At 34.0% G+C, this 144179-nt stretch overlaps 2 protein-coding genes, 2 long non-coding RNA genes, 1 other non-coding gene and 1 pseudogene across 5 annotated transcripts; 2 read left to right on the forward strand and 4 right to left on the reverse strand.

Annotated features, from left to right (window-relative positions):
- Positions 1–20780: 20780 nt before the first annotated feature.
- On the reverse strand, positions 20781–22939 carry LOC107908495 (uncharacterized). Its single transcript, XR_001687055.2, has 2 exons — positions 22713–22939; positions 20781–22607 (listed from the first exon to the last, which is right to left on the reverse strand). It is a non-coding gene; the product is annotated as an uncharacterized lncRNA (long non-coding RNA).
- LOC121215215 (small nucleolar RNA snoR113) lies at positions 22502–22603 on the reverse strand. Its single transcript, XR_005910944.1, has one exon. It is a non-coding gene; the product is annotated as a small nucleolar RNA snoR113 (small nucleolar RNA).
- Positions 22940–41532: 18593 nt separating the features above from the next.
- Positions 41533–43967, forward strand: LOC107907653 (pentatricopeptide repeat-containing protein At4g21190-like; annotated as a pseudogene).
- Positions 43968–63205: 19238 nt separating this feature from the next.
- Positions 63206–68473, reverse strand: LOC107908493 (uncharacterized). The gene is made up of 3 exons (XR_001687054.2): positions 68063–68473; positions 67009–67935; positions 63206–66921 (listed from the first exon to the last, which is right to left on the reverse strand). It is a non-coding gene; the product is annotated as an uncharacterized lncRNA (long non-coding RNA).
- A 2051-nt stretch (positions 68474–70524) lies between these two features.
- On the reverse strand, positions 70525–73164 carry LOC107908492 (galactose mutarotase). The gene is made up of 5 exons (XM_016835669.2): positions 72935–73164; positions 72797–72846; positions 72373–72499; positions 71472–71576; positions 70525–71394 (listed from the first exon to the last, which is right to left on the reverse strand). The coding sequence occupies exons 1-5, from the start codon at positions 73038–73040 to the stop codon at positions 70772–70774; spliced, it is 1011 nt and encodes a 336-aa protein (XP_016691158.2). The 5' UTR covers positions 73041–73164; the 3' UTR covers positions 70525–70771.
- A 10806-nt stretch (positions 73165–83970) lies between these two features.
- On the forward strand, positions 83971–85356 carry LOC107907652 (uncharacterized). The gene is made up of 5 exons (XM_016834990.1): positions 83971–84156; positions 84217–84420; positions 84530–84702; positions 84792–85105; positions 85211–85356. Exons 1-5 carry the CDS (start codon positions 83971–83973, stop codon positions 85354–85356), a joined length of 1023 nt encoding a protein of 340 aa, XP_016690479.1.
- The last annotated feature ends 58823 nt before the right edge of the window (positions 85357–144179 follow it).

Raw genomic sequence — 144179 nt, forward strand, 5'->3', positions numbered from 1 at the left:
TTATTTGGATATGCCTAACACTCTAAGGCTTATAATGTTCTTGACTTAGTGTCAAATACGATAACTGAAATAAGAGATGTTGTATTCATTAAAAATAAAGTTTTCAATGATTCACCAGATTCGAAAAAGAATATCAACCAATGATCTCAAGTGATCAAACCAAGAGATGTCTTTGTAACAATAATGATACGAAGTTGAGGAAACGTCAATGAGTGAGAAAAGTAAAGGACTTTGGTATCGATTTCATTTTCTTGCAATATCTAACATTCCTCATTGAGGGAAATAGAGAATCCATAACTAGAAAGATCCTCATAATGTTTAATGTGGATGGTGATCCACAATCCTATGGTGAAGCCATGACTTCTAAGGATGCAGAATTTTGGAAAGAGGTGATCAATGATGAAATGGATTCAATATTGTCCAATAATACTTGGATCCTAGTTTATCTTCCTCAAGGATCAAAGTCTATCAGGTGTAAATGAGTGTTTACAAGAATAATCCAATCAGGGGTTCTCCAACCTTTAAGGTTAGATTGGTGGCAAAAGGATTCAGGTAAAAGGAATGCCTAGATTATTTTGACACCTATGCACTGGTGGCTAGGATGACCTTCATTCGAATTCTCATGGCACTTGCATCTATCCATAAGTTACATATACATCAAATGGATGTTAAGACAGCTTTTTTGAATGGTGATCTGGAAGATAAAGTCTACATAGAGCAACCAGAAGGCTTTGCGCTTCCTGGGAATAAACATAAGGTGTGTAAGTTGATCAAGTCATTATATGGTTTAAAACAAGCACCTAAACAGTGGCATAAGAAATTTGACTCGATTATCTTGTCATATGGTTTTTTACATAATGGTGCGAATAAATGTATTTACACTAAATTCAGCGATATGTACAGTGTAATTATTTTTCTCTATATAGACGATTTGTTGATTTTTGGGATGAACTTGGAAGGCATTCGTGAGACCAAAGAGTATCTAGCCTCGATATTTAAGATGAAGGATCTCAACGAGGTAGATACAATTCTAGGTATAAAGGTGCAAAAGCATGAAAGAGGCTTTGTACAAAAGCAATCTCAATACATCGAGAAATTATTGAAAAAGTTCAAACACTTGAATATCAAGGATTCGAAAACTCCATTCAATTCGAACTTCAAGTTAAATTCGAATAATGGCAAGGCTATAGCGCAACTTGAGTATGCCAGAGCAATGGGAAGTCTAATGTATGCAATGCATTGCACTAAACCCGATATAACATTTATTGTGTACAAATTGGCAAGATTTACAAGTTTTCCTAGTATCGATCATTGGAAAGGAATTAGTAGGATTTTTTACTATCTTAAGAAAACAAAAAAATTGGGATTATTCTATAGTGATTATCTCGTGGTACTAGAAGGTTACTCGGACGCAAGTTGGATTACAAGTTTAAGTGACAATAAGTCCACATCGAGATGGATTTTTACAATCAGAGGTGAAGTCATTAGTTGGGCCTCCAAAAAACAAACTTGCATCTCACATTCAATTATGGAGGCTGAATTTATAGTGTTGGCGGATATTGGCAAGAAAGCGAAATGGCTAAGAGATCTCTTGCTAGATCTAAAGTTATGGCCACAACGTAGGTTCGCCATTTTCGTGCATTGTAATAGGGAATCCACCATGTCTCGAGCGTACAATAAGGTGTATAATGGAAAGTCTAGACATATAAGTTTGAGACATGAGTATGTGAAACAACTGGTTAGGGATGGTGTGATAACTATTACCTATGTTAAGTCAATAGGCAATTTAGTGGATCCATTGACAAAAGGTTTGTCGAGGGATTCGGTTAAGAGTACCACCACTAAGATAGGATTAAAATCATTCTAATCGCGTCATTGATAATGGAAACCCTACTTTCTTCTAGCCAAAAGTTAGTTTCGAGGTTCAAAGGGTAATAACAAGTAATCGAATGACAACGTGCACTGAGAATCAGGATTTAGCGTTTATGTTTTAAGAGGATGAGTTTTACTCTTAATGGATGGACATTTATTGTCATGAAATCCACCTACATGGACATGAAGTGGTGTTACTTCAACGAGATTTTTCTTTATGGTTTTCTCTCGTACATGTTCATGAAACGGGATGACCACATGAGCATAACAGTGCTAAAGCAAATAAATTCTTACTCTAATACTTTATGGTTGTGTGTAATTTTTTCAGTATTGACGAGTGATGCTTCAAGCGACTAGCCATCATTCTCTTTGTTGATACTTTAAAAGTTTGCACTAAAGGAAGGTTCAATCTGTGGACACCCTTCTTTATGCATGATCGTTGTGTACTTATTTTCTGGAATTTGCAATCTAGTGGGGGATTGTTGGAAATTGTAGATTGCAAATTCATTAAATATTATTAATGGATCACTTGGTGTGATTCATGAGCACTTATTTGTATTAAAAAGTGATGATTCATTCGTCCAATGGATACATTTTATTTCCATGGGATATGTTTCTTCTAAAAAGTATGTCCAATATGAATCGTTGTGGCTCTTTAATAGTTTCCATTTAGTGCGTATAAATAGAGGGACTATGGTGCTCAAAACATTATTATTACAATCAATCCAAATTTAGAAATTAGAGTAAGAGTTAGGGAATTCCTCGATTTTGCTAATCAAAAGAAATAAAAAGTCTTCATTATATCCTGGAAAGACATTTTCTTAACCCTCTAGAAATTGTGTGGGGGCAAATTGTTCTATTTGGAAAGCGTCACTCGTGCCTCGAAGTCTACTGTTTTAATTTTATATTGTCTCCAGATCTATCATCTCAACTCAAATTATCCAACATATCTTTCATGAGCGAACTAAACATATAGAAATTTATTTTCACTTTATATGAGAAAATCTCCATTTAGCCCAAACATGTCACAACAAAGGAACAGCTAGTTGACATATTATCAAAAGGTCTGGGAATTCAACAACATAAATATCTTTTATCCAAATTGGGGGCGCAACTTGACGGGGAATGTAGTGATGTTAGTTATTAAATATAGTTGGTTAGTTGTTAAATATAGTTAGGAGGTTAAAAAGGTAAGTCACTTGACAATTAGCAGTTACTATATATAAACAAGCTTGTAAGCTTATTGTGAAATGAATTCAACCGTTTGATGCTAGGTTTGATGCTTCTCAACAGTTTGCCAGTATTAAAAGTCAAATGATGTGATATTATTAAATTAAAGATTTATGATCTATGTGAAACTAAATGATAAGTTGGGTGATTTAAAGGGTAAATTAGTTGTTGGACCAAATGTAATGTTGATGCAATCACTTTGGAGAATGAAAATGCAGCGGGGTGGATGGCGCGTAACAGGTACGCAATCAACATTATGGTGAAATGTTGTACTGGGCACAAATTAGGAAGCTTGGCACCTGATTTTGCAGAAGTTATGGCATGGTTAAGGGAGATAAATTATGATAGGTGGTGGTCGAACCCAATTGTGCTAAGGTAATCAAGGTCATGATCGAGGGGTGCACTAATATCAAGCATAAGCAAGGTCTTTCCCATTGATTTTATGGTCATTTAGTTATTATAAAGATGCTTTTATCAAATATATAAATATGAATGAAAATAATTTGAATTGTGTTGAATTATGTATACTTAAAAAAGAAAAGAAAAAAACTTGGAAAACATAAACTAACTTTGTGCTTTTTTAGGTACCTACTAAAACATTAAAATATATGTTGATGTGAACATCGTTATCATTTAATCAAAGCGCTGATAAGAGAAAATATAATCAACTGATATAGATGACTGAGGATGGCGGAGGTGACAACTCGATTGATCGGAACACCAAAAAAGTTCGTTTTAAGGACTTGGATTCAAATTCGAATAGCGATATGGCCGTAGATTCAACACCAACATCGGGAATGTCTCGGATAGACAAAGTTCTGGGACGAGGGATTTCTGGATCTGGTTGCGATGAGGACTTTGACTTTTTAGAATGAGATATCATGAGGACTAATGTCAATGGAATTCCAGCAATCAATTTCTCCGAAAGGATCCAACAAATTGTCGTTAGAGATATGACGACCACGGTGGTGGTTAAATTATTAGGTCGGAACTTGTCCTATACCCTCCTACAAAATAGGATTCACAACCTCTGGAAACCCTCACAATAGTTCCATCTCATGGATGTTGAAAATGGATATTTCCTAGCTAGATTTCAAAGCCGAGAGGACTACAAGAAAGTTCTCACCCAAGGGTCGTGGATCGTGATCAGACAGTACCTCACTGTTCAATCGTGGACCCCCAAAGTTTAATCCCCTTCAAGACTTTCCCAGTAGCACTATGGTCTGGGTCTAGTTGCTTGGTCTGCCAAGTGACCTTTACAAATAGTGTGTTCTGCAATAGATAGGGAGTCTGATAGGTAAAGTCACGAAACTCGACTTTCAGACGGACAAGGGCTCGAGAGGCAAATTCACCCAGATGGCAGTGTTCATCGATCTGGGAAAGCCTCTGATCTCATAGATCCTGGTTAAGAAAGTGGTTCAGAGGGTTGAATTCGAATCGCTCCCGTTAGTGTGCTTCTATTGTGGCAGGTTTGGACACATGCAGAATCTTTGTCCTAGCTCCGGCTCAGCGAACATTACAGAGGTGGATACGGTCTCGGCAGTGGAAGTCTCATTGGAAAAATATAAGGTGGTGGAGGCGATGGAGGCTTTTGGGCCATGGATGCTGGTCGAAAAAAAATCATGGAGGAATTCAAGGAACTGACACAGCACTGACAAGGAAATAATAGGGGAAGGTGCTTCGAATTGGTAGGAAATCGAGGGACCCGAAAATGGTGCAGCGGCGGATGTGTTGTTGGGAATGAATTTTCAAAAGAGGGTTTTCTTAAAAGATACGAGTCAGGGAATAAGACCTAGGGCAATAAAAGTGTTGAAACAAGGACCAAAACGACGAACACCTTTAACGTTTTGGGGAAGGTGGATTAGACTGGGTCAGGGCCCACAAATGGGGCTGATAATTTCTTGAATGTTGGCCTGGATCTACTAACATGGGTTACCAAAATGGAACAACAATGATCTGCCCAGATTCGACTAGGCCAGCTCCTTTAATTGAGGGTGGGTTTGGATGGGCGATTGGGTGCGGTGCGGTGCGGTGCAGTGCGTTTAGCTTACTTTTTGTCTCACACTACAGTATCGCTATAGTATCTAATCTCACCGCCACCGTTATTTTTACACTAACCGCAGGTAAACGTACCACCCATCCAAACTCACCCTGAGACTGATACTCTAATGGAGGTTGGGCTTGGAGCAAATACGAGTATACAAAATGGTCCACCTTGTATTGACACAGATTCGGGGGTTATAGAAAATGCAATAAGCGGAGACCCAATTTTAACAGAGACTGGTCAACGTGAGCTTGGAAATGGGAATAAATTGGATATTGTTTTGCCTTTGAAAGAAGACGTTATGAAGTAAAATCAAGTTTTGGGGGCTTCTCATATTATGGATGATCTAATCATGATGGGTGTGAATTCCCATTTTAACCCTACCTTCAACGATCCTATTGAGTCAATGGTGAAACTCAATAGCGAGGTCCTTGACCCTATGAGACATTTAGCTATTATTTTCAAAGATAATGAGCTACCTAAAAATATCAGTTCAAATGAAGGTGTTGATTCTTTTGGAAGAGGTAAAGGAATAATGATTTCAAAAGGAAGGGTTCAAGGGCTAAAAGTGGTTCTATCTGAAGTGGCGGCGCTATTAGCAAAATCGTTTGGGACCGTGGGGGACGATTTAAAAACTCAGGTAATGCGAGGGTTCCACTATTAAACTCCATGAATTCTATGGCCAAACTCATCAGCTCGTAGATCAAGAAAGAGGTTGAGAAGGGAAGTTTGAACCATGATGGAAAAAATTGTGAAAGAGGTTGTTAATTAGTACTTATAGTTACTTTTTACCTTCTTTATTTTTAATTATTATTTGACTATTTCTATTTTTCTTGGAATTGTCAAATGTGTGCTAGTAGCAAGTTTTTGCAAATTTTTCGTGAATATAATCGAGAATATAAACCAAATATTGTGCGTCTATTAGAAACAAGAGTGAGTGGTGGAAAAGTTGACTCGGTTGTCCTTAATCTTGGTTTTCAATGTTCTCACCAGGTAGAAGCAATCAGTTTCTCTAAAGGTATTTGGATTGGATAGAAGGAGTCACTCCGAATTGAAATTCTTCGAAGCCATCCTTAATTTATTTTAACTCGTGTTTTCGATAGTTCTTCCCAGCATCCCATTTTGTTATTTTTGTTTACTATAATTTTGATAGTCATAAACGAAGACGGCTTTGGGACGCTCTAAAGGCGACTTTTCCAAGTAATGGTTCTCCTTGGGTGGCAGTTAGAGATTTTAACACACTTTAAGCCTCTAGCAAAAAGAAAGGTGGGCGAGTTAGTGGGAAAAGATGTTATTACTTTGGGGATTTTATGGATACGACTGGGGTTCACGATTTTGGATTCAGAGGGGCTCCTTTCACGTGGTATAGAGGTAGAGTCTATGAGTAGTTAGCAGATTTATCTGGAATGGTGATACGAGCTCGTTTCGTATGAAATAACGAGTCGTAATATTTCCCGATCGAAATTAGGTAGTGTCGGCCTTGAAATAAATTCAAGTCTTGGTGTTTAAAATTAAATGGCTTTGGGAAACAAGGGAGTTTGATAGAGTGTTGTTTGCTGGATATTTCAATGAAAACAAGTCGAACCCTTATTAGCAAATAAGGACCCGGGGCTTAAGGTTTCAAAGAAAGAAAGGATTTGGGATAAAATCGAGACCCTCTATTTAGCAAAATAGGAACCTACGATATGAAGAACGCCACACCAATGGTGATAAGTTCGAAACAAAGTCAGATTGACGCCACTTGTTGAAGATAAGTCAATTTGAGCTTTGGAGAATAAAGAGAGTGAATTGCCTCACTAAAATGATATTTCATTCAGAAATTTGTCAAAAGTCGTTTTAAAAGAAATTGAGCAACTATTTATAGTCTAATGTCTAGTAGCCGAATGGACATATTCTAGACTTAATTTCTAAGCAAAACTTGAACAAAAATTCAGCTTAAATTCATGTATATGCTTGCATCAAGGTTCGGCTGAATAGAGACCAAGGAAGAGCTTTCAATGAACTTGGAAAAAAATGGCAGCAACTACATTCGGCCAATGGAGTTTAATGAGGTCATTCATGAAGCAACTATTGATGAAAAATTACCAGCATGAATTGGCAACTTGAACAGCCATTTAGAAGTGTGAATGGACAGTTTTGAAGAGCCTTGAAGTGTGAACATGGCTGAACCGAATAGACATAGTGTGAACAGCTTTTATACGCCCTTGGGAAGAGAATTGGCCAAGCTTGAAAGGATGAAAAACTTGATCACTCTTGGCCGAATAGTTGCCTTGAAGAACACCAAAATTAATTAGCTTTTAATGCATTAGTTCAGCTGCACATGCATCTTCAAATTCATTGAATCTCCATGCATGAATCTGTCCAATTCATCTCCAAATTCGGCTGCACCTAAAAATAAACATGAACTTAATTAATTTCAAGCAAATTCATCTGAACTAAATTAAAATATAATGTGAACATCCTAAATAACATTGAGACAACTTAAATATTAACAAATCATAACACATAAATTCGGCTAGACAAATTTAAAACATGTAATAATTTAGACAAACTAAATGACATCAAGACATCTTTAATTTAACTAAATCAAGACATATTAAACACTTAAATTAATTAAGACATATTTAAAAGCTGTAATGAAACTTATTTAAATGTTTATTTAAATGGTCTAAATTCCAGTCATCAAATTAATTAGCTAGAACGAAATTCAGCTTCAAAGAAGTTGAATATGTTCAGCTCGTTTTTAAACTCCTTGCTATCATTTTCCTCAACCCGTTCCACCATTGCTAAAATGGCATCTTTGAATCGTTTAGCTCTAGCTCGCGTTATTGGACCAATGGGCAGCTTAATGGCTTCTTGTTCGTTCTCCATTTGGTTCGTAGGCAATCTCACATCATTCCCCTCCTCTTCAGAACGATTTGCCCTCAAATCGGAATCTGCATCAAACGGAGACAAATCAGAAACGTTAAAAGTCGCGCTAACATTATATTCACCAGGCAAGTCCAATTTATAGGAGTTATCGTTAATTCGCTCAAGGACTTGAAACGGTCCATCCCCTCTCGGAAGAAGTTTGGATCGCCTTTGCATAGGAAATCTCTCCTTGCGCATATGCAACCAAACCCAATCTCCCGGTTCGAACACAACTCGCTTACGACCTTTGTTATCATGTTGCTCATAGTTCTTGGTCTTGGCCTCAATCTTTAAGAAATACAAACCCCATTAACTTAGCATCCAAAATATTTAGCAACGCATACCTTCGAGATAGTGCATCAGCCACTACGTTTTCCTTACCTTTCTTATATTTAATAACGTAGGGAAAAGATTCGAGAAATTCTACCCACTTAGCGTGTCGCTTATTCAACTTGTGTTGCCCCTTTAAATACTTCAAGGACTCATGATCGGTGTGTATGACGAATTCCTTGGGCCAAAGATAGTGTTGCCACGTTTCTAAGGCTCGGATCAACGAATAGAGCTCCTTGTCATATGTTGGATAGTTTAAGACAGCACCATTCAGTTTCTCGCTAAAATAGGCAATAGGACGACCATCTTGCATCAACACACTCCAATGCCTAAACCTGATGCATCACATTCTAACTCGAAAGTTTTATCAAAGTTAGGCAAAGCTAATAACGGTGCATGAGTTAGACAATCTTTAATTTTCAAAAAGGATTTTTCTTGTTCCTCTCCCCAAATGAAGTTGGAATTCTTACGAATAACCCCGGTTAAAGGTGCGGCTAAGGTGCTGAAATTTGGCACGAATCGACGGTAAAAACTTGCTAGTCCATGGAAACTTCGGACTTGGGAGACATTCGTCGGACGGGGCCATTCTTGGATCGCCTTGATCTTCTCTTGATCGACTTCAAGACCCTCCGAGCTAACAACAAAACCTAAAAACACAACCTTGTTAGTGCAGAAATCACATTTCTTCAAATTAGCATACAAGGTTTCTTTTCTCAATACTTCCAAAACAGATTTTAAATGTAAAATATGTTCATCCAAATTTTTACTATAGATCAATATATCGTCGAAGTATACTACGCAAAATCTACCAATAAAAGGTCTTAAAACGTGATTCATAAGCCTCATGAATGTGCTTGGGGCGTTCGTTAAGCCAAATGGCATAACGAGCCATTCGTAAAGCCCATGCTTCGTTTTGAACGCAGTCTTCCACTCATCTCCCTCACGCATCCGTATTTGGTGATAACCGCTCTTAAGGTCGATTTTTGAAAATAAACTCGCGCCACTTAGCTCGTCAAGCATATCATCCAATCGTGGTATAGGATGACGATACTTGATAGTTATTTTATTTATAGCACGGCAGTCCACGCACATCCTCCACGTTCCATCCTTCTTCGGAACTAGTAAAACAGGTACGGCGCATGGACTAAGGCTTTCACGCACATAGCCCTTTTCAAGGAGTTCATTTACTTGCTTTTGTAATTCTTTCGTCTCTTCAGGATTGCTCCGGTAAGCAGGTCGGTTTGGAATTGCGGCTCCCGGCACAAGATTGATTTGGTGTTCAATTCCACGAATAGGTGGTAACCCACTCGGGATTTCTTCCGGGAATACGTCTTGAAATTCCTGCAACACAGACAAAATAGAAGAAGGCAATTTGTCATCAAATTCGTTAGTGCCAAGCAAGCTCTCCTTGTACAAAAGAACCAACAATGGTTGTTTCAATAGCATCGATTTTCGAACTTCCCTCTCTTTTACAAACAAATTCTTTTTTCAATCTCATCACTCATTTCTTTTTCTTTTGAATCACTCTCTCTTTTTTATGACTCATCTTTTTGTTTTTCTTCTTTTCTTCACTCTTTTCTTTATTCTTTTCATTTTTTGCTCTCTCTCGATTTCTTTTGATTTTTCAATCGAACTCCTCATTTTGAGTTGATCTTCGTACACTTGTTTCGGTGATAACGGAGCTAGAGTCACCATTCGTCCCATATGTTTGAAAGAGAACCGATTTGTGTAACCATCATGAATTGCTCGCTTGTCGAATTGCCACGGACGTCCCAAAAGAAGATGCCCCGCATGCATCGGTACAATGTCGCACATCACTTCATCTTGATATTTTCCGATTGTGAATGAAATGAGCACTTGTTTTGTTACCTTCAATTCTCCACCATCGTTAAGCCATTGGAGTTTATACGGATGGGGATGTTTGGTGGTGGCCAATCCGAGTTTCTCCACCATCAACGTACTAGCCACATTTGTACAACTTCCCCCATCGATTATCACGCAACAAATCTTACCTTGCACTTGACATCGCGTATGGAAGATGTTTTCGCGTTGTTGATCATTTTCGGCACCTTGCAAAGTGAGACTTCTTTTCACAACCAAGATTTCTCCATTCTCGGCTTGTTCGATGTCTTCCTCTTCTTCGAGTTGTTCAACAGCCTCGTTCTCTTGTTCACTTTCGGATTCAATTTCTCCATCATCTCGAACAAACATCGCATTTCGGTTCGGGTATTGGCTTGCGATGTGGCCCTTTCCAAGACATTTGAAGCATTTGATGTCTCGGGATCTATTTGGTTGGGCATCCATCTTTCCTTTACTCGATTCGGCAATCGGTTTGTTGAATTTGGTAGCTCCACTTACTTCTTTATTTCGACTCGGAAAGTCTCGTTTGTTGGACCCTTGCCCCCACTTAGTCGTAGAAGAAGTATTAGGGAAAGAACGGAACGTACCTTTTCTCTTTAATTGTTTTTCAACCTTTATGGCCATATGGACCATATCAATGACCTCGACATAATGGTGTAGCTCCACAATATTTGCAATATCTCGGTTAAGGCCGGCGAGAAATCGAGCCATGGTGGCTTCTCGATCTTCCTCCACATCGGCGCGGATCATGGCCACTTTCATTTCCTTGTAGTAATCTTCCACGCTTCGTTGGCCTTGAGTTAAGCTTTGGAGCTTTTGATACAACTCCCGGTGATAGTAAGCAGGAATGAATCGCTTTCTCATTATGGCTTTCATTTCCGCCCATGTAGACACGGGACGTTCGCCATTGCGTCTTCGGCTCATCGTGAGTTGATCCCACCATATTATGGCGTATTCAGAGAATTCTATAGCAGCTAACTTGACCTTCTTACTTTCCGAGTAATTATGGCACTCGAAAACTAACTCCACCTTCTTCTCCCATTCAAGATAGGCCTCGGGATCCGACCTTCCTTGAAAAGCAGGAATCGCCATTTTAATGTTTTTTAAATCACCATCGGTCCTCTCTCGGTCTCTTGGTTCCCGTGCTCGTTGGCCTTGTCGCCTTGCACTTTTTCGCGAAGCTCGATCACTTTCAACGTCACTTGCTTCATATAGATCATTTGCATGTTGCCATGGACGTTCTCGCTCTCTTCTCGGAATAGGAGGGGTGTTCGCACGTTGGCTTTGTTCCTCCATTTGTTCCATTCGTTCATGAAGGAAATCAAATTGAGGTTGGAACAAACGAGAAATTTCTCGCACGATTGCTTGAACTTGTAGATCGGGCACTCTGCCTCCGGGAACGTTTCTCCTTGGTTGAAGATTAACTCCTCCACCAGCGGCATTCGAGGCTCCTTCACTTGTTGCTCGTCGTTCCGGGCTCCTTGACATGATGATTAAAATTAAGAAAATATCCTCACCAAAAAAAAAACCTCACAATTCACTCACAAGAAAAGAATTCACTCCTCTCGTGTTTCACTCTATTTTCGGCTTTTATCTTGATGTACTCTCTTGCCTTTTACCTCTCAAATCCAACTCTCGATATTCTGAAAAGCTACTTAGATTTATCCACACTTGTGGGTCGGCTTCAAGGGGTTTGCAAGGGAAAGAAGTATGGTTTAGGGTAGGCTCGAAAGAAAGAAAGGCTTAAGATGTGACGTATAAAATGGATTCACTAATTGGGAATTTTTTTTATTTTATAGCGTGAAAATTCACTAAAATGGGTATAAAGGAGTGTAGAATGTGATTTTAGAAAAAAATTTGTTGAAGTGTCTCCAGACTTTTTTTTTTTTACGGATCTTTCACGTTCTTTTCGTCCGCACCTAGACCGTATACAATTTTTTTTTCTCGATTTTTTTTTCGATTTTTTTTGAATCTACAATTTACGTACCTAAATTAACCAGCTCTGATACCAACTGATACGAGCTCGTTTCATATGAAATAACGATTCGTAATATTTTCCGATCGAAATTAGGTAGTGTCGGCCTTGAAATAAATTCAAGTCTTGGTGTTTAAAATTAAATGGCTTTGGGAAACAAGGGAGTTTGATGGAGTGTTGTTTGCTGGATATTTCAATGAAAACAAGTCGAACCCTTATTAGCAAATAAGGACCCGGGGCTTAAGGTTTCAAAGAAAGAAAGGATTTGGGATAAAACCGAGACCCTCTATTTAGCAAAATAGGAACCTACGGTATGAAGAACGCCACACCAATGGTGATAAGTTCGAAACAAAGTCAGATTGACGCCACTTGTTGAAGATAAGTCAATTTGAGCTTTGGAGAATAAAGAGAGTGAATTGCCTCACTAAAATGATATTTCATTCAGAAATTTGTCAAAAGTCCTTTTACAAGAAATTGAGCAACTATTTATAGTCTAATGTCTAGTAGCCGAATGGACATATTCTAGACTTAATTTCTAAGCAAAAATTGAAAAAAAATTCAGCTTAAATTCATGTATATGCTTGCATCAAGGTTCGGCTGAATAGAGACCAAGGAAGAGCTTTCAATGAACTTGGAAAAAAAATGGCAGCAGCTACATTCGGCCAATGGAGTTTAATGAGGTCATTCACGAAGCAACTATTGATGAAAAATTACCAGCATTAATTGGCAACTTGAACAGCCATTTAGAAGTGTGAATGGACGGTTTTGAAGAGCCTTGAAGTGTGAACATGGCTGAACCGAATAGACATAGTGTGAACAGCTTTTATATGCCCTTGGGAAGAGAATCGGCCAAGCTTGAAAGGATGAAAAACTTGATCACTCTTGGCCGAATAGTTGCCTTGAAGAACACCAAAATTAATTAGCTTTTAATGCATTAGTTCAGCTGCACATGCATCTTCAAATTCATTGAATCTCCATGCATGAATCTGTCCAATTCATCTCCAAATTCGGCTGCACCTAAAAATAAACATGAACTTAATTAATTTCAAGCAAATTCATCTGAACTAAATTAAAATATAATGTGAACATCCTAAATAACATTGAGGCAACTTAAATATTAAAAAATCATAACACATAAATTCGGCTAGACAAATTTAAAACATGTAATAATTTAGACAAACTAAATGACATCAAGACATCTTTAATTTAACTAAATCAAGACATATTAAACACTTAAATTAATTAAGACATATTTAAAAGCTGTAATGAAACTTATTTAAATGTTTATTTAAATGGTCTAAATTCCAGTCATCAAATTAATTAGCTAGAACGAAATTCAGCTTCAAAGAAGTTGAATATGTTCAGCTCGTTTTTAAACTCCTTGCTATCATTTTCCTCAACCCGTTCCACCATTGCTAAAATAGCATCTTTGAATCGTTTAGCTCTAGCTCGCGTTATTGGACCAATGGGCAGCTTAATGGCTTCTTGTTCGTTCTCCATTTGGTTCGTAGGCAAGCTCACATCAAATGGTGTGTGGCTTGTGTCTTTTCCAAATTGTTATGTGACTCACCTCCCTAGACTCAAGTCTGATCATAGGCCTTTGTTTTTACCACTTCATCCTAGGCTTCATTTTGTTATGGGATGTCCTTTTCAGTTTCTAGCAGGATGAGTTGAACATTCAGAGTTTACTGACTTTGTATAGAAGAATTGGAATTTTCATGGCTCAATGTCAAATATAGTGGCTAACTTTACAAGTCAAATAAAAGAGTGGAACAAACAGGTTTATGGTCACATTGGGTCTCGTAAAAACGGTTGCTTCATAAATTTCATTCTCTTCAGCATAATTTGGATTATTCTCAGTCGGATTCTCTATTTCAGTTGGATTTGGAAGTTAGGGAGGAACTGGAACAGGTCTTGTATCACGAAGAACTTCTCTAGAAACAGAAGACGAGATGTGATTGGCTCTCTTTGGGGGACCGAAATAGAAAATTTTTCGTAGGCATACTATTGGAAGAAGAAAGAAAAGTCAAATTATGGCTCTAAAAAATAATAAAATAGAGTGGATTTTTTATGATAAAAACTTGCGGCATGAGGCGATTCGATTTTTTAACAATTTATATGGTAAAGACCCAGGACCGATGAATGGACTTCCTACTAGTTCTTTCTCGCAACTTCAGGATGGCGAGACCCAATTTTTGAGTAAGTCTATCACTGATGAGGAAATAAAGACCACTTTGTTTGATATGGGACCCCTAAAGGCTCTGGAAAGTGATGGATATCATGCTCTCTTCTTCCAGAGTCAGTGAGATCATATTGGGGGCTCGATTTATGTGTAACACCCCTATACTCGATTTGACCCAAAGGAACTTGATATAGGAATATTACATTTGGTGCCAAAGTGATTTTGGCTAATCACTAATATGTTTGAACATTAAAAAAATAAAGTTTTCATAACTTATATTTTAGTCCCTACTACTTGGAACATGCTTGATCTTCCTAAGTACATATCATTCTATTCAAAATTTTAAAACATACCCTCTTGATACTTGGAGATGTGATGAGATGGATGTCCACGACCTCAATTACAACTCTTCAAAAGCACTGTACCTACGCTTTGAAAATAAACGCATTAAGTCGGTGAAGACTTAGTAAGTACCCATGATATTTAAACTCTATTAAATTTCTTAATTTCCAATATCTCGTTTCTTTGTTTATTTATCATATTCATTTGTAAATTTTTACATATTTCACAATTTAGTCCTTAAGTCCTCAAATAAACTTATAAAAATTGCTACTCTTTTTATACATGTATCATATTTCACCATTTAGTGTAATTTTTCATGATTTTCTCACTATTTCTTTCACAATTTATTTTAATTCATTATTTCAAACATGAATCAGATATAAACCTTTACCTTGTAACGAAAATTGTTTACCTTTTTAGCAAAGGCCCAGTAGACTAAACAGAACACTTAATATATATGAAACTGATACAGAGGTGCATTATTATGCACTATTGAACAGAGAGCACTAAAGTGCTATACAAAGAGCACAAATGTGCTAATCAGATAACACTGACGTACTAATAATCGAAGAGCGCGCTAGGATCCCTTAATGGCATGCCACTAATATCCTAGTAGTTCTAATCTCGTCTACTTGGGCAATTTATATCATACACACATATCACTTTTACACTTTTCGCATAATGCTTTTACATACTTTACAATTTAATCCTTATAACAATAATCCATATACTTATATCTTCACTATCTTTAATACATGTAATATATTACTAAATTCAATATTCATCCATAATTCTCTCATAATCCTTATCATGTATTTCACATATCACTTTTAATATTTTGTAATTTAGTTATTAGCACAATATTTCGTATAGCAATATATTTTACTTTTAATAACACATATAACATAATTCAATACTTATTAATATTCCAAAATTCACTATAGCATCAATTTTTCTCATTCTAATTGTTATGCACTTCACTTTTCTATTTCTAATATAAATTTTCCCAAATTTACGATTTAACCATTAATTTCCACAACTTAGGAAATAATTTTAGTTTGGATTACAAAATTCATATATTCTTTTATTTTTCACTATTTGCTTTATTATCAATATTTTCTTGTAAACTTTTATAACTTTCCAATTTAATCACCTTTTTTCATAAAAGTTCTCTATTCATTATTACATAATTTTTCTTTGACATCTCACTTAATTCACATAATTAATTCCACTATCTCTTTTTTCACTTCAAATTTCTATGTATTTCACTTGTATTATTTCCAGCACATATATTTCTCAAATCTTTCAATTTAGTCCTTGTTTCTATAAAATTCACATTTTCCCATGATTTCACTTATCTAATACTTTGTATATTTTTCACTAACACATAACTCAACTATTATACTTTTATTATAATTTCCTACTTCACATAGTAAATTATTTCATACTATTTTTATTTGTATTTACTTAATTACCACTGACTTTACAAAAATCACATTTTAAACCTTAAATAACAAGAAAGTTCATGGGTACTTACCTCTTTTCTATCAAAATCTCTTGTTTTTCTCTTCTCTTACCACTTAATTCACTTTCCCAACTTCTCTCTTCATCAACATGGCAAAAACACAATATTTCCTCATGAGAGATCTTTACTTTAACACAATTTTTATGTTTTTCTATCACTACTAAACTTAACAATAACATAAAACCTTAACATCCATACCTTATTCTCTTGAAACCAAACTTTAACTTAACTTTCTCTCTCCTCCAACTTCTATTTTCTCGAATCTAAATTGATATTCTAGCTCCCCATAGTCTCCTTATTATTTTTCTCTCTTGGTGGCTATGGAAATTCTTTTGATTTCAAAATGAAAATGGTGGATTTTTGGTGAAATGACCAAATTGTAAAGGAAAGAAAATTTTTCTTTCTTTCTTTTCTTCTTCTCAAGTTGGAACCATGGAAAGATGAAGAGAATTCTTCATCTTTCTTTCCTTATATACTAAATATAATAATTAAATATAATTAAATGTCAAATCAAAATATTAATAAACTAATATTTATTTATTTATTTAATCTAAAATATCATCAACATCATCATTACTCTTCAAATATCTTTCTTGCTAGATAACTATTTTACCCTTTATGATCTTTCAAAATTCCTCCATTGAGTCATTACTCATTCTAGAAAAATTGTAATTTAACCCCTTATATTTTTTCCACTTATTCAATTTGGTCCTAATTCATCTATTTTCCTTATTTTCTAGATCCTTCTACCCTTAAAATATTTGCACTATTGGTCCTTCAACTTTTTCAAATTTATACTTTAACCCATCAAATTTTGAGTATTTACTCTTAGGTCACAAAACTTTTCTCACTTTTGCTATTTAGTCTTTTCTTGAATTAATACATCATAATATACTTCCTAAACAAATTTTGTTTACCTAACTCAAACTTTTCCCTTTTTTTTCCATTTTATTTCCTTATTTTACTGTATCAAAGATAATATCTCACTTTCTTACTGTAGCAACTTTCGGGGTGTTATATTGTGCATGGGTCAAAAATATCTTTGCTAGGGGAAAAATGGACCCGGAGCTCAACAATACTTTAATTGTTCTCATTCCAAAGGTTTCAAACTCCAAAATGTTTTTCTCAGTTTTGACCTATCAGTTTGTGCTCGGTTCTCTATAAGTTGGTGATGAAGATCATTGACAATCCGTTTAAGTTGGTTTTTTCAAAAATTATCGGCCAAGAGTAGATTGGTTTTATTGCAGGAAGGAGCACTACAGATAATATTATTATTACTCAGGAAGTGTTTCATTCTATAAGGATTAAGAAAAAGTCTATTAACTGGTTTGCAGTTAAGATTGATCTTGAGAATGCCTATGATCATGTGCGATGAGAGTTTATTGAAGCATCTCTCCAAGCTGCAGGTATTCCAAATTTTTTAATTAATGTTATTATGTTAGCTATCAAAACTTCCACCATGCAAATTTTGTGGAATGACACAACAACACAGAAGTTCCGTCCAACTAAAGGGTACGTCAAGGGTGTCCACTTTCACCGTACCTGTTCATTCTATGTATAGAATGGCTCGACCACAATATCCATTCGAGTGTCAATTCTAGGTGTTGGATGCCTATTCACTTGTCTCAATCAGGTCCTCCCCTGTCTCACCTATTTTTTTGCAGATGGTCTGATTTTGTTTGGCCAAGCAGAAGAGGATCAAGCCACAGTCCTGAAGAGAATCCTAGATAGTTTCTATGTTTTTTTCTGGACATAAGATTAATGCTAATAAAACTAATATTTTTTTCAGATGGTGTGAGGATATGGGGGATAGATTTTACAATCTTCTTGGCTTTCGAAAAGTCCAAAATCTTGGGAAATATTTGGATGTGCCCTTGTTCCATGAAAAAGTAACAAATAACACTTTGTGGTTTGTTGTTGACAAGGTTCAGAGCAAATTGTAATGTTGGGATGCAAGCTCGTTATCTCTAGCTAGTAAGGCTACTCTGGCTCAATCAGTCTTACTGGTGATCCCTAGTTATTTTATGCAATCAATGATGATACCCAAAGGTTAGTGTGAGGAAATTGAACATATGGTGTATCAATTTGTTTGGGGATCTTCGAGTAGTGGCAAGAAAATGGCTTTGATTAGCTAGGAAGATACCTATCAGCCTAAAGATCATGGAGGTATTGGTTTTCGGAAGCTTCAAGATTATAACACGTCTTTTATAATGAATTTAAGGTACAAACTTGTGACAGATTCTAAAACTCTTTGGGTCTAGATTCTCCGAGCTAAATATGAGGTTGCAAAAGTTTGCCCGACTCATTACTGCGCAACAGATGTTTGTTTGTGTGGAGAGCCCTTATAAAGGTTTGGCCACTTACTCGGAGAATCTGCTTTGGTTAGTGAGAGATGGGAAAAGTGTTAGATGCTGGCAGGATTCGTGGGTACTAGGTGTGGGGCCTCTTGTTTGAATGATTCCTAGTCACATGAACCTTGATTTGGACTATGTTTTGAGTGATATGGTTCTTGGTAATGGCACTTGGAATCTAGATTTGTTTCAACTTTGGTTGCCTAAGATGATAATTTGTAAGATTATAGGGATTCCCCCATCGCATTTGGCAGTAGGTACTGATAGAATTATATGGGAAAGTACCTCGACAGGCTCCTTTTCTGTTAAAAGCATATGGCAAACTTGGGGAATCATCTTGGAAACCAAAGTAGGATGTGTAGCACTTTTCCTTTTAAGTTTCAAGGACCCCAGAAGGTTAGATTCTTCATTTGGCTTGCGATCAAGTAGAGGTTGATGAGAAATGTGGAAAGAGTTCGTCGAGGTCTCGAGCACAGTTCATTGTGTAGGGTTTGTGGACATATCTCAGAAGATGTACTACATGCTATCAGGGACTGTAATGCAGTGTGTAACATTTAGAATCTATTAATTCCCACTGATTGACAAGACATTTTATTCTAACAATCTGCAGGACTGGCTCACCTCAAACTTACAAAATCATCATAATTTGGCAATGCTTTTTTGAGATTATTATTTGGTGTATATAGAAGAATCGTAATATCTTCATATTCCAAGATGTTTCTTGGAGTAATGTTGAGTCCATCAAAGTTTTTCATTGTTGGGCCAAACATTTTTCCTCATCTGGTATGACTTTAAATTATTCGACTCAAATTCTGACTTCTTCTATACATTTGGTTGGGAACTAGGCGTGTTTGTATAATGACGGCTTTATCATATATGAAAGTGGTTCTGCTGCTGCAGGGGGAATTGTGAGAAACCGAAATGGGGAGTGAATTTTTAACTTTAATAGATTCTTGGGGAGCTACTCAGTGTTTGAGGCTGAGCTATGGAGAATCTTGGATGATTTAGGTACTTTAATTGATCGGGGTTATGATCACATGATTATTCATACTGATAGTCTTGAAGCAATTAAGATTATTCAAAAGAGTCCGACAGGAAGATTTAACTCGACCTTGATAAAGAGGATTTTTCAAATTGCTGACACAGTTTAATCATTGGAGTGTTTCACATATTTCTAGAGAAGACAATCAAGAGACTGACAAACTGGTCAAGCTGGTACATAGGGAAAGCCATGAGTTGTGAATTTTTAAAGTATCTTCACTTGGGGAATTGGGCTAGTATTTGTAATTTGTGTTTGTTTTTTATCTTCGAAGTCACAAAAAAAATAGTTTGATGTCGGAGAAAAAAAAATACTATCGAAAATAATATTTTAAATAGTTGAAAATGTACCAAGACAAAAACAAATCCGTGTGGGGTAAGCTTTTTATAAATAAAAAATAAAAAGAATAATGCTACATTTGGTACTTGTACTTTCAAAAATATAGTATCTATACTTTAAAAAATTCAATATGATACCTAAACTATTAATACGCATTTTTATTATGATACTTGTACCTTCATAAAATATTCAATGTGGTACTCAAATTATAAATGTGTTTTATTATGGTACCTACTAATAGCACTCTTAGAAAATTTCTAAACCAACCAATGAAAATTCAACACGTAATTTTTTTATCAAATCATCAAGTCCAAACGAATAATATATCATTATGTGAGAAAGTAAATAAAGAAAACACATCAAATTATATTAAAAAACAAATAACTAATCATACAGTTAATAAAAAAAGAAATAAACATTAAACTTACATAAACAAAAACATCATCTTCTATATAAAATTTTCCTTTTTGAAATAATTTTTTTACCATGAAAATACATGTACTTTTATGTAAGTTTACTATTTACTTATTTCTTTATCAACCATATGGTTACTTGTTTTTAAATTTTAATTTTTTATTTAATTTTTTACATAATGTTAAATTATTCATGTAGTCTTTATGATTTGGAAAAAAGATTTTGTGTCGCATTTTTATTGGTTAATTTAGCAATTTACTATCGTTGTTAATAAGTACCATAATGAAACATATATTGATAATTAATGTACCACATTAGACATCTTCAAAGTACATGTAACACATTGGACATTTTACGAAAGTACAAGTACTATAATAAAACATATATTGATAGTTTAAGTACCACATATACATCTTTAAAAGTACAAATATCACATTAAATATTTTGTGAAAGTACAAGTATCAAAAGTGACATTATCCCAAAATAAAACAATAACAATTCTTGTCAGTTTACATTTTATATAAACAGGTTGATATAAGATAATAAAAAATAAAAATAAATCTATTCAAAGGATAATCTTGAATTTTTCTGGAACCAGAAAAAATAACCACCCCAGCTAATTTTGTAGGATAACTTGTAAGCCAATTGATAAATGAACGAAAAGAAGAATTATGAATAGCGAAAAGTTACATCTAATAATCTTTTTTTTTTGGTATTGTACATATTTTTCGTTTAACAAAAATTATGCATATTGACATATAAGACCAGAGACTATAAAATAACTAAAATGATCATGGCTTAAGCATTAAAATAAAATTTACCTTTGTGCATTAAATTGCAGTACATTTCGGTGTATTCTTTTCCAACATGACCAGGTTGCTTGCAAAGTTAACATCTAGTTATTGTTTGACCCTCTTTGATATCCATCTCAATTCTAATGCATGGAGACTTTGGTCGGTCCTTTTCTGAAGATCCAGGACTTGAGGGATATTCGGATCGTCCGTTAAACTTCATGAAGGATTGAAATCAACAGAGGTGCCTAACTTTGAGAGTAATATTAAATGGAACAACAACCTTCTAAGTATTGCCAACTCTAAAGGTCTAATCTTCCACAGACAATCATCATATAGGAACAAGAGAAGTTATGATGTTTATCAAGTTGAACAAACTGTTTCTTATGGCCTTGTTGCATTCTCTAGCTATAGAATGCAGTCATCACTTCAAATGCTCTTACATTTTCTTTTGCGGGTAATAGTCGCATGGTTTGCCCTTATGATAGTAGTTAATTGCAACTCATACACTCTACAAATGTAGGAAAAATCATGTCTTTGTGACAAAGATACATGGCAATTCAATTGGAACCTTTTTTCTTTAGCTTCTATGCATGTAAAGAATCAACAACTATCAAGACCTACATTCATCGATGTGATCTAAATGTCTAACTGCTGATCCTGGACTGAGAGCAAAACAAGGCTTTTAAACATAATTAGTAAAAACAAAAAAGCAGGCAAAACAACACCAGTAGTGTTCCATACATAGCATTGAGGCATAGCCAAAAATGCTTTGTTAGAAGTTGATATATCAGAATTTACATGGAACCATGTGTCAATGATGCAATGCAAAAGGCAATAAAATGCAAAATCTTACAAACCCTACACAATAGCTTGACCAAATCTCTTATAAAGGATGTAATTTGAAGTTCAGAAGAGAACAAGCCTAAACGGAATCATTGCTGATCAGCCGCATAAGATGAAGAAAATGAAGGAATACTTAATTCTTCAAGGGTCAGTTGTAGAATCGGTAAACTAATTCCTAGAACTACAAAGTCTTGATGAGAGTTTGAAGTAGATTTTAGGTTGAATAATTATAAAACTAAGAAATATAAGTTGGGAATATCATGGACAATAGACGAAAGATGGGAAAGAGCATCAAAATTTCAAGTAAATAGAGAAAAGGGAATCCCACACAAATTCAGGGCAGGCTCACCAAAAACAAACCCATGTTTACTATAACCAAAAAAATTGTATTCAAACTAGAAATCCACAGTATAAATATCTCAAGTAAAATAGAAAAAGCGTAGAGAGAAAAGTGGCTCAGCACAAACACCTTATCGCAACAAACATCATACTACTACCACACAAGGGAAGAGCAGTAGCAGCCGTAAGTCCGGCCTTTGTGTCATCACGGCCAATCACTGATTGTTGAAACCAAATAGACGATTCGAAATTAACAGTGAATAAGGAACCATTTAAGATTAAACTCAGTGAAACAAACCACCAAAAGAATGAAATGGGAGTACCAAGTACCAAGCGATGCCTTTGGACTTTTTTCTGGGGCATATGTGGCGTCCTCCACCTTAAGAAGCTTATAACCAGATCTCTCTGTACTTATTTCTAAATGAATTAGGGTTTATTTTGCATTTGGATAAGGAGGTTTGATACATACAGGCCCACAACTAGTTTGTAAGATCCATTAAAGTGCAAACAAGCAGGTTTCAGCATATTTGTATTTAGATTTAGATTTCAATTTATTTTGGATTTGAGAGTTTTTCTTAAGTCGGTAGGAGATGACATCATATATATACAATTACAATTTAAGCAGCTAATTCAATGTAGCATATTTAAAACTTGACATTTATCACATTAATGTGTACGTATTATTAAAAGTTGTAAACTGAATAATAATTTAATTTAACATTTAAATGCTTAAAATTATGTTAATGAAGCATTAAATTTTCATTTGAATAAGAAGATGTTAGTATTCCCTATGACTATGGTTTGTAGTAAAAAAATTACAAAGCATTACATTAAATAAATAAATACGCTAAAAATTGAATATTTACCTAATTGGTTAATACTTTTTTCCACAAGTAAATGTTAAAAAAATTAAATTTAAACACCCCATTCATTATGCTTTAAGTTTATGGGTGTCAATGCTTAATCATTGTTGACTTTTGCTGAACAATTTCATTATCCTAATATTCAGATTTTTGTACTCAAATATTTCCATTAGTTGTGCATTTTTTTTAAGTAATGCGGAAATCATAATTGAGAGTAATATTAACTATTTTATTTTATTAAATTTTTTGTTTTAATTATATTGATTATATTTTAAATTATCATCATTATAAAATTAAATATTTATATTATTTTTACTTTTTTAATAATAATATTTATAATATGTTATGTATAAATTTTAAAATTTAATATAATATACTGTTAGAATTAAGTGACCCGAATCCTTATTTAAATAGAATACAGTGGTAAAATAAAATAAAAGTAAAATCCCTATAGAATTATACTTCTTTTATTTTATTTTAGAATAAGGTTTTTTAAACCTTATTAAACTCCATCTATTTGATATTGATTAGAATAAGGTGTTTCAATCTTACTACACTCCTATTAGAATATGGTTTTACAAGCCTACAAATAGACATAGTCTACTCCTCTTGTAATCATTCGAATTCGACATAGTGAATTTTCTTCTCCTCTACCTGTGATTTTTTCCCAAAAGGGTTTCCACGTGTTCTTTATTTTTATTTCTCTTTTCTTTGTGATATATTGTCATTACCGACATTCTATTTTTTACATATATTTTAATTAATACACACAAGCAACTCGTGCATCGCATGGAGAGAAAAAAAAGTTTATTACTATTATATACATGTTTTTGGTGGAGTGGTAAGACACATTGTATTCATAAGAGAAGAACACAAGTTTAAACATTGAAAACAACATTGTTGGGAGGTACCCACAATCCTATATGTATCGTAAAATGAATATGAATAGAAATAAAGAAAATGTCAACTATAAAATTTTTTAATTTAGTCACTAACATTTTTTAAGTTTGATTTTTTTGTCACTCTGTCTTTAAATAGTTGGGAAGTTTGATGTATTTTTTATTGGCATAATAATGAATTTATCTCTCCAATGTTTACACATTTTATCAATTTGATCTTAATTCTAAAAACTTAACAAGTTTAGGTATTAATATTTACACATTCTATCAATTTAATCTTAATTCTAAAAAATTCAAAAATTGAAAAAAAAATTAAAACATTTATATTTTTTTCAATGAAAAATTATAAAAATACATAAAATAATAAAATACTAAATATTGTTGGGGATCAACCCGTATAAACAACAAGAAAGAAGGAATAGAGAAAACTAAGCACACAAATTTACGTGGAAAAATCCCTCCAATCAAGAGAATAAAAAACCATAGGCAAAGGAGACTTCACTAATGAGCAAACAAACAAAGAATTAAAGATGGAGAAATTCAAAACAAACCTTAACCCAGAATACAAAGCTCTCAGTGGCTAAAAACACAAAATTCCCTTAAAGCTCTCTAAAACTCTCTCTTGATTTTCTCTCTAATGCTGTGTTATGTTCTTCCGATTTTAGGATTGTTATGGCCCTTTAAATAGGCTAAGATTAGAGTTCTAATATGACTATAATATCTTTAATGTAATAAGAGTTTAACTGAGAAAAGTAACCCTGTTAACAGTCTAATACGTAACTACTTTAAGTTTGGAACTCGTCGTATCGTCACGACATTGCCTCTGTTTCGAATGTCGTCGAGTCGTTGCGATGTCGCGTGATTCCTCATTGCAACGTCGCCTCTACTTTGACTCTAATTTAAACAAAAAATGCGAGAAACACTCCACATATATAAATATTTATAATGATAATTTTAAATATACTTAATAATTATTTTAATGATATATAAACTCTTTTATTTTATTTTAATCATTACCATTTTCTTTCTATTGACCATCTCTTTTGACTTAATGATTGAATCATTTACAACTTCAGTTGGTGCTTCAATTTGTTAATAAAATCTATTAATAGTTTCCAATGTTAATGTTCCCACATTACAAAGAGATACATAATATAAATAATATAAATAATAAATTTTATGGAAAAGTATCAAGATAAAGAGACATAATTTTCTATGGAAATGTGTTTTATTACGGAAAAACACACATTGTGCCTTAAAGTAATTGGAAAAGAGTACTAGTAAAATGACTAATTTTTCTTGGTTTATAAATATTGCTTTGTGATTGAATAATCATACAGTTGAGTGCTGGATGAGAGTGAACATGTCCATCGTTGAGAGTTTAGGGTGGTGGTGTAACGCCCTAAAATTTGAGAATTTAATTGTGAGAATCTACAGTAATTAAATTTTTGTATCTGTGATTCTGTGTTCTGCTATTGTGTTAAAAATTGGGAGTTCGAGTCGCATTGTTAGAAGTTTTGTTTTTTGTTTTTTAAAAAAACCCCTATCCGTGTTATATAGTTAAGTGCAATTCTGTGTAAATCTATGTTAAGAATGAACCTGCTGGTTCACTGGTTAAGCATATATTTGTATTCTATCTGGTTCCAAGTTCAAAACCCATTATATGTGATAGAGAAATATTTTTGTTAAACGTCGGGAGGTTGGTTGGTAGTTAATTTAAATCCTTCTGACTAATTCTACCATTTCTTTTCTTTTCTTTTTGTTCTTTCCTTGTTCTTTATTTCCTTTGTTTTTCTTTTTATATTTTTACCTTTTTGTTTGCTTTGATACTTGATTCTACGCTAATTGGGTACATTTACGTTGCTTGTCAAGTCGATTGTACGAGTGCTATGTAAGTTTAGTCGTTATTTCTTTCTATTATTGCAAGTTCATCTTGTTATCGTTATTTCTGTCAAAATGGGGTTGTAACTCGTTTTACTTGAATGTGATGTTTAAGCTCTCAATTGGCTACATTTTAGGTGGGGATCTCACGAGAGACGCTTCTCCGTCACGTTAGTTCCATTTTTGCTGTTGCGTGCAAGGTAGGTGTGCGAAATTGAGTTGGGGTTTTTATCGAAACCTTCGACATGACCTTTGGCATTATGTCGATTTTAGCGTTGAATTGAGAATGATAGTGAAATTGATTAGTGGATGGTCATATTAGTTTCGGGGATACTCTTACATCGTTTTGGCATCAAAACAACTTCAGATGCGTGTCGAAAACCTTAAATTTCACGAGTTTCGGTCGTCAAAAAATGTGGCTGTCGACACCACATGGGTGTGTGTCCAGGCTGTGTGAGCCACACATCCGTGTGCCAAGCCGTGTAACTCACTGTTCATCGATTTGGAGCCACACGAGCGTGTGTTCAGGCCGTGTGTGGCCATATTAGTGTAGATTTCACACGGGAAAAGGACACGAGCATATGTCTAGGCCATGTAACTCACTGTTTGTTTCTTAGGACCACATGGGAAAGCACACGGGTGTGTGCCCAGGCCGTGTGAGTTACACGAATAAGGACACAGCTGTGTGTCCAGGCCATGTAACTCTCTGTTTATGTTTTATAACCACACAGGTAGAGGACATGGACGTGTGCCTAGGTCATGTGAGCCACACGGGTAAGGACATGGGCGTGTGTCTTGGCCGTGTGGCATATAAAAAGGGTCCGAAACCCGTTTTTGAGGTTGTAAATGTTGTCTAAGACTGATATTGATTTTCCCACTGTAGGAATGATCTGGATTTGACTGAATGAGAACTCTCTAATACTCTGTGACAGACATATGAATACCATAACTTTATGTGTACTGTGATACTTAATCTAATATTAAACTGTGTTATCTACTTGTGAAACAATTTAGAATAAATGAATACATACCATGGATATCTGCACTCTACATCTGCATGGGTTCGGATATTGTGAATAAAGAAGTAATCTGCTTTAAACTAGTGGCAAGCCACCATGTGCATAATTTCGATTCTGGAGCTTTCTTACATTACGATCTAGCAGCTAAACTACGTTTCAGTAAACGTGTTAGACAGACACTTTATGGTGTGTAGGGTTGGATGGGCAGTAAACGCCAGTGAATGCCTTTAACGGTGTGTTGGGATGGCCAAAGATAGTGTGTAGTGGATGGGGTTTAGGGATATATCTTGAATATGAACTAGAAATGCTTCTGTTACCAAATAAAATCTTTGAATCTGGAAACTATTTGATAAATGTATTTTAATTGAATAAACTTCTTTTACGCACTGAGTTCACAACTCACTTTGTTATTAATTGGATTTCAGGTGGTTCTCAGACTTGAATGGGGGCGCCGCTGGAGCTCGGTCAAGCTTTTATCTTTATTCTAAATACTACTATTAGGAATTCACATATTCTAAGATATTATGATGTTTTGGGAGATTATACACTTAGTTGGTTGCTGTGTTGGTTATTTTGTGTTAAATGGTTCATTTTAACTATGCTATAAATGTGGTGTTTTAATATCGTTGATGTAACTCTCTGGACTTGGTCTGGACGTTTAGGTCGGGTTTAGGGTGTTACAGGTGGGATGTTGGATTTGGTGTCCGTAGTGTTTTCATTTATATACACTTGTATTTTTCAAAAAAATTGGTTAAATAAAAATATTCATTAATTACATTAATATCTTTTCTATAGTATCCTCAATGGTTTTTACACACAAAGCAGAATAGAAGTCAGTATTGGTTCATTAGTTATTTAAAGTTTAACTAATACTAAGTGACATTACGTGGTCGGATCGTAATATGAAAAGACAACTTGTATTAATAAATGAACCTAAACATGTCCTTAGTCTAATCGAAAATGAGCAAACCAATTGAAAGACTAATACGTCGTCTATCAAGTCCAATTGGGGAGATGTTTTGTCTTGAACATCGGAGTAGATGATTCCTAGAAGGTAGAAACATAAATGTGACTGATTGAATGACAGTACATCAAACATGATCCAAGTAAAATAGATCCTAAATTTGTTTTTGTATTTATTCACTTGTGACATTCATAGTTTGACATGCATCAATCCTGAATGGATGATGTGTTATGTGTGCGTGACTCGTATATTTTGATGTAAGTAAAAGCCTGAGTTCAAACAGATAAGGAATCGAAAACTTCTGCGTTGGGCATATAACTTCTGCAGTATGTAGCATCATTCACAATAATGGAACTCATAGCCCAAGAAATGAATAAATGCTATCCTCTCAATGGTATTACATGATAGATGAAAAGTAAACGTGACCATGGGTCATTTGTCTTTGTGATAAACAACTTGATTACTATTTGATAATAATTGACTTTTCATGAAGAAAGATGTAATTGCTACCATGAGATAAAATAGGATCATATTGGGAGAACGAATTTATCGTAAAGAGATTAAGGATATTCTATGTGGGTAACACACTTATGAAAAAGGTCATTGAATGAGCATTGGTTGAGTAGCTCTTGTAATGATGTGTAATTAGGGAGAGCTCAGTCACGATACTATAATGGAATGACTTCATGACTAAATGAGTTTACAATTAATAGGTGAAAAGCTAAAACTTAATTATAAATCATTTCAACCTTAATTACATATTTCCAATCGGTCCCTCAGCTAGCTCGTTGAAACCAAAAATGAATTACTTATAGAATCAAATGAACATAAATAGATAGAAATGATAAAGTTAAAGAAATGAGTCGCATTCAGAAATGAATGTTTTTTCTTACTATGGAAATGACTTGAGAATTAATTTTAGTTTTATGAATTATTGTTTAATCAAATAATTGAAGTTCAAAAATGAAATTAACTTAATTGGTCATTGTGAATATGTTGAATATGAAAATTAAATATATTTTCTCATAGATTCTTTTACAGTAAATTTGCCGCGATTTTAACAAAATTAAATTTGGGTTAAGAAAATTATTTAATTTGAAAATTAATAAATCTAAGTAAATTAATTTAATAAATAATATTTTTTGGAACTAGAAAAACATGTGTTGGTTTGTATTAAATTATAAAGTGTTAGGTTAAAAGTCCAGGAATCATATATAATTGGACCAACTACAGGAGAGGACCAAAAATCTCTCATAATACATATGAGCGGCAACAACTCTAGTATATTTACTAGGTGATAACTCAAAATTATATAGACATTTAGAACATCTTCTGACTAATAATTCATGCAAATTTTGAGTATTTTAATAGCAATTTTTTTAGTTTTATTACAAATTTGTAAAGCAAGACAAAATTAAAGATAAATTTGTAATCTTACTTATTTACATGTTAATTTGACATATTTTTTTTCCGATTTGATGCAATTTGGTGCAATAGGAGAAAAGTTAGTCTTAAAGCTCACCTATTCGATGCTCGATGCCGTAGCTTTCTTGCAACAGAGGCCATGCAGATGTAGGTTGATGGCTGATCAGCATGGGGTATCCTAAATTCATATCTTGGACTCTCAAATTAATTTTGACCCAACTCACAATTGGATCATTGAAGTGGACAAGTCTATAGTCAAATTTTAAGCCCAAGCCGTCCAATAAGGAAGGAAAAAACCCAATTCGACTATAGGAAGTCCAAGCATCCATAAAAATAACTAATTTAGGTACCTAAGACTTGGTAAAATGCTGTAAATTAGCGACAAAAATTTTCCCATGTGACCGTTCAACTCCTTCCCATGAATCAAGCATGAGTTAGCTAAATTTAACAAAGCCATCCACCTTCCTTCCTTAACACAAGGGGCCAACCATGCATGAGAGAAAAAAAAAGGAGATTATCATGCTAAAAATAGAAAACTCAAGCGGCTCCTCACTAGTATAAATAAAATGGCATTTACTCTCCATTTCATTCATTCATCCCTCACTCACCATCTCTTTTCTCTTTTTTCACTTCCTATTTTCTATTCTTCAAAGAGTGTTTGCAAGGCTTTGAGAGTAACCCCATTCAGCCATATTAAGATTTTTTGAGCTTGGTTGTCACGAGAAGAAGTAAATAACGAAGGAGCAGCAAAGTGAGTTGTGCCCCGGAGAACTACTGGAAACTACTTGGCATTTCTTTTCCCTTCAATTTTTTTTGTTCAATTCTAGAAACATGATTGCAACTAAGTTTTGTGCTTTTAATATAATCATGATTGCTTAATTTTGTTGGTTCTAGAATTATTTGAATTCTGTATCTTAGATTATTTATTTTTGTTAAAGATTTTTTGTGCATTTGATCTATTTCATTTAGATAAAACCATGATCATGTTATTAGTGCATTACAATGTAGGGATGCAGTTGAATTAATTATTAAATTAGAACCAGATTGTAATTAATTGACACAATATATGAATGGTGCATGTCTGATCTTTTTATGATGAAATTATGTCAAATTAGTAATAATATCTAAAGAACTTTATTACCTTGCATAACCCTAGGATTAATGTGATTAAACTGTTTTAGCATAGAAATATTATTGTTACCTCACATAATTTGATTTTTGCTTATTAAAACACTAAGTTGATTGAACATAGACATATGCTAGAAACCTTAATAATTTAATAAGTGTGATTTATTAGACGATGCCTGGAAAGGTAATCTTGAAGTTGGACTTGGCATAGAAGTATGCAAAGAGACCAAAAGATTAAGCTTAAGTCTTTGAGAGAAGCTGAACACTCATAAAATCAAGGCTAGTAAATTATCAATATGCCACGGAATCTCCATAATATCTTTTAACATTATTTAAATAATTCTAAACTAGGAACAAAAATTATTCTAACACATGCATGCAATTGTGATTAACTCTTAAAAAGTTGCATACTTATTCTTTCCATGTTTATTTTAATTTTAAGAATACTTAGTTTAGTTTTAGTATAATTAGAAATCCATCACATTTTAGTTTATTTTATCACAAACCAATTTGCTAAGTATTAATTTTGCAATATTTGATTTGCATAAATAGTCTATGTGGAAACGATAACTCTTATTCACTACTCTATTACTTATCAACAACTATGTACACTTGCACATCAATAGAATAATTCTGAGACACTAGGGTTTGCTAGCCCCCTCTCCTAGTTAAACTAGGGTCTGCTGGCCCCCTCTCGTAGTTTTCCTATATCTCCCTATTAATAGATGTCACTTGTAGGTAGAGGTGATCATGGGCCGGGCCGGGCCCAACAAAAATTTTCAGCCCACTTTCTAGGCCCGGCCCTGCCTGAAATATGGGCCTGAAATTTTGTCCAAGCTCAGCCCGAGAAAAAATCCCTAAGCCCGAGCCCGGCCCAGCCCGGCCCTTTTTTAGTAAATTAACTCATGCAAAACAAAATCAACTCAATTAAACAACAGTTTTGACTCCTAAAATTAAATGAAAGAAAGAACATAAAAAAAGCTTAAAATTGAACCAATAAAAAGTACTTAAATTCTAATGCAATTAAGTATCCACAACTGATTTTGAACTTTTAAACTCAAACAACTTGAGCCATCAAGCAATTCTAGATGATATATTTAGTTTCATAACTCGCAATCACATGAATATCAAGTGACCATCTCAATGCCATGTTAAACTAACATCATCAAATTAGATTGATTAACACTATCACATGTTTTAAATAGCTCATGTGCTTAATTCAAAGTCAACAACTAAGTGAAACTTATAATAGCATCAAAATTCAAGAACCATTTTAAATTTAAGGAATGAAAGGATCTGCAAACCTTATTTATTTAAATGAAGCCCAATTAAAATGTTAGAGAACACACACATACAGAGTGCAAATTTTAAATGCTGCCCATTCTATTTAGCCAATGAAGAGAAATTTTAAATGCAGTCAATCGCTCATAACGTGCACGATCATCTAAAACCTACATAAGAAAACAAACTGTTAATAAAAGCATTTATATATATACAAAATAAGTTAATATGAAAGACAATTTAACCGGTTAAATAAAATCAAACCTCAACTATCTACATAACATCATGGTTGGCAGCTAAATCTTCTGAGCCAATCACAACTTGAAAACAAATTTATTACTTTCTCAAATATATAAGAAACTATGACAACACCATCAAGCATTCAGATAATTACCTTAACAGGATTAGGGTCCATGTACTCCTGAGCTAACCAATGAACCGCTGCAGGCCATGTAGCACTGAACATTACCATCTGATGAGCTGCAAAGGTTAAAAGCAACATGAGGATTTCCAACCTAATTGCTCATGAATTATTCTATCAAGATACAGAACAATATTTTTTTAGCTTGATTGAACCTTAATGGTATAGTTTTTACGTAAATAAAAATGTTACAAAGAATAAAGATGTTGCAAAGAATACTATACTAGTAGAAGCCGTAGGTTATGACTTGATCCAATAGAGTCAGAACACCTTTCTATCTAAAAGGAATGGTGCTCGATGAAACGATCCAAATTCCACACTATGCTGTGGGCTGGGGAGGGAGCTGCTCTGCGAAACTGGGCGTTCAATGTTCTTATGGGGGAACCATACTAGAAAGAGCCTTCAAAAAAGAATGAGTGAGTGATGGGCAACCTTAGTCTATATGTTGCTTGTGAGCCGCCAAGTACCAGTCTTGCAACGCGTTAAAGGTTTGGTCCTTCACTTGCTGATTGTTCGCGAGTCGAACTCACTCTCTTGCCACGCCTTTCACTCACTCGCTTTAGTCGGACTCAATCACTCTTTTTATTGCAAAGAATAATATGTATACACCGTACCGAATGTGTTGAAGTATAGTTTGTAAAAATGTATCAAACTTTTGACACTAGTACGAAATGAGCATATAACTCTTCCATTATGCAAAAATAATATTTAAAGAATATGAAGATTGTAAAATATAATTTGCGATTCATAAACAGAATAAATATGCAGCAGGGCAGGTTAAAATATTTTACTGAACATACCTATCTATAGTGCAGCCAAGAACATAGAGCTAAAGAGGCAAAGTGATAGAGGGTTGCGCGCGGACCAAGATCAAGTTGCCAAGTCACAAGAAAATTCCTAGGAAAGCTTTAGACAATCGGATTTGAAACAAAACAAAGAAATCAAACTTATCAGTATCAGATCTGAAACGAAAACCCTAAAACCATGGATAATTAGCTAATAATCAGAACACGAATTAATATGGTTCCTTGTAGGCCAAGAAACGAGATCTAAATAGCAAGAATGACTCTCCAAGCCGAATATGACTTGGAGAAAACAAAACAGCAAGTTAAACTCAAGTGATTAAGAAACCAAATCAAAATAGGAAATAGAGTACTTGGGCGGCAAGAAATCTGAAAAAAAAAATTAATGAACGGTTCTTGATGTCAAATGTGGTGCAAAGATAGATCTTGAACATGGGAATGGTCGAAACGAACAAGAACAATAAAATCTGAAATGAAACAGCAAGACCAATGTAGAATCAATTAGATCTGAAATTAAAATAATCAAAACAATAAAAAAGGGGTTTGGACGGCAAGAAAGATGGGTTTAGAGAATCAAAACGTTTCTTGATGTCCAAGGGTGGTGCCGATCAGATTCTTGAAGGTTGAACGAGGCTGGAAACGCAATAAGAGAACTTAAACAAGTTAGATAATGAGATTGACATAAGTAGAAATTAAAAAAGAGATTGAACGGCAAGAAAATAAAGATAAAGTCCTAAGAAGCCTTGAAATCGATAAAGATTTCACAACTCCCTTCAAACGGCTCTAATCTCCCCTCCAATAAAGAACAATGGCAAGAAGAAGGCTGAAGATGGCTCCCACAATCTAAAAGATTGTTAAAACTACTTCTAAAGAAAACTCAAGAGAAAATTCTTGGAGAAAAACTCAAGAGAATTTGCAAGCAATCAAAATCTGATTTCAAGTGTATTGTTGTGTGTATGGCCGGCCAAGCCTTACATATATATAGGCCTCTATTATTTTCCTAACCCTATTAGAACACTAAAACTAAAAAAACTCCTAATTATTTGATTTAAAGGGAAATTCGGCCAAGGGATTTTAATTGGGCCTCTTGGACTGAATATTTACATAGTAATTAATTTATAAAGTCTAAAATTGAAACTAAGTATTTAAAGAATTAAATTTTACAAATTGGGCCAGTTTGACAATTTGGCCTGATTTTCAACTAAGTCTCATTTAACTTTCTGGATTGGGCTTGGATCATCTTATTAGGCCTTGCCTTCAAGAACTTGGGCTTGTAGTCCGTTTCTTACTGAAATTGGTTCATTGATGCTCGTAACAGAGATACAATGTGCCTTAGCTGCAAGATTTGGTTTCTTGGACCAAGACTTCCAAGATTTGAAATCTTGATTTTCTTGATTCTTGAAATCGCTCCAAACAGTAAAATTGGATCAAGATTCGGTTTCTTGATTTTCTTGAAAACAAGAAAGTGAATCTTGATTTTCTTTTTCCTTCGTGTACGCATCTAAGGCGTTGCTAATAAATTCTTGAATGGTTTCATTTAGTTTTGAACGCATTTGTCTGGCCTTTGACCTCGTTATTGGGCCTTGTGGTAATTTGAGCCCATCACGTTCCTGAGCTTGAATTGGGCCTTTGTGACTCGTATCATTCCCCCTTCCTCAAAAAGATTCATCCTCGAATCTGAAAAATCAAATGGAGATAAGTCAGCCACATTGAAAGTAGAACTTACATTGTACGCACTGGGTAGATCAATTTTGTAGGCATTATCGTTGATCTGCTCGAGTACTTGGAAAGGCCCATCGCCCCTTGGGTCTAACTTGGTCTTTCTTTTTGTAGGAAATCATTCTTTCCTCATATGGACCTAAACCCAATCTTTGGGTTCAAGGACAACCCGTTTGTGCCCCTTGTTTGCTTTGTTGGTGTTGACGTCATTTGTTTTGGCTATTCGTTGCCTAGCCTTCTCGTGTAAGGATTTCACCAACTCAGCTTTCTGTTCGCTATCTAAATTAACAATATGTTCAAGTGGTAATGGCGCAAGATCAAGTATTGTTAGTGGGTTAAAACCATAAACAAGTTCAAATGGAGAATAACCAGTTGTAGAATGAATAGACCTATTATATGCAAATTCAAAAAATGGTAGACAGTCTTCCCAATTTTTAATGTTCTTTCCCACAACAGATCGTAATAAGGCTCCTAGGATGCGATTAACTACCTCAGTTTGGCCATCGGTTTGGGGGTGACATGTAGTTGAATAAAGTAATTTTGTACCAAGCTTACCCCACAATACCTTCCAAAAGTGGCTAAGGAATTTGACATCTCTGTCAGAAATAATTGTTTTAGGGATGCCATGAAGTCTTACCACCTCTTTAAAAATAAGTTTACCACATGTGTAGCATCATCTGTTTTGTGACAAGGAATAAAATGTGCCATATTTGAAAACCTGTCAACAACAACAAATATACTATCTCTTCCTTTCTTAGTTCGAGGCAAACCTAGAATAAAATCAATGGATAAGTCTACCCATGGTGAAGTAGGAATTGGTAAATCAGTGTAAAGGCCATGAGGCATTACCTTAGATTTTGCTTGTTTACATGTAATGCACTTAGAACATACCTTTTCGACATCCTTCTTCATATGTGGCCAATGGAAGTGTTCTTGCAAGATGTCTAGTGTTTTGGCCACTTCAAAATGTCTCATTAAACCCCCACTATGGGCCTCATGCATCAATAAGTCTCGCATGGAACACTTTGGTATGCATAACCTGTTTATACGAAAAAGAAAGCCATTTACGAGATAAAACTTCTCAAAAGTAGTATGTCCATAATTTCTATAGATATGGCCGAAATCAGCATCATCATTATATAATTCCTTAATATGCTCAAACCCTAATACCTTAGCATTCAATGTAGTTATTAAAGCATATCGTCTAGACAAAGCATCCGCAACTACATTATCTTTACCTGTTTTATATTTTATCACATAAGGGAATGTTTCAATGAATTCTACCCATCGGGCATGCCGTTTACTCAACTTACCTTGTCCCATTAACCACTTGAGGGATTCATGATCTGTATGTATGAAAAATTCCTTGGGCAACAAATAATGTTGCCATACTTGAAGTGCACGAACCAATGCCAAAAGTTCTTTATCATAAGTTGAGTAGTTTAATTGTGCACCATTCAATTTTTCACAAAAATAAGCAGTTGGTTGCTTATCTTGCATTAAAACGGCGCCAATGCCAATTCCTGAAGCATCACACTCAAGTTCAAAAGTATTAGTAAAATCAGGTAATTTAAGAAGAGGAGCAGAGCATAACTTAGTTTTTAGGGTCTGAAAAGCCTTTTCTTGAGTTTCACCCCATTTGAAACCCTCAGATTTTTTTATAACCTCTGTTAATGGGGCAGCAATAATGGAGAAATCTTTCACAAATCATCTATAAAAAATAGCTAAACCATGGAAAGATCTCACCTCATTCACCGATTTAGGAGTCGGTCGCTCCTTGATTGCCTTGACTTTGTCCTCATCGACATGAATACCTTGAGCATTGACTATGAAACCTAAAAATATTAGCTTATCACAACAAAATATGCATTTATCAAGGTTGGCAAACAATTTTTCAGCTCGTAGAATATCTAAAACGGTTCTAACAGGGAAAACATGATCATCTAATGTCTTTGAGTAAATTAAAATATCATCAAAGTAAACTATTACAAATTTACCCAAGTGAAGCCTTAAAACGTGATTCATTAATCTCATAAACGTACTTGGTGCATTAGTAAGGCCGAAAGGCATAACTAACCATTCATACAATCCAAATTTTGTTTTAAAGGTCGTTTTCCATTAATCCACTTCCCTCATTCGAATTTGATGATAACCGCTTTTTAAATCAATTTTAGTAAATATAATTGAACCATGTAATTCATCAAGCATATCGTCAAGTCTAGGAATTGGATGTCTATACTTTACCATTATTTTTTTGATTGGGCGGTAATCAACACACATTCTATACGTACCACCTTTCTTCGGTACCAATAAGACAGGAACGGCACAAGGGCTTAGGCTCTCTCAAAATGTACCCTTTGTCTAGTAATTTCTCAACTTGCCTTTGCAATTCCTTTGTCTCCTCGAGATTGCTTCATAGGCTGGTCGATTTGGTATTGAAGCTCTGGGTACTAAGTCAATTTGATGCTCTATCCCATGTAAAGGTGGTAAACCTTTAGAGGCCTCACTAAAAACATCCTCATAATCCTGCAAAAGACACTGAAACACACTAGGCAAATTTTCATTAATGTTAGATAAAGATAAATAGTTTTGCCTAAACCTCACAATGATACAAGGCGATTTATTGGGTAGGGCTCTCCGTACATCTTTTTTTGTTGCCATCAAATTTTTCACTCTAGTTTTATCACTTGCGGATTCACTCACCTTTAGGCCATTTAAATTTTGACTTTTTTCACTACTAGCCTCTTTTCTCTCTGTCTTTTGTATTTATCCTTTCTCCCTTACCCCCTCACAAAATTTCATCATCTTTAATTGATCTCTGTATACATCATTGGGATTTAAAGGAGCAAAAGTGAATTTTCGACCTTTAAACACAAGTGAGTATCTATTGAGCTTACCTTGGTGTGTAACATCACGATCAAATTGCCAAGGCCGTCCAAGGAGCAAGTGTGCCGCATGCATTGGGACCACATCACACCATACCTCATCCTCATAATTCCCGAGCTTAAAAGTGACCAAAGACTATTTTGTAACTTTAACTTCCAAACATTCATTAAGCCATTGAAGGTGATATGGGTTAGGGTGTTTGGTACAAGGTAACTTTAAAGAATCCACCAAATAACTACTCACTATATTCGAACAACTCCCACTATCAATAACAAGTGAACATAAGTTGCCTTTTATAAAACACCGAGAATGGAAAATATTGGTCCTTTGGTTATCAACATCATCTCTCATCTGGATGTTAAGGGTGCGGCGAACTACAAGGCATTGAAAATCAGTAAAGTCCCCTTCTTTTGGTGGTTCAACCAACTCTTCTCCATTATCACTGTCATCCACAAGTTCAGGCATATCTTGATCTGTTTTATCGGAATCGGAAGTGTACTCACCATTATCTTTCATAAGAAGTAATCTCGTGTTAGGGCATTCCCTACTATAATGACCACGCCCTTTGCACTTGAAACATTCAATCTCACGAGTCCTCTTCACATTCGAATTGCCTAAATTGGGCTGCTTAGAAGGTGGTTGCGTTTTAACAAGACCCCCTTTTTTCTATTCTGATTACTTACTTCCATTACTCAAAGAAGACTTATTAGTAGCAAAAGGTGATTTCAAACTTTTAAAATCAGAATTGGAAGTGTTACCTCTGTAATATTGCGAAGTAGAGAAGGAACCAAACCTTTGTTCCTTTAATTGTTGCTCGATCTCAATGGCTTTATGAACTGCTTCTTCTAAATCAATTTAAGTTTGTAGCCTCAATGTATTGGCCTATTCAAACCATCAATAAATCGAACCATAGTTGTTTCATCATTCTCCTCCACATTAGCTCTCTGAATGAGCATCTCCATCTCCTTAAAGTATTCATCCACTGTCCTACTACCTTGAATAAGTCGTCTAAGCTTTGTTTTAATCTCTCTATAGTAATGAGGCAGAATAAATCTTTTATGCATAATTTGTTTCAATTCCTCCCACGTCGTAATCTCACCTTCATAATTCCTATGACGATTTACCCCAAGTTGAGTCCACCAACTTAATGCATAATCTGAAAACTCCAGTGTTGCTAACGCTACCTTTTCATCATCCAGACATTTATAATAGCGGAACATAAGCCCAATTTTAGATTCCCATTCACAATAAGCTTCTGGATCATTCTTACCACGAAATTGAGGAATTGTGAACTTTGGTTTTGCCAAAGGGGGTTGCCCACGATCATGAAAATCATAGTCAGTTCTAGAGACACGTCTAGGAGCACGCCTATGAGCAGGAGGCTGATTATCCACATCTTCTTTAATTGGACCCCGATACTGAGGCTCTTGATCCAATCGCATCTCATTGATAGTAGCATTCAATCTTCGAAGTAAGGCCGCCTGTTCGTCTAATTGTTGTTGGAACTTTGTGAATGCATCATGGTCATCATTATGGTCATTATCAACTTGACCAATCCTAGACATTTTTTTTCCAAAAACCTGCAAAACAAACACTCAACACTCAAAAAGGAAAATTAGCAAACCTCACCGTTAATCACTCAAAAAGAAAAATCAAATTCTCAAAGAGGTAGAATTCAGTCTTGTGAGTTCTTTAGTAGAGTCTATATCAATCAATTAGAAAGTGTATGAACCGAAACTACCAAAGAATCCTAATTTGCACTAGGAGTCCAAAAAATGACGAGACACCAATTGATTCGTGTTGCACCGAGGAAAAATTGTGCACACGTTTAAATCCTACTAACACAAGAAACAAGAAGGTGTTAGATATTGCAAAGGGAGAATAAAAAGAAAACAAATGAAAACCTACAGCTAAGAATCAATAAAAATTGCTGAAACCTGAAAACCCGAAAAACTGTGGAGTAACTTGACAACTTCGTTCGAGGTGTTCCTAATCTCCAAAAATCACAAAATTTAAACTGGAATGTCCTTAAATATTTTATTTTTGATCTGGAAAGTTTCGACACTAAACTCAACCCACTGAATATTTTTTTTAAATTTTTACTTGATTTAATATTTTTCAATTTTTTTTGACTTTTTCTACTGATTTTTTTTGCGGGAAATATTTTTTAATATTCTATCACAGTGCCACAAATATGCATGTAAAATTTCAGACCAATCGGTAAACATTTACCCACTCAAATGAATTTTTTTCCAAAATTTTTTCTGGGTAAAATCTGTTGTTTAATTTTTTTAAAAGAACATCAGTTTAGAAATCACCCAAGAACACCAAAACGCTCAAAATCTGATACCAAATGATATAGGGTTGCGTGCGGACCAAGATCGAGTTGCCAAGTCACGAGAAAATTTCTAGGAAAGCTTTAGACAATCGGATCTGAAACGAAACAAAGAAATCAAACTTATCAGTATCAGATCTGAAATGAAAACCCTAAAACCATGGATAATTAGCTAATAATCAGAACATGAATTAATATGGTTCCTTGGAGGCCAAGAAACAAGATCTAAATAGCAAGAATGACTCTCCAAGCCGAATATGACCTGGAGAAAACGAAACAGCAAGTTAAACTCAAGTGATTAAGAAACCAAATCAGAATAGGAAATAGAGTACTTGGGCGGCAAGAAATCTGAAAAAAAGTATGATTAACGAACGGTTCTTGATGTCAAATGTGGTGCAAAGATAGATCTTGAACTTTGGGAATGGTCGAAACGAATAAGAACAATAAAATCTGAAATGAAACAGCAAGACCAATGTAGAATCAATTAGATCTGAGATTAAAATAATCAAAACAATAAAAGAGGGGTTTGGACGGCAAGAAAGATGGGTTTGGAAAATCAAAATGTTGCTTGATGTCCAAGGGTGGTGCCGATCAGATTCTTGAAGGTTGAACGGGGCTGGAAACGCAATAAGAGAACTTAAACAAGTTAGATAATGAAATCGACACAAGCAGAAATTAAAAAAGAGATTGAACAACAAGAAAATAAAGATAAAGTCCTAAGAAGCCTTGAAATCGATAAAGATTTCACAACTCCCTTCAAACGGCTCTGATCTCCCTCCAATGAAGAACAATTGCAAGAAGAAGGCTGAAGATGGCTCCCACAATCTAAAAGATTGTTAAAACTACTTCTAAAGAAAACTCAAGAGAAAATTCTTGGAGAAAAACTCAAAAGAATTTGCAAGCAATCAAAATCTGATTTCAAGTGTATTGTTGTGTGTATGGCCGGCCAAGCCTTACATATATATAGGCCTCTATTATTTTCCTAACCCTATTAGAACACTAAAACTAAAAAAACTCCTAATTATTTGATTTAAAGGGAAATTCGGCCAAGGGATTTTAATTGGGGCTCTTGGACTGAATATTTATATAGTAATTAATTTATAAAGTCTAAAATTGAAACTAAGTATTTAAAGAATTAAAATTTTACAAATTGGGCCACTTTGAAAATTTGGTCTGATTTTCAACTAAGGGTGTGTTTGATTGTAGTAAAACATTTTCCGGAAAAAGTTTTCAGCCTTTTCCCGTGTTTGTTTGGCTGAAAATATTTTCCCCATGTAAAATTAATTACAAACACGGGAAAAAGAAGTGTTAAATTTTGGAAAATGACTTACCGTTTCTAATTCGGTAAGACATTTTCAGGAAAATTTTAGACACCGATCTTCCCTTTCCCTTCCCCTTCCCCTTCCCCTTCGCTTGACACCTGATCTTCTGCTTGCCATCAGCCAACACCGATTCTTAACACCAGACACCGGCTTTCATCAACCTTTTTTCTATGTTTTGATTTCGGAGCAATAATTGAGGGAATCCGAAAATTGAGAAAACTGATGGAATTGGGAAAGAAAATGGAAGCACAGAAGAAAAGCAAAGTTTCAAAGATGGATCAATTTGTGGGTATACTTCGCTTCACCACCTCTTGAGCGCAAATCTCAAGCCTCAACTCTACCAGGTCTTTTCTTATTCTTTTTTCCCGCTTTCCGGGTTGTAATTTATCTGTCTTCACTTTGTTGATTAAGATTTTATTTATGTTTTCAAGTGTAGCATAATGCTAATATTATGCACAATCGGAGCCCACCAATTGTTTACATTTTTTGATCAAACCATTGAAAAAAGGAAAGAAAAAATCTTCCATCTACAACGCTGAAGCAAACTCTCAAGTCTCAACCTTGAAATTTGCTGGTTCTTAAACCCTCAAGATATAACCGGTATTCCTCTTTCAGTTCTGTCTCGTTTAAGCAATTGCGTTTGGTTGCTGAGAAAATGCTGGAATATATAAGTTTAACCTTTTCTTTTAAGATTTTCTTGAAGCAATAAAATTGTTTAGTGGATGGCAACTAATGCTACCACAATTAATCAAAATTTCTTTCTTTTTTTCCTTTTGGTTTTGCATTATATCAGGATGCTTTGTTGTAGATATGCTCTGCCACTCGTTACTAAAAGATTGGAATCAGTTAAAATTAACCAGAGGCCTAGGAATACCGTGGTAGGCTTTCAATTGAAATTTTCGCATGTATAGATATATTGTCTCCTCCTAAACCCTAAAGAGAGAAGGGAATGCTGTATGAAGTTTGAAATTTTAATGGTGTTATTGGTGAATTAGTAAATCTGAAATAATTTTCAGGTATGCGCTGCTAAAGGTCCAAGACCTCGGTATCCTCGGGTATAGGAATCAAGGAATAGAATTGGGACTGTCTCAAAATCAGCAAAGCTTGTTACTTGTGTAAGTTCTTGTTTGCTTTACTATCTTAACTTTTATAAGTTAAATATTAGCAAAACAAATATCGTTAATGGTTGCTGATTCTGGAATGAGTGACTTAAGCTGAGTGAGCTCGTTGCGAAGTAATTATAGACACGGATTTGATTCTTTTTATAGCAATCTTGGGATAATAGTCATCTATTATCGGCCATCCTTATGTAGGTTAAGCAACTGTCAAATGTCAAGGAGGAAGTTTACGGGGCTCTCGACTCATTTATTACATGGGAACTAGAGTTCCCTCTAATTACAGTTAAGAAAGCATTGAAGATCCTACAGAACGAACAAGAATGGAAGAGAATAATTCAGGTAATCATTTCTCTTCAGTTTTATCCTTTCTTTTGGCTTTCTACACTAAAAAGAGTTAAGTCTAGGAAAGTGCACTTGGTTTGCAGGTGATAAAGTGGATGTTAAGCAAAGGTCAAAGAAGAACAATGGGAACGTATTTCACCTTATTGAATGCCTTAGCGGAGGATGAGAGACTTGAAGAGGCTGAAGAGCTGTGGGTCAAACTATTTTCTGATAATTTAGAAAGCACCCCACGTATTTTCTTTGATAAAATGATTTCTATTTATTACCACAAGGACATGCATGAGAAGATGTTTGAGTTATGTTTTTTTTTGCCATTTATTCAAGACTCTTATGCAGTACCATAATTTGAATGGATAGTTGAGCATTTCTTCTATCTTTCTTTGATTTCTGTGACTAACCATAAACTGCATCTGATTACTCCCAACTCTGATTTTATATTCCCTTAAAAATCAGTGTAGCACAGTTGAGATGGTTAGTGAATATGGTACATAGCGGTGTCTTTCTTTTCCTCGTGCTTTTAATCTTTCTATCTGCCTAAAACAATAATCAGTTTTCGGGATAATTGATGCACAATAATCAGTTGAAATTAGGACCAATAATTGATGCTGCTGGTGCTTCAGGAGTCAACATACTATGCTGCAGGTATGGTCAATTTTATTGATCGATGCATAATATTCTGAAAATGCAAATTAATGAGTCTATGATGCAAGTTCAGGAAGCATAGATGATGCCATTTGCCTTCTGTACATGAGAAAAGAGGTGGTGTGAATTTGCAGAACCTGTTAACGGGGAGTCTACACAATTTCTTCAGGAATTTGCACTCAAGTATAACATGGTCATTATAAGCTCAATTCTTGAGAGGGATATAAATCATGGAGGGACTCTCTGGAATACTGCTGTTATAATTGGAAATCATGGCAACATAATAGACTCTCTGGAATACTGCTCTTTTCTATTTAAATTGGGGACTTCAATGGAGCCTATTGCCTTTCTTGATTGCAATTGCTGATATTTCTAGCATATTGCTAGTTCATTTGCTTCATAGATATCAGATGGTTGTCTGCCTCTTTACCTGGTTGTATTAAATCAATAGATGTCAGTTGAAAATTTTGATTGTATGTATCATTCATTTTGATTTTACTATTAGTTCTATGAAATTCTTTTTTGGGCCATGAGTGATTTTTTCTTAACAGTTGCGTGAGTACGTTTCGCCATATGTCTAGGTAAAAAGCTGGGTTCTTCGCTTGTATTTTTTCCTCTCTATTGGATGGCAGCCTATAATATTGGGGCAATGCTTGATCTAGTAGTAGCTTTCAAAGAACATAGCTGATTGCATGCATATGGTTATGTATTTGTTGAATGCATACATATATACATATTTATGTCTGTAAATATGTGCATTGGGATAAATTTTATAGGAGTTAGCTTTGTGTTATAATGTAGATTGGTTGGCTAAAGAATTGGTTATACTTGAGAGTGGCTAAAATTTGATAATGATGCTATTTGTGTTGTTTGTAAGACAACAAAAAAATTGCTTTTATGCTGAGCATAATTTCATCAGGAGATTACTACAATTGATTCACTACTAATTAGTAAATTTCGGAAGTAGTTTGCAATGCTTTTATATTTTAATAATTGAGTATTATTATATATTTAATTTGATTTATTTATTTATAAATAAATCATTGCAATATATGTAAAAACAATTTAAAATATAGGTAAAAACAACTTTTCCGGAAATATTTTCAGGAAACCTGCCAAACAGTAGAAAATATTTTACACAGATTCAATCAAACACCAGAAAATATTTTCCAGTAAATCATTTTACAGAAAAGTAAAACATTTTCCAGAAATCATTTTACGGAAAACATTTTACTGGCAATCAAACGGACCCTAAGTCTCATTTAACTTTCTGGATTGGGCTTGGAACTTCTTATTGGGCCTTGCCTTCAAGAACTTGGGCTTGTAGTTCGTTTCCTACCGAAATTGGTTCGTTGATGCTCATAACGGAGATCCAATGCGCCTTAGCTGCAAGATTTGGTTTCTTGGACCAAGACTTCCAAGATTTGAAATCTTGATTTTCTTGTTTCTTGAAATCGCTCCAAATAGAAAAATTGGACCAAGATTTGGTTTCTTGATTTCTTGAAAACAAGAAAGTGAATCTTGATTTTCTTTTTCCTTCATGTACGCATCTAAGGCCTTGCTAATAAATTCTTGAATGGTTCCATTTAGTTTTGAACGCATTTGTCTGGCCTTTGACCTCATTATTGGGCCTTGTGGTAATTTGAGCCTATCACGTTCCTGAGCTTGAATTGGGCCTTTGTGACTCGTATCACAAAGTATTTTTTCCTCTTTTTTGAGTGATTTCCTATTTGCTAAAACTACTTTTTTTTTCTTTTTTCTGATCCAACGGGCAATCTCTTTCTTAATGAATTGAAAGCAGATGCCATTGAAAGAGAGTGAGGGAACTGACGGGAATAAGCTTAAGCCTGACCTCAGGTAGGAAAAGATTTCATCATAAATGAACTTAGATAGAGGACGAATCGAATAAGCGAGCGTTCATCCCCATCTCTTGTCCTTGAAGGAGGGGCAAAGAATGGATCTTTCTGCTCTTGCAAGAAGGGCCAGTAGTCTTGGTGCTAAGGGCATGGCTTAAAGAAGCGAGTGACTAATTGCCTAAGAAGTTCATCTTTCCACCATTGCTGTGACTACCAAGGTAGTAGTCAAATAGCAGAAATTAAATCCCCCCAAAGATTCAGCGTCTCAAAATCAAAATTAGAAAACTGATAACAGTAAAAATCAAAATCAAAAAGCAAAAAGCAAAAACTAATTTGAATTTGGTTAACAGGAAATAGGGTTAACAGCAAACTCACTTTTGAAATTCAAAGGTAGAAGACGTAGATGGCTAGAAGCACCGTTAGAGCAGAGGTGGAGTCGTGGTGGACCGGAGGTGGAATGGTGGATTGGTGGAGGTGGAGGTGGAGGTGGAGGTGGAGGTGGATTTTCGATTTGGGGGAAAAAATGGAGGGAAGAGGTTAGGGATTTATCAGATGCACGGGGTCGGGGAAATGGGAAATGGGGAGGGGAAGGGAAATGGGAATTGTATTAATGTAATAATAAATTTTAAAAATAAAAAAATATATTAATTATATACGGGCCGGGCCGAGCCGGTCCCAGGTCAAAAAAATTTTGCCTGAGGCTCGGCCCGTTTTTTAAACGGGCCCATTTTTTGCCCAAACCCATATTTCGGGCATATATTTTTACCCGAACCCTCACATATTTCGGGCGGGCCATCGGGCCGGGCCAGGCCGCCTAACCCATGATCACCTCTACTTGTAGGGCTAAAAAAACACAACTTTGAGATATTATTATTCTGTCCGAAAATAGTGAGAAACTTATTTTCTAAGTATAAATTCTATTTTTTGGGAATAACAACTCTATCGGTTTCTATTGAAAGAGAATTACTTTTCTACCGAAAGTAAGAAATTGTTTATGGTTCTATGTTTGATTTATGGTTGTTCGAGCCCACACTCAAAGCGATTATTCGTACGAGAATAGCGGAGAAAGTCGTTCTGTTGAAAGTTGGAAACATCTAGGATTCGTCTTACTCAGGGCACATGTACTTTTTGGGAAAATTTTATTTTTATAAATATAAAAAGCTGGCTCAATTTTAAAAAATCTTAATTTTCTATTGTGACAAGAAACCATTTTTAAACTAGATTTTCCAACAATCGGTATCAAAGCTAGGTTTTTTTTTATGTTTTTGGTATAAACTAATTTTGCATTTTCTCTCTTCTTCATGTTTGGTTAATTTTTTATATGATGTGACATTCTTATAATTATTAGCATGTTTTGGGTTTTGTATGTGAATGATTGTATTTTATTATTTTATAATTTATATGATAATTTTTTTTTGTCAAAATTGTGATTTCTAGAAATTAAAGTGGTTGTATTTATATTTTTTAATATTTCTTAGGATATGTAATTAGATCATGGACTATCATCCCCACGTAAGTTCTGTATAATCCTTTACCCAACCGAATTGCCGGATTCGGATATCAGATGTTACAACATAAACACTTAATAAAAATTTAAACTACTATCGTAACTATATTTAAACGCATATATTATTTCTTTTGAACTATTCTTTAATATAAAAGAGGATATTAAATAATTACATTCCAGTATTAAATAGTGTACAATGTTACAATGTAAAATTTTATTAAAAACAGACTCTTATGGTGCAGTGTACTATACGTCACACTCCTAAGATGTCCTATGTATGCATAATATCCCAACTTGCTGCTACCCTGGAAAATTCTTGGCTTGGTCCTTCTTGGCGTACTCACTCTTACAGCAGAACGTTAAACATGAACAAACACTTGTAAGTTCACGCAACTTAATGAGTTTTAACCTAGATTACCTCGAAGTCTTTCTAGGTGAACTCTTTTCATGAAGATTTTGGAATTCGTCTCTATTGCTGGCGGATACTTTCCTAATGCTAGACGTATACATATACACCAACATCCATACTTAATGTATCTACTCACCCTTCACTCTTTGGCTGATTCCGAAGCTTACTAGTTAATACAAATTTTATTTCCTATCCTGAAAAACAACTATTCTTCTCAAAAGAATATCCATACAGAGCCTACCTACGACAAATTCTCCTTCAAATAAACATAGAATACTTTTTCCCCCAGGATGGGTACTCACAAATACTGCTCCTAGCGGATAGTAAAACCAACGGATCTCTTAAGTTGAACTTCATATTGATATTAACTGTGGCAAATTCTCATACTAATTCTGGTAGCTAATAGATTACCGATTAGATCATATATTGAATCAACCCAAGATTATAACTTATATTGATAATGAAACATTCCAGATCATCTACAAGAATTCCAGATGACTAAGTTACATAACATGAGAACACCCATCTTAACAGGCTGCTTAGATTCCAAATGGCCTCTGTACAAGACTTCAAAACCATTTAGATTTAGCGATTACCAGATAACTCAAATTACTTCCCTAAATAGCATAGAAAAACTCAGATCTAGCGAACACTTAAACTTTTCATAATTACAAATATGCTAATTTCCTGTACTGACAGACTACTATGACGGATTCCCTCTTTAGAAATACAGATGCATACTCTTTTTCAAGAAACTCCCCTTAAAACTCATTCAATTTCATCACAAGATTAACCAAACCAATTTATCTTCAGACTTATCAAATCTTTATCATAGAGTTAGTTAACAAAGAAATCACAGAACTTACCCAGATCTTGCCACAATGGCGGTTAACCAGATTCTACAACATAGGCATCATCGAATACGCCACATAAACGTTACATGATTCACCATAAAGGCAATACAGAATACGCCACTAAGGCGTAGCAGATCACGCCACACAAGCATCACAAAGAGTTACGTGTTTACTGTCTCGATGAACTTTCTCGAAAAAGGTTCCATGGTTTTCTCCTTCATGGTCTTATACATATCTTCAAGTCGTGATCTACCAGTTTAATTTTCATCTCACTGAAGGCAACGCCATGAATATTTTCATTGTCATACTATTCCACGGGTCTCATTCACATGGACTTATACAACCTCATGTCTTGTTCTGCCAATCTGGTTTACATTTCACTGAAGGCTACACCAGGAGTATACTTGTTGTCAATATGATCTGCTTGTCAAATTAGCAATGTACCTGCCTTACCGGAGGCATCACAATTGAATGATTTACTCACTTAACATCAATTACACTTACCGAGATTCATTCACTCACCTGACTAATTTATCCTTATCCATACCTCTTTTAAATGATTACATATCAAAACTCATATTTTTTATGCAACAAATCATATAAATCATTTATAAAAAAGCAAAGCTTTTTACGATGCTTTACACATATATACTTTTACCAATTTTTCGTGGCAACATCTACATACGACTTTCCATTATATTATACTACTCATGAGTCAAGATAAAGACTCACCTGTAACTCACCTTCTGTAGCTCAGAATTCCAAACCCATTCGTCCCTCACGAACCAACCGCAAAAACCGCTTAAAAGAACATACCATTAAAAACCCATTTAAAGATAATTTGTTACCATCTCATTTAGAAACGACCACTATGTATGGCCTTTTCATATCTTACCATTTATGCTTCATAACAACTTTACTCTTTCAAAATCCTAACATGCAGAGATACCAAACTTACCAGGAGGTTAAAACATCCATCAATAATCCTAGAAATCTTAGCTTCTAGTTTAATAAGGAAGAAGAGAATATTTAATCTTAAGAAAACTAAAGTGTAGAATAGAATGAAGAAAAACCATCTAAATGTTCCCCTCTTACCATATATATGCTCAATACCTCATAGTAGATCTTGATAAGTGTCAAATGCATACAAAATTTTTCCCTTAAATGTCCTAAAAAATCAGAGAAATATAAAAGAAAATCAGATCTCGATGCTATTTGACTGATCATCCATTCAGTTGACTCTCAATCAATCACATTACAAAATCCATCTTGCACATCTTTTAAGTGCACTTGGCGTACCATACCAATAGCGATAACTCGTATATGGTGTGGCCTTAAAGACACTTTAACCCCTAACAACTTTAACATATACTTAGTAGGTGCGTCATGCTCAACCAATATTCTGAGGTGTACTTTTCACTTGTCGTACTCTTTCTTCAATTGAAGAATATTACGAGAATAAATCCTAAGATATTTCTATGGTAGATACTTTATGCCAATTTTAGTTCACCAAAAGCCTGAAAATTGGTGGACTAACTATCGTAGTGCGCTAAAATAGGTTCCCTTCACATCTATATGCCTTTTTCTCGGATTTGCCAAATTTAGGATGTGACAAGTTTTATTTTTTTCTTAAAAATTTAATGTGGACCAGAAATAGACATAATTTTTGTGTAACTGAATTTTTTGGCGAATTTTGAAAAATCGATATGCACCCATGACTGATCGAGATAAAGCAAAATTGACCCAGCTAATTGGGAAAGGATCAACTAAGGATCGATTGATGGTGGTCTGAAAATGATGGTTGCTAGTGCTCTGACAGTGGTGGCTAGCAATGGCTGGTGATAGTAACAACAGTGGTTGGCGGTTGCCTACGGTGGTTAGCAGTGGCTAAATCGCGGTAATGGTGACATTAATGGTGGTAGCAATGGAAGTCTATGGTGGCAATAGCAGTTCAGGAGTGGATCCTTCAAGTGTTTTTCAAGTCATATGCGGTTTTAGGAAACCCAAAACTAGGATAATTGACTTTCACTCAAAATACCCAAATTATGCTTTGAGGTAATAATTGTAATTTTTTTATTTTTCTAGGATGAAATCATGGAAACTTTGGTCGGTTAGATTCATATAATTTTATGTGTTTCTGTGATAGCATGATGATATTTAAATTGACTATGTTCATGCATATGTATGATAAACATGCCATATAGTTTAGGAAAAGAATGACATATGTATTTTTCACGACATTTTTAATCATTAATGATTTAAATTGGACATCAAAACCTTACAAGTTTTAAAAGATTGAATGGAAGAAGGTCCCTAAACAAGACCTACGGCCTCCATCAATGGTCTCTTGTGATGACATGACAATTTTTTGACCCTAAGGTAGGTACTATCATGTGGATTTCACTGAGGAGATTTCCTTAAAAGAGATAACTTTCTTGTGATAGCATATGATAGTTTGTTAGCCCTGAGGTAGCTATTATCATGTGGAATTCAGTAAAAAAGTTTTCTTTTTTATCGAGGACAACTAGTTGATAACTCTAATATATAGAGTATTAAAGTGCTTTTAAGCTTATATTTCGGGCGAGTTAAGAGGGATTGATAGCTATTTATTAGCCATTTATGTTATATTTCTATTAAATATTCGATATTGAAAGGTTTTACCTAAATATTGCATTTTTGGTAAATTTCCATGCTAAAATACACATTTTTATCCTTAAAGGTGGTTATTAAAGTTTACTCAATAATCACAGTAATGGTGAAACAATGTCTCAAGCCTCAAGACCGATAGAAACAAGGTAGCTCACACTCAGGGAGCACCATGACAACTACTGGGTAAAAGAAAGTAAAACGACAATAGAGAAAATAAAGTTAGCACCGCATCAAAAATTCAGCAGCAGAGAGCACACATTGCTCGTTGATAGCTAGTAGTTATCACTTCGCTGATGAGAGTTCAGCTCACATACATTGCTCTTGGATATCTTGTAGTTAAAGTACCACTCACACTTCAGTAGTTCGCAACTCCATCCTAATTACTCCATCTCAGTTTGCAACTTGTATGAGAAAGCTCGCAACTCCATCTCAATTTGTGAGCTCTCTGTTCGTAGCTCTATCTCAATTTACAAGCTCACTGTATGCAGTGCTTGGAGATAGCTCGCACATCACCAGTTTACAGCTCTCAGTTCGAGTATCTTAGTTCGCAAGCTCTCTGTTCTCAGCTGACAAGTAGTGCTTGTTGGCGGGGAGCTCGCAGTATACAACAAATCACATATATTGCAGCTCGTAGCACGCAGTCCACAACCCTATGCTCACATGCATTGCTCGTCTACATGGAGCTCACAGTTCATAGCTCGTATGCATGGGAGCTCGCAGAACACAACTCTTATACATTGTAGCTTGCAGTTCACACATCGCATGTATAGAGATCACACATCACATTTCTCATCTCGCACTTTGCTAGTTTGCAGATATGCGAGCTGTGGCATGGTAGTCAATCTCCAACGTATACACAAATGACTTAGTCTACTATTAGATTATGGGAAGTAGAAATCACAGAACCACCATAATGGTACAGTAAATCAAGGAACCACTACACCTAAAAATAAAAAAAGATGAAGGGAACTTAGTACTATAAATAGGAAGTAAATATAGCATAAAAAACACAGTGAAGAACATGACAGAATAGAGTAGAACACAACACAAAAAATTTGAAAGTAGAAAAATCAAAACACAAGGGTGAGAGCATTGAGTCTGAGAACGACAAGAAGATTTTTTTAGGAAGCAACGAGAGATATTTGCGGAGAACCACTGACATTCAACTGATATCCTTTATTTCTCTTATCCATTTCTTTCTCTTTTGTTTTTAAATCATGGCTGCAACTTGGTTGTTGGTTTTCACTTTAATGATTATGACTTAAATTTTTTATGCTAGAATATTTATGGATCCTTAGCATGAAATTATTTATGCTTTGTTAAGCTTTTGTGTAATTGGTTGTTTATTCATTCAAGTAGGTTTCACGTTTAACACTTGTTAAGGTGTAGCTGTTATTAGTAAGCAATTGAGTTAATTATTACAATTGAGAAGATGGTAATTAGTAAACATACAACTCGAAAGGTGCATGTTTAATTCTTCTAGTAATTAAATTTGTAATAGTATAGACATATATTGTTATCTCGCCTAATCCTAGGTGAAAAGGGCAAAGGTATGGAACTCTTTGTGGTTGAAGCTTAAAACTTCTCACTCTAATGAGAGGTACAAATGGCACTTAAGACTTGGTCATATTAACCAAGAAAGAATCATTAGACTTGTAAAAGATGGTCTCTTAAGTATGCTTAAGAAAGTTAGTCTTTCACAATGTGAATCTTACTTGGAAGGTAAAATGACTAAGAGGTCTTTTAATGAGAAAGGTACAAGGGCCAACCAACTTTTAAAACTTGTGCACATTGATGTATGTGGCCCCATGAGCATTAGTGCCTAAGGAGGTTATGATTATTACGTGACTTTCATCGATGACTATTCTCGATATGGATATCTGTATCTAATGCACTGTAAAAGCAAAACCTTTGATAAATTTTGAGACTTTCGTGTAGAAGTGAAAAAGCAATTAGGTTTATCCATAAAGAATCTTCGGTCTGACCAAGGTGGGGAATACTTGTTCGACGAGTTCTTAGGATACCTCATAGAGAATGAGATTTTGTCCCTATTGACTACGTCGGGCACTCCATAGTAGAATGGCGTAGCTGGGAGAAGGAATAGAACCTTACTTGACATGGTTCGTTCAATGTTAAGCTATTCACAACTTTCTACTTCTTTCCAGGGATATGCGATACAAATGGCTTGTTATATTCTGAATGATGTGCCAACCCACTCATGAACTGTGGCATGGAAAGAAACCCTCTCTAAATCTCTTTAGAATATAGGGTTGTCCAACACACGTTCTGGATAAAAATGCAAAGAAGTTGGATGAACGAACAGAATTGTGCTTGTTTGTAGGATATCCGAAAGGAACAAAGGGTGGATTATTCTACAATCTGAAAGATAATACGATTAAAGTTTCTACTCATGCTACTTTCCTTGAGAAAAGTTGTATGGGTAAATTTAAGCCTCGAAGTAAACTGGTACTCGAGGAACTTTCATGAGTTGTAGAACAATCACCAAGTTTAATTCTCGATAAAGTTGTGTAAAGACTTGCAAGTGATCAACAGCATAGGGGAATCCCTCGTAGTGGGAAAGATTTTAAGAAACCAGACTTCTTCATCTATGATGGTAGTATTTATAATACGGAAGCCAATCATGAGAATGATGATCCACTCACTTACGATGAGGCTATGCAAAACATTGATTCCAAGCCCTAAAAACAAACCATGGATGCCGAGATGGATTCTATGGAATCCAATATGGTGTAGGAGCTTGTAGACTTACTGGTTGAGATTAAACCCATAAGGTGTAAATGGATCTACAATAAGAAGAGAATTGTAGAAAGAAAAGTGGAAACACATAAAGCTAAACTTGTAGGGAAAGGCTACGTACAGAAATAAGGCATCGATTTCGATATGACCTTCTCTCTGATAGTCATTCTCAAGTCTATCTGCATACTCTTATCCTTTTTTACTGTTCTCAATTACGATTTCTGGCAAATGGATATCAAGACAACATTCTTGAATGACTATCTTGATGAGATCATTTATATGGCTCAACCCACTGGTTATATTGTCAAAGGAAAATAGCAGAAAGTTTGCAAACTACTGAGATCCATTTATAGACTTAAGCAGTCGTCCCGCTCATAGAATAAAAGATTTGATCAAATGATCAAAACTTTTGGATTTGAGCAAAAATACTGATGAACCTCGTGTTTATAAGCGTATAAAATAAGAAAAAAATGGTCTTCCTCATTTTGTATGTCGAGGATATTTTACTTATCGAAAATGATATAAGAGAATTATCATCGATTAAAGTATGGTTAAATCTATAGTTTAGCATGAAGGACTTGGTTGAAGCTAGTTATATTCTTGGAATTCAAATGCTTAGAGATTTAAAGAATAAAACGATAGCTCTATCACAAGCTTCATACATCGATAAGGTCTTAAAACAGTTTGCAATGACCAATGTGAAGCCAAGCGCTTAGCTGACTGCATCGAGTTTTCATATTTCTTTGGATGACTGTCCTAAGATAGCAGAAGAAAGAGAGTAATATAAGTAAGGTTCCATATGCTTTGGAAATTGAAAACCTTATGTATGTTATGCTTTGCACACGTCCAAATATCTGTTTAGCCGAAGGAATAATAGATGTGGTGAAAGTAGCTTTTGAATATAACCTTGCGGATCCGTTTACTAAGACTCTTGTAACTAGGACTTTTAACAAACACATCGAGGATATGAGAATGCGAAACAAGACACATTTACTTCACTAGGGCAAGTGGGAGATTGTTGGGAAATGTGCCTATATTACAGTATACATATAAATGTTTTCTATGTATTTGAATGAATAATAAATAAAGTTAATTTCACATTTCATTATTGTATCTTTTGTGTTTATGTTTTTTGTGTTTTGTATAAATAGCAGAATTGTGACAAACAAATATTAGCTCATTGATTGTCTAAGTTCAAACTGATGATTAGTGGCACTATAAAAATGTTTACATTGCGAGAAAGCCAACTTACTTCAGTAGATAATCTAAACGAGTCAATAATCCTGTAAAAGAATCAAAGTGAGGATTTGATTCAAATACTTAGAATGATTATTTTGTCCTCTACAATTCCAATCAGGGAGATGGCTAGTCTTGGCCATCGAAGCAATTAACTCTACGGGTAGAGACATAAATGTACTCATTGGAAGAATGATACATTAGATTGGACCCAAGATGAATTAATTTTAAATCTGTTTGTGAATTAATTCATTTATGATGTTCATGGTGTGATTTACCTAAATCTTGAGTTAGTCACTAACCATGCGTATGTAACTCATGTGCTTTGGTATAAGTGGAGGCTTATGCTGTAAAGATGATCGAGCCCATAGCCGGTATGTTGGGTACATGACTTGTGTATGACATGGCTTTACTAGCAACAATGGAATTCATAACTCGATTAAAGATTTAATGATATCCTCTCATTGGCATTATGTGGATTGATAAATAGGGAACGTGGCCATGGGTTTCTTGTTCTCGAACGAGTAATTTATCATAGTCATTTGTTGACAGTGATCATATTAATCATTAAGAAGACATTATTACGGCAATGAGATAAAATAGAATTGTATTGAGTGGATGGATTTAACTCAAAAGAATCAAGGATATCATATGAGGGTAACACACACATGACAAGGTCATTGAACAAAGTAGTTGGATGAATTGTTTCCATAAAGAGTATATAATAATGAGTTTTCAATCATGGTACTTCTTGTCACTACAGTAAAACAGGTTTTTAGCGGCAATTTTAACGGCGTTTGGATAAAAAACGCCGCTAAAAATCAAGCAGTAGCGGCGCTTTTTGAAAAATGCTGCTAAAAATGAGCATTAGCGGCGATTTCCAAAAAGTGCCGCAAAAAACCTAAGCCCAATGATGCCGTTTTCTGAGCTTTCGGGATTTTAGCGGCGTTTTTCAAAAAGCATCGCTAATGCTTGGGGCTTTAGCGGCGGTTTTGAAAAAGCGCTGCTAATGATTGGGGCTTTAGCGGCATTTTTGAAAAGCGCCACTAATGCTCGGGGCTTTAGCGGCGTTTTTGAAAAAACACCACTAATGCTCGGGGCTTTAACGGCATTTTTGAAAAAGCGCCGCTAATGCTCGATCTTTAGCGGCGTTTTTAAAAAAGCAACACAAAAAAATTTTATCTGTCTATTTATTATTTAATTGGTTTATTTATATTAATTAAAATTTAATTTATTTTTAATTGAATATTTAAAATCTTCAGAAAAAAAATGACACGCAGAAATAATTTGAAATAAAAAACATAGAAAAATATTTGTTAAAAATGGAAAAATTAAAATACTTTTATTTAAAATAATTTTAAAGTTTTTTGGGTACATTACTGATTGTTTTTTAATTTATATATTAAATAATTTCTTATATAATCGTAAAAGAGATAGTATTAATTTTAAAATATTTAATTAATTATCACTATAGTTTAAGGTTTTTGGTTTAGGGTATATGGTTTACAGTTTAAGGTTTAGGAGTTACTATTTTAAGGTTTATGGAATATGGGTTTAGGGATTATGGTTTATGGTTTATGGTTTAAAGGCTAGGGTTTAAGGTTTAGAGGTTGTGTGTTAAGGGTTTAGGGTTAGGTTTATGGTTTAGGGTTTAAATTAACTAGTGTTTTCTAATTTATATATTAATTAATTTCTTATATAATTGTAAAATAGATAATATTAATTTGGTTCTTCAAAATTGTGTGAAGATTTGGTTCAAAATTGTTTCGGTGTATTTAAAACTGTTAAAGTTGCATTATATTTGTTGAGGGAATAAGAAAACAGTAATACTGAGTTTCTAAATATTTTCAAAGAATTTGACATTAAATAGTTTCACAACGTTTTAATAAGTACAGTGTTAATTTTCATTCTTATTCTGCTCCAGGGATATCTTTTTTTTAATAAGAATTTGCATTCTTGAGTTTCCCAATCCTTTGGCTTAGGAGTAGTCAGTTCCATTTCTTGATGGGGGCAGGGAAGGGATATAACTTAGCGATAAAGCGTCACCTTGACGTGGCGGAAGTATCAGTTCGAGCCTGATTATCCTTAAACCCAATGTGAGTTTTTCTATTTTGCCTTGCCCCCGTCATGATCAAATAAGAATTGATTGAATAGCTTAAACTTTGCAAATGTTTTATTACTGTTAAAAATATTAGTGGGCCAAGCCAGACCAGGCTGTGTCAATGCCCAATTTTAAAAATTTTTCTAACTTCAAGCTCGTTTTACCCGAATCACCCATTTTATTGTTTAAAAACAATAAAAATTATTTTATATTTAAATTTAATTATTAAAAATAATGTCAATATAACCTTTTTATATTTTTATTATTTTAAATGGTAAAACAGGCTAAGTTCAGTTATACTAAGGTTAAAAAATATACGATATTTATTTTGAGAGTACTTGGTTTTTTTTATTATAAAAATCCAATTCATACAAAATAGTAATAATAAATGTTTTATAAAATTACTTAACTAATAATTTTTAGCAGACAAAATAAAAGATTATTTCATTTAGTCAGGATGTTGGTCCTCAGCTAGATTGTTGTTTTTATATACGTCAGCTTGTGAAAGCCAGCATTCTGTTATTACGTCTAATATGTTTTTTCATACGCATTTGCAGATTAATGGATACCTTGCTAGGAAGGCTATAAGTGAATTGATGGCAAGAGGATCGATTCGTTTTGTGTCTGCCTATTCGAGCCAGCAGATTTACACTAAGGCAATCAACACCAATATAAATTTTGGCTTATACAAGATGTTGTTTCAAATGTTTTGTCCTGTTTTCTGAAAATGGAAAATATTCCTTAGATGAAATTGATCAATTGGATGCATTACACAAATCGCTTGCAGAACAGTACACTTGGTCATCTGCAGTTAAGGTGGTGCACTTATGTCATGTTCCTATTTTCAATGATATGGATGGTTATGATATACTTGTATTGCAAAATTTTTCTAGTGGCGAATATGCTAATATTAGATGCTATATTGTGTCCTAGCTGTTAATCATATTCATTCAATTAAATTTTTACATCTTTTTATTTTACAGTTCCAAATTGTACCTTTGGATTTTCTGTTCCTGATATAGTGCTCTAGGTTGCTGCTCTCTCTCTCGTGCTTTCTCTTTGCATATATATAGAATGACACTATGAATTTGAACAAAAACCTTGCTTTTCTGAGGAGCTTTTCACCTCTTTCTTAGAGAGGAGCGGCAGCTATATTTACTTGTATGTATTTTTTAACCTTGAAAGCTTGAATAAGAACTGATATGATGAGAAGAATCTAATTCATAAATGACCTGTAATATTCTTAAATTATCTGAAAAAAAAAGATGGTTGTGGTGTAATACTGAAATATTTAATTAATGTTTTGATGTGACAAACAGTAAGAACTTTAGGTGGTTAAAGTTCTACTTTCATATGCTCCAACTTTTACCAACGACTATCTTTGCCTCATTCTTTCTGTTAAGCTGCAAAATATTATCCTAAATCAACCTTTTGGGGAGGGTACTTGACCATGAGTTGAAAAGAGACCAGGTTACAGCATAGTTGAAATAAAGTTTCTAGCTGTAGGGATTTTGTTATATACTCACTCATGAGAATTGTACTTATTGCTGTTACTGTGTGCATCATTGTCAATGAATGCCTATTTTCTTTATGATGTATGATGAATTTTCCAAGGCTTATATTGGAATTTTGTTTTCTCAAAATATAGAGGATACCACTTGATTTTCTGCAAGGAGACAAGTTCTGTGAAGCTGCAATTAGTTATATTAAGCCTCTTCTAACGAAGGTATATATGCAAATGATGTATAAATTTTTATGGTGCTAGTTTTACTGGTTATATTTTCTGGGGTGAAATAATGATATATTTTCTCTGTGCTCCCAGGGGGTTCCATCTTTATTCTCTGATCTTTCTCCTTTGTATGATCACCCTGGCAAGGTATGTTTGCTTGCATGCATTTATTCTGAACATAGAATCAAGTTTCTAAACGTGAATTCTCCTTAATTGCTTGCAACTGGTTCAGAGCTTGATTTAATTAGGACTGATTTCCTGCCCTGTTTGCACTTATACAAGCAGACATGTTAGAGCAACTTATTCTTGAGTTGGAGCTTTCAATTAGGATTAATGGGAGATATCCTGATAGGTACTATATGCTTTCAACCCTTGATATGGTATATCAAGTCCTAAATCAAATAAACATTTAGATTTGTCTACCCCTAGAGGTAATGTATACTTCCAGCCCTTATAATGATTTGACATAATTGCACATGTGCAATTAATTTAGTTAGATTTCCCCCATACTGATCTACTTTTACCCTTTTTTTCTAAGATACGCTGATTTTGCATTGTTTTCATGTGCTTATTTATGCTCTTGTTCTCATTGATGTAAGATTGAATTAGTTTAATATTAATAATGTTTAAAAGATCTTTTATATTAATATATTTAATACTATTTAATTTTTGATATTAATAATGTTTGATTTTAATATTTAATATATTTAAATGTTTTTAAAAGTTAGTGGCGTTTTTATGTAAAACGCCGCTAAAGAATGGTACTTTTAGCGGCGTTTGTGGTAAAAGCACATTTACATGTTCTTTAGTGGCGTTTGTGGTAAAAGCGACGCTAAATGTCATGTTCTTTAGTGGCGTTTATGTGAAAAAACATCACAAAAAATAGCGACATAGTTTATAGCGACATTTTTTGCGGTGCTTTCAAATACTTTTAGCAGCGCTAGAAAGCGCAGTTATAGGCCCAAAAAAAGCCGCTAAAAGCCAGGTTTGCTGTAGTGTGTGGACTAACTTCATAATTAAGTAAATTATGAATTATCGGAATGATGCTTCTAAACATAATTACAATTACTAGAGTCTAACCGTATATGTCCGATTAGTCCCTCTGCTAGCTTAACAAAAGCTCAATTGGACTGCATTTGAATCAGAAGAAAATTCTACAACTTTGGAAATAATTTAATTGATTCAATTTATTCGATGTGAAATTAAATTAGGCAATCATGAGAATTGTTCAACTAGAGAATTTTATTAATGAATTTTCTTAAAAAATTAATTTGGAAAATCTAAGTGATTTTTGGGAAAATTAATTTTGCTTAAGTAAAATTAAATTAATCAAACTAATTAAAATTAATATAATATTTTTAAAAATTAATTTTCAAGTCAGACAATTGGCAAAATGAGTAATCAAACTTGAAAATTGGACCTGACATCGAAAATTGAGCCCAAGAACCCAAAACTAAGATTGAAACCTAAAAACTGGTCAAACTGGGCCTAATATGTGAAGTCGGGCCATCACTGATCTAGAACGAACTGACAACAATTGAATTGGCTCGGGGTGCGGTGAGGGTGTCACACCTACAATGGCACCACTAGGCACAGTGGTGCCAGCGAATGACATTCTAGTGGTCGACGGATGGTCGGCAACGGTAGTTCTTCGATGGTTGAGCAGTGGAAGAAGTACACTACTACTGGGACTATACCATATAATTTGATTTTAGATTAACTATTCCACAAATAATATTATTTCAATAGATTGAATATTAAATTTAATTTAGTACGTATCTAAATAGTATTTTATTAATTTAATATTAAAGTGATTATCTTAATATTAAATTTAATTTAATATTTATCTTATAGATAAATATTTTATTAATTTAATAGATTTAATATTAAATTTAATGTAATATTTATATTGATATGTATTATATTAATTTAATACTAAAGTGATTAAGTTTAATCATATTTAAACTCTCTCTATATAAAGGGAGCTTTGGGTCATTATTTTTCACACACTTGAATTCAAGAGAAAGTTGTAGAGCAAAAATTCTCTGAAGAAATTATTTTAGAAGATTTCTAGAGATATTTTTCTTATTTACAACTTGACCCAGAAGTTTAGAGAAATTATGAAATTGTCCCACTGGTAATTTTGTGGAAAACTTTTTGATTCAAAGCGAGCCCATCTTGGTAGACGTGAGCTTGAGGATAGCAGAGAAGACTACTCAGTCAAAGCGTTCATCCTAGACGAATCAAAAAACTATAATTTTGATTAATTGTTTATTACTTTAGATAACACAACCAAGTTCTAGTTTTTGAAAAAAAAATTTAAAACTCTAATTTTTCCTCAAATCTATTTTTCACTACATTTTCCAAACCCGATTTTCCAACACTCTAAGCCTTCGAGGTCACAACTCCATTGTTGACGGTTGAAGTGAAGGAGCCAGGACCACTGTCAAGAAAGTCACTAGCTGGTGTCACGACATCAAGAACCCCCAAAGTGAATATTGTGCCACTGTCAAAGGTGTCACGACACTGAAGTCTGACGGGGAAAAATACTAGAGGGATAGTTTTGTGTCCAACACCAACTTAAATAAGCTCATACACTTTGAGGGCATTTTTGTCTAACTTTAATGTTGTAATTTGGCTATATTAAAGACACTTTTGATGCAAAACATAAAAGAGCCAACTTTTATCATCTTTTTAGCGTCTCTTTTATTCTCTTCACCATTTTAGGTTTAGATTTTTTTCTTTCTTAGCTTAGTTAGTTGATAGTTGTTAGTTGCTTTAGTTCTACTATAGCATTAAGTTTTTTAAAATTAGATACAAAAAATCATCCTTGTATTTTGGTTTCTCTTTAAAGCTTCTAATAGATTTTAGCTTTGTGAATTTGCAAAATTGTGAAAACCTCACCTTTGGTTGTGCTTTTATCACCATCAGTGTTGCTCTCATCTTTCACAAAGACTCCATTAAGAGTCAGTAAGATTTTCTCAACCTTATTTTTTATGCTTTTTTTAATGAATCATTTAAGCATGAATTTTACTGATGTTTGTATGATGATAATGGGTAGTTACTAAATCTTATTGTGGTTGGTTGATGGAAACGCTATATGGTTAGTTTTTGGTTTAGGGACTAAATCATAAAAATTGGACTAAATCGAATAGACTTCAAAACGTAGAATTTACACCTCTAGGCGAACACTTAGATAGGTGAGACCGAGAGGAGAGCCTATTAGGGACCAATTTGATTGTCCAGATTTAGTTTGGTAAGATCAAGAGATAAACCAAATTAAATCGTCTAATAGAGTAAAATGGTGACCGAAAGATAAAATTGGACCAATTAGAAATTTAAACAATTTAAATCCTTATCCCAAGAGTTAACTAGCAACATGGAAGTCAACTGACCAATTTTGTCCATTGAATTGATATTTGTGTATTTTTGTGTATTTTTCAATTTAGTCCTTCTAGGTGTAAGTTACTGTAATTAATCTATGATAATGGTTTGTCGTACTAAAATACTTAGTAAGTAGCTAACTAGACTTCGTATTTGTATGCATTTTCATTATTAGTCACTTTATCACCCGATCTCTCTTGGGTTCGATCATTGGAATCTCTATGTTTCGTTGTAACACAAAAATATTACAACTGACAAGTCGTACTTGCAATTAAGCCATTTTAATTTTTTATATTTCTGTGTTGATTCTCTATTCGGTATTCGTCTGTTGTGCTGCGCGTTAGGAAGCCCATATGATCCTTCTGCAGTCTGGCTTACAAACTACCTTCAACCTTATAGGATCGCTTTTTTTGAACTTAATATAATACATGTTGACTCTACCATATTGCTTTAAAGCCTCTTTGAAAATTTCACTATTAGGGAAGATTAGACCCTTCTCGAACTTTAGGTTCACCATGCTAAATTCAATGTTGAAAAGCATCAAGAGTTTTCACTCTCATACTCATCCTCAACCTTGACATCATCCATGTTCAACCCATCCAAATTCCTATATACAGTAGACTTTACATTTGATGTTTCCTCTTCATCATTACTAACTTCATAGCCTCTTTCCCTAAACCAAGCCTCAAAACTATCACTAAAAACAACTTCCTAATAAAAAACTATTTCATTTTCATTTTCACTTTTTACAACTACTTCTGTAGCACTGCCAGTATGCTCAGAACTCTCTTCATTGGCTTCCTAATCTTCATTTTCTAGGATGTTAGGGGCTTTCACTACATAATGTGAAAAATTGAAAAATAACAAACCTTTTATAAAAATGATAATAAAAATTGAAAAAAATAGATAATCGAGAACCCTTCATAAAGAAGATAATAAAAAACCCTTCATAAAAAGGATAACAAATCGGGTTTGAATCAATATAAAACCTCAACAAAAATTTAATTTTTTTTTAAAAACCCCAATTAAATCTAATCATATTTAATGCTTGCCTCATCTCTCAAACGAAGCCTAACCTAAACCATTTTTAGCAGCCACCACGGTTTGATGAATACACCCAAATTCTGAAAACAACCCCTATTGACTGTGTTTTTGGAAGCAAGGCTTAGAAATCTCTTTGATTTTTCATTGTTTTTAGATTATGCTTTAGGTTTAAGGAATTGATGTTCCATTTCCACATTTCTAGTACTTTTTTTTTCTAATAATAAAAACTAAAAGTAATTTGACAGCCCATTTCATTTTTCCAAAAAGTAAAAAAAAAAAAAAACTGAAAGAAAAATGTTTTCCACGAAATTGATTTTCTTGTATGCTGTAAAAGGTTTCTTATAAGAAACCTAATTGAAGGTTTATTAGATTTCTTTATCTGTCTCTTAGCACGTGTTGTCAGATTTCTTTGTCTGAAGACTGTGTTTTTGTGATTTGACGGTGATCTTGCGTCATTGGTTTGATCATGGAATATGAAACTACGGGACTGACTCTTCGTGATGATGAGGATGATGCTTGGTCGGTTCTTCTTGGTGCTTTAAAAAATGTGGTCGGGTTTATTTTTTCTGATAGGTTGTTTTTTGAGGGCCAGTGTAGTCCGTTTTGAAGCAATACGGTCAACAATGGCAAATCTGTGGCACCCAATTAGGGGCATTTCTATATCTGATTTGGGGGAGAAGCGTTTCCTCTTTTAGTTTAATGCTGAAGTGGACATCAAACAGGCTATTCAGGGCAATCCATAAACCTTTAATAACCACTTGTTGGTGTTTCATCGCATGCTGGCGGAGGAGGACCCTCTCCAAGTCTCTATGTGTTTTGTTGATTTTTGGGTGCAAGTCTATGACCTCCCTGTTGGGTACTGCACTAAACATCTAGCCAAGTAGTTTGGTAATTTTCTTGGCACTTTTTTGGACTTTGATTCCATTACTATTTGCTTTGGTCTACAATAATTCTTACACCTACGAGTTCGGGTGGATATCTAGCTTTCGTTGAAGCGAAAGAAACTTCTTGCTTTGTCTCCCAACAGTGTGTCTATGAATGATTCTAGAATGAACGCCTAACGTTTTTTTGTTTCCTTTGTGGAAAACTGGGCCACAATGAGAGTTTCTGTCCCCTTAGATTAACCCTTGGCACGAAAGATGTTCTTTTGGGATGGGACGTCTCCTTCAGGACATTGCCACGCTTTCGACAGTTCCAGTCCAGTGTTTGGTTGCACACTGTGTCGAGGGAAAGGGTATCATGCTCTGACGGCCTAACGAGTCCGGTCAGCGTTCCTCTTTTGTTGACTTGTACTTCATATTTTGTGTAAGAGATCAGCCATAATTTTAGTCTCCACTTGGGCGAGAACTGACCTATCGGAGTTCAGGATGATGATTCAGCATTGATGAAAGATCTACTATCATAGCTGATTTTGCACAGGCTCTTGTGGGTGCGACCATGATTGTTTTGAGTGGGAAGAAGCGGGCACGGTTCAATTCTACAGTCTATTATTTTTGTAAGTTCGAATTCGACACAGACTTCTCCAACTACTAATGCAGCTGACTCTGCTAACCAGAGTAGCCGACCCTACTAACCAGAGCAACTGACCACTATGAACCTGGTCTGTTGGAACGTTTGTGGTTTGGGGAATCTACAAAAAAATCATCGTGTGCAGCATACGTTGCAGAGATACACTCTCCATGTGATCTTTCTCTTAAAAATGAAACAAGACGCTAGGTGGACGGAGATGATTCGTCATTGATTCAGTTTTCTTTGTGGTTTGGATGTTTTGGCTGTTGGTACTCAGGGTGGCCTTTCGTTGGGATGGAAACTGGGGTGCCAGGTTCATTTACAGAGCTTTTCAAGTCACCATATCGATGTGGTTGTCGTTGATGATATTGATGGGACGAGATAAGGACTCACTGAGTTCTATGGGTCCCCAATTGAGCATGACCGAGTGGAGTCGTCTCGCTTACTTAAGCAGTTGGGGCGTGACCATGGTTTGCTGTGGATGGTCGTTGGTGACTTTAATGAGATTGCTTACGCTTTTGAGAAGAAAGAGGGTCGTGTTCGCTGGGAGAGACAAATGGAGGATTTTTTCTCTGCCTTGGCGAATTGTGAGTTGCATGATCTGGGTTTCTCTGGGAAATGGTTTACTTGGGAACAGGGTCAATTTTTGGTACTAATATACGAGAGCGATTTAATCGCTGTGTTGCTACTGCTCCAAGGAAGGATCATTTTTCTACTTTTTGGGTTCTACATGCCCCTCATTCGGTATCTGATCATTGTCCACTTGTTACCATCAGTGTGTGTGTTGTCTAGGGTTTCTTCTCGATCTTCGGTGAGCCATTTCATTTCGAAACTTGATGGGTTTCTGAGCATACTTGTGAGGATGAGATTTGACATGTCTGGACAACAAGTGGTGGGTCGGTTCCTTATCGCCTTCGAACTTTGAGTGGTGCTTTGTCAACTTGGAACATGGCGCTCACTAGGCACACAGTAGGTTTGCTTGGGATGCTATGGCTTGGTTGGAGCGTTTGAATCAGGTAGAACCTTCCGATGACATTTTGGCAAAGATCACTGATGTTAAGTTGGCTCTTAATATGGAAGCTGATAAGGAGGAGTTGCTTTAGTGTCAGAGGGCGCGAATTCGACCCATATGTCACAGTTTTGCCCAATCAGCCTCTGTAATGTGCTGTACAATATTATTTCAACAATACTTGTGAACCAATTTAGGTAGGTGTTCTGTCTGTATTGATGAATCCTAAAGTGCATTTTTTTCCTAATCGCTTTATCACTATTAACTTGTTGCCTATGAAGTGATTCACTCCTTTGGAAAAAAACGAAGTGGTCAGAAAGGTTATTTTACGCTTAAGCTTGATATGATAAAAGTTTACGATTGGGTTGAGTGGAGTTTTCTAGTGGTTATGCTTCGGATGGTTTTTTGCTTTTCTTGGGTGTCTTTAATCATGCTTTGTGTCCGTATAGTTTCTTATTTTGTGGTATTTAGTAGATGTTTGAGTGTATATTTCCAACCGTCGCGAAGCCTCCGCCAGGGTGATCCTTTGAGCCCTTTTCTTTTCCTTTTGTGTGGGGAGGGTCTCTCTACTTTGTTCCGATTGGCCCAGCAAGAGGAAGTTTTTAGTGGTATTCGTATTGGTCGGTCTGGTCCACGTCTCACTCATCTCCATTATACGGATGACTATATGATTTTTGGGCATGTTACTACAGAGAGTGCAGACACGGTTCAATCTATCTTACATATGGGAGGTGCTTTGGACAATTGGTTAATTTTGATACGTCCGCGATTTATTTTAGCTCCAACGTTGTTCCATCGAATGCCTCTCTTGTTGAATCTGTTTTAGGAGTACGAGTTATCACTCATCCGACTAAGTATTTGGGTTTCCCTTCCATGGTTGAGAGGCGCAAGAGGGAGACTTTTCAGCACTTCAAGGATCATTTTTAGTGTAGCATTAATGGTTGGAATTTGCACTACTTATCTAAGGGAGGTCGGGGTGTTTTTATTAAATCGATTTTGTAGGCAATTCCTACGTTCACAATGTAATGTTTTTTGTTTCCTATATCTCTATGTCGTAACCTCGAGGCTATTATGAGTAAGTTCTGGTGGCAAAAATCAGGGGGCGGTAGGGGAATTCCTTGGTGCTCTTAGGCATCGTTGTGTGCCTTGAGGTTTGAAGGGGTATGGGCTTTCGTGATTTGAAAAAATTTAATATTGCACTTCTTACAAAGTAATGTTGGCGTATTTTAATGGATTCGGGTTGCTTATGAGTTGGGTTTTTAAAGTACGATAGTTTCCTAATGTGGATTTTATGCGGGTGGAACTGTGATCTTGCCTGTTTTATACCTAGCGTAGCATCTGGTGCTCTTGAGGTCTGTTAGAGAAGGGCCTTGGATGGCATTTGGGTATTAGGCATTCCATCTCCATTTGGAATGATTGTTGGCTTCCAGGGACTGGTAGCTGTCGAATGGAAAACACACCTGTTAATACTGCGGTTACTTGGGTGAGCGATTTGATTCTACAAGATTTGGCCCAATGAAATGTTACCTTGATATGAAAGGTGTTCTCCGATGATGAAGCTACTCGCATCTTGGGTATTCCTCTGTCTCATTTTGCTAGGGATGACATGGTAGTTTGGAAAGGGGACCCGACGAGTTGTTATTCTGTTCGCAACGGTATAAAATGCTTCGATTGTCTGTCCACATCTACCCTATTGCAATCTAACCACATCTACCCTATGAGTTCCTGAGATCTCTTTACCCGTGGAAGGCTTGTGTCCCTCCTAAAGTTCACATTACAGTTTGGAGGTTTCTCAAGGACTATGTTCCTACTCTATACAATCTCTACAACAGACACGTCTCTCAAACCCAATTTTGTCCTAAATGTTTAACTGTACCTGAGACGACTACCCATGTTGTTCGGGATTGCCCTTTTGCTGCTTTGATGTGGGACCGTTTGCGCATTTACTGGCCAGTGTCCTACAATGATTCCGATTAGGTGAGTTGGCTGGGTTTCTTGTGTAATGCTTTTTCTGGGGGTGGAACTGAGTTCGTACTTATAACGATATGGGCTCTTTGGTTGGAGAGGAATCGTCAATACCACGAAAACCTCTCCTAAATACCTCTGAAATTGCTCTCTTTCATTCGTTCATATCTAGGTGGTCTGTCTGCTTTGGGCATGCCGGTTGTGGGTTCCCTGGGCTCGTGTACTATACGCTGGCTACCCTTGGCTGCACCTCTGGTGAAGGCCAATTTTGATGTTGCGTACAGGGGGTACTAGCTTTTCTTGCTCAGGTGTAGTTGTTCGTGATAGCCACGGCCAGGTGCTCAAGGCTTGCACTCGTCTTCATCAACATGTCTCTTCAGCTTTTGCGACGGAGACGTTGGCTTTTATCATGGTCGTGGACTTTGCTCGCGATCTGGGTCTCTCTTGGGTTGTTTTTTAGGGGGATTTGCTGTATGTCGTTCGTAAACTCTGAAATACAGATGAGGACAGATCAAAGATCAGGGCTCTTATCAAGGAGGGTCAACAAAGACTACTTAACAGTTTCGCTGCGGTTGAAATCTAACACTGTTATAGGGAGCAAAATTTTGTAGCTCACCTGCTTACGTATTTAGGGTTTTGATGGCCATCAGATCGGTTCTGGGTAGAGGAGGTCCCTTTCCAAGTTGAACCAGCGGTTGCTGCAGACACTGTGTGGGGCGACCCTCCTTTTTAGGTTTCTTCGGTGTGCTTTGCCGAAGTAGATCCTTGCTATTGATTCGTCCTGCTTCGCCCTTGACTTCTCCATTGTCTTGCTCATCGTTGTCATCTCTTGGACATTGGAAATCTTGGCTTCCACAAGCTATCTTTCTGGTTGCACTCTCGGGTTTCTATTTTGTTTTTCTTTGGGCTGCATTTGAGGGTTCTATTGACTCTTGCTGCTTTTGTTTTGGCTATTGAGTCGTGGCCTATGTCTTTTTATATGTGTTTCAGCATTCAATAAATGGAAGTCTTTTTTCAGGAAAAAAAGTAAAAAAAACTTTGGTTCATATTTTTTATTACGTGGAAATCCAAATTAATGTGCCACATAATGTGACCATTACCAAAATAACAACAGATAATCTCTTTGTGGAATCACGATAATAGTGACTTTATTTTTTTGGAATAATCTAGGACTTCCATTAATAGTCAGGCCTGCCTAAGTGTTCATACTGCCACTTGAAAGCAAAACCTAACTTTCCTTAAAATAACAAAAATCAAATGAACTACTCCTACTAAGCTCAATAAAACAACAAAAACCTTAAAAGCCAGCTAATCCTGGTGACGAAAACAATTGGTTTAACTGTATAAAAAACCTTCAAATTTTTTCAAAAAAGTTAATTAAGTACTTACTTTTTTTTTTCACTGAATTAGATACTTGAATTTTTAAAATGTATTAAAAAAGTTTTTTGAAAAATAATTAAACCCTTACTTTTTTTTTTGCACTCAATTTGAACCTTGAATTGTCAATATGCATAAAAAAAAGAAACCTTCAAAATTTTCAAAGAAACAATAGTCCCTAGGGGTGTGCAAAATTCGGGTAAAACCGAAAAAATTCGGTTAACCGACCGAATTTGGTTAATCGGTCGGTTAACTGATTTTTTTCGGTCGAGGGTCGGTTAATTATTTTTTGATTTTTCAATTAACGGTTAATTCGGTTCGAAACCGGTCGGTTAACCGAATTTTTTTGGTTAACCGAAAAAATTAATAAATAAAATTATAATATATAAATAGGCCCACTATTCACCTAAACCCAATCTAAACTCAAGTATTCAACCCAACCCAACCCAATCATAAAATTAAATTACAAATAATTTAATAAATAAAAATAAAATTTTAAAACTAAGACTAAAACTAAAGTCTAAAAGTCTAAAAATAATTTAATTATGTAGTGATTCAATTTGGTTAATTCGGGTAATTCGGTTAATTCGGAAAATTCTGGTAATTCGGTTAATTTGGTTAATTTTTAACCAAAAATAAAAAACATATAATTTTCGGTTAATTCGGTTAACCGATCGAATTAACCGAAAAAATTTCAGTTCGGTTAATTTTTTTGAAAAAAATTTCGGTTCGGTTAACGGTTAAAATTTTGAAAGGTCGGCTAATTCGGTTAATGTTATTTCGGGTCGGTTAACCGAATGAACACCCCTAATAGTCCCTGCTTTTTTTTTTCCACTCAATTGACAAAATGCATCAAAGAAGCCCTTTGATCGTTAAAGCTAATTGCTTCTAATTTTTTTCAGTTAAAGTCATTACGTGTCACAACCACAGTGTGATACGTGAAAAAAATGATAAAAAAGTAAAAATCAATAAAAGTTATAAAAACATATTAAATTTTAATAAAAAAATTAATAAAAATTTAATTTTTATTAAAAATTAGAAAAAATTTATAAAAATCATAAAAGAAAATAAAAATTGTAAAATTTTATAAAAATCATAAAAAATACAAAAATATAAAAAAATTTATAAAGTCGTAAGAAAATAATAAAAAAATATAAAATTCGTAAAAGAATTATAAAATTATCATATCAAAAGAAGTATATTATAATTTTTCTATAACTTTTATTAATTTTTATTTTTATCATTTTTTAAAACATATCAAGTTTTGTTGCGAAATGTGATGACTTTAATTGAAAAAAAAAACTGGAGATCATTAATCATAACGGTCAATGGTTAAAGTTAATGATTAAAGGGCCTTTTTTAATTTTTTTTTACATGTGACATAGTGATTGTAACACGAGGTGACTTTAACTGAAAAATATTAGAGGCAGTTAACTTTAATGATCAACTATTAAAATTTAATGCAAATGAATCTTTTTAATGAACTTTGACAATTGAGTGCCAAAAAAAATGACTTAATTGTTTTTTGTGATAAATTTTGAAATTTTTTTTATTATTATAAGTTTGACAGTATCTATTTGAGTGGGAAAAAAAAGTAACAACTTAATTACTTTTTTGAAAAAAAATTAGAAAACTTTTTACGCTCTTAAGCCAAAACAATCAATTAAATTCAATGGCATCCGATGTAGTATATCCTTGATATAAAGTAGGAACCTTTTATGGCCCAAAATATCCTCATTTATTTCCACACTTTCCAATGGGGCAAGAACATTACAAAACATCTACCACTATAAATAGTTCATCTCTACAAAAGTTCACTTCAATACTCGGAACTCATCATCATATTATTAAGAGGAACTAAAAGGAACCCATGGTCTTCCAGAAATTGAAGCTAGGCAAACCAACAGTAAACTTATTCCCATATCTAAATTCAAAAGACTTCAGAAACTTACTCAACTGAAAACTCAAACAACATAGTGTGCTGGTACTTGCTACCAGGTTGAACAACGACTGATGGGAAGTTTGATTGGTTTATGGCATTTGGAAATCCCTGCGTTTCCAAGCATAACCCTGCATGCTTATTATAAACAGCACCTCCTTTCCCGACTACTCCATTCACGTAATTACCAGTGTAAAATTGCATCCCAGGTGCATTGGTCCATAAGTTAAGGACCCTCGAGCTGGATGGGTCCTTCAATTTGGCAGCACGTTTCAAACCCAATTTTTCTTCCCCACCGCCAAGAACATAGTTATGGTCATAACCCAAACCTACCTCATGGACTTGAAGACCAACCTTCTTCTCAGCAGTGAAGTCAAAAGGAGTCCCTTTAACTGGCTTGATTTCTCCAGTTGGAACTGTGTTCTCGTCCACTGGAGTCATTTCTGATGCCCATATCTGAATTGTATGGTCAAGTATGTTCCCTGAGTTGTGGCCTGCTAAGTTCCAGTAAGTATGTTGAGCCAAGTTAATTGGAGTGGCCTTATTCTCGGGCACTGCTTCCATGTCAAGCTTCATTGTCATGCTTGAAGTTAGAGTGTAGGTTGCAGTCACAGAAACATCACCCGGGTAACCTTTGAACAAGAAAACAGCAATATTAGGGACGAATAGAAATATGTGTGCCCATAAGAGAGACAGAGTGGGAACTTACCCTCCTCACCATCGCTGCTGCGATATTTAAAAGTAATGGAGGGTTTGTCGCCTTTCTTATATTCTGCTACCTCCCATATTCTCTTGTCAAAACCCTTGAATCCACCTAATGGAAAGAAGCAAAGAATAAATACAAAGGAATGAAATACGAATGCTTTATATATTTATAGAACAGATGTCTAATTTGAATGCTTTAAATATTCACAGAAAAGATGTCTAAGCCGGAAAACTAAAAATAGGGAAATTAGTTTAGGGAACGGGTGTCAGAATCGGACAATCCACAGCAAAACTATTCATTACCAGCATACGCAAAAATTATTAAATTTAAAAACAGACACTAATGCAGTTTATGCTTTGCTTCACTTAGAAGTGCACTTATCTTGTGCCTTGCGCCTGAGGTAATAAAAGGGATTTAGTTCCTAGAGTGTGCCTTGTGCCATTGACAAGGCTAGGCTCTTCTATATTTGTTCTCACTAATTTGCATTTGTCACATGCAATACTTAAAGAAGATGAATGTCTGCAGCAAATGATTGTATAAACATGACGTTCATGAACTCTTCCAACTAATCTAAGCCCTCAAAAGTCACAATGGAAATATTTATACCAAATCGGGAAAAAAAGTAACTTTTATTTTAAGAAAGAAAACATACAGAACCAAGCCAGCCCAAATTAATAGATAGAGCATACTTCAAAGATTGTTCTCAATTTTTGATCTCATACAGATAAGGAAATGTAACAGAAAATAAAAGAAGCATAATAATCGTCTGCTGCAAAATTTCAAGAACCAATTCAAGCATGCAGATAATCAGTTTTGATCCACTAATTGCAGTCTCATTCTGGTCATCCAAAATTATGAGAAAAATGTTTAATTATTCAAGATATGGGAAATATTAGATGTATACCGTGGAGACTGTTTGGAGGCTTGTTGATTGGCAAAGAGTACCCCGTTCCATTAAGAGTAAACTTGCCATTTTTTATCCTGTTTGCAACCCTTCCCACAATGCATCCAAAATAAGGTGAAGCACCTTTCTGATCAAACATCACAAAAATTAACCCCAAAATATGAACCAAAATCCCATTCTCTAAACTGAAGGAGACTAAAAAGAGAGGTTTCAACTCAAAAAGCCATCAATTTGTCACACAAATTACTTCCGACTTGCCAGAAACGTATCATTGTCTATGTAAAATTCCAAACGTGATATTGAAGAGACAAGACGAAGGCTGAAATGGGTTCTCTCTTCTTCGTCCAAAATATTCCAAGTCAATAGACAAGATTCAGATCAAAGTTAAAAGCTTTCAAATTCAACAAAGAGAGACAGGAATTACCACGTACGGTTCGACAGTGTCGAATCCCAGGACGACATCGGCTAATTTACCTTTAAAGTCAAGAAAAACCCACTGATCATTAATAATTTAGCATTCAGGAATTTTCTTCTGAAAAAAAGAAGATATGAATAGAGATACCGTTTTTGTCAGGAACAGACAATGAGGTGATAGTGCAGCCATAGTTGGTAATCTTAACAACCACGGTTCCATTGTTGAGTTCATAAATCTGCGGTTGGTCTGCCATTTGAGGCTTTTCCGAAAGCGAGATTTGTGTTTCAGAGATTCAGTACTTCCTGTAGTTTGGTTTAGTGTGGAGAGTATAAAGAAAACCAATTTCATTGTTGGAAGGTCTTACGTCACTTATCTTATCTTTATCCCTGACTGCATGCCACGTATTCATATTTCTTCCTCTTTCTTTGAGTTTTTTCCCTATTCTTCTTAGAGGCAATTTATTAAAAAAAGATTTTTTTTTAAATTATTGAAATGGATTCTGTATTTTATTATTTATTGGAATGAGTTCTTTTCCGGTAAATCGTGTCCACGTCAACGTGGCCGCGACTTGCCCATCTAATGAAATTTCATGTATATAGTTACCCTAAATTATTTAAATTATTTATAATACCTAAATTATCCCTATTTATTTGTTATATTACATAAAATACTCCTTTGAAAATACAAAACATTATGATAGCTAATTTAAAATTTATTCTCCATAACTAATAAAAATCATTTAAAATGCTAAAACTAGATCTGTCTGAACAAACTATAAGGAAATCCCTGGAATGATGTGATTTCTTCGTCTTCAACGAAAGATCTCGAGAAAGATCACGGTGAGGAAAGCTTGTGCTTAATGAGGAAGCAAATTTGGACACTCGGAATCATCTAACAATTATGCAGAACAGCAGCCGTCTTTCTTCACAGCTGAAACATCATCCCGAGAGCCGACATTGATGGTTTGTGTAACACCCCTTACCCGTATCCGACACTAGAATAGGTACGAGGCATTACTAGAACACATACACTTGTAAACGTATTTAACTGAGTTATAAAATTTTCATCTAAATTAAAACTTTTAAAATTATTAACATACTTTTATAACTCTTCACAATATATCCTCAAAATATTATAATCATAATAAATAGGGCCTACGAGACCCGATACATACTCATGCTATTTAATGCTTCATTTCCATTTCATTCAATTTGCAATTTCTCATGCTCACAATTTAAATCATATCACTAGCAATTTTCATTTAATTCACGTACAATTCAATGTCATTAAGTTCAACACTAATACGTATTTACCATTTAACTCAACGTTTATCGATTATACCATTCCTTAACACATTTATGAAATTCTCAATTTTGCAATGAAAATATCACTTTAGCTTAAAGAACAACATCATCCTGGTATAAATACACTATCACTTATCCATTTACTTTAATTCTTTTGGCTCATTTGTCCCATCCTTAATCAAATTAGGGAACGGTTACGGAAAATTGAGTACTTCACTTTCACTTTGCCATAGTATAACTATGGTCTTACGTATGATCACTTATCACTTGTCCTAGGTTACCACTTATCACTTTGTCACTTGATCAGATAAGTGTAGCTAAAGCTACCACTTATCACTTTGTCACTTGATCAGATAAGTGTAGCTAGGCTACCACTTATCACTTTGTCACTTGATCAGATAAGTGTAGCTAAAGCTACCACTTATCACTTTGTCACTTGATCAGATAAGTGTAGCTAAAGCTATCACTTATCACTTATCAGAAGTACTCAAATCCGACGTTCCGCTCAATTTGATCATTTATTTAGTTTTCGCATTTTTATTTTATTCTCCTTTCATCATACATTATATAATTCATGAAATTAACATTAATCATTAAATTTCAGTCATATGAACTTATTATTTCATTATCTTTCCACACTCGTTTTCTATGTACATCACACAAGATATAAACATATCATTCAACCATAGTCGCAAGCTAGTGTATTTAAACATAATTCTTTTTTGGGGCTAACCATATGATAAACCATTTCAATGCATAACTTATAAATTTAACGTGGCATAATCCAGCCACTACTTGGCCAAAGCCTAAGCATGTAAACCAAATACGTTAGCCAAGTACACATATAGCATAAGCATTATAAGCATGGATGAGCACAACATTTATTCATGTATCAGGCTTACCAACATGTGTTAATTCATAAATCATTCATGACATTATTTCATGCCAAATCATATATCGAATATACCATACACACATACTATGAAACTTTATTTTCACACATGGGCTTAAACCATGACTAATAATGTACAAGTATAAGCATCATTTCTATTTCATCGTTTATCAATTATAATCAAGCATATGACCAATTATACACAAATCATTCATATATTTCCCAATTTTCCTCCTCCTCCTCTCCATTCCACATCCTTAATGTGTATAACACACTTAAACAACATTAACTATAATTTTACTATTCACTCACATGTATAATCAAAGTTGTTTATCCAAGTCAGAGTCACTAAATTATTTTTTCCCGGAGCTACAGGACTCCAAATTAAGATCCGTAAATTTTCCCCGAAACTAGATTCACATATATTCTTACCATAGAAATTTCAAAATTTTTAGTTTAGCGAAATAGTACATTTTATTCTTCAAAGTTTACCTTATTTCACTGCTCGACAGTTCTGACCTCTCTTCACTAAAAGTTAATTATCTCATTGTACAAAATTAAGATGATGTTTATGTTTGTTTACTTTGAAAATAGACTCGTTAAGGATTCTAAGCATATAAATTATAACTCATAATTATTTTTTTACAATTTTTAACAATTTCCCAAAATTAGAACAGGGGATTTCGAACTCATTCTGACTCGGTCTAACTAAACTTCAAATATCTAAAAATTTACAATTCCATTACTTACACCGTTTCTTCTATGAGAAACTAGGCTCAATAAGATTTAATTTAATATTTTATTCATCCTCTAATTAAATTCCCATAATTTTTGGTGATTTTTCAAATTTAGACCATTGCTGCTGCCCAAAACTGTTTTAGTGTAAAATATTGATTACCAATTTGACCCTAAACTTTTAATACATGACAACTTTGTCCCTAGGCTCGGAAAATGAAATTCTTGCAATATAATCCTTTATTCAAGACTAATAATTCTCATACATATCAATAACAGCCCATGGATTCCATGAAATTTTAGAAGTTATCCACAATTTCAATACTTTTCAATTTAATCCCTAAAACATGTTTTCATCCAAAATTCTTTAATAAAACACCTTTAAACATCCATTAACATCTCAATTTCATCATAAAATAACAAAAATAATATGAACTTATCATTGGTATCTTCCAAAACTTTCAACTAAATGAGAAACTAGTAGAATACTAAGTTGGACCTAATTGTAAAAGTCCAAAAATATAAAAATTTCAAGGAAAAAGAAAGAATTAAACTTACTTGAAGCCAAAATATGGAATACCAGCTCCAAACCTCTTCCATGGCTGTTTCCCACCAAAATTTCAAGAAGAAATGGTCTTGAAATCCTTAAAATAAAATTTGGCCACATAAACTTTTTTGTAATTCCAATTTTGTCCTTAAATACATAAAAATCCTAGATTTTTTTAACGGTATGCCATCTCAGCCACTTAAATTTGTCCATTTGCTCTTTTAGCCCTTCCTTATTTAATTGTTAAACTATTTACTCACTTTAGCAAGTTTTGCAGCTTTTCAATTCAGTTCTTTTTAATTAATTAACTGTCGAAACATTAAAATTTTCGGACGAAACTTTAACACCACTATATTGAAACTTTGTAAATATTTATAAAAATATTTACGGCTCGGTTTATAAAATTGAGGTCTCGATACCTCTTTTCCTCAATTTCTTGACTTAATAAATTTTTATAAAACACAAATTACTAATTCAAAAATCTCTTAAAAATCATATTTGGCTCGTAATTATTAATAATGAAATTTACGAGCTTATTTTCTGAATTTGATAATCTTGTACCACTGTTTTCGACATTTTTGAAAATCGGGCTATTACAGTTTGTCCATTGGGCAATGTTGTTTGATCATTCCCTCCTTCGAGTGCTTTTCGACTGATCACATGATGTATTTGAGTTAGTATTTCGGTGAATGCATGCTCAACATTTGTAGATTCAAGGGCAGATGTTTCCATAAAGAAGCACGTACACGTGGGCGCGACTTATCTGTTTACTTTTTTCTCCAAAACCCTAAAAATCCTAAAAACCCTAAAACCTTAAAATCCAAAAACCTACAAGTCAGGAAATCACGGCCACGTCAGCGCGCTTTGCTGACGTGGCCGCGATTTCCTGGCACGTCCCCTGACATCGCGCTGACGTGGACGCGGTTTTCCAAAAAATGGTTCATTCCGGTAAATAATAAAATACCGGGCCCATTTCGGTAAATTTAGAAAAAATTAAGCTTTTATTGGTAAATGACCCTTTTTTTAGAGGATTATTTCCTATAATATGATTTTTATAGGGCTTGGTTATTAGGGTATCAATGAGCATACTAATGCTCAAAGTTATTTGCATTTTGATTGGATAATTTTTGATAATATTTGGCTTAATCAATTCGTAACCTTTTTAATGAGCATACTAATGCTCAAAATTTTCCTTTTTAATTTCTTTTTATGTTATGAAATTATTCTCTTATGGAAAAAGCTTTAAATATAAGCTTGAGTATAAAAATCGAAAAACAATCTTAATCAAGCTCAAGCTTAAGTATTTTGATTATGTCTCGAGACGAGCTCTAATTTGATCTTGAGTACTAAAATTAATAAATGAACTTGAACTTAAGTAGTTCAATTATGCCTTGAACTGACCTCAAGCTTAGAAATTAATGTTTGAGTTAAGTTTGAGCCAAGTATCGAGCCACAAATTTTAAGTTAATCTCAAGCTTCCTAATATTTAAGCTCCGCTCGATTCTATTACACCCATAGGGATACCTTGATATTCATATGTATTAAAATTTGTGCCTAAATTTTTCACATAATCTCTTTTTTAATCTTTAGCGATCAAAATAACATATTTATTAAAATTTAAATAGACCTTAGACATTCATGAAAAATTAGGAAAAAAATCTTAATTGATTCTTAATCTTAAATAATTTTTTTATTTAAAAAATAGAAAATTAAAATAAACCTCAAAATCTATAGGTTTCCAGGTTCATTTATAAACTCTTATGGAACTCTAACTTAGACTTATTCAACAGCGTGACTACTTGTCCAAGCTTAAAGGCTTGTCAAAAATATAGGAGGATTTGAAAAAAAGAAAGAGGACCAAAATATGGGCTTTGGGAATGCTCATTTAAAATATTGATCAAGCTTGAGCTTTAACATTGAAGGCACAAGCCCGACCTTGCTAAGCTTACTTTCTACTTTGTAATATATATTTTATTATTATTATTATCATATATTAAATAATTTATATAAAATTAAATTAAATATATAATATTGCAATTTATATATAAAAAAGATGTGTTATCTATGGTTAAAATTTTCATAAAAGGAATATAAAAATTTTTAACATTAAATTAAAAATAATATACTTTTTTAAAGAATTAAAAAAGAATATATATTTTATTTTATGTATTATATAATTTATATAAAATTAAATTAAATATATAATAGTGCAATATAGATATAAAAAAATTGCGTTAAATTGTTTATGGTTAAAATTTTCATAAAACAAAAAAACATATAAAAAAATTTAAACATTAAATTAAAAATAATATAATTTTTAAAAGAATTTAAAAATAATAATATAGGTGAGCTTAAAATGGTTTTAATCAGCCATTTACAAATATGGACAGTTTTGGGCAAAATTTAAGGCCTATATTTTGGGTCGGGCCTAGCTTAGGCAAGTATAAAGTGCGGTAATATCATATATAGGCTCGACCCAAACTTGACCCATGAACACCTCTACCCAAAGCCTAAACTCTACAAATAACCTATATCACTTGTTTATTTTTCACAAAAAACTCAAAAATCCTTAGACTTAGCTACCTTACAGACTTATACCCTTCAAAACTCTAAACTTAAATTCTAACAAAAACTTATAGATAGTCACCTGTTCTAGCAGACTATTTACTAGTAACAAGGAATAGTCAATTTGATCCACCAAGCTTACTTTTTTATTCATTGGGTGCATTCTTCGAAAAGAAAGATTACGAAAAGAATAAAATTAGTACTATATGGTTAGAGAATTGATTCGACAAGCTCTCATAAAATGCAACTGTAGATGAGATTCATCAACATGTTAGAGTTTACGTACTCTTGCTAATTAAAAGTGTGTTAATGCTAAAAAAAAAGTAGGGCAACAAAGTTCATTGTATGTATTTCCTATTGTTAGATAATTTTGATGGAACTAAAAAGTACAACAAACAGTTAGCAATTTTGGTATGCCTATATACGACTATCTTATAATTCTACTAGCTTGAGGTGGTAGTAATTGTTGTTTATATTGTTTATCCCTTGCTTTCAACACACTTTACCTCTTATTGGAAGGATTATGTAATTTCTTTTAATAGATAGACTAGTAATTTAGACCATACAACTTATTAGAAGAATGGTATTAAATTGATGTGATAACAGAAAAGGTAATTTATTATTTATTAGCATTTAATTAATATAATATTCTATAGTTTGTGTAGATGTTATATCTAAATAATGATATTACTATCATAATATCGATAGATGCATGCACAACACCGATTGTTTTAAAGTGTGCATACCACTTATATATTTCTTCATCATTGAGTGTTATCTTAGTTGTTGAGTTTTACAGTAATCTAGGATAATCCAAGACATTTTATCAGATTCGATGAAACTAAATACTGTTCATAATTTTGATTAGCAATTTGGGATCAAGCACAATTAGGTGATTGTTCATGGCAAGATTATCATGAATTAGGTCAGTAGTCTTTAGCATATCAGTTAGGATACATTGATTGTGGATGAAAATTTTCATCATTCGTGCATTATTACAATTAGTTTAAGACCCTAGGTTAACAATATATATTAGCCAAGACAACATCTTTTTTCAGCTAGACAAATTGATTTAAGTCGTCAAAAGAGAAATATGTAAGTGTGTATTGATCCTCTCGCGATTGTGCAACTCATAGGATAAAGAAATCTGCAACAGGTCGGGGCTACTCAAATTGTCGAAACTCTTAATTAGTCAAACCAAACCAAGATGTAGAACTATTTTGGAATTTCAAACACAAGTACATTTAATATTATCTTGTTGTATATGGGGAACCATATTCTAATTTGATAATATCAACTCTTATATAGTAAGAAAAGAGAGAACAACTTAAAAATTTAGCTACCCAAAGAGATGCAATTGAACAAAACTATGTGGAGTGATTATATGGTTAGAAACATCAATTTGGTTTAGAACTTAGGTTGAGCATTTCTATGTTAAGTTTCTTGGATATTTGAGTAATGTTCAAAGGCTTTTACTACTTACTTTGTTTTTGCTTATATGGTTACTTTTTTTTTTGTATAATCATTTTAGTAACAATGGTTAAGGGAAGTCAAATAAAGAACTGAGCACAACAAATAATTTAGATGGACAAAGCTGATGAAATGCCTTTTCTTGAGATACTTACAAGTGAGGTTTAAAAGAGAATTAAGCCATTTACTACTTTCATAGTAAATTTTGTAAATTGAGTTTCTACTGTTATTTATGAAAAATTCCCATATCAACGTGACACTAAACATTTGCAAAATCATTTGAGGATAATAAGAAACACATGGCAAATTATATGTTGGATTCAAAGAGATAGTATACTTGGATGGGATGATAACTTGAAGATGATAACATGTGATAATAGAACACAAAATGAAGTGGTGGAAATAATCTATTTATACTCTTCTTTTAATATATTAAAATTACATTTACTTCTTATTTTGATTATGTCTAATTTCAAATAAGCATACACGAAAAATGCATAATTTTTTAACAAAAACAAAATTGAGTTTTATAATAAAATACCTTTAGTTGTTAGCAAATATATGGCAACAGTAAGTTTTGCCAGAACATTTATTGATTATATAGAGTTGGAGGATACTAATGAGGGTTCAATGCTTGTAAACTTTGAAAATAAAGATAACAAAGAAAGTTGGAACAGAAGCATCATTATCTACTAGTACATCAAAACATAAAAGAAAATTATTCAAGGATAAGCTAATGATGATAACATCCAACGTACATTAGAGTAACTTAATGAAATTGCTAATGCCTAATTCATTGAGGATAAAACATCATATCTTTATGGACATGTGATGTAACAACTCGTTTTTCAGTGGTGACGAAAACAGTGGTTTCGGGACCATAATTCTTACAATACCCTAATTTTCTAAATTTTAAATTGTTAAATTAAGAAAAATAATTTGATTTATTTTGGTGGTTAAATGCTTTGGGTGTCTACATTAGGTCATGAATTCGATTCCCTTGTTTTTGGAATTTTCCTATTATTTTGAGTAATGTCAGACTTGGGTCTTAGGGCTTATCTTTAAATTTTGTTAGTTGCTAATAAGAATGAGCTTGTTAGTTTAGTGGTAAGGCTTCAGTTTACCCAGTGGTTTTAAGTTTGAATCTTATTGTTCGTAAAGGTGGAATTCTTTTTGTGTCTCTTCCCATGTGCTAGTAGTTGAATTAAATTTGAACTCTAAATAATCTGGTGGGTTAAGGTATTGTCAGATTAACCTGTTTTTTTTTTGTTCTTTTAAAAGTTAACTCAAAACCTCCCTATTTTTCCTCCCCCACTTACTTTCCAAACTTCCCCTCTTTTTGACACGTTATTTGCTTCTATTTCTTTTACATTTCTTTCTTTTTATTTTTGATTACCATTATCAACAGTTCGCTTATCCTTAATCTATTCTCTTTTTCCATACTTTGTTTTGTTTTATTGCCTTCTAAGTTTTAGGGTTTCGTGCATTATTCTTTTCAAAATCACTACTGGTTGTGTGTGCTCAGAATGTTGGTATAGTTAAACAAGTTTTGTTTTGTTAACTCTCTATCATAATCGTGAGTTACGTGATCCTCTAGTAGTCTAATTATCATTTAGCCACTGACTTTTTCAGGGTAAGTGACCAAACATCATGTTTGGGGGCTATTCGTTAAGTAATTTTGTGTGGAATACTTTAACTTAGTTTTGATGTGTGGTTTAATCGGTTTGTTCTGGATGTTCTATGTAAGATCCGGGAGTGCGTTGTAGTGTTGTTAATCAAGAAACATCAGGTGTGTGTTCTAACCTGAAAATAGTGATTCAAAACTCGAAAACATCTAGAAAATTAAGATGTTTTGGAACTGCAGTTTGCGTCATACAACCATGAGGGCCACACGGGTGTGCGAGCTCATTTTAGGCCAGGAATAAGATTTTGAAATCAGATCATTGGATACTCTGTAAGCATATAAGATTGTAATTTTATGTATTTGTATGTTAGTAAGCATGTTTATGACTAGTAACTCCATTTAAGTTTTGTGATAAATTTGTATTAATGACACTGATGAACATGTCATATTTCTGTGTCGATAAGATTATATGTTGCATGAGATATTAGTATGATAATGTGTGATTCTAGCAGTAATACTGCATTTCTAGCGGTATATCCACAATATCTGGTTGACAGCTCAGCTGCATAATTTCATAGTGACATACAACCACGACATGGTGTGATGGATGGATGGGCTCTTATAGTCCTATTTGGTGTGATAGGTTAGACGGAATGGTGTGTAGCAAATGGGAATATGATTATCATGTTCTAATCTGTTATTCTGATACTTTGATATAAGTATGTTCTAGTATGATTTCTGTATGTGGGCCAAGGCACACATTGGGCTTTTTAGTTCACTATATTAATTTACCATATTAAAGGTAATCCTCAAAATTAGGGTTCGGCGGCGATCTTGGAGCTCTGTTTGATTATTTAAACTTTATTTTTTTTGAATTTTTATTACGGACTTTTAAATTGTTTAATTTCAAGTCATTTACTTTGGTTTTTAGGTTTTACAAAATATACTTCTAGTTGGTATTTTTGATAACTCAGTATGATTTATGATAAACTAAACCAGTCGAATGATTTATGAAATTAAATAAATTTCCAAAAATAATAATTCTAAGGGACTTTTCTGCTATGAATATATAATCGGACCATAATGTTTTATGAAATAAGGAATTAAGGCAAAATGGTTTCAGTAACCTAATTTTATAAGCAAATATTTCAAAATACACTTATACGTTATTGTTACAAACACTTTTTTATTAAAATCGAAGTGATTTAAGTTTTTGGGTTTCATTGTAACCTTCATAATTTGACCATAACATCTAGGTCTGGTTTAGGGTGTTACATTTAGTGGTATCAGAGCAATGTTCAAAACTTAGGCTATGAAATTTTGGGTTCAAAATATTTTATAAAAAAATGAATTATTCAAAATTTTGATTAAATTTGATATTTTGATATTCATAAATTGAAACTGAGACTCCAGTGCCAATCCAAGGAAGAAACTTTGAACTTTGATACATTTTAGATACTTTTACATTAGTTACTTTAGTAAAACTGTTTGCCTATAGTGACTATAACAAATTAAACATTCTTTAAAATCTAATAAAATTCTAAACTAAGGATTTTTAACTTAAGCTAATTTATAAAAATTTGGAATTGTAGATAAGATAATGAGTACGTGAGGTGCATGAGGTCGTGGTACTTGTTGGCATGGCGGACGTCGTAGGGGGCTCAAGTTGAGTCTTCATCTTTGGGCAACATGCACAATTTAGAGACGAGTGGGACGATAGAGAGATCTACTGCTGAGATTGAGAATCAGAGCGTAGGGGACGGTACACTATCCCAGGCTATGTTAAGGATTTTAGAGAGGATTGTTGAGGCCTAATCCGGATTAGGGGGCCAAGGGTCGGTAATTGAGCAACCCAGGGCTAATGGTGCTGAGTTGTTTTGTGGTGTCGCTGGGGTCACCCCGACTGTAATCGAGTATTGGGTAGAGGCTACATAGAGGATTATGAATGATTTAGGCTGCACTTTTTAGCAGAAATTGAAGGGTGCGATATCTTTGCTTCACGATGAAGCATATTAGTGGTGACAATCAATTGAGCAGGACAAGCGTATGACTTGGGCTTTCTTCCAAAGTGCATTCCAGAGAAAGTATGTGAAGGTGAGGTATATTGAGGCCCATAGGTTGGAGGTTACTAGGCTTAAGCAGGGTGAGAGGTCTGTGGTCGAGTATGAGGCCGAGTTTTTGAGACTGAATAGGTATGCTCAGAGTTTAGTAGTGACTGATTACAACAAGAGTGTTTGATTTGAGGATAATCTTTGCTATGATTTGAAGGTTCTTGTTGCTTCTCAATAGTAGCGGGTCTTTGAAGCTTTGGTGGAGAAGACCAAAGTGGTTGAAGAGATTAAGCGCGTGGAGCGTAAGAGGAGGGAGGAGGAGAAGAATCTAAGTAAGGGTAAGAGGGATTTGGGTCCCTCTAGTTTAGCTCCACGACCTAAGAAAAAGGCTAGATTTGATAGACCTCAACAGGTTGAGGCGGCTGTCAGGGTTGAGCTAGTTTCGGTTTGTTAGTATTGTGATAGACGTCATCTGAGCAAGTGTTAGAGGAAGATTGGAGCTTGCTTCAAACGTGGGTCTACTGAGCATCGAATTAGTGAGTGTTCTGCTTCAGTTTAATCGGTGCGAGCTCCAGTTCAGTATCAAGTTGAGCCTCAGAGGGCAGTTCAATAGTCTGCTAGGGGCCGTAGTCAGTTCAGGGGTGGTAATAGGGGTGGTCGTGGACAGAGGGCACGGGGCAGAGGTGCAATCTAGACTGAGGCAAGGTAGCCTACTTTGGGATATGCGGTAAGATGCCTCAAGGATAGAGATGTGACCGACGTGATAGCTGGTACATTTACTATGCATTCACGGTCTTAGTTTGCTTTAATTGATAGTGGTTCCACGCATTCATATATTACTATTAGTGTGTCTGGTAATTTGGGGATTTTGGCTGAGGGAAATAGTGAAGAGATTTCTATTATTAGTTTGTCGGGTCAGTCAGTGCAAGTTAGTAAGGTGTACAAGAGATGTCCGTTAGAGATTCAGGGGCATGTGTTTCCAGCTGATTTGATGGAATTGTCGTTCAAAGAGTTTGACTTGATATTGGGTTTGGATTGGTTGGAGGAGCATCGAGTCGATTTGGATTATGTTACTAAAAGGGTAAATCTAAAAGTTAGGGATGGTGAAGAAGTTGTGATGGTCGGCGAGCGTTAAGATTGCTTTTCTAATTTGATCTCCACTATGGTAGCCTAGAAGTTGGTCCGAAAAGTTTGTGATGCATATTTGGCCTATGTGCTTGACATGAGTGTTATAGGTTCAGCTGTGGATGGAATTCAAACATTTAGGGATTTTTTGAATGTCTTTCTTGAGGAGTTGCTTGGGTTACTGTCGGATAGAGAAGTTAAGTTTGGAATTGAGGTTTTGCTTGGGACAACTCCAATGTCTATTGCACCTTACTGAATGGCACCGAAGGAGTTAAAAGAATTGAAGGTATAGCTGTAGGAACTTCTCGATAGGGGGTTCATTAGACTTAGTGTGTCCCCATGGGGAGCACCAGTTCTTTTTGTCAAGAAAAAAGATGGTACCATAAGGATGTGTGTGGATTACCGAAATCTAAACAAGTTAACGATAAAGAATAAGTATCCACTACCAAGGATCAATAACTTGTTCGATTAGTTTCGATGAGCATCTATATTTTCTAAGATCGACTTGAGATCTGGATACCATCAGTTAAAGGTGAATGAAGCTGATGTGCATAAGACTGCCTGTGACAGCCCAAAGTTGACCCTAGTCGAAAAGTGGTTTCGGGACCACGAAACCGAGTCTTATAAATAATTAAAAGTTATATTCTGTGTTTATGATGTGAGTAAATGCATGTGTGAAAGTTTCATGCATTAATTTGATCATCTTTATGTGAATTTATTAATATGGACTTATATGAAACTTTGTTGGAAAGTGAGAGGTTAATCTTACAATGGTCTAATAGTACATGCATTGAAAAGAGTGGTTTTGCATGTCAATTTACCCATGATAAACATAGTGGCCGGCCAAGGAAAGAATATGCTCCACTAATTCAAAATTAAAATAATTTTGTATTAACAAATGATTTAATAATTGTAATAAAAGGAATTAAATAAAAGAGAAGAAGGAGGATGGTGTTCATCTTCTTCTCATACCTCCCTCAAGCCGAAACAAGGATGAAAAAGAAGGGAAAACCTACCTAGAGCAATTCGGCATTCATCTTTAGCTATTAGGAGGTAAGCTTTGAATTTGTTGATTTGGCTTTATAATATGCTAAGTTAAATTGTGGATGCACTCTTGGTAATGTCAAGAAAGTTGATATTTCTTATGGTGATTTGAGCAATATGCCGAATGATTAAGTGTTGGAATTAGGGGTTATTTCATGTTGTATGGAACAATGGGGGAATGACTACAATGGGGTAAAGATTTTTGGATGAGTGGCTTAGAGGCGCCTTGTACATTCGGTCAAAGATTGAGTCTATTTAGAATGTAAATTTCTTCCTCTATGATTATTTTCCTTGCATGTTAAATGGTTCTTGATAAGACCAAAGGAATGATCGATAGGCATTAAAAGGCTAAATGTGTGAATTTAAGGTATAAGAACCTATAGGTAATTACATAGGTAATGTTGAAAATTAATGTAGTATATTCGGCCATGTAGAGTATATCCTAGAGATATTATGTTTAATTCTCTATAATCGGCTAAATGAGTGATAATGGTTTATAATGTTGAATTGAATTATATGTATAAGTAGTTAGCAAAGTGATTAAACTACCGAATTTAATTATTAAATGTGTTCTAAGCTTGCTGAATTTTGAGATGTGATTGGGAGTAAATTTGACATGAGCATATTTTGTTAATGATAAATATGATAAATGTATATATAGCTAAATGTGATATGTGTGAATTATATGTTAAATTAAGGCTTGGTAAGCTAGCTATTAAGGTGAAATGCTAATGTTAGTATTTGATTTGGTAATAATCTGTTTGGGGACAGCAGCAGTAAGGTGATTTTGGAAAATCGCCATAATTTGTAGGAGTTGAATTAGAAGCTGAGTAAATTATGTCATTAAAGCTTGAAGAGTCTATTTTCTTACAAAAGAAACTATAAAAACAAAAGAGTTACCGATCTAGAGATATTTGAAGTATTGTGGGGCTGAGTCAAAATGACTGCTGGATTCCCTGTTCTGTTTTTAGAAAATCATTATAAATTGTACAAAAATGATTATAAGATAAAATTTATATGCTTAGACTCCTTAATGAGTCTAGTTTCAAATGAGATCAAATACAACACATTTTGAATTCTTTAAAATGAGAAATTGGATTCGTAGCAAAGAGTGGTCAGAATAGTCAAACAGTGAAACAGGGGAAACTTTAAGAAAAATCTGGTATTGATTGGCCAAGCCTAAAATTCTGAAAATTTTATGGATGGAAGATATACGAGTCTATATTCAGGGAAAATTAATGGCAAGTGAATTGGAGTTTAGTAGCTCCAGTTATAAATAATTTAGTAACTACTGCTCAGGAAAACAGCTCGTAGTGAATATGTGATTTTGTTGTAAATATTAATGAAAGTTTGCCAATGAATTATTTATTGATTATTATAAAGCTTACTATAATCTATGTGTGTGAAAGTCGGATCAATATATATATTATTCTGAAAGTAATACTTGAATAGTCGATTAATGACTATTTTAAATTTTGTTGAACTTAAGCTCAAGAGCAAAGGGGAACTAGATCCGATAAAGGGAAGGAAAAAGTAATTGAATAGCCGTTGAAGTCGTTCGACGACATTTGAGGTAAGTCTTCGAGTAATGACCCTACTTGAATTATATTGAAATGAATAGTCATACTATGACGGATAGTCGAATGTGCTTAGAGACTATGTTATAAAGGCAATTGAAATCATGCTCTTTGTGTGTGGCTACTGAGCCGAAATTTGAAAGGTTTAATAAATGTTTTGTGTTTGAGCCTTAGTAACGAAGAAATGATATGGATGTGTTATGATTATTGATATATGTGTGCATGAGCATTGGAATATATCCGGGCTAAGACCCGAAGGCAATTATGCGAGTTGATATATCCGGGCTAAGACCCGAAGGCAATTATGCGAGTTGATATATCCGGGCTATGACCCGAAGGCAATTATGCGAGATGATATATCCGGGCTAAGACCCGAAGGCAATTATGCAAGTTGATATATCCGGGCTAAGACCCGAAGGCAATTATGCAAGTTGATATGTCCGGGTTAAGACCCGAAGGCAAATGTGTTTGCGGCTATATCCGGTTAAATACTGAAGAAACTTGGGTTTGAATGTGAGCGTTTTGTGCTGTAACTAATTCAATAAATATGCTCGACCAACCCGAACGATAAGGTATGTTTGCATGTGCTTTGGAAAAGTCGATTCGTTTTAAATAGTATTCGTGCGATCGGCTAACGAACTTTCGGCTTTTAGAAAGGTTGATACCTTGTGTATATATGTTGATGAAGTGTGAAGTAAGTATGATTATGAGAATGTGTGTTAATAAAGTGACTTAGTTAGCTATGTGAATGTAATACTGTAGTCAAAGCCGATTTCATTACTTGAGACTTACTAAGCTTAAAATGCTTACCCGGTTGCTTTGGCTCTCTGTTTTATAGATTTTGTTCGTTAGCTATCGGATTCGGGATCAGCGAAGTCGAAGTCATCTACACTATCAAAGCTCTTTTGGTACTCTTTTAGTTGAACTCTGGATATGGCATGTATAGGACTACCCCCTGTTGTTTAAGTACTTTTTGTGATGTATGTGTGTAAAGCCATGCGAAAATGGCTCGTAGAAGTGGAGTATGGCATTAGACCATTTGTGTTTATGTATGTATATATGGTTTCACGATGTGACTATGGTTTGGAATGGAAGTGTTGGGCTAATGATCAGCCATTGGAATGGCTAAATATGATCACATGTGGACCTATGTATGGCAAAACCCTAGTTGGTCCATGGTAACCACAAAATAGGTAAAGTTTACCTTGAAAACAGATGCTGACAGCAGCAGTGGTGTAGATTTGAAAAATCACAAAAATTTGTAGGAATGGAATTAAATAGTGAATAAATTATGTAATCGAACCTTGATGAATCTATTTTCATATGAAAGTAACGAAACAATCATATGAACAGTATACTAAGAGATATTAAAGTTCTCGTGAAACAGGGCCAGAACGGTTTCTGGATCTCCTGTTTCGACTTTGAAAATTCACCATAAATTAACCAGAGATAATTAGGAGTCATACCATATATGTGTAGATTCCTCTCTGAGTCTAGTTTCTATAGAAACAAACAGCATCAGTATTGGAGCCCTTTATAAGGAGATATCCAAGTCGTAATGCGCAAAGGTCAGGGTAGTCAATCCCTGTAACATGGGAGACTTTGACTAATAAACTGTACTAATTGGCCCGACCAAAAATTCTAGAAAAAAATTTTGTAGATGGGTATGTGAGTCTAGTTTTAGGGAAAAATCACGAAACTTATTTTCAAGTTGTGAAACTTAAGATATGATTTTTAAAGCGACTATTATGCAGATTGGCAGCGTCTGGAAAATTTTTAAAAGTCTGTCAACACCTCGTGTTCGACTCCGGTGACGGTCTCGGGTTCGGGGTGTTACACTGCCTTTAGAACTCGTTATGGTCACTACAAGTTCCTTATCATGCCATTCAGTTTGACTAATGCTCCGACCACATTTATGGGTCTTATGAATCGGGTTTTTTAGTCGTATATGAATTAGTTTTTCGTAGTGTTTATTGCTAATATTTTGGTATACTGTAAGACCGAGGCTGAGCATGATGAGCATCTTAGAGTGGATCTGTAGATTCTTCAAGAGAAAGAGCTCTATGTTAAATTGAGCAAGTGTGAATTCTGGTTGAGCGAAGTTATGTTTCTAGGGCATGTGGTTTCTACCGAATGTATTCGTGTGGACCCTAAAAAGATTAAGGTTGTTCTTGAGTGGAAACTACCTAGGAATGTGTTTGAGATTCGGAGCTTTCTCGGTTTGGCGGGTTTCTATTTAAGATTTGTTGAGGGGTTTTTATTGATCGCCACTCCCTTAACTAAGCTTTTGTGTAAGAATACGTCATTTGTGTGGAAAAATAAACAACAAGCAAGATTTGAGAAGCTCAAATCCATTTTGACTCAAACACCTGTTCTGATACAGTCTGAATTTGGTAAGGAGTTTGTTGTGTATAGTGATGTATTTCACACTATTTTGGGTTGAGTTTTGATGTAAGAAGGTAAGCTGGTGGCTTATGCATCTAGACAGCTTAAGCTGCATGAAAGCAATTATCCTATGCACAATCTTAAGTTAGTTGCGATTTTCTTCGCCGTGAAAATCTGAAGGCACTATCTATATGGTGAGAGGTGTATCATCTACACTGATCATAAGAGCCTTAAGTATCTCTTTACTTAAAAGGAGTTGAATCTTAGGCAACTAGATGGATTGAGTTCCTTAAATACTATGATTGCATGATAGTGTATCATTCTGTTAAGGCCAATGTGGTGGCTAATAATTTTAGTCGAAGATCTATGTCTAAATTGAGGGCGATGTTTGCTCGCCTAAGTTTGTTTGAGGATGGTGGATTTTTAGCCGAGTTTCAAGTTAAGTTGACTTTAATTGATGAGATTAAAGATAAACAGCTTTTGGATGATTTTCTAATTAATAGGGTTTAGTAGATTGATGAGGTTAAGACTTCAGATTTCGAGTTTAACAGTGATGGTATTCGATGTTTCCGAGGTCAAATTTGTGTACCAAGAGATGTGGATTTGAGACAATCCATTCTACGGGAAGCGCATAGTAGCCTTTACGCTATGCATCCTGACTGTAATAAAATATACCATGATCTTCGAGAGTTGTACTGGTGACCCTATTTGAAACGTGAAGTAACTGATTTTATGTCTCATTGTCTGACGTGCCAGTAGGTTAAGGCTGAGCACCAACTTCCTTCTGGTTTGCTTTAACCCGTTAAGATTCCGTGCGGAATTGGGAACGGGTAACTATGGACTTTGTTAGTGGGTTGCCCTTAACACCTACTAAGATTGACCAAGTCCATCCATTTTCTTCCCATTTGGATAGATTATTATTTTAGAAGTTAGTGAAGCTTTACATTTCTGAGGTGGATAGAATTCATGGGGTTCCGGTATCGATTATCTCAGATCGATATCCCTAATTTACTTCTTGATTTTGAAAGAAGCTGCATGAGGCTTTGGATACTCAGTTGGACTTTAGTACAACATTTCATCCATAGACTAATGGTTCAAATTTTAGGGGATATGCTGCAGAGTTGAGTTATTGATTTCCGTGGTAATTTAGAGGAGTTTCTGCCACTGGTTGAATTTGCTTATAATAACCGCTTTCAGTCTAGTATTTAGATTACACCTTATGAAGCTTTGTATTATCGTAAGTGTTGCACTCCACTTTGTTGGACCGAGTTGGGAGAGAGAAAGGTTTTGGGTTTGGATATTGTAAGGCTCGAAAAATAGGTCTAGTAGTTTCGGGTAAGTTTATCAGGTTCCGAGTGAAAATTGGAAATTAATCGAGTTAATTAGCGATTTATATTCTTAATTAGTTAGTGTAATTTCATCTAAAAAAATTGGTAAATAATATTCCGAAAAATAAAAATATTTTTAGAAAAAATAATTTTATGGTTTTAAATAATTTTTGCGTAAAAATAAATATTTTGGGTTAAAATGGAATTTAAAAATAATTTAAAATGGGTTTTAATTAGGTGATTTAAAATATTAATTAAATGAGACTAATTTTAAAAACAGGGGAAATGTGTAAGAGGTTTTATAGCAAATAAACCTTATTGTCGGAATTTTTGAGGGAAATGAGCAAATTGTAAAACAAAGGAAAAGGGGGAGTGGCCTAATGGCAAATTCCCCAAATTTTGAAAATCAGGTGGGGTTTTAGGTTTTAAAAACTCTGCAACTACCTCACTTTTCACTCATTTTTCACCCGAATTGAAAGCTTTTTCTCTGATTTTTTCTCTTTTTTTTCTTAAACCAAATATTAGAGAATATATCTAAACATTTTCTCTCCCAAAATTCTCTTTATAATCTCTCAAAATAATTTTCAAAGTTGGGCAAAAAGTCATCTGAATTTCTTCAAGAATTTTGATTCAAACTTCCAAATCAATGATTTGAGTTCAATTGAAGGTAATCCTCATCTCTAAACTTGTTTTTAAGTTGATTTCAATCATTATTTGTTAATTAAAGTGATTATAATGGATTTTCAACTTTAATTTCTTCTTTCTTAAATTTGAGGATCAACAATAGTGGATCTTTAATTTTGAGTTGAAATCCAAATATTAATGGATGTCTAAGCTCAAAAAAGGTCTAATAAGATGTTTTTAATTTTAAACCAAAAGATCAAATACGTTTTATGGATCAATTTTGAGAAATTCGAATTTGATCAAGAACATGGGTGATTTTTCTGGAAAATTATGAAACGGATTAAATGACAAAATTAATACTTATAATATATGTTATTGGACTAGGAATAAAGATTAGAAGTGGTTTGAGGTGCTAAAAAGGGAGTTTAGTTGAGGAATTCCATATTTCGTCTTAGTTGTGCAACATCGGTAAGGTAGTTTGGAGCAATGATTTAGATTCATATACTTTATGAAATTTCATGTTTCTTTTTGCTATTCTTAGTTTGTAATGCATACTTTTTCTCTGTTAAAGCTCCACATTAAGAGGAGAAACATGTAAATTAGAATTGAAGCTCAAACTTGCTTGTTTGAACACATTTTTGCTTAAAGAGCTAAGTGTAGAGGTGATAGATATTAAAGGTAATTTGGTAAATTGGCCTGATTATGTGTTAAATTATATGTTTAATTGGTGTTATTAATGACTTAATTGCATATTGGATGGTTGGATTTGCAAAAAAAATTTTATTTTTATAAACGAGCAAAATGGAAATAGGTTTGGTAAGTTGTGTATTATGCTTTTAACATGATTAAATTGTATAAAATAAATTGATATTGGGAGCATGAATTGCTGATTTATTGAAAATTTAATAAAGGTGTTCTAATTGGTATATGAATATTAGGAAAATGATATTTGCTATGCTTAATTTTATTGGTTAAAATTGCTTAGCAACATGCTTTTACTTGCATTTTAACATTCTAAATTAAGTGATTAAACAACAGATTTTATGCCTTGTATGTATGATTATACTGGCAGCATTGCATGGTGGATCCATTGGATATAGTTGGCATGCCATAGAATTTGTGAGTATTCACCATTATTTGTGATATTGTGAGCATATGGCTCTTGGTGAACTGATTTGTTTGGAGTAGATAAGGGAGTGTTGAGCTTGAGTCTCCACTCATCAAGTTATTTGAGGTGCTATAAGGGAGTGTGTGGCTTTGACCCACTTAATTTGGAGGACTGTATTTGATTTGTGGGAGTTTAAAGATCCACTTATCCAATGTATGATCACACATTTACTTATTGCCATTGATGTATTATGCCAATATAATTGATTGATTGTGCCAATATAATTTATGTAAGATGATTTTACTTGCCATGGAAAAATTGATTCTTAATTCTTGAAATAACATGTGATGTTATGGTGAAATGTTAACATGTTGTAACTGAAAATTTAATGCTTGATTGCTTTGATTTATGCATGATTGGGTGCAAATTACTTGATGTTTTTACTATCATTCACTGAGCTTTTTAAGCTCACACCCTCACATTTTGTGCAGAGAATTTTCGGGTGTAAGGAGTCGAGAAGCGAGTGCAAGGGCGATCCAAGAATAAGGCTCAGTAGTGGCTTCAAAAATTTACTTTAGAGACTATATAGGGGCATTGTGATGCTTCTAAGACTAGTGTTATTTTACTTGTAATGAACATTGGACATTAAATTTTGGACTTTAATTTTGGTGATTTTATAATTGCTTTAGTACATGATTTTATGTCTAATTGATGTTTGATTTATGGTATGTTGATGTGTGTTCATATGATGGTTGATAACACAATGTATGAAGCATGTATTTTATACAAACAATGTTTAATTGAGGCTTACCATGAAGTGGATTGCTTGCGACTAAGGTATGTAGCTTGTGTGAATTAATTAGTGTTTGCTAAGCATGTAATTAGGTGTTAAATTTTGGTTAATTATTACATATTTGTTGTAAAGAAATTAAATTGGAGATGTGTGGTTGTTTATGGTAATTAACTGTAGTTATTTTAAGTTTAATGAGTAAATAAAATATGTAAAATCAGGTCATTAAAGCGAATTTTTGACAAAATAGGTGCAGCGGTTTGCACATGGGCGTGTGTTTTTTTTTCACATTGGCTTGTGGGTTTTTGGGGGGTTTGACTTTTAGTTTTTGTAATCTAGTATTCTAATTTTCTTAATTTATAATTTAGTCCTAAAACTTGATTAGATTAATTGAAGCCTTTAATGATAGGGAAACTTGGTAATATTTTAGGATTAGACTTGTAACTGTTAATATTTGGTGGAAACACTCTTAATTTTTAATTTGGAAAATGTACTAAAAGTTTATAAAAGTTACGATTTAGTCCTTAATAATAAAACTTGAATTAGACATAGTAAATGAACTCGAATTAAGCTGACAATTTTAGGGCTTGCATAATTTGACTAAAAAAAGTTCGGTAACTATTTAGAAATAAAATTGAGATAGTTTAACCTTAGGTGGTAAAATAACCAAAATATCTTTAGGTTTAAATACATAAAAATGTTTAAAATGGTTCATAAAGTGCTTCCGCATTAATAAATGATAGTTAATTTGTCATAAATAAGGTGTTATAAGGTTGGGGTGTGTGTCAGGTGGTCGTTAACTGGAGAGTTGCTTTAGTGACTAATGTAACGCTTCGAATTTAGGCTGGCCCGTCTCGGTCAGGTTTGGGGTGTCATAGATATGGTTGCTAAGATTGAGGATAAGTTCAGATTAATTCGAGACGATTGAAGGCTACTTTTGATAGACAAAAATCTTATGCAGATCTTAAGAGGAAGGATATCAAGTTTGAGGTGGGGAATCATGTTTTCCTTAAGGTTTCTCTATGGAAGAAGGTTTTGAAATTCGACCGTAAGGGCAAGTTAAGCCCTAGGTTTATTGGCCCCTATTAGATTCTGGGGTGTAGAGGGCAGGTTGGGTATCAGTTAGAGCTACCTCCGAAGTTAGACCGTATTCATTATGTCTTTCATGTCTCGATGTTAAGGCGTTATCTTTGTTATCCATCTCATACGATTTCGGTTGAGGAGGTTGACTTGAGGCCAATATTATATTTTGAGGAGGAGCTGGTTCAGATTTTGGATCATGAAGTAAATGTTCTACGGAGGAAAAAGATTTCATTGGTTAAGGTTCTCTGGTGGAATCATGGCACTGAAGAAGCTATGTGGAAACCAGAAAATTTGATCCGTCAATAGTATCCTCATTTGTTTGAATCAGGTAAATTTTGAGATCGAAATTTTTTTAAAGGGAGAGTTGTAACGCCCTAAATTTCTAAAGTTTGAATTGTTAAATTATGTCAAATAATTTGATCTTTTTCGATGGTTAAGTGTTTTGGGTGTCTACGTAGGTCCTGAGCTTGATTCCCTTATTTTAGAATTTTCCTATTACTTTGAGTTGTTTCAAACTTGGGTCTTAGGGCTTATCTTTAAATTTAGTTAGTTGCTGACAAGAATAAGCTTGCTGGTTCAATGATAAGGCTTCAATTTACCCAATGGTCTCGAGTTCGAATCTTGTTGTTCGCAAAGGTAGAATTCTTTTGGTGTCTCTATCCATATGGTAGTATTTGAGTTAAATTTGAACTCTAAATAATATTGTGGGTTAAAATATTGTTAGATTAACCTATTTTATTTTTTTGAAAAAAAATACTATATCAAAACCTCCCTATTTTTCCTCCCCCACTTACCATCCAAACTTCTTATCTTTTTGGCATGTTCTTTACTTCTCTTTGTTTTATGTTTCTTTCTTTTTCTTTTTCTTCTCTTTTACTTTTTGCTCTACTCTACCTTTATCAACACTTCATTTTTCCTCAATCGATTCTATTTTTCGTACTTTGTTTTGTTTTATTGTAGTCTAACTTTAGAGGTTTCGTGCATTGGTCCCTTTGGAATCGCTGTTGGTTGTGTGTGCTCGAAATGTTGGTATAGTTGAAAATTTTTTGTTTTGTTAGGTGATAATTGCGAGTTACGTGATCCTCCAAAAGTCTAATTGTCGTTTAGCTGCTGATTTTTCCGCGGTAAGTGACCAAACAACGTGTTTGGGGGATGTTCATTAAGTTGTTTTGTGTGGAATACTTTAACTCAGTTTTTATGTGTGGTTTAATAAGCTTGTTCTGGATGTTGTATGTAGGATTCGGGAGTGCGTTGTAGTGTTGTTAATCAGTAACCATTAGGCGTGTGTTCTAACCAGAAAACACCAATTCAAAACTTGGAAAAATCTAGAAAATTAAGCTTTTTTCAAACTGTAGTTTGCATCACACAGTCGTGTGGCTGGTTGTGTGCATCACACATGCAAATCAGGTAGGGTGTGTGGACCACATGTTCTGGCTTGTTGGGCTGTGTGGGACATATAGGCATGTGGGCCCATTTTTGGTCGAGAATAAGATTTTGAAATTTGATCTTTGGATACTCTGTAAGCATATAAGACTGTAATGTTATGTATTTGTATATTAGTAAACATGATTATGACTAGTAACTTCGTTTAAGTTTTGTGATAAATCTGTATTAATGACACTGATGAACATGTCATGTTTCTGTTTCGATAAGATTATATGTTGCATGAGATATTAGTATGATAATGTGTGTGCATTGGGGTGGGATATGATATTTGTCAGAGGAAGTGTGATTCTAGTGGTAATACTGCATTTTTGGTTGTATATATGCAATATCTGTCTGGCAGCTGCACAATTTCTGAGTGGCATACAACCACAACATGGTGTGATGGATGGAAGGGCTCTCGTATTCCTATTTGGTGTGATAGGTTGGATAGAGATGGTGTGTAGCAAATGGGGGTAGGGTTATCATGTTCTAGTCTATTATTTTGATACTTGCATATAAGTATGTTCTAGTATGATTTTTGTATGCGAGCCAAGGCACACACTAGGCTTTTTAGCTTACTCTGTTAATTTACCATATTTTATCAAATCCTCAGACTTAAGGTTTGGTGGTGATCCTGGAGTTCAGTTCGGTTATTTGAACTTTAATCTTGTTTTGGATTTTTATTACGAACTTTTAAATTGTTTAATTTTGGGACATTTACTTTGGTTTTTGGCTTTTTCAAAATATACATCTAGTTGGTATTTTTGATAGTCGATATGATTTATGATAAACAAAACCAGTCGAAGAATTTATGAAATTAAAAGATTTTCCAAAAATAATAATTCTAAGGGACTTTTCCGCTGTGAATATATAACCGGAACATTGTGTTTTACGAATTAAGGAACTAAGGCAAAATGGTTTCAATAAGCTAATTTTATAAGAAAATATATCAAAATACACTCATACGTTGTAACCTTCATAATTCGACCAGAAGGTCTAGGCTGAGTTTGGGGTGTTACAATTCTGACAGTGAGTTTATAAATATTATTATTTAATATTTACGAGTTAAATATGGTGTTATTATGGGTCTCAATTTTATAGATTTTATTAATTGGTTAATTAGGCAAGGTACATGTGGTGCATACTGAAAGTTAGTAGTTTTTGAAAAATATGCAATCTGGACCTCGTTTTCATAAACCAATCTCATAAATATTTTTATTAAATATTTACAGAGTTGTTGTAGAAATGGATTGAAGTTTGGTCTGGTAATTTCAATGATTTGATAGTTAATTAAGGAAAAATGACTAAATTGTAAAAGTGATAAAAGTTAATTGCTATGAATTTTTAAGGAACTTAAGGACCAAATGAACAATAAAACCATTTCTAAATGGTGAAACGGTTGTGGGTGTGTAATGTCCCAAAAATATGAGTTGTTATTTGTTAAAATTTGCCACAAATATGTATTTGTATCGGTGGTTAAGGGTTGGAGTTATGTCTTGGAGGTCTTGGGTTCGTGTATTGACATGGGCAATTAATTATTTTTGTTGGGCTTGGATTAAGTGTTCAAGAGAGGTGTTGGATTGGGACTTAAATTCTTTTAAAATATATATACATATTGTAATACCCCTACCCGTATTCGTCGCTGAAATAGGGTATGAGACATTACTAGATTTTACCGGATAAATTTTTCGTTATTATGATTTAAATACTATTCATTTATCGAAACATGTCATGACATCCCTTGGATGGGCCTCTGAAGGCCAAAACATACATCGGGACCAAACCGGGATTAAATCAAAACCATAAGAAATTTTTCGTAAAATACCAAAGTCTTTTTTTTATGAACTCAATATAACCCCTTTATAAATATCTAATCTTCCCTACAATTTTAAACCGAGACCAATCCAACACAACCAATTTATTTCAACATATTTTCAAGATAGATTTAACATATTTATAAGATAACCTCATCACATACCAAAACCAAAATTTGTTAGCCATACCAATGGCTAACCATACATTCATTTCACATTAACATTTACTTTACTAGCTTATACATGCCATTGATTTCCAAAATAAAGTTTCTTTATATACAGAGATCTTGAGGTTGACAGTGTGATGTGTCTCCGACCAAATCCAACCTCCGAGCTCTTAACACGACAACACAGGAGAAAAGGAAACAGGGTAAGCACTTTGTGCTTAGTAAGCTCATGTAACAAGAATTATACTTACCTAATATTTTCAATACAATGCAATAAACATTCATACATCCATTCAATGCATTATTCCTTTAACATGCACAAACTCAACATTCAAGTTAGTTCAATAATTTCTATGTATCAATAATATATATGCCATGATTGACGAGCTCATCAATACCATGATTTCCATTTCCTTGTTATTTTTCCATATTTATCCCATTGAATTTCTCAGAATTTTGATGGATTTTTAGAGGTACACTTTAGTGTACAATTCCAGGTCCATCAATTCATATTCATGTGCGCACATTTCCATTTCAGAGAGCACACTCTCGCAAACCTCATCCTTACAATGGGATTACCAGTCCAGGCTAAATCCCCTGTAATTTAAACTCATAGAGTACTGTCGGGATTACCAGTCCAAGCTAAATCCCCTGCAATGACAATTATTCTAATGAGCTTGGATCTGAATTACCAGTCTAGACTAAATTTAGACCCTAATTCAGATTACCCGTCCGAGCTAAATCCATTTTCCACATATTCTTCGGGAGGGCTATATCAGGATAGAATCACCCGTCCGGGCTAGATCCTTTTTACCGTCAATTCCTTTTCAGAGATCCATCGAATTTTCCTTCCATTCAACCGAGATTTCTTCCCCTTTTTATCAAATATATCAATGTTTCATCAGTTTTCATATAATGAACATTCAAATTATATTTACATCAATAACAAACATTTCAAGTATTTAAGAATATAATTCAAGTTACACGGACTTACCTCGATTCTTGTTCGTATGCAAAAATCTACTAATCCCGAACTTGTTCTTTTCCTCAATGTAGCTTCGTATTTGAATTTTTTGAATTTAAATAAATAAATTTAATCATTAATTTTATACATTTCATGTTCATATGTAACATTCTCTATAATCCCATTATTATTTATAGTTCATTCAGAGCTGTATCCTTGAGTCATAGTCACTAAATTATTTATATCTTGAGCTACGAAACTCCAAATTAAGATCTGCTAATTTTAACCGAAACTAGAATCACATATTTTCTTACCATAAAATTTTCAGAATTTTTGGTTTAGCCAATAAGTACAGTTTATTCTTTAAAGTCATCCCTATTTTGCTGTCTGACAGTTTTGACCCTTCTTCACTAAAAATTAATTATTTCCTCGTACAGGATTCGGATGATGTTATCGTTTGTTTATTTTGAAAAAAAAACTCATTAAGGATTTTAAACATATAAATTTAAGCCCCTATTATTTTTCTCCAATTTTTGATGATTTTCCAAAGTGGGAACCCGAAATCATTCTGACCTTGTCTCACAAAACCTATTATATCTCATGATTTACAATTCCATTGCTTACACTGTTTCTTTTATAAGAAACTAGACTCAATAAAATTTAATTTCATATTTTATTCATCCTCTAATTCTATTTACGTAATTTATGGTGATTTTTCAAAGTTAACCTACTGCTGCTAGCCTGTCCATGGGCCGGGCCGGGCCCGAAAATTTTTTTTGGCCCGACTCTTAGGCTCGAGCCCGGCCCGGCCCGAAATATGGGCCTGAAATTTTTCCCAGACCCGGCCCAGGAAAAAAATAATAAGCCCGAGCCCGGCCCGGCCCGATTTTTAATAAACACACAAAAAAAATTTTAAAATAAAAAAATATTTTTAAAGTATTTTAAAATTAAAAATTAAAAATAAAATATATATATTTATTATATTCGGGCCAGGCCGAGCCGGGCTCGGGCCAAAAAAGTTGAGCCCGAGCCCGACCCATTTTTTGAACGGGCCTCGTTTTTTTGCCCAAGCACATATTTCGGGCCTATATTTTTACCCGAACCCTCCCATATTTCGAGCGGGCCGTCGGGCCAGGCCGGGCCGCCCGGCCCATGGACAGGTCTAACTGCTGCTGTCCAAAACTGTTTTAGTGCATGATGTTAATTACTATTTTTCCCCTAAGCTTTCAATAAATGATAATTTCATACCTGCTCAATTAACCTCTCAATTGAGATGATTTTTCTCAATTAACACTTTATTATATCACTTTAAACTACTTTATAACCTTTGGAAATCAGAATTTTAGTACTAGACTTTGATTCCAAAATTTTTCACAATTAGGTCCTACAAATCAATTTCTATTGAAATAACCTAATAAAATCATCTCATAAACAAATTAAAGCTTCAATTTCATGCTATTTCATCATAAAATTCCATCACATATTCATAGCAACTTTCAATTTCATTCATAAAATCAAAAACTAATGAATTTAGTAATAGGATCTAGTTGTAAAAGTCTTAGAAACAACAAAAATTACAGGAAAAATGTAAGGATTAACTCACTTGGTGCAAAAATTATGAAATACCAGCTTGAATAAACCCTTAGGACATTTTTTGCTGATGATAATGAAGAAAATATGAAGAGAATTCTAGATATTACAAGTTGGTCCCATTTTTATTTTAGTAAATTTTGTTATTTTCCTATTTTGCCCTTATTTCACCAATTCTCTTGATTTTTCTAAGCTTATGCCACCCAAATGATCTCTTTTTGGGCTTATTTGCAATTTATGTCCCTCCTCATTTAATAATTAAGCTATTTAATCCTTCTAGTAACTTTTACACCTTTTTCAATTCAGTTCTTTTCACTTAATTAACTACCCAAACGTAGAAATTTTCTAACGAAATTTTAATACCATATTACTAACACTTCATAACTATGTATAAAAATATTTCCGACTTGGTTTTACGAGATCGAGGTCTCAATACCTTGTTTTTCCCAATTTCTTCAATAATTTCTTTTTCTAACTAACCACTAAATCGGTAAAATTTTTCTATCGATATTTTCATACGATTTTCCTATCATATCAATATTCATGCAAAATATTAAAATAAATCTCTCTTTAAATCAGATTTGTGGTTACGAAACTACTGTTCCGATAACCTTGAATTTAGGCCATTACATATAGAGTTTATCTTAATCTTATGTTACTATTATTTTTATTTAAAAAAAAATCAGGTGGTTCAACCAAAAAATGTTTCCCACGTCTACCACCATATTATTTCACAATTTTTTTTGTTTTTAGTTTTGCCCTATCTTTCCTTTCTTTCTCTATTCTTTTTTCTTTCCTTCGAAAGTTCTTTTACTTTCAATTTCTTTTGTTTGGTTCTCCAATATTCTTAATTCAATTTTGTTTTTTTCTCTTAGGTTGTGTCATTTCCATTGGGCTGGTTTCAATCCTTGGCAGTAAGGCTCTATTGGTTTCTAGTTTGTTTTCAGCGAAATTATTCTTTGGGTTTGTGGGGATTTTAGAATTTCATTAATGTGGTAGGGAATTTGTGTGTTCCTTCTATTTTGGTTGTGTTATCTAATTAGTTTGGTATTTTAGGAGAGGTCCAAGGCGCGGTTGGTGTGCCTCCAGCGACGTAGGGCTCGTGTGGTGGCTATTCATTAAAGGTAAGCATGTGAATGTTGTTTAAGAAGGGCTTAGCATGTCAATTGTGGTCATTTTGTTTGATTAGATTTTACGAGCCGTTATTGAATTTGTGGGTTTTAATTTTTGTTTTTAGGTTTGGGATATCACGTGGTTGCTTTCGCATAAAAATTGAGCAAGATGTGTAACGAGAAACTCATAAAATAGCGAACGGTGAAAGCAAAAATTGGGGTCTGTCGACACCACACGGCCGTGTATGACACACGGGCAAGCTATTTTAGGCCGAGTGGGCCACATGGGCTTGTGGGTCCAAATTTCAAAATTTTTCCCTAGGGTCGTACATGTCTTCCCGATCGACTATAAGCCTTCCGTAGGGTTGGTATGTATTTATATAAGCCTAAAAGCATGAAATCTGCTAACCTGTTAGCATGAATTTGACGTAAATAACACCTAAATGCATGTAATGAGATGCAATATGTTTGATATGTTATGTATAAGCATGTTTAATATCCGTTATATGAGCATGCATGGTACATACATTTTGTTATCTGTTATTCTATTATATCTGGTATTCTATTTGTATCTGGCTATGGGGCGGGTTATGTATTATGTGGAGGAAGTGTTCTATGTGAAGCGTTACTCGCATTATACTGGCAGTACTATTGCGATTTTTCTGAAATGTGTCGTAAGGACATTAAGTGGTGTGTAGGGCTGGGTGGGTGTTGAATACCCCATAGGGTGTGTTGGGATGGTCGGAGATGGTGTGTAGCGCATGAGGGTTGGATTGTAATTTGCTTATGGCTTTGATTCTGCATGAGACATTCGTCAGTATCTGTTCTATTTTGTATTAAATCTGCGATTCTACTTATGTTAAATTACACACTGAGTTTTAAAACTCACTCTCTGTTTGTCTGTTACTTTTAAGTAACTCTTAGACTTAGGTAGGTCGGTGCGACGAGAGCTCGGATATGTCTACAACTTTTTAAAACTCTATTTACATAAATTTGGCCTATTTAAAAGTTCATTTGAGAGTTCTGTAATCTTTGGACTCTGGACATTTGGGTTTATTTTTGGATTTGGACTTTTATTTTGGGTTTTGGCATGACATTCAATAAAACGATTTTTCTAAAAATGACTATGTTTCTGCGGTTAACTGTTTTTAAGAAAAGAAGCTTGGTTTTCCAAAATGTAACGTCTTAAGAACTTCCGTTGCAAAGTTATTCGATTTATTTAGAAAATTTAAACAATTGACGATTTTTAATGATTAAGTATGACAAACGTTTTCCTATAAAATGGGTGTTACATTTAGTTGTGTCAAAGGTACAATTTCAAAACCCAGGCTGTGAAATTTTGGGTTCAAAACTGTATTTGTAAAAAAAAAATTCCAAATAAAGTTTAGTTTTGAATCTAAAAAGAAAGTTGTGGAATACTGAGTCTTCGGAATTGATCCTGTAAGTACTTCTAACTTATACATACTTTAGTTAGAAAATTCTGAAATGATTAAAACTGTACTGAGTTAGTTAGAGATTGAAAATTTCTGAAATTCCTAAAAATTCCTTCTGATAGTTATTTGAAGCATAAAATACTTGCTAATAAACACTGAAACTAATACATAAAACTTTTTAATGTAGATAAAATTGTGACTACGATAAGTGCTCGTGGAATGCATAGTTGTAGTACTCGTGGGCACGACGGGCGCTGTAGAGGGACTCGAGCTGATTGTCCTCGATGTGTAGTATGCCTAACTTGGATACGAGTGAAACATTGACTACACCTACTGCTGAGACTGGGTCTCAAAGTCGCTCGGCTGGAGATGACGCATTGTCCCAAGCTATCTTAGAGTGTTAGAGAGGGTCGTTGGGCCCCATTTTGGTTCTGGGAGCTATGGATCGATAATTGAACGACTCTAATCTAATGGTGCTGAGTTGTTTAGGGGCGTCACTGAAGTCACCCTAACTGTGGCCGAATATTGGTTGGAGGCCACCGAGAGAATAATGAATGATATCGATTGCACCTCTGAGCTAAAATTGAAGGGTGCAGTATCCCTGCTTTGTGATTAGGCGTACCAGTGGTGGATAATGGTTGAATAGGGTACTCAACTAAATTGGATTACTTGAGATTATTTTAAGACCACCTTCTAGAGTAAATATGTGAGGGCAAGTTATGTGGATGCTCGTAGACACGAGTTTATGAATTTCACTCAGAGGGATAGAACTGTGGCTGAGTATGAGGCCGAATTTTTTAGACTGAGTCATTCTACTCGTGGGATGGTATCGACTGAGTATGAGAAATGTGTCCTTTTGGAGGATGGTTTTAGGGATAATCTAAGAGTTTTTATAGCTCCGCAGAGGGAGTGGGAATTCGTCGTCTTGCTGGACAAGGCGAAGATCTCTGAGGAGGTTAAGTGCGTTGAGCGTGAGAATAGGGACCGAGAAAAGGGTAAGAATAAAAAGGATTTAGAGCCCTCTGATTCTATTTAAAGGCCCAAGAAATGGGCCAGATCTAATGAGCCGTTGGGAATTTGGGTCCTAGTTGCTCCTATTATGGCTCAGCCATGCAAGGATTGTGGTAGATGCCATCCGAGTGTGTGTTAGAGAAGGTTTGGAGTGTGCATGTGATGTGGGTCGATGGAGAACTGTATCAGAGATGGTCCACAGTCTGAGGTTAAACCAAAAATTGGTTCCCACGTCTGCCACCATATTGTTTCACGATTTTTTTTTGTTTTTAGTTTTGCTTTCTCTTTCCTTGCTTTCTTTATTATTTTTTTCCTTCGAAAGTTCTTTCACTTTCACTTTCTTTTGTTTGCTTCCCCCATATTCTTAATTCAATTTTTTTGTTTCTCTCGGGTTGTGTGATTTTCGTTGGGCTGGTTTCAATCCTTAGCAGTAAGGCCCCATTGGTTTCTACTTTGTTCTCTTGCGAAATTGTTCTTTGGGTTTGTGGGGATTTTGGGATTTCGTTAATGTGGCGGCGAATTCGTGTGTCCCTTCTATTTTGGTTATGTTATCTAATTAGTTCGGTATTTTTAAGAGAGGTCCAAGGTGCAGTTGGTATGCCTCCAGCCACGTAGGGCTCATGTGGTGGCTGCTCGCTAAAGGTAAGCGTATGAATGTTCTTTTAGGAAGGGTTGAGCATGTCGATTGTGGTCATTTTGTTTAATTAAATTTTACAAGACATTGTTGAATTTGTAGGTGTTAATTGTTGTTTTTAGGTTTGGGATATCATGTGGTTGCTTTCGCATAAAAATCGAGCCAAGTGTGTAACAAGAAACCAGAAAAATAGCGAACGAAGAAAGCCAAAATTGGGGCCTGTCGACGCCACACGGCAGTGTGCCAGGCTGTGTGGTAGGCCATGTATGAGGTCATGTGTGACACACAGTCTATTCCATTTTGGGCCATGTGGGCCTCACGAGCGTGTGGGCCCAAATTTCAAAATTTTTCCCTAGGGTCGTACATGTTATCCCGATCGACTGTGGGCCTTCCGTGGGGTTAGTATGTTTTTATATAAGCCTTTAGGCATGAAATCTGCTAATCTGTTAGTATGAATTTGACGTAAATAACGCCTAAATGCATGTAATGAGATGCGATATGTTTGATTTGTTATGTATAAGTGTGTTTAATATTTATTATACGAGCATGCATGGTATATACATTCTGGTATCTAGTATTCTATTTGTATCTAGCTATGGGGCGAGTTATGTATTATGTGAAGAAAGTGTTCCGTGTGAGGCGTTACTCGCCATTATATTGGCAGCACTGTTGTGATTTTTCTGAAAAGTGTCATAAGGACACTAGGTGGGTGTTTAATACCCCACATGGTGTGTTTGGATGGTCGAAGATGGTGTGTAGCATATAGGGGTAGGATTGTAATTTGTATATGACTCTGATTCTGCATGAGACATTCGTCAGTATCTGTTCTGTTTTGTATTAAATCTGTGGTTCTGTTTCTGTTAAGTTACACACTGAGTTATAAAACTTAGTCTCTGTTTGTCTGTCATTTTCAGGTAACCCTCAAGCTTAGGTGGGTCAGTGGGATGGGAGCTCGGATATGTCTACAACTTGGTAAAACTCTATTTACATAAATTTGGTCTATTTAAAATTCAGTTTGAGAGTTTTGTAATCTTTGGACTCTCTAGACATTTGGGTTTATTTTTTGATTTGGACTTTTATTATGGGTTTTGGCATGATATTCGATAAAACGGTTTTTCAAAAAATTACTATGTTTCTGCGGTTAACTATTTCTAACAAAACAAGCTCGATTTTCCACAATGTAACGTCTTAAGAACTTTCGCTGCAAAATTATTCAATTTATTTAGAAAAAGTAAACAATTGATGATTTTTAATGATAAGTATGACAAATGTTTTCATATAAAACGGGTTTTTAATTAGCAAAAATACACGAAGCTTTTCAATAAGAGAAATTCATATTTATAACATTTTTATGTAAGATTTTCAGATTCGGCCATAACGTCTAGGCCGGGTTTGGGGTGTTACAGGGTGAGTTAGAATCCACTAAGTTTTGCTAATTAAGCTTAAGGTTTAATTAATAAAATTTAAATAATATGATTATGATCAATTAACTTTAAATTAAATATATAAGTTAAAATAAAACAAATAATTGTTCTTCGCCACCGAAGAACAGAAGAAAGAAAACCCTTATTAAAGTTTCAAAGTTTCGACCACTAATTAGGTATGACAATTAATTCTTTTTCTTGTAATTTTTATGTTTTTGAGATCATTGTAACTAGGTCTAGTTAACGTGTAGCTCTGTTTTCAAAATTGTTAAGGTTTTAAATTGTTTCCATTGATTGTTTTTAAGATATTTTATGTTCAATGGTAGGATTTGAAGCTTAGAAATGTAACAAAACTAATTTGTAAAGGGAAATTTGTTAGTTATGAGTTTAGGGACTAAATTGTGAATGGCTTGAAATTGGTATGCAATTTTTGTAAATTGTAATAATAGGAGGGCTATATATGGACATAATTTAAGTGGGTTTAAAATTTGGAGTTCAAATTAGGAAGATATGATAAATTCGGTATTAGGTTCTGAATTGAATAAAATGAAAAACTTTATAGGTAGTCGAATAATGAAATTGATCTGATATATGTTTATAATTGGATGAAATAAGAGGTTGAAATGGATAAATTTAATTGAATAATTGTATAGATCGGGAATTGGACCAAATCAGAATTAATCAAGGAAAAATGAAAATTTATCGATTTGTCCTTAGAGAAATTGATTGTTTGTTGTTTTTCCAAGTAAGTTCACATAGAATGATTACAATTAAATTGTTTTAAATGTAATGTGTGAATTTATATTTATTTGATAATAGTTTAAATTGTTCATAATTTAGTACAACAAGTAAGTTATGGATTAAATCGTAGTGAAATGATGAAATGATGAATAAAATTTTATATGACGAATTAGAATCTGAGATAAAAATGAATTTATAGTTGATTGTAACTGATTGAATTGTAATGGTATGAAATTGACTGATTGTATATGTAAAGACTAAATTGAATTGATTTGAAATTATTGTATATTGATGTAAATGAAAATTTGATTTTGTATTGAGAAGAAATAGGTTGATGTATTAATATGTATTGATGATTGGTTATTGTACAAATAACATTGAATTGATAAATAAGCTTGTAATGTAAACTGAGAAATGATTACCCTATTAACTATTCAGGCAGAGTCGGATATAGTTGATATGGTATAAGATAGGAAGAGTTTAGGGTTACTTCGACTACGAGTCGATGAGGCACTAATTGCCAAATTGCTTCGATTATACTAGTGAGACACTGGGTGTCAAACTTATTTATGAGCATTGGGCGCAAACTATTTACTTCGGATTTATCTGATTACACATTGGGTGCCAAACTGGTGTGTTGGTTGGATCCATGCATCCGTCTGAGTCTAAGTCGAGTTAATAGGGGGAATAAATGATAAAAATGGGATAAGTATACTTGAAATGATGATGACAAAATCATGATGTTGAAAATCTGAAAAATGGGATAAATGTTAATTGATGATTGAGATTGCAAACAGATAGGAAATGGAAAGTAATGTGATATTTGATTTGTAAGATATATACTGGATTGATAATGGTGTTATGGTAACACAAAGTTGATTAACGATATATATATGAATATCAATAATATTGAATGTTAATACGTATCGGATATACGAGCTAAAGGGTCAATATAGAAATGTGATAAATTTATGAAATTGATGCAAAATTTGAAAAATAAAATGAAACAATGACTTCCATTATATTGAAATTGGATGTACTGTTGACTACAAAATGAAAATATACGATATAATCTTTAAATTGATTAATTGAAGTTTGTATATATTGATACAAGTGTACCATTAAGACTTTATATTGTATTTGTGAATTGAATGTTGATATGAATGATATTGAGTTGTTGATTTTCATTTGATTGGTATTAAAATTATTTAAAATTCTCAATTCCTAGATTATTATATGAATTGGTTACGTAATGAACTCACTTTGTTGATATAGGGTTGTCAGATTTAGGCAAAACCGTTAAGTTGAATAACTTATTATATAAATTCATAAAATGAGGTAAGTCATTTTAATTAGTTTCAACTTACTAAGCATTTATGATGCTTACTCCCTTGTTTCCCTTTTTTCCTGTAGATTTCCAACTTGCGAAACATGTTAGGCGGATCGTCGAGAAACTCACACTGTCCCAGTATTGATTCAGTACTCTCTTTATCATTTAAAAATTAGTTTTGTGGCATGTATATAGGTGGTTTGTTTTTGGTTAATCTTGAATGTGATTTGTGTTTTGAATGAAAATTTTGGTTGAGACTTTGTTAAGTTGAATGATTCTTAATAGAATGATTGAGCATGAAATGGCTTGGTTAATGATATTATTGAATAGCTAATTGACAAAGTTGAGTAAGTTGAATTGGTATAAGTTGGATCAATATGTTGGATGCCAAATTGTGGAATTGTTGCATTGAATGGTTGGAATGGTTAAATAGGTTGTTTGGGCTTGCTTTTGGTTTGATTTTGTTCAGGTTTAAATGATCAAATGTGCACCATTTGAGTCATTAGGTTGTCCTTTATAAGGTTTAGCAACTTGAAGCTTAATTGATGCATGATTTTTGAATTGTTAAATTGAAGTGTCATTTGTGGCATATTGGTTAGACACTTAGGAGAATTTTTATCAGTGGTATTTTAGCATGTTTTTAGGTGCCTTTGAATAGGTTGCTAAATGGACTTACGCATATTTGTCTGAGGCTTGTAGGTCACTGTTGGTGCCACACGGTCGTGTACCACACATGGTTCCAAGGCATGGCATCAGGCTATTACATGGGCTGGCACACGTCTGTGTGACCTGTTGAAATTATGCATGTATAAATTGCACACTGTCACAACCTATTACACAGCCCGGTGACATGACCATGTGAAAAATTTTGATTTATTACACTTTTGACCTACAAGGCCACAGTGAGTTACACGGTTTGTTCAGACAGCCATCTGATTCCAGCTCCACATGGCCGTGTGACCTCTATTTACAAAATTTTTCCATCTTTTTGTATTTGCTTTAAATTGATCCATGATTGATACCGGGTTAATCTAAAACTTTTGTAAGCTCAAATTAAACCGAAATTTGGTTGTATTGCATGTTATACTCGATCATATGTGACAAATTGATATTGAACTGAAATTTTGAGTTTTGACTTGTATGTAAATATTTCGTAATTGTCTGTAGCACTTTGTTACTCAAGTTCGGCGATCGGGCCGAGTAAGGGGTGTTACATGTGATGTCGATAGAGGCTAAGGGATTTGATGAAAATTTTTTTTCTATGATTATTCAATGGTGCACAAGCTCCAAAACAAAGCTTTCTTGGTAAAAATAAGAACTATAGGAAAACTTTACTTCAAAAATTTAAGTAAGGTTAGAGATACTTGTTAGAAAAAAATTGGTTTGAAAACGATTTTTCTTGCATAATGGAAAATACAAATTTTGAAAACTGACTCGATTTGTGATATTTATAGCAATAAACATTGGACCGAATTCATACCTATGTTTTCAGATAGGTGGATACTTGTCATTCCCCGCTTTCAACCAAACGATCTTCTTATTTATTCTCTTACCACAAACTACTTCAAGTGTGGGCTCAAACTATTCGAATCAAAATACAAAACCAAAAATATTTTCTTTACTTTCAATGGGAAAGTAAATATCTCTTAAATAGAAACCGGTAGAATTAAAAAAGAAATAAAATACTCAGTTTTTCACAAAAGACTCACCAAGATGATTGTACTCATAAATACTATACTGTACCTTAGGAAAAAGATAGAAAAAGAAGGCGAGCGAAGTTGATATAAGGTGGTGAGCTAAGGGATATAATTGGGGTAGCATCAAAGTCGATATAATGTGTCAAACTATTTGCGTGCTTAAACCATTTTGTAGAGTCAGTTCTTCAATTCCAAACCAACCTAAGTCGCATAACACTACAAGCTGAAAAGTCTTATGTGACTTAAGTGATACGACTCACAGATGAAAATTGAACTGAATATTGACATTTCTGACCCCTTGTATTCTTCTAACATAAATGTAAACTTGTGTACTTGTTTAGATGGAATAATATGCTTAGCATTCTTAAATTTTTTTACTTTATAACCTATTGAACTAACGTGTTTGATGTCGAAAATCAGAAGTCAATCATATATCATGCTAGAATTATTTGTTTAGCCATATTGTCTTGTTTATATTGTTCTGAATCAATCTCATGTATTAAGCATGCTCAAGCACTGTTTAGTTATTTCATTTTCTTGTTGTTTTTGTTTTGTTGCTTGAGGACAAGTAATTAGTTAAGTGTGGGGGAGTTTGATTTGCCACAATTCGTTGTCGAAAATAAGATTCTTTTAGGCACTTAATGAGCTTGTTTTCTAACTCTTTTATATGTTTTTATTAAATTTTCCATTTTTATTAGTTTAAGTTTAATTTCAGCAAAATAAGCATTTTTATGCAATTTTTAGCCATGTGGCAACCTAATAGGCCAATATGGTCCTAGGGATGAACTAACTAGTCAATCGAGTGTGCATGGCTTTTTTTTTAGGCTGAGAACATAAAGGAAGACAGCAGCGTTGCAACATCGAGATGTGGTGTCGCAATGCTAGACTTCAAAGCCAAGGACTTTAGCCTCGAAAGGTAGTGTCGTAACACCGGTCTTGCAGTGTTGCGACACCGGACTACGAACAAAAATTATTGTCAGGCGAGCAGTTATATATCCGGGACCCTTGGCACAAATAAAGGTGTTACGAGTTCCATACAAATTCCCTCTCAATACAATTTCTGTCAAATTCATTAAAATTTCATGGATTGATTCTTGAATACCTACTATGGTAGAATATTCGTGGGGTATTTTCTCAAATTTTGCACGTGTAATGCATGTTCCTTCTAGTTCTCCAAGCAAAGCTCTTCGCATTGCAATGCCTATTGTGTCGGCGTGTTTTTCTTTGCACAATGGAAATTAATCAGTTTCTAGGGTTGCAATTAGCCTAATTAGGTCAGATAACTTTGGCTATAAATAGGTATGTTTAGCCTAACTTTGGGGGGCTTGGCGGATTGAGTCACTTAGTCTAGTTTTAGGTTTTTATACTAGTTTTTATTTTATTTCAATTTAGTCCATTTATGTTATAAACTAGAATTTTTCTCTTGTTTAACTTGGATTCAATTTCGATTCAAGCCTTTATTTAAGTATTTTTCATTTATTTCTTTTTTCTTTTCAATTGCAGTAAGGATTATATTTGAAACTGTCAAAGGAAACCCAGATTTCGCGCATAAATCGATATCGAAACAGATTAATTTCTTTACTCCATTTTTCTATTTAATTTCCTATTTTGCATGTTGAATATGAAATTAGAGATAATTGCATCTAGATCTATGAGTGGCTAATTTCCTTAAAGAGATTAAAGATTGAATGTGAGAATAATTAGAAGAGGAATTAGAATAAAGGAATTAGGGTTTGAGTTCGATTTGGTTGGCTTAAATTATATGCGATTAAACCCTAGGATTGATGACCCTAAGAAGTAATTTAGGATAAATGAGATCGAAAGATAAGTTTACCGAGTAAATCATAGTTTATCTTGGTCAAGAAAGTGAGGTCGAAAGATAAACGTGTAGTGGTTGATTAGTTAATTAATTAGAGGTCGATAGGTAATAACTAATTAATTTAGCTAACTCGACAAAACTCGAGTTCTGAAGTTAATTAGGAACACTAACGTGAGTTAATCTTCTGCTTGCTTAATTGGATGAATTTCGATTGTTAATTTGTTTTAGTTAATTTGAGTAATTTATGTGAACTCGATTAATTAATTTTAATTTAGTTTTTTGCAGTATAGTTTTAGACCATTACTGTTTACCCTGTTAGTGTAGAAGATTAATATTAGTTTAATTCAAACTCCTTTGGGTATGATTCTTGAAATACTTTCCAGAGTGTTTTGTTGTAACACTTTCTATATTACAATTTGACCTGTATACTTGCGGACACCACTACATTATTTATTATCTTTTTGCTGCAATATTTCCAATCCAGACGTTCGGTAATAAATAAAATAGCTGTATCCGCAAGTATATAGGTCAAATTATAATATAGTAAAGTGTTACAACGAAACACTCCGCAAAGTATTTCGAAGATCGTACCCAAAGGGTTTTAAATTAAACTAAAATTAATCTCCCACGCTAATAGAGCTAAATAGTAATAATCTAAAACTATCATATGAAAAACTGAATTAAAATTAATTAATCGAGTAACATAAATTACTAAAATTAACTAAAACAAATTAACAATCGAAATTAATCCAAATTTAGATTAAACAATGACAACTATTTTGGGAGGAACGATATTTGACACAAATTGGATTCAACCAAGTATAGAAAAAACATTTATTCATGAAACAAAACTTGAGATTACTCTAAAATTCTTAACTTGGGTGTCAATGAATCTTCAGTATGATGACAATGTGGATATGGACCCAGTGGTGTTTCTTCAGCGATTTGAACAGATATGCAACACAATTGGGTATTTCGGAGTTTCCAATGAAGAAATTAAGTTACTGGTGCTCCCTTTTTCACTTGGAGGTCAAGTTAGAGAATGGTTGAAAGCACTAGTACCTAGTACAATCACTTCGTGGGAAGAGTTTGTACAACTACTTTTGCGCAGAACTATACCAATGCCCACCATTCTGAGCACATATGATGACTTGTTAAAATTCAAACAAAACCCAACAAAAACAATGGGAGAAGCATGGGATTGATTCAAAACGATTCTTCAGACCAACTACAACATATATATGGAGGTTTAGATCAATATAACAGATGCCAATTTGACATTATTGCAAGAAGAAGTATTTGGACTAAAATAACTCATGAGATAATTGTGTTATTGGAAAAAGTGAGTGGTAACGATCGTACTTGAAAGAAAGTCAAAAATCCTGAACCAGTAGATGATTTAATGAAAATGACTGAATTGGTCAACTTAGAAGCCGATAAGGATAATTCAGATAATGAGAGTTTTGCAAAGGATAATGAGTCATTTGATGATCAATATGATATATCATATATGGAAAGAGTAATGGAAGAAGAGGTTGATGAAGAAGCAATGAGAAAATATCTGGAACGAATTTATCAAATAGATTGGTGGAAGTAATGTAAGGAACTGTTGGGTCTGAAAGGACACTCACCGGATGATATGGTTCCATCAATAATTAAACCACCAAAATTGGAACTGAAACCACTTTTAACACATTTAAAATATAGGTATCTCAGTAAAAACAATACTTTGCCTATTATTATAGCAACCCGTTTATCTTCTGAACATGAACAAGCATTGTTAGAAGTATTGAAAGCACATAGAAAGGCAATTAGATGGACTGTTGCTTATTTAAAAGGAATCAACCTTGTTCTATGCCAACATAAAATGTGTCTGGAAGAAGGAAAGAAGCTGATAGTGGATGCATAAAGGCATCTTAATCTAGAAATGAAAGAAGTGGTAAAAAAAGGTTACGAAAATGGTTGGAAGCAAGAATTGTGTATGCTATATCTAACAGTGAGTGGGTAAGCCCAACATAATGTGCTCTTGAAAAAGGTGGTTTAAAAGTGTAGCAAATGAGCAAAATGAGCTTATTCCAATGCGGACATATCAAATCAACGATGACATTCTGGCCTAACAGATTTGTTTCTTTGACAACTTAATCAAGTGACTCTACTGGTATATTCTATTTTTTTACTAAAGTAGTGCATATATATGAATGTATTGACTTAAGGTCAATCAATGCATGTATAGTAACAACAATGAGATAGAAGGTCCCACCAATAACATCGGGAGCTGAAACTTCCTAACAAGCATAAATAGCACAATCCCTAGCATGAGCTCAAGCTTCAGATCGTAAAGTTGTGACTTTTGTTCCACCTTGGCTAGCTCCAACATTATCAATATTTCTAGGTCGTCTTCCTCTCATAGGAGTAACTATAGGTTTAACATTCTGATCTCTGTTTCGATCAGGTCAGTTTGGATTGTCCTTTTAAAAGTGGTTGAACGGTCCACATTTTAAGCAAGACCTGTCTTTTAATATGCACACACTTAAATGATTTCTTCCACAATGATTACATTTTGGCCTATTTATATTTTGTACACTACCAGCGTTGCCTATCGAAGTCGTCTATGGTTTCAAATTACTTTGTCTCAATCGGTCTCTCCCAGGACATCCAGACATTACTGTGAAACGACTATGAACTTCTTTCATGTTCTTTGGTGGGGGAGCATAAAAAGGTCTAGATGTATTCTATTTTTCAAAATCTTGAACCCTTTTCCCATTTTATTTCTTATTATTACAGATTTCTTCCATCTTTTGTGCTCAACCAGACAAAATAATGAATTCTCGCAATTCTACTGCACCCACTAACATCTTGATTTCATCATTCAATCCATCCTCGAAATGAATGCACATCTCCTCTTCGGTTGGCACAATCTCATGAGCATATTTACTGAGTTGTACAAACTCTCACTCATATTTAACAACCGATCTATTTCCTTGCTTCAGCTCAAGGAATTATTTCTTCCAAAATTTACTAACATATTTCTTCGAAAATTCTGTTCGAAAAAAATCCCGATTACCTAGATCCTTTAGTACTATAACTGTTAAAGTTGACCACTAGTGAAAGGATTCATCTTTTAATAGAGATATTGCATATCTCAAGTAATCTTCGAAAGGACGTATCATTTAATCAAAAACCCTTTGTGTGTTTTCCAAGCAATACTTAACTCTGGCAATATCATCACCCACTTTATCATGGAACTCTTTGAGCCCACAATTTTGAATTTTTTCGAAATGAGGCCAATGAAAATTTATTAGGGTTGACATTTAAGGACGAAGGGGTGTTAGGGGAGGCACAGGTGGTGGTGGAGGTTGTTGAGCCACAGAGTTGACTCATACGAATTCCATAAACCAATTACTCATCATTGAGAAGAAAGCACCTCGCACCTCAAATCCTATCCCTTGAGACTCGGGCATACTCTAAAAACCCCCATGCTCTGAGGCTGGGACATTACTATCAACCTTGTCAGAAACAACTCAATTGGATTCAACAAACATCTTTTATCTATAAGAAGAAAAAGGTCAAAATGGATCAGGAGACATCCCACCACTATCACAGATTATAAAATGACATGTATTTCTAGACTCGATGTATGTTATGTTTAGTCCATAATGGACTAAATCGTAGCTCTGAAACCACAAAATGTAACACCCATCACTCGGTTCAGTTGCTGAACCTTAGCTATAGGATACTACAACCGTTAACAAAGCATATTACGTGCAATTTTGACTTTAAACATTCAATTAATCAATAAAACATTCCATAATCTGAATGTAGCATGATTTATAAACAAAAACAAGTCTTAAAAAAGCTTACGAAAGCTCTCAAACCAACCCAGAATCAAATAAGGACTTAATTGGAATCTTAAGAAAAAGTTTGGAAATTTCAGTAAAAAAGGGTCACACAGTCGTATGCTTAGACTGTGTGAAAAACTAAAATTGTGTAGAAGGGATTCGCAAGGCCGTGTAGCCAAGCCATGTAACTAACTGAATTCATGTAGACTTAGATACAAAATTTCAACTTATAATCACACAGCTGTGTACCTAGATCGTGTAACAAACTAAGACCGTGTAAACTAATGACTATATGAACAATTCCACATGGGTGTGTGGCCAGCCCATGTGAAATACTGTAAACATGTGGTGCACATGATATATAATTCCTATGGAGCACACGGCCGTGTCACAAGCCTGTATGTGACACACGGTCGTGTGGCATACCATGTAAAGCATAAATGAGTCTTTAAATGCATAATTCAAACCAACCATCAAAGGAACCTATGATACACATTTCAATCAATCCATGCATGTTCAAAACAACCACTTTTAATACAAAAAATACAACTTATAACATCACCCTAAATGCCTAACCAATATGCCACAATTTGTAACACATTTTAACAACACTAAATCAAACCATTCACTTATAAACATGCCATAATATTGATACTTATTCACTCACCATATCAAAATTATGCTAAAGTGCTAAACTCATCAAATAGAGCAAGCAAAACTATCAAATACATATTGATGACAACAAACCAACATAAGAACAACACATTGATACATTACATTTATATTCACATCAAAAGAACCGATTTATAAGGTCCAACCACACATATATACATAATCATTATCACCTATTTACATGCCACTTATAACAAGGCCAAAATGTTCAAAAGTCTACCGAAGGGTTTCATAGATAGTGTAAGCTTCGATAAAATGATCCAATCGACAACATGATTTCTGACAATCTACAAAACAGAAAACCAAACAAAGCAAAACAATGGTAAGCTTACTTAAAGCTTAGTAAATTTGTATGAAATTAAACATAACATACCTGAAATTTCATTTCTCAATCATTCAAAATGACATACAAACATGGTATTCTTTTTCACCTTACACAATTCATGCCATAACTGTTACACCTTATACCCGGTCTGGTTGCCAAACCCTAGTAATAGAATGTTAAAAACAATTATAAACCATTTACATACAAATTATAATTGAAAATTTTGAATTAATTATCACACAATTCATAAACAATTAATTTAACATGTATTTCAATAGATTTCGAATTAATATCGAGCTTACGAAAGTTTACGAATAAGGGTCAAATTGGAACATAAACAAAAAGTTGGGAAAAACCTAAAAAATAGGGGCCACACGACCAGTCCCCTAATCTTATGCGAGAGATAAGCCCGTGTGAGGTGGGTCACACGGTCGTGTCCCCTAATCGTGTGCGAGAGCTAAGCTCGTTTGAGGTGGGTCACACGGCCGTGTCACTGGGTCATGCACCAAAAATTATCTAAAACCTATAAGCCACAATGTCGTGTCTTAAGCCGTGTAAGGCACACAACTGTGTGCCAGGCCGTGTGTGCCTAAAAAATTACCTTCAAAACAAGCTTTGTAACCCTATTTCACTTATGTCACAAGCAACCAAATATACCATATCATAATCAATTCCAAAAACATTATAATTATGCCAAAACATCATTTACAACAATCATCCTAAGTGCCTAACTATGCCACAATTGACACCTTTATATACAATTCAACCAAAATATACCAATATGTCATTAAGGCACCTCAACATGTTCAACTAAGCATGCATTTTCAAACCTTTTTAAAGACATAATGAAACATTCAAATTCAACTATTAAAACATGCACAAAACATGCCATTCATTGCAATACCAAAACAAATGTATCAATCATCATTTTCACATCTATACATCAACCAAATACACACCTAGCATATTACCTTCTCAACCATTAAGTCATTATGCATATATGCCAAACTACTTCAACAAGATAATATTAACATAACCACTTTCAACACATACATATACATTTGTATACTTGATCCTCAAAATGCCAACAAATCCAAGATAAACATTATTTAACCAATAAAACCTTAGTTACCCGCCTTGACCAAAATAAAAATATCACCAACACTTGAGTTTGAGATTATTTCTAGATGCTTGAAATTGATGATTGAATCAAAAAGTACCTAATTTGCGCTCGAGAAACAAAATTGTACGCTGAGTATAACTTAGTGGTATTTCTATATCAAAACTTTAAATCATAATATATGTCATGCAAGGCATGAATCAACAAATGAGAGTTCAAATGTAAATTAATATGACTATCTACATGTCAAAATATATAACTCATTTATACAGTCAAATTATACATTTCTGAATCTATAATTCAATATTCACTATCCATCCTCATTTTAGTTTATAATAATAAATTTCATAATTCCACAACATAATCTCACCAACTAATCATCAATTCACATATGTTCCAGCACAAAGCATCACAAATCAAATTAAATTGCACGATTATAACAATATATCATATTTTTAAATTTATTCAATTTAGTCCTTATCACAAAAACTAATTTAAATCGAATTTAATTCAACTTGTTCTATCATTTGCAACTTACCTTATGTTATTACCATGTAACGCAATTCGTAATGAAGTAATTGAAAAGGGATAGGGTTATAGAAATACAGACTGTAAACTCAGAGCTATTTGTCGATGACTTTATCTTTTCCTTTCTGTTTTGAGAAATTTGGGTCAATGTTAGCTACGGATTAACATAAATACACCAAATCATCAATGCACAATCATTTTCACAAGCAATTGCTCATTTATGTGACTTTTTCATTTTATTCAATTTAGTCCCTAAAACTAGGACTAACATAACTTTATGTTTAAGCCTCAAATTTTTATTTTGATTTCACTATTGAGCTAATTCAACTTTCTATTTTTATTTCTATCAAAAATTTCAAATCTTATGCAATTTAATCCCTATTGCACAAAACCGTCAATTGGATTTACAATTTAGTCATTTTTTCAATACTAAACTTAAAATCTATTAGAATATTACCAAAAGCTTCAACTATCTAAAAATGGCAACTTCCTAATTCTTTAACAATACCGAAAAATTCAACATAGGTCGGGTAGTTTGAACTACCAAGATTCTGAATATATAAAAACTATAAGAAAAGGACTAAATTAAACTAACCAAATTAGGGCTTGAAATTTGAAAACCTAAGGTTGTTCGTCTATCTCCCTTGCTTCTTTGCTTTGAATTGTTTGGGATGAAAAGATAAAAATAATTTTTTTTCTCTTTCCATCCACTAGTTTATCATATTTTTCATTTAATTAAATTTTGTTTTATTTTATATTTTAATTAATTAATGTTTATATAACATACACATGTATCACACTTAGTTAACTGACCATATATCTTATAATTAAGGTTTATTTTCCATTTAAGTCCCTTGTATTAAATTTTAATTATAAATCTGTAGTAATTCACACTTTTATCACTTATGCGATTTAGTCTTTGTACGCTAATTAAGCCCTAATTCAATAAAATTACTCGATCGAAATTCAAGTCACTTCCACTATAATTCTGAAAACATTAAATAATAATAATTACAGGTTTGGTTTACGAAAATGAGGTCTCGATACCTCAATTTCCAAAACCATTGACTTTAGAACAAATACACTTGTACCTTGTGTAACTTTCCAAATAACCAAAATTATTAGACCAAGCTTCAGTCTAATATTGTAATAACCTCGTAATATTACTGACTTTATCATCAGAAAATAGAATTTTGAAATCACCATTTTCAACACCACTGACTTCCAGGTCGTTACAATAACTAACTTGGTTACAATAGCTAACTTGGTTAGTATATTATCACATAATGATCAACACCACTAGCTTTGAGTTGCAGTAGGTGAGTCTTAAGTGAGTCCTTGATATCGACTTTTACAAGTCTTTCTAGATAAGTTTTTTCTGATCGATGTTCCAGAAGCGAAGAACGAGTACATGAATGATTGCCAAAAATATGCATGTATTCTTGATATAAGTCCTAATGAGTTTAAAATATAATGTATTGTGTGTATGAGTATATGTGATTCTATGAAGTAACTATGTGTGTGTCCGGAATGTATAATGTGAGATGTGATTGTGTTGATGTGCATGAAACATTTGTTGATGTATGACTTTATTAGGAAAATGAGTCAGCCTACCTGAGGGTGTGTTATTGTGTGACGTATGATTTGAAATGTTTGAGAATGAGGTGTATCTGAGTGTAGTAAGGTTGTAATGCATGTTTGGTAACAACAGTGATATTTGATGAAGTTCGTCAGAACAGTAAAATAAATTATGATACGACCATTCTGAAGACAAGTGATACGACCATTTTGAAGACAAGTCTATGGCCATGGCATATTTTGGAAAGGGGAGATGATCCACATTGATTGACTAGGGTCCTCTGCGTGTGATGATGGGCAAAAATCATGTGAAGTGAGTTTAGGCAAATCCATATCGTAAACACGACAGTTTTTAAGATGCCTGAGTGGCATTTTGCTAGCCTTTCTGGTGCACTATGTATATAGCCTTTGTGGCATATTCTGATTTGGCCTTTGTGGCATTCTGGTAGCCTTTGTGGTGTATTCTGATAAGTTATGTCAAGGATATGGAATGTTTGTTGTTTTTCTTTGAATGATTTCGTGTTATAATCGAATAAATTTGGGTGTTCAAAGAAGTTATCAACTATAATCATTTGTTGGTATGAAATATGGGCATATTCTCAATAAGAAGAGTTATACAAGTATTCATTGGTTTAATTTCATCTATGAGATGTAAAGTAGGATGTTTGAATAGAGAAGAAGAAGTAGTATGGTCTAGTATGATCTGAAGTTAGCCAATGAGTTAAGTTAAGGTTCATTCGAAAGGTATGGTAAGTGGCAGATAGGTATGTGTATATGCTTGTTTGTTGTTATAATGGTATCAGCCTAAAGTAGATTGGGAAATCCAAATAAAACAAGATGAAGAGATTAGCATATAAATTATTAAAGGTAGAGTGTATTTCAAACTCACTAAGTTCTGATAACTTATAAATATTATGTTTTTGTTACATCTCCATACAAATACTCTCTCATCTCAATTCAATTTCATAACTTAGTTTCGCCCGGAGAACTATAATAAATTAACCTTGGATACTAGGGATAGATTTGCTCACACGAGCCATAAGTAAGGACATTAACCTTTATTTGATGTTGCTCACACAAGTTGTGGAGAATCCACAACAAATGTAGGATCTCAGCCATCGGTAAGGTATCCAACACCGGTAAATAGTACCTAATAAAATATAAACACCAACACATTGTGCCTGATACAATAAAAACATCAGTACATAGTACCTGCTAAAATATAAACATCAGCACATAGTGCCTACTATACTTATACCCTAATGACACGTCATTTGTATCCTAACCATTCACTAAGTTCACTTGGGCCTTAATTCCATATTTGATTTATTTCATTCTTTTAACATCATCGTATACATATACTACAACCATTTGCATATACATATCACTTGCACTTATCAATTTAAACTTCAATTTATAGTTTCATCCTTCAATACCAAATTCAATAGTTTTGGTAATTCCATCACAAATAATACACTCATACATAAGTACAATACAAACATATCAATTATGTAAACGAAATAAGCATTATACGTGTAACACACCTAACCTGTCTCCGTCGCTGGACTAGGGTTACAAAGCATTACCGGAGTTTACAATTCAAACGAACACATACTTATAAAAATTTCGTATAATATCACTAAACATATTCAATCCAAACCAAAACATTTATATTATCCTTTATACGAGCCCTTGAGACCCTAAAAACATGTTAGAAACAAGTCTGGACTAAATAACTCAAGGAATTTTTCCAGAAACAAAGCAAATTTTCAAAATTGCAAGGGTCACATGGCCTTGTGGCCAGGCCATGTGGGCATTCGAAGTAGGGCCTAAAAGAGAAAATGGATAGTGTGATATAGCTCTGACAAGCTTCCAACCTAAACAAGCTTCCGATACACTATAAGACACGAAAAATAAGAAAGAGTAAGCATATAAGCTTAGTAAGTTAGTATAACATAAAATATAACTTACCATTTCAATACATAATAGGTAAGATAACATGGCATAATCCAACTACACTTGGCCAAAGCATAAACATGTACACCAAACATGTTAGCCATTTGATCATATAACATAGGCTATGTAATCAAGAAGGAACACAACATATAATTATATCTCATACACATGTATCATCCATTTCAATTCTCATAATGCCATACTATACTAATTCAATGTAATTCACATATGTCCCTGTATTAGTTCATATTGAAATCTCACCATGTTGTATCAGAGAAGTACCCGTTGAACCGTTTAGAATACTGTGGGATACTCGGGATAGCTCACACATAGTGTGCTAAATCATATAACAGTAATTCCTCAAATCTAGTACATGTATGCTCATACGAGCTGTGCAAATGGGCTTGCTCACACAAGCTATGGGTCGGAACTTAACTACACGATGCTGCTCACACGAGCTGTGGACTATTCACAGCACATGCTAGACCTCAGCCATCGCTAGGACGTTTAGGATCAGCACCCGAGTCGTGTAAACCCTAATGACATGCCATTTGTATCCTAAAAATTCCTACAGTTCAAACGGGGCTCGAAAATTATCGTACTTCATTGGATATGCAACCATATATACATGTAGCAACTTTCCAATTCATGCATACTTCAAAATAAAACATATAATCACAATTTAATCACATGAACTTACCTCGACAAGTATAAATAGATACGGAGGCAATTAATCTAAGGCTTTCTTTTTACCTCGATCTAAAGTCGTACGAGGTCTGTCTTGATTTATACGGATAAATTTAGCTCAATTTAATATGTGTTTTTATTCAATTTAACCCAAAATCATATTTTGGAAAATTACCATTTACCCCTATACTTTTAATTTCTTTGCAATTTAATCCCTAGCTTATAAAAATGAAAATTTATGAAATTTCACCATAACCCACTATAGCCGAATATCAATTAGGTCCCCAGCAAGCCCTGCATTTCAATTATTTCATAATTTCACCATGTAAAATTTCCATTTTTCAATTAATGTTAAAACCCTAGTAGTTTAACAGTTTCGTAAGTTAGTCCCCGGGCTAGGTAGATTAAGCTACAACGATCCCGAAAACATATAAATCAATAAAAACGAGACAAAAATCACTTACCAATCAAGGAAACAAGAATGGTCAAACCCTAGCACAACAATGGCTTATTTTCTCTCTAATTTTCTAGTGAAGACAAATTTTAAACAGGAAGACTTATTTTTATTTTATTTTACTTATCATTTAATTACCAAATTACATAATTAACCTTTAAGAACATTATAAATTTCACAAATGCCAAGCCATCACATTATACTAACTTCATTAGTGGTCTAATTACCATATAAGAACTCTTAATTTAAGATTCTATAGCTATTTAATACCTTTAGCTACTAGAACTAAACTTTTGCAGTTTACGCTATTTAGTCCTTTTTATCAATTTGAGCATGTAAATAGCAAAATTTCTTAATGAAATTTTTATACGGTACAACTATCATGTTGTAGGCAAAATATAATAATAATAAAATAAATTTTTTGACTTCAGATTTGTAGTCCCGAAACTACTGTTTCCATTTCACTGAAAACGGGTTATTACAGCTCTCCCCCTAAATGGATTTTTGTCCCTAAAAATCTTACCAAAAAAAGGTTTGAATATTTTTTTCTCATAGCTTCTTTGAGTTCCCAGGTAGCTTTTTTTATTCCATGCAGTTGCCAGAGAACTTTTACTAAAGCTATGTTCTTGTTTCTTAATTCTTTCACCTCTCGTGCCAGAATTCTGATTAGTTCTTCACTGTACAACATATCAGGTTGAATCTTAACATCATTCGGGGAGACAACATGTGAAGGGTCAGATCAATACCGTTGTAACAGCCCGCTTTTAGTTAAATCAGAACAGTGGTTTCGGAACCACAAATCTGAGGTAGTAAAATTATTTTAATATTATTTTTAGTAATTATGGTATGTTATTTAATAGGTGTAAAAATTTTGTGATTTAATTTTACCGATTGGTTAGTTAATTTGATAAAAAGGACTTAATCGTGTAAAATACAAAAGTTGCATACTATTTGTTTAAAGTAGACCAAAGGTCCTTATGATGTTATTATGCCATTGATAAGGTTAATGGACATTAATGGCCTTATATTTGATGATTAAATAGTTTAATAACTAAGGGTAAAATAGTAAATTATGTGTTAATGTGTATTTAATAAAAAACATAAAAATTAGTGATATTATTCATCTTTCTCACTGAACATCAAAAGAAGAAAGACCATTTGAAGCATTTTAGGGTTCGGCCCTTTGCATTATTGATTTAGGTATGTTTTAAGCTCAGTTTTTGATGATTTTTTACGTTTCTAAGATCGTTGCTTCATATTCTAGCTAGCCCATGCTTTAATTTTTTGGATTGGTTGATGAATTTGTGAGTTTCCATTGATGATAGCTTGATTTTTTTTTGATGATGAAAAATAAATATTTGATGTTAGATTATCATGTTTTATAAAGTGATTTTTGATGAAAATGCAAATTAGGGATTAAATTGTGAAATGTGTAAATTGAGTGGTTGAAATGTGAAATAAATGCAAGTTGTGGGCTGCTAGGAACCCTTAATTAATTCAGCTAAGCATGGGTGTATTGAAATTTTGTGTAATTTGTGATTTTGTGAAATAGGGACTAAATTGAATAAATGTGGAACTTAAGGGGCTAAAGTGCAAAATGCTCATTTATGTGTTTTTGGATGAAATTGAATGAATATGCTTTTAAATAAATTAAATTTTAATTGATTTAGATCAAAAAAGAAAGAAATCGGAATTAGATCGAGGAAAGTCGAAAGTTATCGAGTAATCGATCCGATTCGTCAATTTTGAATACGAGGTAAGTTCATAAGTAAATAAATGTTTTGAAATTAAATATAAATGTTTTATACATTTTCGAATTTGATTAATTATAGATATAAATTTCCGAATTTGAATGTTTTATATTTTGCCGAATTCGAATTTTTTTTGGTTATACATTGCTGATATATTGTATATTACATAAGTTGCCGAAATGATTCATATATGGCTGAACATTGCTGAAAATAATTTTTATATGGTTATTCATTGCTGAAATTGAATTATATAGGTATATAAGTTGCTGAAATGATTCGTATATGGTTGAACATTGCTGAAAATAATTTTTATATGGTTATACATTGTTGAAATTAAATTGTTTATGAATATAGGATGCCGAATTTGATTTGTATATGATTATACATTGCCAAATTTGATTCTTATATGGTTATATATTGCCGAATTGCTTGGTATATCAATATTCATTGTTGAATTTGATTCGTATATGAATATATATTGCTGAATTGATTAGAGCATTAGATGATTGGTTTCATGTATGGAATGATTTAATTATGAAGTCGATAACTCAGGATGAACCTTAGAAAATGTATTCGATATAGATTACATGATATTAGTACTTCAAAGGTGTGATTTTGTGTAAGACAATATCTGGGACATTGGCATCATATATGATTCGTATAAGACCCTATATGGGACAGTCGCATCGATATGCGTTAACATGTAAGACCATACCCGGGATATGACATTATACGAATTTTATATGATTTTTGTGTGCACTTAACAAATCCGAATGTGAATTTGAGCTGAATGACTTAGGTACGTATGAGGTTTACATGTTCATTTGAAAATAAGGTAAGTGAAGTGATTTACTATGGTAATTTGGAATATAAGAGATAAATGATTTTATATATGAATGTTATTAGTTAAATTTTGGCCTATTTTGGATTAAATTAAATATGTTCTTGTGTTGAAATAATTGCTTATGACAATCTGAGCTTTTTAAAGCTTACTTTGTATGCTTTATTATTATTTTATAGATTTTGAAAGCTAGCTCAAGTTCGGGGATCATTCAAGATCATCGTCACACAATTGATCACTATTTCAGTACTTTAAAAGTTTGTATTTTCAACTTATGCCATGTATAGGCTAGTATTGATAAGATTCATTTTGATTTTTATATATATAGCCATGCGAAAATGGCTTGATAATTATACAAATGATTGAGTATTTTCAGCCATGGTATATAAATGTATGGTGTTTTGGTTATATGTTTAGGTTAAGTAACAAATTAGTTGATGATGTGTTATTACTATAATATATAAGATCTCGTAAGCTAAGATATGTATAAGAGATTGTTTTATATGTTGATTGTTAGGTACGGTTGGTGATGGTAAAAGATGACTATGTTTTGTAAAAGTTTAATCAGTCACTTGAGCAAGTAAAATGTGTTGGGTTTAAAATTGTTGTTTAGTTATGTAATGGTACCTAGTTGAGTTTTGGTTTGAAATTGGTATGATCTATAAATGAATAATTGGTTATTCAAATGATTTGATTGTTGATCATATGTTTCTGCTATTGAATCTATATAAATTTAAAGCATATGTAATATGTTCCAATGGATGTTGGTTGTCTCGAAATTTGAATAATTAAATGGTTATGATTTGATTAGATTTTAAAGCATGAGTTGTAATAAAGAACTGTGTTAGATTGGGTTGTGTTCGGTAGTGCCTCGTAACCTTTTTCGGTGACGGATACGGCTTAGGGGTGTTACAACCGTCGTAACATAGACACGTGAAAAACATTATGAATCTTTTCTAATTCTGACGATAAAGCTAATCGATACACAACAGGTCCAATTCTTTCAGTAATCTTATACGGCCTAATAAATCACGGACTTAGCTTTCCTTTGCGATCAAACCGAAAAACTTTCTTCCAAGGTAATACTTTCAAAAACACTCTATCATTGATTTGAAACTCTACGTCTTTATACTTAAGATCTGCATATGATTTCTGACGATCTGAAGCTACTTTCATACTATCTCGGATCACTTTTACTTTTTCTTCAGTCTCACGAATCAAATCAACCCCGTATACCTTTCTCTCACTGAGCTCAGTCCAATATAACGGTGTTCGGCATTTACAACCATACAAAGCTTCATATGGTGCCATATTTATGCTCGAGTGATAGCTACTATTATATGCAAATTCAACCAATGGAAAATATTTTTCTCAGTTGCCTTCAAACTCTAATACGCAACAACGAAGCATATCCTAGAGTATCTGAATTACTCGCTCGGACTGACCATCTGTCTGAGGATGAAATGTCGTGCTAAAATGCAATCGCATGCCTAAAGCTTCCTGTAACTTTCCCCAAAATTGTGATCTAAACCACGGATCTCTATCCGAGATGATGGAAACTGGCACTCTGTGTAATCTAACAATCTTATATACGTATAACTTAGCTAATTTCACAAGGGAGTAATCTGTGCATATCGTAATAAAATGTGCTGACTTCGTCAAATAATCAATGACAACCTAAATGGCATATTTCTTTCTCGAAGATAGGGGTAAACCCAATACGAAATCCATAGTAACTCGATCTCATTTCCACTCTGGTATCATCACTGGCTGTAATAATCCAGAAGGTACCCAGTGTTCAGCTTTAACTTGCTGACGTACTAAACATCTAGATACAAAGTCAAAAATCTCGCGTTTCATTCCTGGCCAACAGTACATCTGTTTTATATCACTGTACATCTTATTACTTCCTAAATTAATAGACAAGCTACAACTACAAGCTTTGTGTAAGATTCTCTGAATGAGCTCTGGATTCTTCGGTACACAAATTCTACCTCTGAACAATAAGCAATCATTGGGTCCTATCTGAAATTCTGAATCAAAAGTTGACTCACACTGTGCCCGTTTAGCTAGCAACTCAACATCGCATTTTTGAGCTTCGCAGATCTATTGTAAAAACATCGGTCTAGCTTTCAACTCAGCTAAGATCGAGCCATCATCAGACAATGTCAGTCGCATATTCATCGCTCGCAAAGCAAATAAAGACTTTATGCTCAAAGCATCAGCAACCACATTCGCTTTTCCTGGATGATAATCAATGATCAACTCATAATCTTTTAATCCTTCGAGCCACCTACACTATCTCAGATTCAAACTTTCTGTAGCATTAAATATTTCAAACTCTTGTGGTCGGTAAATATATGACATTTTTCACCGAACAAATGGTGTCGCCAAATTTTCAATGCAAACACAATAGTTGCCATCTCTAATCATGTGTCGGATAATTCTTTTCAAGCGTCTTTAACTGTCTAGAAGCATAGGCTATCACTTTACCTTCCTGCATCAAAACATAACCTAAACCATTCAAAGATGCATCGCTAAAAATTACAAATTCTTTACACAATTCAGGTTGAACCAAAATTGGTGCCTCACTCAACAGTGCTTGCAACTGATTAAAACTTTGTTGATACTTCTCGAAACATTCAAATTGCACACCTTTCTTTAATAGTCGCATAATCAGTGTAGCTATAATCGAGAATCCTTTGACGAATTTTCGGTAATAACAAGCTAATCCCAGAAAACTTCTAACCTTGGTTACATTTCTCGGTGGTTTCCAGTCAACAATTGCTGAAATGTTATTCAGATCAACTCTGATACCTTTAGCTGATACTATATGTCCCAAAAAATCGACTTCTTAGAGCCAAAACTCACATTTTCTAAATTTAGCAAAAATTTGTTTATCTCGCAGGGTTTGCAACACAATTCGCAAATGTTCAGCATGCTTGGACTCATCTCGTGAATATGTTAGAATATCATCAATACATACCACAACAAATCTGTCTAAATACGGTCTAAAGATTCTATTCATCAAATCTATAAATAGTGTAGGTGCATTAGTTAAACCAAATGGCATCACAAGAAATTCATAGTGTCCGTACCTAACTCTGAATACAATTTTTGATAAATCTGAATCTTTAACTCACAGCTGATAGTAGCCAGAGCGAAGATCAATCTTCAAAAATACTGTGGCACCTTTCAACTGATCATACAGATCATCAATTCGAGGCAGTGGATATTTATTCTTTCCTGCAACCTTATTGAGCTTAAAGTAATCAATACACAATATCATCGATATGTCCTTTTTCTTAACGAACAGAACTGGTGCACCCCAAGGTGAAAAATTGGGTCGAGCAAAACCCTTATTTGTCAATTATTGTAGTTGTACTTTCAACTCTTTAAACTCAGTAGGAGCCATTTTGTAAGGTGCTATCAGTATCGATGATGTCCCTGGTATAAGTTTAATAGCAAACTTAACCTCTCTGATCAGTGATAATCAAGGTAACTCCTCTAGAAATACATCAGGATACTCACAAACCACTAGTACTGACTCGAGCTTCGATTCAGACACTTTAGAATCCAATACTTAAGCAAGATAAGCGTCGTAACATTTTCTCACATGTTTCGACGCTGACATAGCTAAAATAACAATAGGCAACCCACTCGAACTATCTACTTCAATACGAAGCATCTCACCATTCTGACATTTCAAAACAATAAGCTTTAGTATACAATTCAAAACAGCGTCATGTAGAGTTATCCAATCCATGCCCAAAATTACATCAAATTCATCAATCGATAACAGCATTAAGTCAGCTAGAAAACTGTAACCTCGAGTCAAAAGGAAAATTCTTTCAAACTTTATCAACTAGCACATACTGACCTAGGGGGTTCAACACTTTAACCATGAATTCAATGGACTCAATAGGTAAATTCTTACTAGATACTAAATTCGTGCAAACATAAAAATGGGTTGAACCTAGATCAATCAAAGCAGTAACATCAGTATCAAAAATAGAGAAAGTACCGACAATGACATCTAGTACAGAAGTATTCTCTCGTGCACGAATAGCATAAGCCCTAGCTGGTATCTCACAGCACAATCTTTTGTAACACCGTGACTGCCACTCACATTTCCAGGATTATGAAGTGGTCTACCTCTCACAACTGTGTTGCTCAGTCTCATAGCTTGAGCTTTTTCTTTCCCGGATTTCTCTAGGCAATCTCTAAGATAATGGTCGAAGGAACCACACCTAAAGCACACTCCGTTCTTCAGTCGACACTCACCATAATGTGGTCTTTTATAGTGCTTGCACTCGGGTCTTACATCTCTGACACACCCCACACTCGCTACAGATGTAGCCTGAGATTTTGGACTCAAACGTCAGTTGCCTTTTTCTCTACTGGAGTACCCCACTGAAGCTGTAGAACTGTTGTGATGTTCTTTTGATCTCTTAGATACTGACTGATATGACTTCCCAGTCGATCTCTTTCTTGAGTTTCTAGCTTCAAAATTAGCATGCCTTTTCTCTTTACTCAGTTCATCGGCTTTGTACACTTGATCAACTATGACAACAAATTATTCCAACTCAAGAATTCTAATTATAAGCTTTATATCTTTATTCAATCCTTCCTCAAACCTCTTATACATGGAAGTCTCAGTTGGAATACATTCACGAGTATATTTACTCAGTCTAACAAATTCCTGCTCGTACTCTGACATAGACATACGGCCCGATTTGAGCTCAAGAAATTCTTTACGTTTCCAGAAACCTCTGACTATTGTATTTCTTTTGGAACTCAGTTTGAAAGAATTCCCAGGTGATCTGCTCTCTCGGAAAAATATAAATCAATGTATTCCACCACTGATAAGCCAAATCTTTCAACAATGATACCGCACATTTAATACATTCAGCCGATGAACAACATAGTTTGTTGAAAACCCATTGTGTTCTCTAACCAGAATTTTGCTCTCTCGGGATCATCTTCAGTAGTAGCTTTGAATTTCTCAGCCCCGAACTTACAAATCTTATCAACTAGTGACTTATTAACTCGTATGGATTCCAAACCTTGAGGAATAATGGGGACCGGTTGGGGAGTAGAAGGGGTTGGAGGTTGTTAAGCTGTCGGGTTTGTCCGTACGAACTCGATAAACAATTCATTTATTATTTGGAATAAGGCTTCCTTAGCCTCTCCTCCCCGGCTTTTAGATACAGGCCTTGTACTGCTCGATGTTACTCCGTGAACGGAGGCTTGAGCGTTACTTTCAACTTCATCGGAGTCAGCTCGATTGGATGTCATTGCTATAAGAAAACACATTTTAAACCGGTCAGGAGATATCACACTATCACAAGTTATATAATGGATTGTATAGCTAGACTCATATACGCTACATTCAGTCTGAGAATCGACTAAACTGTAGCTCTAATACCAATAAATGTAACACCCCTAACCCGTATCCGTCTTCAAACTAGGGTTACAGAGCATTACCGGAGTTTACAATTCAAACGAACACATACTTATAGACATTTTATATCATATCAATAAATATATTAAATCCAAACCAAAACATTCATAATATCCTTTATACGACCCCTCGAGACCATAAAAATATGTTAGAAATAAGCCGGGACTAAATCAAGAACTCAGAGAATTTTTCAACAAACAAAGAAAATTTTCAAAACTGCAGAGGTCACAAGGTCATGTGGGCATTCGAAGTAGGGACACACGACCATGTCCCAGTTCGTGCCCTTACTCGTGTAACTCATTGACTTGGGTCACACGGCCAAGTCACACGACCGTGTGCCTGGCCGTGTACCCTTCGAAGTAATTATACACGCCCGTGTGCCAAGCTGTGTGCTAGGCCGTGTAACAGCCTGACTTGTAACCTTTTGAAGCCATTTTACAAGCCATTTTTCTCACCCATCTTGGCATGTACCTACACCCAAAATTTGCACATATATACAAGCCATAAAAAGGCACCAAAATCATGCAAAATCAAGATATGAACACAAGGTATAATAACATAAAACCAATATGCCCATAGACACATCGAATGACAACATGTAAATATGTATAACCATGTACTCAATTTGGTCAAAATGATCATGTACTCAATTTGGTCAAAATGATCAACTAACTTCCAACTAGATTTACATCAATACATACCATAAATTTTACTTACCAAAACACAAACCATTTGGTACCAAAATGCTAATCTATAACTAGTAACAAGTAACCATATAAATCATATAATAAGGTAGCAATTCACCATATAATCAATATATTGCAAGGCACATATACCATATGCATATTTAGGCTATCATTCCATCTTCCAACATTAAAACAAAACAAGTCAAACATCAACCATAATAATATCCATATTTACAGGCCAAGGCTGAATTCATTTAGACACCAAAATACCATGGCTTGAAACCAAATGACCATTTCAACAATCAAACATATAGGCCAACATTAGCCAAAATACCTATACATGCCATTATAACCAAAATCAAAACAACCGAAAGTACCAAAAGAGCTGATGGATAGTTTGATATAGCTTTGACAAGCTTCCAACCCAAACGAGTTTTCAATACACTATAGGACATAGAAAATAACACAGAGTAAGCATATAAGCTTAGTAAGTTCGTATAACATAAAACATAACTTACCATTTCAATACATAATAGTTAAGATAACATGGCATAATTCAATTACACTTGGCCAAAGCCTAAACATGTACACCAAACATGTTAGCCATTTGATCATATAACATAGGCTATTTAATCAACAAGGAACACAACATATAATTATATCTCATATACATGTATCATCCATTTCAATTCTCAATATGCCATACCGTACTAATTCAATGTAATTCACATGTCCCTGTATTAGTTCGTATTGAACTCTCACCATGTTGTATCGGATTAATCCCTGTTGAATCATTTAGAAAACCATGGGATACCTGGGATAGCTCAGACATAGTATGCTAAATCATATAACTGTAATTCGACAAATCCTGTACATGTATACTCACACAAGTTGTGAAAATAGGCCTGCTCACACGAGCTATGGATCAAAATGTAGCTACACGATACTGCTCACACGAGTTGTGGAGTATCTGCAACACATGTTGGACCTCGTTCATCGCTAGGACATTCAGGACCAGCACCCGAATCAAGTAAACCCTAATGACATGTCATTTGTATCCTACAAATTCCTAAGGTTCAAATAAGACTCGGTAATTATCGTAATTCATTGGGTATGCGACCGTATATACATGTAGCAACTTTACAATTCATGTACATTTCAAAATAAAATATATAATCTCAATTTAATCACACGAACTTACCTCGACAAGTATACGTAGATACAGAGACGATTAATCCAAGACTTTCTCTTTGCCCGGATCGAAAGCCGTACGAGATCTGTCTTGATCTATACAAATAAATTTAGGTCAATTTCATATGTGTTTTATTCAATTTAACCCAAAATCATATTTTGGAAAATTTCCCATTTTGCCCTTTTACTTTTAATTTATTTGCAATTTAATCCCTAGCTCATAAAAATGGAAATTTATGAAATTTCACCACAACCCACTATAGCCTAATATCAATTAAGTCCCTAGTAAGCCCTACATTTCAATTATTTCACAATTTCACCATGTAAAATTTCCATTTTTCAATTTAATCCCTATTTGATAATTTTATCAAAAATCATTTAGCAAAAGTTGTTTATCTATCAAAAACTATCTATTTTCCATCATCAAACATCAAAAATCATGTATATTCATTAATGGTAAAACCATAATAGTTTAACAGTTTCACAAATTAGTCCCCAAGCTAGCTAGATTAAGCTACAACGATCCCGAAAACATAAAAATTAATAAAAATGGGACAAAAATCACTTACCAATCAAGGAAACAAGAATGGTCGAACCCTAGCTCAACAATGGCTTCTTTTCTCTCTAATTTTTAGTTGAAGACAAAGTTTAAAGATGAAGAGTTATTTTTATTTTATTTAACTTATTATTTAATTACCAAATTACATAATTAACCTTTAAAAACATTATAAATTTCACAAATGCCAAGCCATCACATTCCACTATATTCATTAGTGGTCTAATTACCATAAAAGGACTCTTACTTTAAGGTTCTATAGATATTTAATACCTTTAGCTACTAGAACTCAACTTTTGCACTTTACGCGATTTAGTCCTTTTTATCAAATTGAGCATGTAAACGGTAAAATTTCTTAACGAAATTTTCATACGGTACTACTATCATGCTATAGGCAAAATAAAATGATAATAAAATAAATTTTTTGACTTTGAATTTGTGGTCCCGAAACCACTGTTCCAATTTAACTGAAAATGGGCTATTACTATACAAACTTACCTAACCAAAACAACAACAAACACAACACCAATGACTATTCTGCAGTTTTTTCTTTCCCGTGTTTATCAACCGGTTTGTTCCGTTTCTTGACCTATATAATCAATTAATTCAATTATCAACTCTAAATACCTGCAAATGTCTAAACATATGCATATGACCCTTTAATAAAATTTTACAACATTTTTCTAAACTTCTACCTTTTATTCAATTTAGTCCCTAAAACCAAAAATTACATTTTTTTTATATTTAAGCCCCTTTTTTCAAATTGTTTTCAATTTTATCCTTTATAACCTTCAAGAACAGAAAATTTCAGTAACACATGCTAAATTCATCATAATTTCAATTTAGTCCTTAAACATAAAACTAACAAAAATTCACTTACAATTTAGTCCTACTTAGCATCTAAGCTTAACATGCAACCATTTATCACTAGAAACTTCAAAAATAATCAATGGTAACCTTTCAAAACTTTAACAATTTCACAAAATATTCTCTGGGCTATCTAAATCAAGCTTTCGGGATTCTAAAAACATAAAAATTACAAGAAACTGACTCGAAATTACCTTAGAATCAAATAACTTAGAGTTGATCTAAAGAACCCTATTTCTTCCCCTTGTTTTCCGATGAAGATGAAGATGGAAAGGAATATCTTATGTTTATTTTCTTTCTTTTGTTTTATTACCATACTTATTATATTATATAATTATAATATTAACTTATTAATAAAATTTGTATTAACCAAACACCTTAAACCGTCCACCATCTTTTTAAGAAGGTCAAATTACTACTTTGATCCTTATCTTAAATTAAATTAACCCTTATAAAAAATAAAAATTGATATCGATAAATGTTTACAATTTTTACGATTTAGTCTTATACTCTAATTGACCCATCAATCAACCAAATTACCAGACCAAAATATAATATAATTCTATAATAGACTCGTAAATATTAATAATTAATATTTACTGACTCGATCATCAGAAATCGAGGCTCCAAAATCACCATTTTCGATACCACTAAAAATGAGTTGTTACAAATATAATAGAATTCCAATATATATATCAACCAATAAATTAAAGAATTCAACTTCTGATCTGCATAAGATTTTTATATGGCTAAAGATTAATAAAATTATTTTTAAAATAAAAAACATAAATCTCAACAAATTCAAATAATCAAAAGTAATGTCAATTACGACTCAGTAAAATTGCATGGATGTTAAACTTTATACAAATTTCTTTACCAATCAAATTCAATATTATAAATTAGTGTTTCGACGTAATATAAATAAATTCTTATAAAATTTTAATCAAATTTCAAGTTTTAAGCATATTTAATAATCAAGAATTCGATAATCAAATATTTAATCATCAAATATCATGCATAATATACTTAATCGAATCTTTCTTTATCATGTTCTAAATAAAAACAAGTTAATGTTGGATCCGGTGCCCTAAGTGTAGTATTTTTGTATTAGTACACTTGTAATTTTTCGAATAGATTGGTTAATAAAATTATTCATTAATTACAATAATACTTTGTATATTGTCCTAGCATGGTTTTTGCATACAAAGTAAAATAAAATCAAATGTTTCCCATTGGTTGTCTAACGTTTAAATTAATACTAAGCAGTATTATGTGGTCTGATCGTAATACGGAAAGACAACTTGTTTTATTAGACAAACCTAAACATGTTCTTAGTCTAATCGAAAATGAGCAAACTGATTGAAAGACTAATATGGCATCTATCAAGTCCAAATATGGAGATGTTTTATCTTAGGTATCGGAGTGGACGACTCCCAGAAGATAGAGACATAGATGTGACTGACTGGACTAACAATACATTGGACAAGACCCATGAAGAATAGGTCCTGAATCTGTTTATAGATTTATTCACTTGTGACGTTTATAATGTGACATACCTAAATCTTGAGGGGATAACGGACTATGTATGCGTGACTCGTACACTTTGATGTAACTAAAAGCCTGAGTTTGAATAGATAATAAACTGAAAACTAGCGCGTTGGGTGTACAAATTCTAGAGTATGTAGCATCATTCACAATATTGGAATTCATAGCCCGAGACATGGGCAAATGATATCCTTTCATTAGCATTACATGGTTGATGAAAAGTAAATGTGGCCATCGGTCATTCGTCTTTGTAATGACTAACTTGATTACTATTTTATAGTAATTGACTTTTCATGAAGGAAGATATAATGGTTATTAAGAGATAAAATAGAATCATATTGAGAGAACGAATTATCCCAAAAAGATTGTGGATATCCTATAAGGGTAACACACTTATGACAAGGTTATTGGATGAGCACTAATCGAGTTGCTTTCGTAATGGTATGTTGTTAGGGAGAGCTAGGTCATGATACTATAGGGGAATGACTTCATGACTAAACAAGTTTATAATTAATGGGCGAAAAGCTAGAACTTAATTATAAATCATTAAAGCCTTCATTGCATATGTCTAATCAGTCCCTTTGCTAGCTTGTTAAAACCAGAAATGAATTGCATGTTGAATCAAAATGAACTGAATGAATAGAAAAGAAAAAATGGAAAACATTCAAGAAATGATTATGGTTTTCTCCAAAATGAAAATAAAAATGGAGAAAATAAAATCATTTGGAAATTAATGTGGTTTTCTCAAAATGGAAGTAAGAAATCAATTCATTTAGAAATGAACATGGAATTCTCAAAATGATTCGAAGATTAAGCTTATGTTTTTAAGCTATTTTAAAGCCCAAAAATTAAAATAAATCATACAATCATAGTAAACAAGTTTATAGGGGTAAAATTAGGAGTAAAATCGTCATAATTTTATTACTGGTAAAATTAGGATGAGAAAATTATTTAATATAAATATTAAAGTTTATTTTGGGAAATAGAAAAAAAAAATTTGGGTTGGATCAGATTATAAAGTATTGGGTTAAAAGCCCGGTAAGTACTTGTAATTGGACCTAATATGGAAGAAGCCCGAAAGCCCCTTATGTAATAAGGGGGACGACAAACCCTAGTATAATTAACTAGGGTTTTCGCCCCATACATCCTAGTTGAACTAGGATTTCATTTTTCTAGTTGAAATAAACTTCTCTAATTCAACAAGGGTTCTACCTTCTCTCCCTATAAATAGATGGCACTAGTAGGGCTATTTACACAGCTTTGAGATATCGTTATTCTGCCAAAAGATAGAGAGACTTTTCTTCTCTAAGAGTTAAATATATTTTCCAGAATAACGATTCTATCGGCTTCTATTTGAGAATAGAAATTTTTTTAACCAAAAAGAAAAGAAAATTATTTCTAGTTTTTATGTTTGGTTTAATTTGATCGAGCTCACACTCAAGACAATTCGTGGTATGAGAATAGTAGAGAAGATTGTTTGGTTGAAAGTTAAGAATGACAAAGATCTGTCTATCCGAAAAGACATGTATGATTTTGGTCTAAAGTTTATTGCTATAAATATCACAAACCGGGTTGGTTTTGAAAAAAATTTATTTTTCGCTATGCAAGAAAACCGTTTACAACCCGGACTTTTTCCAACAATTGGTCTCAGAGCTACGATTATTCTAACTGAGACTGAAACTCTCTCACTAATTCATGTATGATTATATTTGATAAGATGTGACATTCTCGTAATCGTATGCATGTTTAGGAGAATTTATGCAAACAAATGTATGTTGCTATTTTATTATTATAGATACTAAAATAATTTTGTCAAAATTATGATTCCTAGAAATTTAAATGTAATTTTTTATTATCTCAGGCATGTGTAATTTAGATCATGGACTATCATCTCCACGCAAGGTTTTATTTTATTTATTTATTTAAAATAAAATATATGAGCCGAAAATGGACATAGGAATTTTGAAACCTAATTTTTCCCGACAAAACCAAAAAAATCGAGTCATATCCAAACCGATCGAGATGATGTAGACCCAACCCAGCCAAATCGAGAGGTGGCCAACGGTGGTCCGATGACAGTGGCTAGCATGGTCAGTAGTGGTCGACGGGGTCCGACGGTAGTGACACAGAAACTACGATAGAAAGACGGTGACAACAGAAACATGAACAGTACCGCAACAAAAGTCCATAGTGTAAAAATTATAGACCTAAAGTATGTTTTGGGGTGGATTTTTTATTTTTCAATTTTTATTTTTCTAGGATGAAATCATGGAAACTTTGGCTACTCAGAGTCATTTAATTTTATGCTTTTAATTTTATGAGATAAGCATGGTGATAATTATATGACTGTGAATGTATGTTCATCCATATATGAGATAAGCATGCCATATAAATTAGGGGAGAATGCAACATGTACTTATCATGCATAAATTTATCATTCATCATTGAAACCGGACATTAAAAATCTTGCATGTTTTTTAAAATATTGAGTGTGAAAAGGTCCCTAAATAAGACCTACGGCCTCCATCAATGGTCTCTTGCGATGGCATGTCAATTTAACTACCCCACGGTAGGATTTCCATGTCTCACTGAGGAGATTTCTTGAAAGTAAATAGAACTCTCTTGTGATCATATAATAGTTGGACCGACCTTCATGGTAGGTACTATCATACGGTATTTCAAGAAGTTCTATCTTCAAAGAGGACAACTAGTCATAGCATGCTACTCGGTGAGATTGTCCAACGATGACTAATTTGAGGTGCATGATGCAATAGGTGTTGAGTTGATAGTTATACACTCAAGAGTTTCTAGTTAAGTAACTCCCCATAGAGCTCTACTTAAGTTACAATGGTGGCCAAACGTTACACGATTATTAGTACGTATGAATGCCTAAGGAATTAGGTTCATGTACTAATTGGATGTAAATCCATGTTCTTACTAGTTGATCATGATCACCTATGAAGGTTTGATTCAATGGGTGTAAAAATTATCGTTGCAACGGCTTACAAATGTTTTCAAGGTTTAATAAAACATATGCGTCATCTTAATGCATATCATAATGTTGGAAAATATTTTCAAACGTTTACTTAATACAAAGATATTAATATATGAATGTTCAAAAATGACACCAACTCCCTTATTGAACATACTCATTGGAAACAAATTGAACGGAAATAACTATAAGGAATGGAAAAGGAAGTTGATAATTTTTATGAGTTGTGAGAAACTTAAAATAGTTCTTGATAATAAGTGCCCTCTGGCCGCTCAAGTTGAGGCTAGAAAGTGTTGGGAGGAGTTTGATGAGGTAGCTTGTTGTTATATACTAGCAAGCGTGACCAACACCCTTTATGAGCAACTAGAGAGCTGTAAGACTGTCAAAGCGATTCTAGATAAACTAGAAGACATGTTCGAAGGACAAACTACCTTGACTCGATAGTCTACTATAGCTAGCTTGATGAATGTCCATCAAAATCCCGATACTCTAGTCAAAGACCATATAATAACTCTTATGGGGTACTTTTCTAAGGTCACAAACAATGAGACCAATTTAACCAAAACACTCAAATTCATATCATGTTCAAGACTTTGTCCAAGGACTTTACTGGCTTCTAGGTCGCATATAATATTGGCAACAAAAATCTGATGCTGATACAACTCATGAAGGAGTTATAATCCTATAAGTTGATGATGTTGAATGACGATTAGCCGATTCAAAGAGCAGAAGTAAATATAGTTGTCACTTCTTCCTCAAAAGGGAAGGGAAAACGTGCTAAGAAAGGCAAGACTAAGGTCTTTAGGCCACCACAAGTGGAAAGGAAGAGAACCAGAGAGCCTAAAGACTTATCTAAGTTAAAATGTTTTTTCTACGATAAGAAAGGGCACTTCAAGGCAAATTGTAGAGAGTGGAAGGAATACCTAGCCACCAAAGGCAAAGGCATGGAACTCTTTATGATAGAATCTTGTTTAGTGGATCACTAGGCCATTGATTTGGGAGCCATTAATCATATTTTTGTTTCTCCATAGGGGATCGAGCAGACGAAAGATCTTAAAGATAAGAATCTATCATTATGGACTAGAAATAGGACAACTATGGCAGTTGAAGCAGTGTGAGATGTACATATTTACTTTGATCATTTTAGGCAGATTATTTTGAAAGACATTTTCTATGTACCAAGTTTCAAAAGAAACTTAATTTTAGTTGCATGTTTAAATAAAGACAGCTTGACGTGACTTTTAATAATGTAATTACAATATTTAGAAATCATAACTTATCTGTAATGGGCGGATGTCAAAAAATCTCTATTTTATCAAACCACATATGCACACACTACTTGAGACAAAAATATCGAATAAAAAAATTAAAACTTCTCACTACAATGAGGCATATCCTTGGCATTTGAAACTTGGTCATATTAGCCAAGAAAAAATCACTAAGCTTGTGAAAGACAACATCTTAAGTTTGCTTAAAGAAATCGATCTTGCACAATGTGAACCTTGCTTGAAAGGTAATATGACCAAGCGATCTTTTAATGCAAAAGGAACGAAGGTCGTAAAAACCCTAGCGTAACACACCTTACTCGAGACAGTTTTCGGAGTCGAGCTCTAGGCATTACTTTATTTAACTTATTAGTTCGGGGCATAAAAGTTTGCTTTTAAAATTTATCTCACTATCTATGATAAAGCTGTCCACTCGCGCAGCAGTCACTAAATCATTTATAACTCAAGCTACGGAATCAAAATTTAAATCCGTCAATTTTTCTTGAAACTAGACTCATGTATTTTCTTACCATAAATTTTTTAGAATTTTTGGTTCAGCCAATTAATACAGTTTATTAGTTAAATTATCATCTGTTTCACCACTCAACTGTCCTGACCTCTTGCCACTAAAAATAATTTTTCTCATTGTAGGAACTTCATATGGTTTTATCACTTGTTTCTAAAGAAAATAGACTCAATACGGAATCTACACATATAAATTACAACCCATAAATATTTTTTTACAATTTTTCGTGATTTTCTAAACTTAGAACAGGGGACTCCAAAAATTTTCTAACCCTATCTCACTAAAATTCATATATCTCAAAATATAAAATTCCTTTTGCTAAAACGTTATTTTTCCATGAAAATAGACTCAGCAAGCTTTCATTCTATATATCATACACCCTCTAATTCATTTTATACTATCCTAAGTGATTTTCAAAATCACGTCACTGCTGCTTTTTGAAATCTGTTTCTTTGCAAATTATTACTCTTCATGATTTCTATGCATAATTTATCACATAGACATGTATAACAACAAACACCTTCATACTTAACCATTTTGACAACCATTCATCTTTAGATATCTACACATCATTCTTTAGCAAAATCATAATACAACATTCAAAATAAGTAAGTCCCTATACATGCCATAGTTCAAACATAGTTCATCATAAAATACCGAGTCGTTGGGGTTGATAGTGTGGACGATCTTCGACGTCTTAAGGATCCTCGACTTTGATTAATAATACTATATAAAAAGAAAATAAACAAAGTAAGCGTAATTCTTAGTAAGTTTACAAGTAAATAAATAGCAATATTAAACACAAAAAATAATAACCAAGTAACATAATCTTTAATTTCCTCTTTACTTGATCTCTTACTCATTCACTTACTTGTTTACTTAGACAACTCATAATTAGGACTTACTTTTCTCTTGCTGAAATGTTGATTCTCAATGGGTAACATAATATACTCTTAACTCTTATAACTCACTTGAACTTGCGATTTATGCTTTTAACTAAACTTTCATGGATATAAGTTATTTACTAGCCCGTTGAACCACATTGGAATAATAAGGATACTTGGGTCTCTTTCTGATAATAACATGCCAAAGCCATGTCCCAGACATGGTCTTACATGGGATGTTTCATGTACTACCAATGCCATATCCCAGATATGGTCTTACATGGGAGTTCTCATATCGGTGCCCATGCCATGTCCCAAACATGGTCTTACAGAGGACCTCTCATCTCGGTGCCAACGCCATGTCCCAGACATGGCCTTACATGGGACCTCTCGTCTCGGTGCCAACGCCATGTCCCAGACATGGTCTTACATAGGACCTCTCATGATCTCAAGGATGCCAATGCCATGTCCCAGACATAGTCTTACATGGGATCTCTTTACCCAAATGTCATGACATTTGTATCTAATACCTTCCTTATGTTTCAACGGGACTTTTTAATATCAATTCTCTATCGTCTCATACTTGAGTCAACATCAAATAAATTCATAAAATAAATACATAATTGCTGGAAAATAGCAGCATTAATAATAATTATTAAAATATTACATTTATTTACCATAAACTTACCTCGGTACTAAATATAGCCAAATCTACCACTTAGTCTTCAATCTTATTCTTTCCTCGATCAAACCTCGAACTCCGTTCTTCTTGATTATGAGCTCGAGAAAGTGTGAAAACTCTAGCTATGGTGTCCTTCAAATTTTGGCAGCAAGCTTTTTTGGAGAAGATGATATTTTTGCCATATTTTTCCCTTTTTATTCTTTTTATTATTCAATGACTAAAATACCCTTCATTTAGTTATTTTTATCTATGCATGCCTATTTTTGTCCATGGAAATTTTATGGTCTAATTACTATTTAAGAACCTCTACTTTGATTATGCAGTTCAAATAAATCCTTTATCATCTAAACCTCATATTTACCCACTTTTGCAATTAAGTCCTAATAGGCAATTTAGGCATGCAATCAATAAAATTTCTTATCAATACTCTAGTACTTATAACTAATCACTCGATAAATCATAAAAATTAATAATAATTTTCTCTTTAAATTGAATTTGTGGTTATGAAACCACTATTCCGATAACCTTAAATTTGGGTCACTACACCTAGAACTTGTGTACACTAATGTATGTGGCCCTATGAGCGTTAGTAAAAGAAGTGGTTATGAACATTATGTAACCTTTGTTGATGATTATTTCATATATGGGTATGTGTACCTAATGCACTGCAAGAATGAAACCTTTGATAAATTCAAAGAGCTTCATACGAAAGTAAAAAAAAACAACTAGGTTTACCTATAAAGGCACTTTGTTCTGATCAAGGTGGGGAATATTTATCAGATAAGTTCTTAGGATACCTTATAGAGAATGAGATTCTATCCCAATTAATTGCACCGGGCACTTGACAACAGAACGGTATGGGAGAGAGAAGGAATTGAATGTTGTTAGACATGGTACACGTTCAATGTTAAGTTATTTGAAGCTATCAATCTCTTTTTCGAGATATGCGGTACAAATGACTTGTTATATTTGAATGATGTGTCAACTAAGGTAGCAATGAAAACTCTGTATGAATTATGGTGAACTCCAACTCAGTTTGGGAACTTATAGACTTACCGAAAGGGATAAAACCTATAGGGTGTAAGTGGGTCTACAAAAGGAAAAGAAATGTGGATGAAAAAGTGGAAACTTATAATGCCAGACTTCTAACAAAAGGTTATACTCGAAAAGAAGGTATTGATTATGAAGAAACCTTTTCTTTGATTGCCATGCTCAAGTCAATCCACATCTTTTTATCCATTGCAATGGCTCTCAATTATGACATCTGACAAATGGATGTCAATACAACATTTTTAAATGGCTATCTTGAAGAAAGCAACTATATGATGCAACCCATCGGATATATAGCTAAAGGAAAGGAGTATAAAGTTTGCAAACTACTTAGATCCATATATGGACATAAGCAAGCATCACTCTCATGGAATCAAAGATTTGATAAAGTAATCAAGACTTTTGGATTTTATCAAAACGTAGATGAACCTTGTATTTATAAACGTTTAAGGGATGGAAAGGTGGTCTTTCTCATTCTATATGTCGATGACATTCTACTCATTGAGAATGATGTAGGGAC

This window comes from Gossypium hirsutum, chromosome D02 (assembly GCF_007990345.1).
Source record: "Gossypium hirsutum isolate 1008001.06 chromosome D02, Gossypium_hirsutum_v2.1, whole genome shotgun sequence".
NCBI classification, from domain to species: domain Eukaryota; kingdom Viridiplantae; phylum Streptophyta; class Magnoliopsida; order Malvales; family Malvaceae; genus Gossypium; species Gossypium hirsutum.

Excerpts from the sequence above, each read along its gene's own strand:
- LOC107907652 (XM_016834990.1), top strand. The coding sequence starts at position 83,971 with ATGACTTGGGCTTTCTTCCAAAGTGCATTCCAGAGAAAGTATGTGAAG. Across the intron at positions 84,421-84,529 it reads TCAGGGTTGAGCTAGTTTCG|TTTAATCGGTGCGAGCTCCA; the intron begins GTTTGTTAGTAT and ends GTTCTGCTTCAG. Across the intron at positions 85,106-85,210 it reads AGTTGTGATGGTCGGCGAGC|GTTCAGCTGTGGATGGAATT; the intron begins GTTAAGATTGCT and ends TGAGTGTTATAG.
- LOC107908492 (XM_016835669.2), bottom strand. The coding sequence starts at position 73,040 with ATGGCAGACCAACCGCAGATTTATGAACTCAACAATGGAACCGTGGTT. Across the intron at positions 72,500-72,796 it reads ACACTGTCGAACCGTACGTG|AAAGGTGCTTCACCTTATTT; the intron begins GTAATTCCTGTC and ends ATGTTTGATCAG. Across the intron at positions 71,395-71,471 it reads CAGCAGCGATGGTGAGGAGG|GTTACCCGGGTGATGTTTCT; the intron begins GTAAGTTCCCAC and ends TCTTGTTCAAAG.